Raw genomic sequence first — 113,663 nt, forward strand, 5'->3', positions numbered from 1 at the left:
GCCAGCGCTCACAATCTCCTATTTCAAGTAGGCATCGAATGAATATTTGCTGAACAGACAAAATAAACTCTTTCCAAGGGGTCCGGCTAAGCGCCCACCAGAGAACCAGCCAGGAGATAGGATCAGGCGCTGGTCCCACACGCCAGTGTTTGGGGGTGGAGAACACATCACACGCCCCCCCATCCAAGACCAATAGGCGGAGAATCTGAGTTTGCGATCTTAGCCCTACCCACAGCCAAGTCTTTACTCCTCCCCCGCCTCTGCGAGCCTATCTCCCCGCGGGGGCCCCGCCTGCGGCCAGAATCGCGCTTGCCAGCCAGCGGGGCAGCTTCCCACCTCCACGGCGCTCCGGACCCGCCCCTTCCGGCCGAGGACCCGCCCACCGGCCTCGCCCACGGCCCCGCCCCTCCGCGAGCTCTGCGCCCGCTCCTCTCAGCGCCCGCCGCCGGCCGCGTCCACCCCCGACGCTCTGAGGTCACCGACGGGGCCGGGCTGCGGGGGGCGGAGGGACGGAGGGAAGATGGCGGCCGAGGCCGGATATTGGCGCCGCCTCCCCCAATCCTGGAGCCGGCGCAGATGAGGCGGCTCGGCTGGGGCCAGCGGCGCTTCGGAACCCGAGCTGGGGGGACCCTGGCGGTGGGGCCTGGCCCTGCTGTATGCCGGCGCCTCGGCTAGAGTGAGCGGCGGCGGCGACGCCTCTTTGCCCTGGCCCTCTCCCTGTCGCTGTGAGTCCGAGCGGGTGGCAGGCGGCACAGGCGGCGGGGCCGGGATGGAGGACGTTAACTCCAACGTGAACGCGGACCAGGAGGTGCGGAAGCTGCAGGAGCTGGTGAAGAAGCTGGAGAAGCAGAACGAACAGCTGAGGAGCCGCTCGGGGGCCGTGCAGGGCGTCGGCTCCCTCGGGCCCGGCAGTCCGGTTCGGGCTGGCTCGTCCACTCCCTCCTCCGGCGCGGCGTCCCCTCGGGGCTTCCCCTTGGGCCTCAGTGCCAAGTCCGGCGGCGGGGTCGGGTCGGGCCCGAGGCGGACGAGCAGCGAGGAGCTGCGGGACGCCACCTCCTTGCTGGCAGCGGGCGAGGGCGGCTTTCTGGACGAGGTGGAGCCGCTGCGGCCCGAGGAGCTGGAGCGCCTGTCGGGCTGGGAGGAGGAGGAGGAGAGCTGGTGAGCGCAGGCCGTCGGGCCGGGGCTGGGCGGGGACGGGCCCGGGGGCGGAGAGCGTCTTCCGAGGGTACCCCTGGTAAGACACCTCGCTTTGTGTAGCCAGATCCGCTCTCTTGACGGGGACTGGTGGGTTTTTTGCTTTGGCTGCGGAAGGGTCAACTGGAGTTGGGGATTCAAGGCGTGCTAGGAACGAACGGCGTTGTAGCTAGTTTTATTTTCCCCTGGGTTGTGGTGGACCCTCTGGGTTTTAGACCCTGTTGGGGTCTGTGGTTTGGCACAGCCTGGGAAGGAAGGGCTCCTCGCGGGGGGAGGAGTCGGCGGTGGGAAACTGCTTTGTAAAGAAAGGATCTTGCTTTGTGTGAAATGCTGGCTTTCGGAGTGTGGTCTGAGTATTTTGGATGTCGGGGAGGGGTCTGCATGATGAGGTATCACCGGGTGCGGGGAGCAGACCAGAGTGGTCTAGTGCGGTCGTCAGTGGTTTGGACCGGTGGGAGATGGGTACATTTCTGGCCGCGATGGGGAGACCGTGTGAATCAGCACTCCCCTTTTGGGTAGTGGGGTAAAGCTTGCTTTGTGTGAAGAGGGCAGAGGATGGTACTGCTTTGTGTGAAAAGTCAAGGGTGGAACAAGAGCCTGGCTCTTATTTTTTAAACAAGAATTGGGGCTGTCATTTTTCGGTGCTGTGAAGTGACAGTTATCACATCCGTCCTTAATTTCCATGTCATCCTAGGGGCAGAGAAAAGAAGCCCTATTTTAAAAATATAAACCAAAGCTGTATTGTCATAAGCTACTTCTTGATAGAATTGTGACCTATACCATAATATCACTTACATAAATAGAAAGGTCATGGGAGGCATTCTCCCTCATTTTATTGCAACCCCATAAAGATGTCTATGAGAAACTGTCTTAATTTATCCCTTTTTAAAGTTTCGATTTGTAGGTAAAATGTGTCAACTCTTTGTTGAAATGGAAACTTTTAAGCCAGTGAAGTGGAAATTCTTCATGGACTCTAATATTGCAGAGGTGCAACTTTACAGTTACTGAGATAGTTAAGAGCTTTGCCTGGATTCAGGCCCTGGCTCTGCCACACGAGCTGTGTGACCTTGGACAAGTTACTCCGAGCTTCACGTTTTTCCTCTATTTGATGGAGAAAACAATAGTTCTTATCTCTATGGAGTTGTGAAGATTACATGAGATAATTCATGTATGGTTTTAGCACTGGGTCTGACACATAGTAAACTCTCCAAAACTAACTGCAGTTACTCTTAAGCCTAGTTATTTAAATTGTGAAATATTTAGTAAGCTCTTATAGGATCTTGTGGGAAAGTCTAAAGATTCATTAACATGTTGATCCCTGTTCATTAAGGCAGTTACAGTCTTGGGAGCCAAGTTTTATGCAGTTAAATGAGCTAGGAGATATACAGTGAATTGCAAAAAAAAGAGTGAGAGGAACAAAAGTACTGAGAATGCTCAAAAATTGGGAAGAAAATAATGGTTCAAAGTAGCTGAGGCGAACTTTGAGGAGAGGTGGCTTAGGAGCCTGAGGGTGGGGAAAGAGTGGGAAGGGCCTTTTATGCTCTGACAATTGCTAGAGCAGAGTCAGATTATTTGTAACTCCCAATTAGGAAGGTTTGAATTACAGAGATACTCGAATATATGATATCAAGCTGTTACTTTATTTCCAAGTAATACGAAATGTTATTAGAACTGTCTATGGTAGTGACAGTTTTTCATATTAGTGTGAGATCACGTCCTCCCAAAGGAATCCTGGGTGTGTGTACACTTTAAAAGAATCCAGAATCATTTAAATATCATCACATGCCTCTTCCAAGTGATGATGATAATGATGCTCTTAATAATGAGGATTAGCTGCGCTCACGAGCCCGTTTTAGATTATGTATTATTAGAACACTGACTCCACTTGGGGAAGCTGAATACGTATTTTGCTGCTTTGGTTTCTGAGCAGAGTTTGTTCAGGTAAAGCAAGTCTTAAATACTGTGCCGGAGTTTTCTTTTGACCAGATGGTTCCTGCTTATTGCTTTGATCCTGGCTACGTATCTTGATCCTTTCCTTTTTCTGAAAAGATTTGTGTGAATTGAAAGTTTTATAAATCATTTAAAGTGCTTTAGAGTATGCTTTTGGAGTACAAGTGGGAAGGGGTGGGTGTTAGTGTGGGGGGGATGATTTCAAAGAATTAAGAATTTTTTCTTAGCATACCAAAAATTTACTTTCTGTAACTTGACACCCATTGTACCTTCTTTTTCATGTAATGTTTTTCCCCAAGTGTACACTATAAAATGCTAGTTCTGAAGATGTTAATAGATACTGTGTGAAAAAATAATGGTGAGTCTGAGGTTAAATACATGTGGGAAAAATAGTTTAACAAAAGTAAACAGGTTTCTTTAATCCTGGACCTGTTTAATATGCTAATTGTATATTGAATATAGTAAATTTCTTTTTTTTTTTTTAAGATTTTATTTATTTATTTGACAGAGAGACACAGTGAGAGAGGGAACACAAGCAGGGGGAGTGGGAGAGAGAGAAGCAGGCCTCCCGCCGAGCAGGGAGCCCGATGCGGGGCTCGATCCCAGGACCCTGGGATCATGACCTGAGCCGAAGGCAGATGCTCAACGACTGAGCCACCCAGGTGCCCCGAATATAGTAAATTTCTAAGTGGTAAACTTTTTTTGAGCTCCCAAGGATCTAGTACCTATAGAACACACTTAGAAAACAGTGCTTCAGACCAGTGGCTTTCACAGCCTTTTTGATGGCTTTTTTTGGACCCACCTTCATGATAAAGAAATACATTTTACATCATAGCCTATTACACAAGTATATGAATAATTGAAACAAATGTATCACAAAGCTATAGTTACTTTTAGTACCTGTGGTAAGCTCTAATATTTTCTGTTTTAGGGAAAAAATGCTAGTTACAACCCATTAAGCTGATTTTGTGACCCATTAATGGATTTTATCTCAGTTTGGAAAGCACTGTTACAGAACAACTCAGAAGAGTCAGAGAAAGCAGTTAACATCATTGTACGTCACAGTGTATTAGGCTATGCTGGGTAGCTTATATACGTCACAGTGTATTAGGCTATGCTGGGTAGCTTATAAACATTTTTGCATTTAATTTTCATCCACTTGTGAATTAAGTATCATTTTTAGGTAAGCAAACAACCTTTTTTTTTTTTTAAAGATTTTATTTAGTTATTTGATAGACAGCGAGGGAGGGAACACAAGCAGGGGAAATGGGAGAGGGAGAAGCAGGCTTTCCGCTGAGCAGGGAGCCCAATGCGGATCTCTGTCCCAGGACCCTGGAATCATGACCCGAGCCGAAGGCAGATGTTTAACGACTGAGCCACACAGGCGTCCAGGAAACAATCTTTCTAAGCATCAAATAACACACAGTAAATGATGGAGTCAGGGTTTGAATCCAGGACTTTATGACATCAAAGCCTATGCTGTTCCCCCTGTATTTTGCTTTTTCCAGGTATAATCCCTTTTCCATATGAATGGCCCCTTAAAATATTTGAAGACTACTGTCATGATCCTGTTGACCTCTTCTACCCACCACACACACTGAGCATTCTCATCTCTTCTGCAGAGTAAAACAGTCCCAGTTTATTTCATCATTCCTAGTTAATATAACTTTCTGATCCTTCGACCATGATCACTTTTCTCAATGAATTCTAGTTGCGCATTGTCATTAAACATGGTACTCAGAACTGTACTCAGCATTTTATTCTTTTTTTTTAAGATTTTTTTTTTAAATCTCTACACCTGTCATGGGGCTTGAACTTACAAACCCCAGATCAAGAGTTGTATGCTGTACTGACTGAGCCAGCCAGGTGCCCCTGTACTTAGCATTTTAGATGATACTTGACCAGACAGTGTGTGGTGGATACACCTTGCTTGAGGTAAATGCTGTTATTTTGAAACCAAATATTTCATTAACAGTTTTGGTTTCTGTTGCTTATGTTTAATATGATCCAGTAGTGTCAATTACACTTAGTATCTTTTATACATTAATTGTTAAAATAAGTCTCCCTAACCCTGTTTTTGTGCAATGAATTCTTTAGGCTTTTGTATTTATGTTCATATATATACCATATATATATATGGCTTATATTTAAATTAGTCTTGATTTCATTTCTTAGTCTTGATTTAGGCATTTAATATTATTTTTTGTCATTTTCACATTTGATAGGCATACCTACTGGGTCTTCATTCAAGTTGTTAAAAATGTTAAAATGACAGAATAAAGGGCTCTGAAATGTGCAGCTCAACTAGAATCCCTCCAGATTAACATCAATCTATTAATCAGCACACATTGTGGTTGTTCAGTAACTTAGTTCCATTTGTTATTATCAAGCCCATATGCCATTTCTTAAAAAGATTTGTCAGAGGGAGAGCTTGAGTGCACATGTGCACACAAGCAGGGGGAGCGGCAGGCAGAGGGAGAAGCAGGCTCCCCGCTGAGCAGGGAGCCCAATGCGGGACTCGATCCCAGGACCCTGAGATCATGACCCGAGCCCAAGGCAGACTGAGCCACCCAGGCGTCCCCATATGCCATTTTGTATGGATATTATGAAAGATTTTGCCAATTGCTTGCTATAATTAAGTTATACTGTGCCTACAGTGTCTTAACTGCAATGAAGTAAACCTATCAAGGTAGAAATTGCATTTTATTTGTTTTGACTTGTTCATGGTGAATCCTCTGGCTTTTTCCTTTTTTAACTTCACATTTTGTTTAATTCAGTTTTGAATTTTGCAAGGAATAAGTTTGGTCTAGAAATTCTAGACCTGCTTATTTTTCTCTTTAAAAAGTATCATATTTCCTCTTACCTACACTTTTGACCCTGACATGTTATTTTATTAATATTTTTTATATTTTTATTTAAATTCTAGTTAGATAATATACAGTGCAATATTGGTTTCAGGAGTAGAATTAAGTGGTTCATCACTCACATAAAACATCCACTGCTTATCATAACAAGTGGCCTCCTTAATACCCATCACCCATCTAGTCCATCCCCCATCTCCCTCCCTCCATCAACTCTGTTTTCTATTGTTAAGAGTCTCCTATGGTTTGTTTCCCTCTCTTTTCCCCCCCTCCCATATGTCCATCTGTCTTGTTTCTTAAATTCCATGTGAGTGAAATCATATAGTATTTGTCTTTCTCTGACTTACTTCATTTAGCATAATACACTCTAGCTCCATCCGCATCGTTGCAAATGGCAAGATTTCATTCTTTTTGATGGCTGAGTAATATTCCATTGTGTGTATATGTACATATACAATATTGGCTATAATGGACATTGCTGCTATAAACATCAGGGTGCATTTACCCCAAATCTGTATTTTTGTATCCTTTGGGTAAATACCTAGTAACACAGTTGCTGGTTGTAAGGTAGTTCTATTTTTAACTTCTTGAGGAACCTCCATACTGTTCTCTAGAGTGGCTGCACCAGTTTGCATTCCCACCAGCAGTGTAAGAGGGTTCCCCTTTCTCCACATCCTCACCAACATCTGTTGTTTTGTGTGTTGTTAATTCTAGCCATTCTGACAGGTATGAGGTGGTATCTCATTATGTTTTTGATTTGTATTTCCCTGATGATGAGTGATGTTGAACTTCTTTTCACATATCTGTTAGCCTTCTGGATGTCTTCTTTGGAAAAGTGTGTATTCAACCTGACGTGGTACTTTAGATTGACATATTTTGAATCAATAATTCAGTGACAAAATTTCAATTATTTTACATTATTTGGAGGGGTAGGCCTAAATCTGTTTCAAGCTATATTCTGGCTTACATTCTGACTTACTGTCTATCACCTTGCTTTATTTGAAATTCAGTTTCCTTTGACAAATGTTTATTTGGGCTGTCCATTTGAACAAAGTATTGACAGAAATGCAGAAGGTAAAGAATATTTCTGCCCACTCTTTGTCATTTAGCCTTATTGCATATTTTGCTCCCATATTATGGGCTATCCCTCTTTTGATACTAATGTCCTTAGTATACTTTTTTTAATCCATAAATATTTGTTGATTGTAATTCACATGCAATAAAACTTGCCCTTAAGAAGTGTAATTTAGTGGCTTTTTTTAGTATATTCACAAACTTGTGCAGCTGTCTGATTCTATCAAACCACTATCTGATTCTAGAACATGTTCATTAGTACCCTTCCTGCCCCCCTGCTTAAAAAACAAACCCCCAAAAAACCACCAAACCCATTATCAGTCACTTCCCATTTCCCCCTCACCCCACGTCCATTTATATACTTTCTGTGAGTATGGAACTGCTTATTCCGGTCATTTCATATAAATGAAATTATGTAATATGTGGCATTTTGTGTCTGGCTTCTTTCATTTAGCATAATGTTTTTAAGGTTCATGTTGTAGCATGTATCAGAACATTTCCTTTTTTTCATTTTTTTTTTTTTTAAGGTTATTTGAGATAGCACACGAGGTGGGGGAGGGTCAGAGGCAGAGGGAGAGGGAAAAGCAGACCCCCTGCTGAGCAGGGATGCCTGATGCAGGACTCAATCCCAGGACCCAAAGATCATGACCTGAGCCAAAGGCAGCCGCTTAACTGAGCCACCCGGGCGCCCCTTTTCATTCCTTTTTATGTCTGAATAATATTGCCACATTTATCCATTCATCAGTTGATGAGAATTTGGGTTCTTTCCACCTTTTAGTTTTTACGAAAAATGCTGCTATGACCATTTATTTACAAGTTTTTATATGGACATGTTTTCATTTTTTGAGTATATACCTAGGAGTGGAGTTACTAGGTCAAATGGTAACTCCATGTTTAACTTTTTGAGAACTGCCAGACTGTTTTCCATTCCCATCAGCAATACACAAGGGTTCCAGTTTTGCCACATTCTCTCCAACACTTCTTGTCTTTTTTGTTATATAGCCATTCTACTTGTATCTCATTGTGGTTCTGATTTGCATTTCCCTAATGACTAATGGTGTTGAGCATCTTTTCAGCTATTTATTGGCCATTTGTCTGTCTTTGGAGAAATGTCTATTCAAACCATTTACCCATTTTCTAATTGTGTTAATTGTCTTTATAATAAGTTGTAAGAGTATATATGCTGGATGCTAATCCCTTATGAAATATATGATTTGCGAATATTTTCTCATTCTGTTTTTTTTTCCACTTTTTTTCTTTTTTTAAAAAAAGATTTTATTTATTTGTCAGAGAGAGAGAGCACAAGCAGGGGGAGCGGTAGGCAGAGGGAGAAGCAAGATTCCTGCTGAGCAAGGAACTCAGTCCCAGGCCCCTGGGATCATGACCTGAGCCAAAAGCAGACACTTAACTGACTGTGCCGGCCAGGTGTCCCTGGGTTTTTTTTGTTTGTTTTTTGTTTTTTTCACTTTCTTGATGGAGTCCTTTGAAGCGCAAAGTTTTTAATATTATAAAGTTTTATTTATTCTTTTGTTGCTTGTGCTTTTGATGTCATGTCTAAGAAACCTGTGTCTAATCCAGGATCACAAGATTTATTCCTATCTTCTAAGAGGTTTATAATTTTAACTCTTATATTTAAGTCTTTGATCCGTTTTTATTTTATTTGAAAGAGCACGTGCACAAGCAGAGGTAAAGGCAGGCAGAGGGAGAGGGAGAAGTAGGCTTTCTGCTGAGTGGGGAACCCGAAGCAGGGCTCAATCCCAGGACCCTGGGATCATGACCCAAGCCGAAGGCAGATGCTTAACCAACTAAACCACTCAGGCACCCCTTTAATCCATTTTTTAAATTGTGGTAAAATATACGTAATATCAAATTTGCCACGTTAAACCTTTTTTTTTAAAAAAGATTTTATTTATTTATTTGAGAGAGAGAGAAAGCATGAGGTGGAGAGGGTCAGAGGGAGAAGCAGACTCCTCGCTGAGCAAGGAGCCTGATGCGGGACTCGATCCCGGGACTCCAGGATCATGACCCAAGCCGAAGGCAGATGCTTAACCAACTAAGCCACTCAGGCGCCCCTTTGATCCATTTTTTAAATTGTGGTAAAATATACGTAATATCAAATTTGCCACGTTAAACCATTTTTAAATGTATAGTTCAATGGCATTAAAGTACATTTTATATTGTTGTGCAACCATCACCACCATCCATCTTCAGAACTTTTTCATTTTCCCAAACTGGAATTCCATACCGATTAAACAATAACTCCCCTTCTCTCCCTAGCCCCTGACAGCCATTCTTTCTGTCTCAATGATTTGACTACTCTAAATAACTCATATATGTGGAATCATACAATATGTGTGCTTTTGTGACTGCTTTATTTCACTTAGCACAATGTCTTCAAGATTCATGTTGTAGAATGTCTCAAATTCCTTCCTTTGCAGGGCGGGGTAGGGGGCTGTCTCTAAAGCTTTATTTAATCTTATAATCCTCAATGGGCAAGAAAAAGCAACACTTAAATCTTCCTATCCCAAACCTGAGCTGTGTGATGCATATGATTTTCATATTTAAATATGGAATTTATATGTATATGCTATTTTTTGTGGCACAAAACCCCCCACAAAAGTCAGCCTTCAAACAGTTTCCAAGTATATAGTTCATTATTGTCAACCACATTCACATTATTGTGCATCAGATCCCCAGAATCCTTCCATCCTGCATGACTGAAACTCTACACCCACAGAACAGCAATTCCTTGCCTCCCTTTTCCCCAGCTCCTGGCAACCACCATTTTACTTTGTTTCTATGAGATTAGATGCCTCCTAAGTGGAATCATGTAGTATTTGTCTTTCTGTTACTAGTTTATTTCACTTAGCATAATGTCCTTAAGGTTCACTCGTGGTATAGCATGTCATGTGGTTTCCTTTTTTAGGACTGAATAATATTCTGTTCTATGTATATACCACATTTTCTTTATCCATTCATCTGTCAGTAGACATTTGATTTCTCTCTACCTCTTGGCTATTGTGAATAATGCCACTGTGAACATGAGTGTACAAATATCTCCTCAAGTCTTTGCTTTCGCTTCTTTTGAAGTAGAATTACTGGATCAAATGGTAATTCTGTGTTTAATTTTTTGAGGAGCCATCATACTGTGTTCCATAGCAGCTGCACCATTTTGCATTCCGACAAGCATTACAAAAGGATTCCAGTTTTTCCATGTCCTTGCCAACATTTGCTTTGACCCATTTTGAGTTTTTATATAATGTGAGGAGGAGTCCCAATTTCTTTCTTTTTGCACGTATATATCCTGTCACTGTACCTTTTGAAGACTTTCCTGTCCCCATGAAATTGTCTTGGTACTCTTGTTCAAATCGGTTGTCCATAAATGTATGGATTTATTCCTGAGCTCTCAATTCTATTTATTGATCTTTGTCCTTATGCCAGTAGTAAACAGTCATGATAACTAAAGGTTTTTAGTAAGTTTTGAAGTTGGAAAGTGTGAGTCCTCCATGGAGTTTTGTTCTTTTTCAAGATTGTTTTGGGTATTCAGTCTCTTGTATTTCTATATGAACTTTAGGATCAACTGGTAAATTGCAGCAAAAGCAGCTGGAATTTTGACAGGGATTGTATTGCGTCTATAGATAAATTTGTAGATCAGTCTATATTGAGAGCTTAACAGTATTTATTCTTTGAAATTGTGGACATTGGATGTCTTTCCATTCACTTAGGGCTTTAATTTCTTTCAACTATGTTTTGTAATTTTTAGGTTATAAGTTTTGCATTTATCTTGTTAATTTTATTCCTAGTTATTTTATTCTTCTTGATGTCATTGTAAATGCAATTTTTTCTTAATTTCATTTTTTGATTGTTCATTGCTACCATATAGAAATATGGTTGATTTTTGTTTATTCATTATATTCTGCAGCCTTGCTGAAGTCACTTATTAACTGTCATAGTTGTTGTTTTGTGTGTGTGTATTTCTTAGGACTTTTTTATATATAAGATCATGTCATCTGCTAATAAAGATAATTTTACTACCTCTTTTCCAATCTGGGTGCCTGTTTTATTATCTTCTTGCTTAATTGCCCTGGCTAGAACATCCAATATAATGTTGGATACAAGTGGTGAAAGTAGACCTCCTTCAGTGTGATTTTTATTGCTCTTTTATTTTTAATTATAGCTAACATTTATTGCATTAACATATGATAGATACTATGCTAACCACCTCATATTTTGTCTTCATAATAATTGGATATGATCAGACTATTATTAACCTCCATTTTAAAGATGGGGAAATTAAAGCTTAGATTAAATAATTTACTTATAGTCACTCAAGTATATGGCTGAGATTGGATTGGAACCCAGTTAGTCTTATTCTTTATTTTTAAAAAATTTCAATCTTTACCTAATTCTAATTATCTGTATTTTTGTTATTTTTAAGATTTATACTATTATTTACTTAAGGGTATTATGTGTCCCCCCAGTTCTGTCTTTTGGTCATTTGTCTATAATAACTTGATGTCTGTGTACATTTTTATTTCTGTATATGAGGACCTCTTTTTGTACTCATTATTCTTGTGCTAAATTGGCCTTTGGGGCCCTTGGGAGTCTGATAACGTAGTAGCTGAGAGCTTTGACTCGAACTAGATAGCCTGAGTTGAAGTCCCTGCTCCCAGCCTTCTTACCTGTGGGACCCTGGGCAAACCACTTAATCTCTGTGCTTGAACCTCTTCATTATCTCCAAAATAGAAATGATTATTGTAATATAGAATTTAATGTAATATATGTAAAATGTTAAGAACAGTTCTTGGCACACTGTTCACTGTTTTATTATTTTAGTTTCAGATTTGCCTATCTTTGCATTGAAATTTTAAAAAACTTTTAATTTTGGAAAATTTCAAACATATAAAAGTGTAGAATGAACCTCAACTTATTACCCATCTTTAACACTTAACACCTCATACCATTCTTGTTTTATCTATACCACCCAAACCTCAACATCCTGGACTATATTGAAGCAAATTCCAACCAGATATCATTTACTTACTAAATATTACAATAGAAGATAAGGACTTTTTTTTTTTTAACATAAGCACAATACCAGTTTCACTCCCATTAAAAATATTTTTTAGCATCATCAAATGTGCTATGAATGTTTTTAGATCAAATTTTCTAAAAATTGATTTGCTTATCTGTGTTTAGAATTTTTTTATTCTGTGATAAACTCTAAAATGAAATGTTCTCTTCAAGCATTTTGATCATTTTCATATCCCCAGTTAATTTGTTGGTGATGGTCAGAACAGACCCAGTTCTCATTTCTTTCCCAGCCTTTTGAGAAATTGTTGAGGCAAATCACAGATTTCTTAGGTTTTCTGCTCTGTGCAGGGTGAAGTTTTCAGCAGATGTGTAAATACCTGAAGTGGTTCCATATCACTATTACATCTTTTCTTTGTACTAGAATTGAAATTTGTGTTAGTAATATTATTCATATCTTCCCTTGGCCTGTTGGCTTGTAATCAACTCTCATAATATCATCCCTGTTTTTACATGTACAGTTATTTAACATTTTTAGTTAATTTTGGTTTTAGTGTTTCTGTGCTTTGATTCCATGTACTTTTACTCTTAGGCTCCTACATTTTTGTAAAACAAAATAATTTCAGTCTAATTTTCCATAAATCCACATTTTCTTCACTAAATTTACCTAGAATGTTGTACCTTATTGAGGAAAGAAGCAGTCTTGGGTTTCAGAGAAAGGAGTTTTTACTAATGGCTTTTATTAGAATTTTTTAAGGGCCTCATATAAAAGAATGAACAAGTACATATACGCATAAAAATCTTTACTATTTAAAATATTTCTTGTTGAGGAGAGTTAGGAACTGACTTGTCCATCTCTTCAAGTCTCTTAAGATTGTTTTCTCCATCCTTACTGTGAATTGTGCTAATTGAAGGGAATTTACATGTGGGCAAAAGGGGAGTGTATATGTGAAATACTTTCTAAATGAGTTTTAGGTTGTTTATTCATCTACTCTGCTGCACTTTTGTAGTTGAAAGTTTAATATTGCACATATAGTGACTGCATTACCTAATTAGTATTTGTTAGTTAACATTAGTTGTTAGTATCTAGAAGTTTGTAATTTTATTTTTTCCCTTTTTTCTTTGAGAGAGCCATTATTTGTTGACATAAACCCCTGTATCTGTAGTGGAGACAATAGATTGAAAATAGAGATGTTAGGAAAAATTGATAATGAGTTGTCAGGCTCTTTGCAGGGCCCCTAGGAACTTTTGCAGAACATAAAATCATAGAAAGTGAAATTAGAAATGGACTTTGAGATCAGGTGGTCATGCCTCTTGTTTTTAAGCTGTTTAATATTCAGACTGGTGAGGACAAATGGTTGTATCTTCTTAAAAATGTTTGAGGGACCCCTAGGTGGCTCAGTCAGTTAAGCGTCCAACTCTTGATTTCGGCTCAGGTCATGTTCTCAGGGTTGTGAGATTAAGCCTCATGTGGGGCTCCACGCTGAGTGGGGAGCCTGCTTAAGATTCTTTCTCTCCTTCTGCCCCTCCACTCCCCCCCCCCAAAAATTTGAAATTAGAAATCGAATAAGTCATTCATGTCTTGTTAAATCCATTTTACTTTAAATCAATTTTCTCTTAAGTTTATGAAGACATATTAAACTCAGACTGACTTCTTATCAATAAATTTTATTGATAAACTTCCCTAACTTAGATAGTATGTGGTTTTTACTTGCTGTGTTTTTTCCCTCACGGTCCTTCATATCTAAGAATGAACTTTATTACATGGCCTCTTTGTTTTTATGTATGCTTTTCATGGGAGACCATTGGTAGAATTTGACTGTAATTTTATTTGCTAAGTCTAGATTAATAAAGCATTTGATTTGTATAATTATCACTACTTATCTGAATAGCTTGGCAGTTATTTGCTGATTAACATCTTGAAGTTTGTTTTCTAGACTCTTCTGTACCAAGGAGATGTTACTTTAAAGTAATGTGGCTCTTTGCCACGTGTGTGTGTGTGTGTGTGTGTGTGTGTTTTAAATGAATTAAGAAATTACACATCTAGATGAGCATTTTATTCCCTTCTTAGTGGTTTTCCAGTGATTCTGATGTGACTTAAAAATTTTTTTATTAAGAGAACAAATACTTAGAACCCCTATGTGTAAACAGCACAATGTTGGGGAAGCTGAGAGACATAATAATGCAGGTTCTTGCTTTCTTAAAAAATGGAATTTGGCCAACAAGGGCCACATGGTTGGTAAAATATATTACGGTCACTATTGTTTAATTATATTCTGTATACAAAGTACTGTATAAGGCATTTTATGCATGGCAAATCATTTAATCTGCATAATTTTACATTATTATCTCCATTTTTTATTGTAACATATGCAAAACAAAAAATTACCATTTTAACCATTTTAAGTGTACAGATCAGTGGCATATACACTGATTTATGCAATCCTCACCACCATCCATCTCTAGAAGTTTTTATCCTTCCCCATTGAAACTGTATAAACAGTAACTCCCCAATATCCCTATTCTCTTGCCCCCAGCCCTTGGCAGCTACCATTCTACTTTCTGTGTCTATGAATTTGACTACTCTAGGTACCTCATGTAAGTGAAATCACAAAGTAGTTGCCCTTTTCTGTCTGGCTTATTTCATTTAGTATTGTGTCTTCAGAGTTCATCTGTGTTGTAGCATGTGTCATGTTATCCCCATTTCACAGGTAATGAAGTTAAAGTCACATAGCTGATAGAGTGAATTGAGACTCATGCTAAGCGTGAGAATAAAACATTTGATGTGTATTTAACCTATGGATATTTAGCTTTCGGAAGAGAATGTTTTTTAAATATTTGAAGGAGTATAATGAGGATTATTAGACTTACTCTGTATAACTCTGGAGATCATTACTAGAACAATAGGTATAAATTAGAGGCAGGCAAATTTTTATTTAATATAAGTTAGAATTTTCTAATAGAGCTGTTTCTAGGTGGTATGGACTGTATTTTTTTTAAACTTTTTTTAGATTTTATTTATTTGATAACGAGCGAGCACAATGGGGGGGGAGGGGCAGAGGGAGAAGGAGAAGCAGGCTCCCCACTGACAAAGTGCTAAGCTTAAATGTGGGAGAGATCTTTAGCAATGGGAGCATCATAGATTTTTTTTTTTTTTTAAGATTTATTCATTTAGAGCGAGCAAGTGAGGGGAAGGCTAGAGGGAGAGGGAGAAAGAAACTTCAACAGACTCCTCGCTAAACTCAGAGCCCAGTGCCAGGGTCGACCTCACCACCCTGAGATCCCTATCTGAGCTGAAACCAGGAGTTAGATGACCAACCAACTGCGCCACCCAGGGGCCCTTAGATTTTTTTTTTTTTCCTGAATCTATAGCACATTTTTCTGAATATTCTCAGTAATGGAAGATTCTTTTCCTTGTGAGGGTAGGTATGAGTTTTGAAAACTATTAAAAGTCATTATTATGCTAGCAAATAAAAATGGGTTAGCAAGGTATTTAAAGTCTTGAGCAGTCCAATTCCAGTTCTCCTTTTTCCTGTGTTTACTTACTGTTGCCAGCAAACTTCGTGGACATTCCTGCCCGGTGGCATGTTCTGATGTTCATTCAGCAACAGAGCACCTTTTTTCTTTGTGAAATTCTAAATATCCTGCTTGGTTTATTTCCTTTTCAGTGTTACCTACCACTGTTTACACACCATTTTTAGAGTCAATGTAACAAGACAACCTTGTACTTTGGTCTCTGTAGTCTATCTAGATTGTGAGCAGTTTCAGCAGAGGGACAGTATCATATTCATCTTCATGTGTCTGAACAGGCTCTCAGTATCTTATGTGTAGTAAGAGTTCAGTTACATTAAATTACATTGAATCAATCTGATTGTCAGTGATGTTAGGTTGAAATGAGGTGAAGCTGGAAACTAATGAGATCAAATTCTTGCCTGACTTGACTCTTAGGCTAGTTGAGATGAGGAGTTTCCCACACATTCTGAATACTAGCAGTGTTGAATCTACACTCTCGCATGATGAATTAAAGAAGAAAATACTGTCTACATAGTGTCTGATGTTAAAAAGATTTTATTTCTTTATTTGACAGAGAGAGACACAGCGAGAGAGGGAACACAAGCAGAGGGAGTGGGAGAGGGAGAAGCAGGCCTCCCGCTGAACAGGGAGCCCGATGTGGGGCTCGATCCCAGGACCCCGGGACCATGACCCGAGCCGAAGGCAGACGCTTAACAACTGAGCCACCCAGGCGCCCCCAAAAAAATCAGTTTTAAAATTAAGATAGTGATATCTCTTTGGTGGGTTAACAGATGCACCCTGTTTCAAACTTATTTGTACTTTTTGTGATTTCTAAATTTCCTGTTATGAACACAAATTGCTTTTATAATTTAAAAAATCCTATTTATGGGACTCCTGGGTGGCACAGTTGGCTAAGCATCCAACTCTTGGTTTCAGCTTTGGTTGTGAGATTGAGCCCTGCGTTGGGCTCTGCACTCAGCGAGGAGTCTGCTGGAGATTCTCCCTCTGTGCCTCTCACTCATGCACGTGTGCGCTGTCTCTCTCAAATCTTTTTTAAAAAATCCTGTTTATGAGATTTAAGTCAGTTTCATTACCTTGTGGTCACATAGGTAGGGATCATAATATAACATGATACGTTAAAAAGCCATTGATGTTTTCCTTATTACTTAGTGGTAGTAAGATTGTATATCAAAGATGAAAAAAGGGGCGCCTGGATGGCTCAGTCATTAAGCGTCTGCCTTCGGCTCAGGTCATGATCCCAGGGTCCTGGGCCTGCTCCGCGGGAAGCCTGCTTCTCCCTCTCCCACTCCCCCTGCTTGTGTTCCCTCTCTCGCTGTGTCTCTCTGTCAAATAAAGAAAATCTTTTAAAAAAAAAAAAGATGAAAAAAATTTGGTTCCAATAAGTTTAAACATGTGTTTTTGATAGAACTGGAGCCCAGGTCAGCTGTTGTATATGATATTATCTATTATTCTTGTTTTTAACTTTGCATTTTAAAAATGAAATTACTCAGGGACGCCTGGGTGGTGGCTCAGTCGGTTAAGCGTCTGCCTTCTGCTCAGGTCATGATCCCAGGGTGTTGGGATTGAGGCCCGCATTGGGCTCCTTGCTCGGCAAGGAGCCTACTTCTCCCTCTGCCTGCCGCTCCTCCTGATTGTGCGCGTGCTTGCTCTCTCTCTGTCTCTCTGTCTCTCTGACAAAATCTTTAAAAAGTAAAAAATAAATAAAAATTTTTTAAAAATTAAAAAAAAAAAAGAAATTGCCCAAGTGTAAATTTTCTTTTTAATTTTTTAAAGATTTTATTTGAGGCAGAGCAGAGCAAGAGAGAACACAAGCAGGGAGGGGCGGGCGGAGGCGCAGAGGGAGAGGGAGAAGGAGAAGCAGACTTCCCGATGAGCAGGGAGCCTGCCACAGGGCTCCATCCCAGGTCTCTGGGATCATGACCTGAGCCGAAGGCAGACGCTTAACCATCTGAGCCACCCAGGCGCCCAAAGTATATCTATCTTTGTGGAGGTGGAAAACCGTGAAACTTTTTTATTTTCCGGGAATATCAGATAAGGAACCCCAAAGCTGTGTGTAGCTCACACCTTCTGGGCAAAGAGATCTGTATGCCAAACTTCAGGGAACCTGATGCTGATGCCTTGTAAACCAGAAGGGCTTTTTCCCTTCTCCCCCCACTTACCAGGCCCCCTGCCTCCTTGCTTGTCTGCTAGGAACATACCTAAAACTATATTTGTAAATCAGTTTAATTTTGGCTTTTTTTTTTTTTTTTTTTTTTTTTTTTTGACAGAAAGAGCACACAAGCAGGGAGAGCGGCAGGCAGGGGGAGAAGTAGGCTCCCCTGCTGAGCAAAGAGCCCAACATGGGGCTCAATTCCAGGGTCCTGGGATCATGACCTGAGCTGAAGGCAGATGCTTAACTGACTGAGCCACCCAGGTGCCCCACATTTTTTATTTTTTATTCATTTCTTAAAGATTTTATTTATTTGAGACAGCACAAGAGGGAGGAGGGTCAGAGGGAGAGGGAGAAGCAGACTCCTCGATGAGCAGGGAGCCTGTTGGTCACCGGGCTCAATCCCAGGACCCTGAGATATGACCTGAGCTAAAGGTAGATGTTTAACCAAATAAGCCACCCAGGCGCCCCTAATTTTGACATTTTTTTAAAAAGGAAACAATTTGAGTGGTAAGTAGCAGAATTAAGTGTCTTAATGTAAATGGGTTGAGTTACAATAACGTAGTGTTCCTTATGGTAAGGACTCATACTAGCCAAAGCACACTGCATGTTGTCTCATGTGCTAGTTTAGTAGCAAAAATGAACATGTAGAAGTATGTAAGTTTTGGGGCGCCTGGGTGGCTCAGTCGTTAGGCGTCTGCCTTCGGCTCGGGTCATGATCCCGGGGTCCTGGGATCGAGCCCCGTGTCGGACCCTCTGCTCAGCGGGAGGCCTGCTTCTCCTCTCCCAATTCCCTGCTTGTGTTCCCTCTCTCGCTGTCTAAATAAATAAATAAAAATAATAATTTTTAAAAAATATGTAAGTTTTAAGACTTTAGGTAATAATAAGTTTTTATTTTGCCTGTTGCATTTACTCAAAGTTACATCCTCTGGTGTCTTTCACTTGGGAATCCAAATTATGGAGGAAATGGACACCTTTAGGAACAAACCAGCTTATTGAAGAGGAAGGCTTTGTCAAACGAGGTCTTTAAACTGGGTGTGGCTCCAAAAAATGCAAAACCTGCAGTTTGCTTTGACTTTGAAAAGGCTCAAGTGCTGAAATAAAAGTGAAATTTCTTAAAGGTGTTAAAGGGTATATAGGGAGGAAAAGAAAAAGTGATTGTATCTCCTTGAAATGTGAAAAATAATAAAAACAAGATAATGCAGTACCATAATATCTGATATGATTTTTTTTTTTCTTAAGATTTTATTTATTCATTTGAGAGGGAGAGAGACAGAAAGCACAAGTGGGGGAGAGGCGGAAGGAGAGGGAGAAGCAGACTCCTGGCTGAGCTGGGAGTCCGACATGGGGCTCGATACCAGGACCCGGAGATCATGACCCGAGCAGAAGGCAGACGCTTAACCATCTGAGCCACCCAGGCGCCCCTGATATGAAAATTTTGAAAGTATTTGGAAAGGTAAGGTGAAGAGGGAGATAGTGTTTAGTTAAGAATTAGAGGTTTAGAATCCATGAGGATGAATCAAACCATCTCCCACTTCTACAGTTTACTAGAAGGAAACTCCTCCCACACACAGCCCTCCATTCAAGAGATTTTGCTCATTTCTCTGTGTGAAATAAGTACCAACTTTACTCTGTGAGAGTAAAAAAGTACTAACTCTGTGTGGCTGTTAAAGGGTTTTGTTTGAAAGGTGTGAATAAGAAGCAAGGGTGGGCCAGGCCAAGTAAGTGGCCTGTATGTCTGATAACATTGAGGAATGGAACTTAATAGATGCTATCGAGTTAGGAGGTTTTAGAAGTATGTATTTAGTGCCTATTTAGTATTGTATTTTATAAGGATGATGTAATTAGGTTGTATGTCTTTATTAATATTAGATGCAGAAAGAATATAATTTAGTAATTTCAGGATGTGAGTATTTTTTGAGTGGGCTTGCTAATTTCCTTTCTAGGAGGGAGATAATTGACTTGTGTTGACTTGTCATAGTAAAATTCTTGTTTGCCATTGGTTATTTTTAGCTAGGGCTGTTCTGGAGAGGATTAAAAAATGAAATTTAAAAAACTGATGAAGGGGCGCCTGGGTGGCTCAGTCGGTTAAGCGTCTGCCTTCAGCTCAGGTCATGATCCCAGAGTCCTGGGATCAAGCCTCGCATTGGGCTCCCTGCTGAGCGGAAGCCTGCTTCTCCCTCTCCCACTCCCCCTGCTTGTGTTCCCTCTCTTGCTGTGTCTCTCTCTGTGTCAAATAAATAAATAAATAAAATCTTTAAAAAATAAAAAACTGATGAATCCTAGAAACCTAAGTCTAGAGGCTTGGAACTTCACAAGCAGGCATTACAGGTCTCAGTGGTAGTACATCAAGTGAATGAGAGAGGCTAACAGCACTATGTATAATCTAGTTTTGTCCTAATTCATCTTTAGTTTCCTGTCTAGCACCGTGCCTGGCCAATGGTACTTGCTACGTTAATATTTCTTTAAATGAGCAAGTAGAACTTGATACTAAGGCTTCAGGGTACTTACAGTTTAATTTGGAGACAGAATGAACATGGAATTCGGGTCTCTCTGAAACCAACAATGAGAGTTCATAGAAGAAAGGCATATATGGACTTGAATGTGACAAAGGACTTAGGTACAGGTGGAAGGTATTTCTTGCTGTTCTGTCAGAATCAAAACAGATGAGTGCTGTATTTGAGTAGGGTAAAGAGAAAGCCTGTGAAGATACCTCAGTGAAGTATGTTGGGGAACAAGTGAGAAATCGTTGGGTTTGGGACCATACTGTGGATGGCCTGTGAAATCTAGGAAGAGATTTTTGAGTGGTGGAATATTCTTAGCAAAATGGTGTTTTGGAAAGATTAGTACGGCAATTGTATGTAGGTGGGAACAGAAGGCAGAGCTATGCTTAAAGGGCTAGAAAACTGAGCCTCTGAGTTTTATCAGCCTCTTGTGCCCAGAAGCACATGGCAAACTGGAATTCAGTCTTTCCATTTCATTCCAACTCTTCATAATTGATTACATAAAAATCATCATATCAAAGTAAATGATTAAAGATCAGAGTAGTTCCTCTATTTTTTTTTTTTTTAAGATTTTATTTATTTGACAGCGAGAGACACAGCGAGAGAGGGAACACAAGCAGGGGGAGTGGGAGAGGGAGAAGCAGGCCTCCCGCAGAGCAGGGAGCCAGTGCGGGGCTCGATCCCAGGACCCTGAGATCATGACCTGAGCCGAAGGCAGACGCTTAACAACTGAGCTACCCAGGCGCCCCAGAGTACTTCCTCTTATAAGACATTTACATTGTTTAAAAATAGCATTTTGGTCTTACTAGCTTTTTTTTTTTAAGATTTTTTATTTATTTGACAGAGACAGCGAGAGAGGAAACACAAGCAGGGGGAGTGGGGGAGGGAGAAGCAGGCTTCCCGCGGAGCAGGGAGCCCAATGCGGGGCTCTATCCCAGGACCCTGGGATCATGACCTGAACCGAAGGCAAACGCTTAAGGACTGAGCCATCCAGGCGCCCCCTTACTAGGTTTCTTACATGAGGATATTGACATTTGGGGCCAGATAATTCTTTGTTGTGGAGGCTGTCCTGTGCATTGTAGGATGTCTCCAGACAAAAATGCCTCCAGATATTGCCAGATGTCCCTGGGGGCAAAATCACCTTAGATAATTGCCTTACAGCATACATACACGATACAGCCTCAACCTAACCAGAAGTATTTAGTGCTGTATTGCAGGAATAAGGATTGCATTCTAGTAACTGTGTTCCCTTTACATTTCTAAGTCATGAAATAGTAATGTTCTGAACATTAAGAAAAACTAAAGTAATTTATTGTACAAACCTGGGCTCTAATTGAGAGTCAAGGGAGTGCTAGGATGCCAAAACAACAGGCTTAAATTAGGACTTCCCTGGGCAAACTGGATGAACGGTCATCCTAGGAGTTAATCTTCACACATACATTTGGTACTTACTATGAGTAGAGTAGTATGTTAAAGTGGTAAGAAGTAGGCTTGAGCACTATGGGTGGTTGGAAAGCCTCGTGAAAAAGGCAAGTCTTGAATTGGTCTTGAAGTGAGGCTTGAATTAGATCAGGAATATGAAAAGGAAATTCTGCCCCCTACCCCCCATTGTTAAAATTATGAACAAAGACATCTGTGGTTTAACTATCCAGGATGCATGAGATGAACATTTGTCTGGTTTGGCTGGACAAGACGGTTTTTTACTGGAGTACATGGGAGAGAAGATCAAAGGATGTAGTTTTGGATGAGACAGTAAGATCTTAAAAATTAAGCTGGGGGCTGTATTCTAAATTTTTTTTTTTTTAAGATTTTATGTATTTGTGCGAGAGAGAATGAGAGACAGCATGAGAGGGAGGAGGGTCAGAGGGAGAAGCAGACTCCCTGCTGAGCAGGGAGCCTGATGTGGGACTCCATCCCGGGACTCCAGGATCATGACCTGAGCTGAAGGCAGTCGCTTAACCAACTGAGCCACCCAGGCGCCCTGGGGGCTGTATTCTGATGAGAAAGTTTTTGAGCTGTGAAACAATGTTACACTGATCTGTATTTTAGCTAAATGGTAGTGGGCAGAGGATAGATTGGAGGAGTAAAAGTCTAGTAGGTATGGGGAAACCACTTGAGATTATTAAATTGCTTATGTTGGGTGAGATGCGGGTCTAGACTTGAGTGAAGTCAGTGGAAATGAAAAGGAAGGGTTGGATTTTAGGGGCATTAATGAATTGATAGGATGTGTTGATTGAGCACATTGAATATGTAGAGAGAGAAAACAGTCAAGGTTAGCATAAAACTTTCATTGACTGGAAAAAATAGTGGTGCCATTTTGTGTTTGTTTGGAGGTATTTGATTTTGGGAGGATGTCTGTAGTAAACCATTGGAGCTCTATGATACTCAGAAAAATTAGGACTAGAACTATTTGAAACTAATATATGTCCAAAGAATGATAGTTCTCAAGCCTACTTCTTACCACTTTGTTATGATGAAACAAAAAAAGACTTCTTCAAATTAAAAGTTTCTGGTTAAATATAGAATAAAATAGTAGGAACAAATTTATAGTTGTATCCTGTGAGGCAGCAGTTGATAAAGTAACAAAAATCCTGTGATACAGAAAATGTGTGACGAAATAAAACTCAGTTTTTACACTTGTAATGTGTATTTTCAGACCCTATGTCATCACTTCTAGTTTTGGTAATTAAACTTTAATAAGTGATGTGAAAACTGATGGGAAAGGAAGAAAGTTAAGAGATGGAGAATAGGTTCAACTTAGTCTCTTAAAGACCCTGGCATTATTGATAACTGTCACTTGGGAGAGAGCCTGGTTAGTTGTTATGAGTATTTTGAAAGGAACAAATGAAGTGGAATGGATACGAATTAAATAGAAAAAAAGTTTTTTTAAATTTTTCTTTTTTTAATTAGAAAAAATTTAGTTCTCATCTTGTAACTAGAGTTTACTAAGTGGTACAATCGAGAATAACTAGAATTTTTGTATAATTTTTCAAGAAAAAGTGCAGTGCCCTATTATGGATTCTTTATAGTTATTTCTTTCATTCATTCTGCAATATTGAATTCCTTTTCTACTATGTACAGGGCAGGTTTCTTTGGGGTTGAGGGTATAGCATAAGAGATGATGGGGATGCCTGGAGTCCCATATGAAAGACAGTTATATAATATATAAATAAATATATATAAATAAATTGTATATACACACACACAACTACAAATTGAGGACTAGATTGGGTTTTCTTTCTAGGAAAATGTCAGTTCTAGAAATACCGTCCCTCTCGCCTCTCAAAAGTATTTTATGCATTCTGACCATTTCAATATACGGTATATGTCGGGAATCCTCACATACTCTTATCTTTCTTTTTATATAACTCAAAAAGAGAAGAGAATGTCTGAGCTATTCTTAACTTTAATTCTATAAACAGTACAGAGTACCATTCTCACTTCTACTCTGGCATGTAACATAAAAATATTGCCAGATTTTCTTTAGCACTTTAGTTACCTGATGTTTTAGGCCAACCTGTTGTTGGGGATAAACACATATATTTGAATACAAATATGTAAACATATATATATGTATCTAATACATATATATCACACATACATTGGGTACTTACTATGAGTAGAATAGTATGTTAAGGTGATAGGTAGGCATGAGAACTATGGTGGTTGGAAAGCCTCGTGAAGAAGGCAAGTCTTGAATTGGTCTTGAAGTGAGGCTTAGATTAGATTCCTCCCATTATTTTGTTCATATTTTCACAAAGTGGATAAAATATTTAATTTTATAATTCAAGAAACTAATTTTAGAACCTGTAGGAATACTGCAAATAGAAAATTCTCTGATAAAAGAGTTGTTTATTGTATATATAAACCTTTGTTACCAGTATGTTGTGGATTCTTTTTTTTTTATAAAGATTTTATTTATTTATTTGAGAGAGAATGAGATAGCATGAGAGGGGGGAAGGTCAGAGGGAGAAGCAGACTCCCTGCTGAGCAGGGAGCCCGATGTGGGACTTGATCCTGGGACTCCAGGATCATGACCTGAGCCGAAGGCAGTCGCTTAACCAACTGAGCCACCCAGGTGCCCCTGTGGATTCTAACTTTATGCTCTATCTTTTCTCAGATATTTGTGCAGAAACTTTCTTAACAATAAGAAAAATATATTAATTTTTAAAACCTAACCTTAGTTGACAAATTGTTAAAAGTCATTATAGTATGTATGCATTATTACCCGGGATTTGAAGGACATGTCATTTGCTAAAAGTTATGACTTGTTAGCCATAAGTACCATGGCTTCTACAGATAAAATCCTGTTTAAGGCATTTCACCAATAAAAAGTTAGTTATTTAAAAAAAAAAGTTATTAACAAGCAAAGTACTCGAAAAGAATCAGTGTGGATTGTACACAAACACACACATTTCATATACATGTAACCTATATATCTGTATGTTAAATATACACACACACAAATTTATGTTCTCTGTGGACTAAAAAATTCTGCTTTTAGTAGTAATTGTTATATTGTATGTGGTTGTGGCTGAAATTATATGTTTAGTTAGTATACATAAGGACTGTCATGCTCTGCCACTATTGTCAAAATTTTGCAGTCTGGTATAGTTTGAGACTCCCAGCCTTCCTGATGTCTTTTCTCAAACAAAACGAAACACACAAAAAAAACCCCCAAAAAAACCCCCTCAGTTTTTGATTGCTGCACTCGAAGTTGGTCTCACTGTAACTATTGTTTCCCAGCAGTACGTGGCTATGCCTCAAACACTAGAAAATTGTCTTTTTAAAGAAGTAGTTTCCAACCTCACTTTTGTGGAATCCCAGAGAACATCAAAACTGTTTTGATTTTCTTAAAATTAAAAAACTCTTGCCATACTGGAATGAGAATCAACAGAGTCATGAAATGAAAATGGAAGCATAGAGTGTCACTATTTGAAACTTTGGAATTCACTGTTTTAAAGCTTTTCTTTAGTCTTTTCGGCTTGCTTGCTTGCTCTGCCCTGTGTTTTGGCTCACTGTGTTGTATTCTGCTGTCATACTTTCTGTTTATATATGTGTCCTACCTACCCTGTAGCTAATGTCACTTCAGTGCTTGTGAACTGTTTTTTTGGGTTTTTTTGTTTTTTTATTTTTATTTTTATTTTTTATTTTTTTTAAAGATTTTTATTTATTTATTTGAGACAGAGAATGAGAGACAGAGAGCATGAGAGGGAAGAGGGTCAGAGGGAGAAGCAGACTCCCCGCCAAGCAGGGAGCCCGATGCGGGACTCGATCCCGGGACTCCAGGATCATGACCTGAGCCGAAGGCAGTCGCTTAACCAACTGAGCCACCCAGGCGCCCCTGGGTTTTTTAAAATATTATTTCTTTGTCAGAGAGAGCACAAGCAGGGGGAGTGGCAGGCAGAGAGAGAAGCAGGCTCCCCGCTGAGCAGGGATCCCGATGCAGGACTCGATCCCAGAACCCCGGGATCATGACCTGAGCAGAAGGCAGACGCTTAACCGACTGAGCCCCCAGGCATCTCAGTGCTTGTAAACTGTATAAGAATTTCTTAATGAATTTGCTTTGCTAATAATTACCATTATTATTGGTAATACCAATGATAGTTCTCTAAAAACCAGAAGAGTATTTTATATTTCTTCATGTAAATGTAGTATATATGCCTTTAAGTCTGCTAATGGGCCAAATATAATAGTTAATGGCATGATCAATCTAAAATTTCAGAAAGACTCTTGCTGTATATATGAACTGAAGATATTTTTTTCCTTTTCCTTTTTTTTTTTTTTAACGATTTTATTTATTTGAGAAAGAGAATGAGAGAGAGAGCCTGAGAGGGGGGAGGGTCAGAAGGAGAAGCAGACTCCCTGAGCAGGGAGCCCGATGTGGGACTGATTCTGGGACTCCAGATGGGATCATGACCTGAGCCAAAGGCAGTCATTTAACCAACTGAGCCACGCAGGCACCCGGAGATGTTTTTTTTCAATTGAGAATGGAGTTCTGATTTTTTTATTGTAATAGTAGGATCAATTACAACTTTATGCTTGGTAGGGTTTAGGAAAAGAACAGGGAAACCGCAGGAGCATTAGAATGATGAGTATACTGGAGTTTTTTGTTTTTAAGTAAATTCTACCCCCTTCGTGGGGCTCGAATTCAGCATCCTGAGATCGAGTCCAATGCTCTACCGACTGAGCCAGCCAAGAGGCTAATTAGGCAATAAAATATAATAGTTAAGTGCACAGGTTCTGGAGTTATCTTGGTTTTGTCACTTAGTAACTATGTCACTTTGGACAAGTCATTTATCTCATTGTGCCTCAGTGACCTTATCTGTAAAATGGGGATTAAATATAATTAACCAACTGAGCCACCCAGGTGCCCTTTATTATTATTTTTTTTTAACATTTAAGCCAGGTCTAAGTGAATAGCCATCTGTTTGTTTGTTTTTTTAAGATTTTATTTATTTAAGAGACAGAGAGACAGAGAGACCACGAGAGACCACAAGCAAGGAGGAGAGGGAGAAGCAGGCTCCCGGCAAGTAGGGAGCCCAACTCGGGCTCAATCCCAGGACCCCAGAATCATGACCTGAGCCGAAGGCAGACTCTTAACGGACAGAGCCAGCCAGGCGCCCCCCCATAACAATTTTAATATAACTTTTATTTTTACTTTAAAGTTAAATCTTTGTTGTTAGCTTCACTAGCTTACTTTCAGCTGACTACAATATGAAAAGTGATTACTATGGTTACCATAAATTCAGCAAAGTAACTCCAGTCTCCCTTCCTATCCATTATTTATTTATTTTTCCATCATTCAGTTATATGTCTACTATGTGTTCATCATAAAGTCAGGAGAGACCTATTCCAAACTGTAAATAACTTGGGGGGATAGAACTGGTAGGGAGAGGGAGGTTATTACCACTCCTTATTACATTTATACATTCCTATATTACTGAAAGTCATTATACTTTTTAAAAAAATAATAGTTATATTCTTAGCTTTTTTTCTTTTTTTTTTTTTAAGATTTTATTTATTTGACAGAGCAAGAGAGCACAAGCAGGGGGAACAGTAGAGGGAGAGGGAGAAGCAGGCTCCCTGCCAAGCAGGGAGCCTGATGTGGGACCCGATCCCAGGACCGTGGGATCATGACCTGAGCTGAAGGCAGACGCTTAACCATCTGAGCCACCCAGGCGTCCCTATTCTTAGCTGTTTTTATCACCAATCATATTATATAGGTATGTGTGACATATGGGCCAAAATATGATTTATTACGGTCAGTTTCATAATCTTAATTACATTTTGACTAGTTCTCTCGGACAGTATACGTAAATTATATTAATGATGTTTAATTCTTCTGTAATGATCATTCTAAGGGAAAAAGTAATATCTCGAGGGCCAATTTTTAAAAATTTTTAATTCAATTAATTTATGTATAATGTATTATTGGTTTCAGAGGTACAGGTCTGTGATTCATCAGTCTTATCTAATACCCAGTGCTCATTACATCACATGGGCTCCTTAATGTCCATCACCCAGTTACCCCATCCCTCCACCCTCCTCCCCTCTAGCAACCCTCCGTTTGTTTCCTATGATTGAGTCTCTTAGGTTTTTCTCCCTCTCTGGTTTTGTCTTATTTTATTTTTTCCTTTCTTCCCCTATGATCCTCTGTTTTGTTTCTTATATTCCACATATCAGTGAGATCATATGATAATTGTCTTTCTCTGATTGACTTATTTCATTTAGCATAATACCCTCTAGTTCCATCCATGTTGTTGCAAATGGCAAGATTTCATTTTTTGATGGCTCTGTAATATTCCATTACACACACACATACACCACACCACACCACATCTTCTTTATCCATTCATCTGTCAGTGGACATCTGGGCTGTTTCCATAGTTTGGCTATTGTGGACATTGCTGCTATAAACATTGGGGTGCAGGTGCCCATTGGGATCACTGCATTTGTATCTTTGGGGTAAATACCCACTACCCAATTGCTGGGTCGTAGGTAGCTCTATTTTCTACTTTTTTTTTTTTTTTTTAAGATTTTATTTATTTCTTTGACAGAGCAAGCAAACACAAGCAGGGGGAGCTGCAGGCAGAGGGAGAGGGAGAAGCAGGCTTCCCACTGAGCGGGGAGCCCAATGCTGGGCTCCATCCCAGGACTCTGGGATCATGACCTGAGCTGAAGGCAGACGCTTAACCGGCTGAGCCAGCCAAGTGCCCTGTTTTCAACTTTTTTTTTTTTTTAAGATTTTATTTATTTATTTGACAGAGAGATACACAGCGAGAGAGGGAACACAAGCAGGGCGAGTGGGAGAGGGAGAAGCAGGCTTCCCACTGAGCGGGGAGCCCGATGTGGGGCTCAATCGCAGGACCCTGGGATCATGACCTGAGCCGAAGGCAGACGCTTAACAACAGAGCCACCCAGGTGCCCCCCTATTTTCAACTTTTTGAGGAGCATCCATACTGTTTTCCAGAGTGGCTGCACCAGCTTGCACTCCCACCAACAGTGTAGGAGGGTTCCCCTTTCTCTGCATCCTTGCCAACATCTGTCATTTCCTGACTTGTGAATTTTAGCCATTCTGACTTGTGTGAGGTGGTATTTCATTGTGGTTTTGATTTGTATTTCCCTGATGCCGAGTTATGTTGAGCATTTTTTCATGTGTCTGTGAGGGCCAATTTGTTTCTAACAGATTTTTAAAACAGCTTTATTGAGATATTTTACATACTACAAAACTGGCATGTTTAAAGTGTACTATGGTTTTTAGTATTCAGTGATTTCTAGTATATTTACAGAATAGTACAACCATCACCATAGTCTTGTTTCAGAATATTTTCAACATACCCCAAAGAAACCATGTACCCATTGACAATCACTTCCCATTTCTCTTCTCCCTTCGCCCTCTCCAATCCCTAGGCAACCACTAAACTACTTTTTTGTCTCATAGATTGGCCTGTCCTAGACATTCCATATAAATGGTATCATATAGGATGTGGTCTTTTGTGGCTGCCTTCTTTTGCTTAGTATAATGTTTATAAGGTTCACCCATATTTTAGCATTTTTATTGTCTCTAGTACATTTTTAAAAGTCTATTTTCAATTTATAAATACTAACTTAAAAACTTCAAAAGGACAAAAATGAACAAAGTATAAAGTAGGTCTTTTGTAACTAGAATGAATGTTAGAGGAATTTCCTTTTTGATAAGACATTTAAGTGGCTGCAAAGAAGCTTTGTTAAAACACCTTGGTTCACCATATAGTACTAGTCTTATGAGAGGTGTTGAAGAAAGATTTCCCTGATGAAGTGACATTTAAGCGGAGATGCAGTAAAAAGTAGGAATGGGATGGCTGAGGTTGGGCAGGGAAGGGTGAGATAAGCAAAAAGTAGAATTGAGCTTGTTTCAGGCAAAGGGGACAACATGCACATGTGACCTAGAAGTAAAAGTGTTGGGCTTTCCAGGAATAGAAGTTAGTACCATATGGCTGTTATTAAGATTTGGGTGGTGGAGGAGGGTGAGAAACGTAGCTTAAAAATAAAAGCATTGCAACAGTTAGATCACTGCTCATTCCTCAAGGGCTGTGGGGACCATTTTTTGGAAAGGGCTCTATCATAAGGGCAAAAAGGAAAGTGGGACAGAATTTTTAGCACAGGAATATTAGCATACTCAGATTCATATTTTAGAAAACAATTAGGCTTCATTGTATAGAAGGGATCAGAAAGAAGTAAGACCAGAGATTTTCAGGGTGTTTGTTTTGTTTTGTTTTGTTTTAGGATTTTTTCTTTTCAAAATTGTTTTGGCCATTCTTTGCCCTTTACCTATTCCTATAACTTTTAGAATTAGCTTGTCAATATCTATAAAAATGCCTGCTGAGGTTTTTTAGGGATTGTATCAGTTGTGTAGATCGGTTTCGAAAAATTGACATCTTAACAGTGTTGAGTCTTCAGGTCTATGAACATAGTACATCTCTCCATTTATTTGAGTCTTCTTTAATTTATCTCAACAATGTTTTCAGTGTACAACTCTTGTACTTCATTTGTTATATCCCATTTGAATTGTTCGTTGATAATATATAGAAATACAATTGATTTTTTTGCCTACTGAACTTATATCCCACGACCTTACTAAACACATTTATTCTAATTGGGTGTTTTTGGTTTTGGTGGATTCCTACAAAGTCATTTCTATAGAGAGGATCATGTTGTCTGCAAATAAAGACTGTTTTTCATTCTTTTTTAAGATTTTATTTATTTATTTGAGAGAGAGAGAGAGCACAAGAAGGTGAAGCTGGAGGGAGAGGGAGAAGCAGTGTCCCAGCTGAGCAGGGAGCCTGACACAGGGCTCGATCCCAGGACCCTGGGATCATGACCTGAGCCGAAGGCAGACACTTAACGACTGAGCCACCCAAGTGCGCCTACTTCTTTCTTTTCAATATGATGTCTTTAATAACTTTTTCTTGACTTCTACTGGCTAGACACTCCCAGGCTATCATTGTAGAGACATGATGAGCATTTGCACCCTTAACTTTATTCCCAGTCCTAGAAGAATTCAGTCTTTTACCATTAGATCTATTTTTCTGAAAGAGTTTGTATAGGATTAGCATTTTTTTCCTTAGTGTTGATAACATTAATAAGTGAAGGCATCTGGGCATCAGGTTTTCGTTGCAGTAAGATTTCTAATTACTAATTCAATTTCTTCAGATTTTCTACTTCTTTGTGAGTCCCATTTGGTAACTTACATCTTTATAGGAATTTGTATATTCTATTTAAGTTACCTGTTCGGATAAAATTGTTCATAATATTCCTTTATCATCTTATTTGTAGCAATGCTCACTCTTTATTTCTAATTTTGGTAATTAGTGTTTTCTAGCCTTTTAGATCTTTTAGATCTTTTCAAAGAACCAACTTTCGTTCCCCCCCAATATATTTTTCTATTTCACTGATTTTTGCTAATATTTGTATTTTCCCTCCTTCTGACTGCCTTGTGTTTAATTTGCTCTTCTTCTTTTTTTATGCTTAGATTGTGGATTTGAGACCTCTTTTCTTTCCTAATGTTTTTAAAATTCTAAATTTGCCTCTAAGTACTTCACTGTCTTCATCACCTAATTATTGGTACGTTATATTTTGTTTTTATTCAGTTCAAGATATTTTCTAATTTCTCTTGTGATATATTCTTTGACCTTTGGTTATTTATAAGTGTGTTGTTTAATTCCCAAATATTTGGGATTTACTTAATTTCTTTCTGTTGATTATTAATTTAATTGCATTGTGGTTTGAAGTTTTTAAACTCAAAGACTTTTTCGTGGTTGAATTGGCCTGACCTGAAGAATGTTCTGTGTGCACTTAAAAAGAACGTGTATTCTGGGGGCGCCTGGGTGGCTCAGTTGGTTAAGCGACTGCCTTCAGCTCAGGTCATGATCCTGGAGTCCTGGGATCGAGTCCCGCGTAGGGCTCCCTGCTCGGCAGGGAGTCTGCCTTTCCCTCTCCCGCTCCTCCCTCTTGTGCTCTCTCTCTCTCTCACTCTCTCTCTCAAATAAATAAATAAAATCTTAAAAAAAAAAAAAAAAAACGTGTATTCTGTTATTGGTGGATTGAGTGCCCCTTAATTGTCAGTAAAATAAAATTGATAATGTTCAAGATTTCCATATCTTTACTGATTTCTCTACGTAGCTCTTTTTTCAGGAAGTAAGAGGCAGCTATTGAAAACTCCAAATAAAATTTTTCAATTGTCTCTTTTTCCTTTTATTCTTCTACTGTTGTTAGGTATCTTTACATTTGATTGTTCTACCTTCCTGATATATTTATATGTTTTTCTTTGTCTCTAGTAATATTTCTTATCTTAAACTCCAGCTCTCTTATGGTTACTATTTGCATGGTATATCTTCTCATCTTTCAGTTCAACCTATTTGTGACTTTGTTTTTTTGTTTGTTTTACCCTCTGAGCAGAGAGCCCGACATGGGGCTTGATCCCAGGACTCTGGGATCATGACCTGAGCTGAAGGTAGGCTCTTAACCAGCTGAGCCACCCAGGCGCCCCGACTTGTGACTTTGAATCTCAGGTGTTTCTTTTATAGATAACATATAGTTGGGTCTTTTTTTTTTTTTAATCCAGTCTGACCATCTCTTTTGAATAGATTGTTTATAGTCTTGTTCACATTTAATGTAATTATTGCTGTGGTTGGATTCATGTCTGCCATTTTGCTTTTTGTTTTCAGTTTGACTCAAGTATTTTTGTTCTCTGTCCCTCCTTTAACTGTTTTTTTTTTTTTTTTTTTTTGGTATGATGAGTGTTTTCCAGTTGTATCCTGGACATTCTGGGTGTTATATTGTGAGACTCATAATCATATTTCTTCTTTTTTAGTAGGCAGTCTCGTTTAGATGTAATGCATGGGATAGATGTTCAGCTCCCTGCCAGGCCCTGGCTCACACTATCTCCTTCCAGATGGATGGATGGGGTATAAAATCAGCTCTATACTGGGCTCTGCTGACATGTAGAGACCTGGGAAAGGGAGATGAGGTGCTCACTTCCCCTTGTGTCCTGCATTGTTGATGCTGGGTGGGGGTAGAGGCTCTATGACTTAATTTTAGCAGAATTAGGGTAATGAAGTTATATGCTTCACGTTTTCTTGGCAAGTAAAAACTTGACAAATCTCAACATGTTGTAAGTTGCATTAGCCATCTATATACTGGTGGTGTCCATCAGAACTAAGTCCCTCCTAATTAAGCCAAATATTATTTAAAAACTTCAAAAGCACCAGAGTGAGAAAAATGTTTTTAGTAGGCAAAAGTTATTTTGAAGAAGTCTATGTGTTTGTAAGAAACAAAGGAGATAATATGTATAGTTATTCAAATATTTTGATTAGGGATTTTTCTTTAAAATTCAGGGACTGAAACACCTTGGTCTTGCTAAAAGAGGATCCAGTTACAAGCTGCAACTCAGTTTTTGTGTCCTCTGGCAGGTTTAGAAGTACTTTGAAACCTCAACCAAAGGTTGACCAAAGAATTAATTTTGTGCCAATACCATTTGGGCCACAGCACTCCAGTTTTAGACCTGGAGGTAGTGTTGGGGCATTGAAATAAGAGGAGAGAGTGATAGGAGATAGTTGGCATACTCAGGGGTTATTGAATCCGTCTCCCTCTTTTCATCACTCTAGGAATGTACAGGTTGCTACATTAACTTTTATCTGTTAATGGAAGGAAGGGGCAGTCTCTATTGCCAGTTAGGGAAATAAATACAGGAATAGTGGGGGGAAAGGTAGTTTGTACATGTAGGATCAGCAAGACTTGGTAACAGATTATTGGTGAAGGTAGGAAATAAAACAGACGGAGGAACCCAAAATTACTCTTATATTTTTAGCTTTTATAACTGAAAGAATGGTGCCATTGACAAAAATAGGAAAGCTACCATGCATGTGGTATAGGAGAGATGATGATGCTTTAGTGTAATTGATTTTGAATTATTATTTTATTCAATTAGTTTATAGTAGATTCTATCTTTTTAAAGATTCTAAAAGCACCTTACAATTTTTTATAAAAGCTTTATCAGGACATAATTTACATACTATAAAATTTACCCATACTTGTGTAATTTATGTACAAGAAAACTCATCATATAATTCAAGAGTTTAGTATATTTACAGTCATGACATTATTACCACAGCCATCAGCACCATGTAATTTTAGAACATTTATATCACCCTAAAAGAAATCTCTTTCCCATTCCTACCTCCAGTCCTAGGCAGTGACTAATCTACTTTCCGCTCTGTGTCCTTTTCTAGACATTTCATATAAATGGAATCATATAATATGTGTGTTTTGGTGGCTGGCTTCTTTGAGCATGTTTTTGAGGCTCACTCATGCTCCTTGCACTTTTTACAATTAGTATATTCCTCTACTATTAGCTATGAAACTTAGTATACATGAATCATATGGGTAACTTGTGTGAAACCAGTCAGTGTAGGGAAAAGTTATATGTTGAAAGAAAGCTATCAGAAAGTGATTTTATTGATACTCATCTATAGAGGTTTTGTTTGCTAAGTATTTGCTAACCTAGAATATCTGTATATGATAGTTATCACAATTAAAATGGGAATGCTGAGATAGAGATTTATTATGAAGCATTTGTAATATTTAAGTTGGAAAGAGAGTGAACTCCCTTGGTTTCTTTTCTTTTTGAACTGTTAATAAGTTATTTACTAAATTGAGATTTTATTTCATTTTTGTCCAAATGAACATGGATTTTGACTAGAGAAATGATTATTTAGCCTATTAGTCTTGATTATCTTGATCAGAGCTAAATAGTTGATGTGAGTGACACACCTAAGTTATAAGTAGGGGAGATGAGAAAAGAGATGGAAAATGTATATATTGTCACTACAAAGTAGTTCGTCAATTCTGGTACAATAGAGATATATTTCAATATTTACGCCAGAACACACTTCATTTTATTGCCCTAACTTGATTAATGTAAAATGTGAAATTACTAACTCCTGGCCTTATTGAGACATTTAACTATGTGGATAAATCAAAGTATACTTTTGCTTACTTCATTGATTCCACTTAAAGTGTCTTAATTTGGGAACCACTCTGGTTAGAATTCAGTTAACTTCACATTTTTCATATGGCATCATATTTGAAATAAGTCAGTATCAATTGAAATAATCTAGACCAATCTGAAGAAAAAACTATGAAGTAGAAAATTTAAGTGTTTCCCTCCCTTGTCTTCTGCTCACCTTTTCTTTTGTATCCTTTCCACAGGAGCTTACAAAATACTGTCCTAAATTTCATAATGGATTCGTACTAAGTTATTAAGGATTTAAAGTATTGCTTTTTTCTGATGTATCATAGCTTGAAAAGAGGGCTACAGAGTGTACTGCTTAACTAAAAGGAATTAATTACTAATGGTAAAGTTTTGGGTGGTTTGTGGTAAGAAGGGAACTGGGATGTAGAAAACAAGGTATTTATCTCCTCATTCTGTCTCCTAGACAATACTTAATGATATGGTTATATTAGGGAGTTGGTCAAGTACTAGTGAAAACAGAAGAAACTACTGTAAACACAGATATTTGCTCATAGTTTTTGTATGAGACTAAAAGAGAAAAATAAGACATTTTAGGATTGGACAGTTGGCTTCATTTGGGTTTATTTAAAATTTGAAATTTCGGTTAATTTTGCTCGTTTTAGTGTCATTTTCTTTTTACGCACAAAGTAAAATGTGGATGATTTTAAAGATAATCTATGACACCTACGACGCCCCCCTCCCAGTTTAAATCTGTCCAAAAGGATCTCTATCTTATGACCTTGTGCTTAATAATGAATGTTACCCTTTTTGTTTTCTTCTAGGCTGTATTCATCACCAAAGAAAAAACTTACACCAATGCAGAAATCAGTTAGTCCATTAGTTTGGTGCAGGCAAGTTTTGGATTACCCAAGTCCTGATGTTGAATGTGCTAAAAAGTCTCTTATCCACAAACTTGATCAAACTATGTCAGGTATGTTTATAATTTTACTTGTAAATGCATCTCTTTTTTTAATCAAAAACCAGATAAATGTTGAGTGGGTATGTTTTTAGGAAGGCAATTCTTTGCTTGGTAGTGTTTTTTGAATCTCATTGTGCATGCCATCATGAGTTTTTGCCATATGCACATAACCCTGTGCTATTACTTAATAGCTTTTTTCCCCCAATCTTTTCATTTTTATTTCACTTCATCCTGAAAAATAATATCCATGGGGGCACCTGGGTGGGTCAGTTGGTTAAGCATTTGCCTTCGGCTCAGGTCATGGTCCTGGGGTCCTGGGATGGAGCCCCACATTAGGTTCCTTACTCAGCTGGGAGTCTGCTTCTCCCTCTGACCCTCCCTCCTCATGCATGTGCGCTCTCCCCCTCTCCCTCCTTCTCGCTCTCAAATGAATAAGTAAAATCTTAAAAATATAATATCCATGAAATAATGGGTTTTTGCAGCAGGGTTTTTTTTTCCCAGTGCAAGTTAAAACAAATAACTTTTAAAAAATAGGTTTGGTATCATCTAAAATCATCTCACTACCCTCGGGAAATTCTGATGTGGTAGAAAGGTACAGCTGGAGAACCTAAGAGACCTCATTCTCACTCTAGCACTTAGTTACTGAGTGACTCTCAGCATTATTTAACTTCTGTGAGCTCAGTTTTCTCATAAGAATGATGAACCTTGTACATTTATGTTAAGGACTAGATGATAGTGTTTTTGCAAGAGCCTAGCATGTTTCTCTGGCTCATAGTAGGTACTTAATAAATGTATTCACTTTCTTTCCCTTGTTTTTTGTTTCTAACTTGGCATTTTAGTTCAGATTGCTTTTATGCTCTTTTGTTTAATAGCACTCACAAAGCTGACAAAATGTGTCTGTCACTATTTATGGCATTTAATATAGCATGCCAGTGTGGGTAGAAATGTAGGAAAAATATTATTTACTCTTTCTTGGAATTTCAATCTCTTAAGAATGTTACTGTTTTTTGGAATACTTACGTAGTGAGGAATTGATGTGTGATTACTAATCCTAAATAGGTTTTCTGTTTTGCCTTGTATTTACTTGACAGCCATGTACTTAAAATCGCTTATTTTGCTTAATTATTAAAACTGTGCTACTATTAGAGTGTAAGCTGAAAATGTCGGGGGAGGCAAAGGGGAGACTAAACAGTCAAACTGGCATACGATGAAGCATAGTTTGGTAGGCTAGAAGTAGTGTTATTACATGTTATTACATGAAAATAACATATAAGATGTGATTACAGAGCTTCTGAATCTGTTTTGACACCAAATTGTTACTTTTTCCTCCCGTGGAGGATCCTTTTTGAAAAAGCAATCGCTTTTATGTAATTTTAAAAAATGTTTTTTCTCCCATCTAAGTATTAACCAGGCCTGACCATGCTTAGCTTCCAAGACCAGACAAGATCAGTATGTTCAGGTGGTATGGCCATAGACTAAAAATGTTTTTTCTGAATATTAAGTGTTTATAGAATTATATCCTGGAGCTTGACTTAAATTATACTTATAAGAGATGATTAGAAATATGTAGACAAGGTAGTAGACAATTTGAAATAACTGGAAAATTACTAACTTATTCCAGTTAGGTGATATTAAAGATTTATTTGAGAGAAGAGCGTATGTGTGTGCGTGTATGCACACATGTGTGAGCGGAGTGAGGAGAGAGAATCTCAAGCAGACTCCCCACTGAGCGTGGAGCCCAGTGCAGGGCTTGATCTCATGACCCTGAGATCATGACCTGAGCCAAAATCAAGAGTCGGATGTTTAACTGACTGAGCCACCAGGGTGCCCCTAGATGATATTATTTAGATGTTTATTAAAAACATCTTTAGGAACAATTTTCTAGTATTCTATCTCATCTTAGAAATACTGTAAGTATATTTTACAGTTAGGAGTTTTCATCATTCAGTACTATATGTTCATAACCTATTATGTGCTATGTATTGTTCTCAGCTCTAAGGATATTGCAATGAATAAAACAGACCAGAGCTTATATTCTAATGGGTGTGGCAGACAGTAGATAAATAAACATTAAAAAAAGGATTGGCAAGCTTTTTCTATAAATAGCCAGATAGTAAACATCTTAGGCTTTGTGGACTATGAATGGGCATGGCTGTGTTACAGTAAAGCTTTATTTACAAAAAGAAGTGATGGGCTAGATTTGGCTCACAGGCTATAATTTACTAAACCCTGGTTTAAAACATCCTAAGACATAGGAAGTATTAACAATTGGTAATTAGTAAGTTGCACTTAGAAGGAGAAAACCAAAATAGCACCTCAAAAATAGCAATTTGAGGGAGTAGCTTTTTGCTTTATTATATAACAAGGTATTAAAGATAGTGGGAGTGTGTAAGAGAAACTGCTACTCTTGAACTACTAGATGTAATCAAGTACTGGATTTAATGCTGTGCATCCATCAGCACTGTCCATCTCCAGTACTTTTTCATCATCCCATACTAAAATTCTGTATCCATTAAATTTCCCATTTCCCCGTCCCCCATCTGCCCACCTTTTAAGTTTAGGGTGACCCAGGTCTCTTTTGTCTGGATTCCCTCTGTTTTGATTATTTTATCCATTCATATGGTGGCCAGATCCTCTATTCAAATTAATCTTATTCATCATGTATATATTCAGTTAATATTTACTGAGAGCCTGGTATGTATCAGACTTTGGGGAAAGGGTAGAGGATACATGATGAGGAAACACTAACACTGTACCTGAACTCATGGAGTTTGTCATTTACTAGGGGAAATGTACTAATACAAAATAATTTTTATAACTGGTGATATGTAATGAAAGAATGGTACCTAGTGCTTTGAGCTTTGAGAAATAGGAATTTTACCTCAGGAAGCAATGTTTGACTTGAGTCCTAAAGATTCAGAAAAATGTGAGTGATTTAAGGGGGAAGGCGGAAGAGGGAGTAACGTATTCCAAGTAGAGAAGACAGCATGTGCAAAGGCTCTGTGGGAGGCCTGTGGGAGAATGTGGGTGGAGTATGGCCCACACTTGAGGACCTGGAACAAGCCAGGGTGGTGACTGGAGAAGACTAAGGAAGGGAGAGATGTGAGGTATGGCCAGAAAGATACGTAGGAGCCAGACTTTGCAAAGCCTTATAGATTATGTTAAAGGTTTTGGACTTTATTCTAAAAGCAATAGAAAGATATTGGAGGGTTTTATTCAAGGGTGTGGTGTGTATGGGCAGGAAGATGTGATCAGGTTTGCATTTTGGTTAAGGTCTTGCTTAGCTGTAGTATGGAGAGTAGATTGGAAAGGGCCAAAAGTGAATGAATGTAGGATCCTTTTGAGGGGGGGTTGATAATGACAGCTGAGCAGTGTGTGTTGATGGTAGGGAAGATGAAAAGATGTGGAAGGAAAAATGAACGAACCAGATTTGAGGGAGAAGTTATCAACAGTGATCTAGGTTTCCAGCTTGTGTGACAGGATGAATGTTATTAATCATTCTGAGATAATAAACCCAGGAAGAGAATTCAATGTTAGTGGGAAAATCATGAGTTTGAATTTAGAAATGTTGACTCTGAGGTACACATGCCATACCTATAGGGGAGACATTAAATAGGCAGCACACATGGGACTGAAGTCCAGGAAAACTTAGGACTGGAGATACAAATAATGGGGAGTTTTTGGAATACAGATAATAACTGATGTCATGGGTATGAATGAGATTTTTTAGGAGAAGGAATATGGTATAGAGAAGATAAAAGGGCTGAGGACTTGAAATGCTAGGGATTAAACAAATAACCAAGTAGAAGAGAATAAGCTTAAAAGATCAAAGAGTAAGGGGGAAGAAATTAGCACCCCAGTTTCTGCTCAGGTTGGTATTTCTGAGATCCTGCCACATACTACATACTAAATATGTTTAAAGTGTGGCATCTTGTCTCATGGTGAATATGGACAAAACCACATTGTCCAACTTAAACTACACCATCCAACTAAAGAGAAAAGCTAAACAGAAAACACATGTTCCTTCTCTCTAAAGCACTACTCTGCCCAGTAGGTAAACCAGAAACTTTAGAATCATCTTATTTTGTTTCCTTTAGTAATCCTTCTAGTTTTTAATACTGATTCTTTTTGTTTCCTTATTATATTTGTCTCCTCTACTGCGTAGTTCAGTCTAATTATTCAACATAAAAATGTCCATCAGTTTTCGTCTTTTTTTTTTTTTTTTTTTAAAGATTTTATGTATTTGACAGAGACACAGCGAGAGAGGGAACACAAGCAGGGGGAGTGGGAGAGGGAGAAGCAGGCTTCCCGCGGAGCAGGGAACCCGATGCGAGGCTCGATCCCAGGACCCTGGGATCATAACCTGAGCCGAAGGCAGATGCTTAACGACTGAGCCACCCAGGCGCCCCCATCAGTTTTCTTCTTAAACTGTTTGGATCATGTTACTCTTGCTCAAAATTCACGGATGTGAATAAAGTTCATTCTCCTGAGCATAGTTTCCAGGACTTCCATGACCTAGCCCAGCCATGTTTTCCTGTTTTGTCCCTCAGCTATGTGTTTTACCTTTCTATATTACTCACTCTTTCTTCCTGAGTATACTGTGTATTTTCAAGGCACTGCTTTTGTTCCTATCACAAACACGGATGAAAGCACACACTTTGCTCATTTTCAGTGGTCTGTCAAACTGCTGCTCATCCTCTCAAGACTGCTCCAGTGCCTCATTCCAAAAAGCCTTACCTAGTTTCTCTCAATTGTAAGGAATTACTCTTATCTCAAAAGTTCCACAGCTCTTTGCACCTTTATGATAGTACTCATTTAGTTTTGCCCTGAAGTCATTGTTTTTTTTCTGCCTGCACTACTTGGTTGTAAGCCTCTTGAAAAATAGTGCCATGTCACATTTGTCTATACGTTCTACATATTGCTTTGCCAATGGTCTGAAATATTGAATAAGCTATGGATTTTAGAATAGAATAAAGAAATACTATTTTAAGTATTAATTTTTCATGTATATAATTGCACTCAATATCTTAGTTCTACTTTTATACTGTTTCTATAATTTTATACGCATAGCATAAATTTTTCTTTCCTCTTTTGGCAGAAGTATTCCCCTTGGGTCAGAAAACTGGAGTTCGGGGGGAGGCTTCTTTCTTTTTAAAAAGAGGATTCTCACACGTTTGGCCTTAATCTGGCCTAAGTAGTCAATATTGCTTTATTTTTTTCAAAAATCCAAACTTTGGAAAGACTGTTTTTATTTTTATCTATTTTTTAAATTTTTTTAAAGATTTTTATTTGTCAGAGAGAGAGGGAGGGAGCACAAGCAGGGAGAGCAGGAGAGGGAGAAGCAGGGAGAGCAGGAGAGGGAGAAGCAGGCTCCCCACTGAGCAAGGCGTCCAATGTGGGACTCTGTCCCAGAACTCTGGGATCATGACCTGAGCCAAAGGCAGACGCTTAACCAATTGAGCCACCCAGGCGCCCCTGGAAAGACTGTTTTTAAATCTCATTTTATAGGGTTTTTTTTTTCCTTTTTCTTTGCAATACGTGTTTGTTATAGAAAAATGAGAAAACACAAATATACCTTTTCATTCATTTTATTTTTTAAGGCTTTTCAGGGTTGATACAGTTGGAACAAACTTTCCAACAAGATAGAAGTAAATTAATTTAATGGTTAATAATTTGTTGAGAAGATATTCTTCTTGTGATATTATTTATGTTTGGTGTGGCTACTGTTTTATTTGCATAGCACAATTGAAGATAATGGAAATATATTGTTGGAGTTCTTAATATGTATTATATGTATTTTCTCCTGCTACTGTAAGAATATTTCTGTATTTAAATTGAGATAATGACTTAATGAATTTCCCAATAAGAAAAACTTTTAAGTAAAATGTGAACTTTTCTCAGTTATTAAATTTGATTTCTCCCCTTCTCATTAACACAGCTCTCAAGAGGCAGAATTTATATAATAATCCTTTCAACTCCATGAGTTACGCAAGTCCTTACAGTCCGAATGCAAGTAGCCCATACAGCAGTGGTTTCAATTCTCCATCCTCAACCCCAGTGCGACCTCCTGTAGTCAAACAGCTAATACTTCCTGGAAATTCAGGTAAGGAGAAAATGAAATGGAATAATTAAGGAATTTACTGCCCTACCTCAAAAAAATATGTAATCATCAGTTCAAGTTCTTTTATTTATGAAACTTTTAAGTGGTTAGAGAAAATATCAGTGAAGGGCACCAGGTGCCATTCTAGGCACCAGGGATACAGATAAACCAGGTTACCTCCATAAAGTTTTCTTAAGCATGTACTTAAAAGTTTGTATATATTGCTTGATTAGATTAACAAGCTTTTGATTCTTTTAACCAATAGATGCTTGCTGAATAGCTTGATTGGGTTGTACAAGCTAAAAATAAGAGTTCTTTTTTTAAAATAGCATTTTCCTTTTATTTATTTTTTTTAAGGATTTTATTTATTTGTCAGAGAGAGAGCACACGAGCAGGGGGAAGGGGTAGAGGCAGGGGGAGAAGCAGGCTCCCCACTGAGCAAGGAGCCTGATGCGGGCCTCTGTCCCAAGACCCTGGAATCATGACCTGAACTGAAGACAGCCACTTAACCAACTGAGCCACCTAGGCATCCCTAAAAATAAGAGCTCTTATTTTCACTTATATTGTTAAACAATTTAAGCTTTATTTAATAAGCTTTGATATTGCACTTAACTAATAATATAAGGCCATATGTGAATGTGCCGACAGAGCGGAGCCCTAAATGATAGGGGAGGGATAGACTGCTGTAACTCAGAGAAAGAATGTTTATTGTGGTTCTGACTGAGATGTTACTCTGTAACTTAACTGTTCTTCAGAATTCACTCACTGGTTAACTCTTACTGCTGCTATCTTTATGGCTCATTATTACACCTTCCTTAAAAATTAAGGTTATTGTTAACCACCTCAAATTTTGACCTGTGTATTCCCTAGTCTAATGATTTTTTTGACCCTGCTGTTTGCTTTGTACATAAGTTGTTACTCGCTATTTATTTCACCCATGACTGTATACCAAAAAATATTTGTTTAATATAAAGAATTTTATTTGGGCACTATTTGAGCCTGACCTTGTATTACTTTTGCTATCATATGTACTGTGTTCTTCTTGATAATATAAACATTAACTATTTTGCTTTTCTTACATTCCTTTCATGTTGGAGCTAACTTTTCTCTTTTCAAGTTTTTATTTAAATTCTAGTTAGTTAACATATATGGTAAAGTTGGTTTCAGGTGTAGAATTTAGGGATTCATCAGTTACATATAACACTCAGTGAAAGTTGACTTTTATGGTAAAGAATTCTGGGAAACAAGCATTTCAGATAAATCTGTATTAGAAACATTAGTGACAGTGTTGGGATTTTATGCTTCACCAGAAGTTGATAATCTGATGAAAGCATTTCCTTAGAAATAAGTTAGACTCTTGGTTATGTATATCCTTTATTCCTCTGACCTGTCTTCTATCCCCCTTTTTGTTTTGAGTGATTAAATGCTTTCTTTTAATCTAGTTATTTTCTTTACTCCATCTTTGTGCTTCACTGCTAAACTTCAGAGGACTCTTTGGATCCCCATTACTAGTTTGACAAAGGAATTTTGTAAACATGGCATAATGTAGGAAAAATGAGCCTATGTTCTTTTTTTGGTTTGTTCCTAAATCTCTAAAGAATCTTGATTTTCCTCAAATTATAGTTTTCTTGCTTAGGAAAAGTAGATGCTTTTATTCAGGGAAAAAGATAATGACTAAATTGCTAATGACTAAATTTGAGAGGAGAAAACCCATCATAAATTCATCTGTTTATGAGCAGTTTAACTGGCTATCTTATAAAAGCTGGAATCTTCTAACATGTATTGGACACCACCTACTTGCCAAGCGCTGTGGTAAAAAGCTTAATTGTTTCATAAGAGGATAGATAATTTATAGTTAAAATGAAAATGTTTTTATGTCATAACATATGAAGGAGTCCCTAGAGTCTTCTTTATTCTTTTTTTTTTCTAAGATTTTTTTAAGTAATCTCTTCACCCAACATGGGGCTCAAATTTACAGCTCTGAGATCAAGAGTCACACATTTCACCGCTCAGCCAGCCAGGCACCCCATTCCTCTTTATTCTTAATAAGGTCAATTTTTAATTTCAATATTTGGGAATTTTTTAAACAGAGAAGGCAGAATAATGGTGAACTGAGGCAAAGATTTAGTATCAATTAGAACAGATGTTTATTCAGTTTTTGTTTCACCAAAGTTCAAATCTTTTTTTTTTTTTTTAAGGTAATTTGAAAAGTTCATCAGACAGAAATCCTCCACTCAGCCCTCAGTCCTCTATAGACAGTGAGTTAAGTGCTTCAGAATTAGATGAAGATTCAATTGGATCCAATTATAAGCTAAATGATGTAACTGATGTACAGATTCTAGCTCGGATGCAGGAAGAAAGTAAGTATTTTAATTGTTAAAGTTGAGGTCTAGTTGAGGTATAATTTTGTTGGGGTTATTAAATAGGTCTTAAGATGTTGTGGAATAGTAATAGAAATGTTAAAATTTCAGAGGCTTATTCAACATATAGACTTGCTTGTTCATTAACTTATTTTCAGAATTCATTTTACATAGAAAAGCTTGTTGTGTGAGGAGCAAAGAAAGGCAGGTAATACTCTACTTCAATGACTGGTAACCATACCCTGCATGTTACTTTGCGCAGGAACTCTCTAGAGTAGTTACTACTCTATTACTTTGTGTTTTCTTATTCTAGACCATTGTTTCTCAACCTTTTTCCATTATTAGCCCCCCCAAAGAACCTTTTCAGACATTTTTTTTCCTTTTTTGCCTACCATCTCCCACCATGACATTTTTTTTTTTTTTTTAAGATTTTATTTATTTATTTGACAGAGAGAGACACAGCGAGAGAGGGAACACAAGCAGGGGGAGTGGAAGAGGGAGAAGCAGGCTTCCCGCCGAGCAGGGAGCCCGATGTGGGGCTTGATCCCAGGACTCTGGGATCATGACCTGAGCCGAAGGCAGACGCTTAACGACTGAGCCACCCAGGCGCCCCTCACCATGACATTTTAATATCACAGATATACCCTACATCTCTTTATGTACAATGAAGACCACAAATTATTATGATATCTAAGATTTTTTTCATACCCAAGAACCAGTTATCCCCCCTTCGGGGCATATATCACCACTCTCAGAATATATGGTATAGACTACAAAAAAAAGACCTTTATGAGAAAATTGGAATTAGGACATTAAATGAGGTAAAGCATATGATATTGCTTTGGTTCAGAGTGGTCCTTGCAACTTTTTAGGTCACAGATACCTTTGAGAATCTAATAAAAATTATATCCCTTGCCATCCCCAAAACGCACATATGCACAAAATTTTTCATACTATTTTAAGGGTTCATAGATGCCCTGGCTCTCATTATAAGATGGTGGTGAGGGTATTATTATTGCCTATACATTTCTTTCTTTCTTTTTTTTTAAAGTTGTCAGAGAGAGCACAAGCGGGGGAGCAGCAGGCAAAGCAGGCAGAGGGGGAAGCAGGCTCCCGGCCGAGATGCGGGGCTCGATCCCAGGACCCTGGGACACGACCCGAGCCAAAGGCAAACGCTTAACTGACTGAGCCACCCAGGCATCCATATACATTTCTTTTTAACGCAAATGACAATTCATTCTTATTTATATAGTTGCACTTTTCACATTTGTGTATAAAATATTTGAAAAAATATTTCAGCACACAAAATGTGAGTATATAAAGATGAGGAATGAAAAGAGTAAGTGAAAATAATCAGGCTAAAAAAATCAGTGTCATTCTCAGGAGGTCATAAAAAGATTCTCAACCTGAAGAAACAGGAAAACTTGAACATGTGAAGTACCCTCACCTAATTATAATGATAATAGTACATATTTTTAAAAGGCTTTTAGAAAGGACGGGATTGTTTTATATATTTAGTAAAGTATTATGGTTTGCCTATATACATTTTATTGGACGATACCACAAGCTTAACTGTGAAGTAAGCAGTCTCTAAAGTGACCCCCTTAACCTTTACAATGAAAAGATTCTTGAAGCGCACATTTCAGAGTGTTGAAGTTGGCTGAGGGTAATGGAGCATTGCTATAATTTAGTTGAAATACTTTCTGCTTTAGGCCCTTTTGTATAAATATGGAGTTTTATTAAGCTATAACATTTATTAAGAAACTGCAGAATGTTATTCTGCTGATTCATTTCCCATTTTTACACAACTTCTCATAGAAAAATAGAAAGATTTGGTGCTTGCTTTATCTTAAGCCCTAGAAACTAATAATATGGTACCCTTTTCTTCTGTAATTATGTATAACTCCTCATTGAGACTGTGGTATTGTCAGCTAGTGAGGGACTAGTTTTTGTCAGGGATGTGAAAGAATAAAGAATGCTTCCTCACTATAACTTAGAGTTAATTCTCTCATTTCTTCTTTGAACTCTGACTTTTTAGACCCCAGGATTTTGTTAGAAATGCAACCAGCTATTTGCTGTCACTTTCATACTGTGTTTTGGTAACAAGTAAAAGAAATTTTAGCTTTACTTTATTTTTTTAAAAGATTTTATTTTTGTTTATTAGAGAGAGACCGCAAGCGGGGGGGGGGGCAGAGAGAGAGAGAAGCAGGCTCCCCACTGAGTGGGGAGCCCGATGGAGGGCTCAATCCCAGGACCCTGGGATCATGACCTGAGCCAAAGGCAGACGCTTAACCAACTGAGCCACTCAGGCTCCCCTTAGCCTTACTTTAATCATTCTTTTTAAGCCATCCACATGCACAAATATTTCTTTTTCTAGTGAATTAAAAAAAAAAATGCTAAAAGTATGTCTGATACCTCCTTCAAAATGCCTGTTTTTTTTTTTTAAGTGAATGATATTTGTTCTAAAGTATCATTTCTTCAGTTTTTTGGGGTTTTTTTTGTTTTTTAACAGAAATGTAGAATTACAGATTTTGGCTGTTGCCTGGTTAAGCCCCTTATTTTTAATATGAAAAACAGACAATCCTATAGAGATTGTTGCTTCCTTAGGATCCCTCTAGTACTGGAGGGCCTGCTTTTGGGATCGGTGTTTTTCTTTGTAAAACAGTCCGCTGTCTTTTGTTAGGTGACTTTAATGCCGTGTTTGCTGGAAGGAGACACTATGTAACTTGTCAGTTACTAGTGAAACTTGTAACTTGACTGAAGGACCAGATAGGCCCAAGGAATCCGTAGTTTTACAGATACCCTAGTGTGATTCTCATCCACTACTTTGGGTACCATATCGATAGCACTCTCTGTGTATGAGTACCCATCTTAAAAGTTTGAATACTACTCTATAATAGTAGAGCTTTTTTTTTTTTTTTTTAACATTTTATTTATTTATTTGACAGAGACACAGCGAGAGAGGGAACACAAGCAGGGGGAGCGGGAGAGGGAGAAGCGGGCTTCCCGTGGAGCAGGGAGCCTGATGCGGGGCTCGATCCCAGGACCCTTCGACCATGACCTGAGCCAAAGGCAGATGCTTAGCGACTAAGACACCCAGGCGCCCAGTAATAGAGATCTTTTAAACTAGATTGTCCATAGTTAGCAGGACTTGCTCAAAATATTAGCTAAATTCTGTACTTTTCTTGAATATTAATTTTTTCTTCACTGAATATATATCAATTGTTTTTGTTTTTGTTCCAGAAGTTTTTATACTGTTTGAAGGGCCTAAGGTTCCTTGGGTGTTTCTGGAGGTGTCAAGATACATACGGGACTCCTTTGAAAATTTGTACTTGATGGCTTAGAATTTAAGCTTGTTTTACTAAAGTGTCTTGGATGAAGCAACTGAAATTCATTCATGCCCAAATATTGAATTCCTGAGGGTAGGATAGAAGTTTCCTTCATCAATAACATCAGTTTGAAGAAATTAGTATTCAGGGAGTTTATTTATCCACTGGTGTATTCTTTTCGTTGGTTGCACAGTAATTGTTTTCCCTCAATATTTCTTAAATGTTGATCTCAAATTTCGATTATTGTCTTTAGGAGTAGAAATATTTTTAAGTTTATGGTTTCTCCCTCTACTATAGATTTCAGATTCAAGAAGAAAATGTTGGATTGGGCAAAAGTTTATAGAATTTCATTCAGTTTAAAAATAATCTTTTAAATGTTTTAGGCATCATTATATGGGATGATATCTAAGATGATTCAAGTGGAAAGGGAATTTTCCTTTATACTTTATACCCTGTTTGAATTTCTCAATGATACTCTTTTGTTTTTAAACTTCAAAAATATTTAAATGTTTAAAATACCTAAAGAAATGAAATAACGCATTCATTATTGTCAGGTCTCCGTCAGGAGTATGCAGCCACCACATCTCGGCGCAGTTCTGGTTCATCTTGCAATTCTACAAGACGGGGTACTTTTAGTGATCAGGAACTTGATGCGCAAAGTTTAGATGATGAAGATGACAATATGCATCATGCAGTATACCCTGCTGTTAACAGGTTTTCACCATCACCACGCAATTCACCTCGACCATCACCTAAGCAGTCACCCAGAAATTCACCTCGTTCACGATCTCCTGCTCGGGGAATAGAATATAGTAGAGTGTCCCCACAGCCTATGATTAGCCGCTTACAACAACCTCGCCTTTCACTTCAAGGTCATCCCACAGATTTACAGACAAGCAGTGTCAAAAATGAAGGTAATTAGAATGTTTCTGGAAAAACAGTTGTCCTTCATATTTCAATATGAAAGTAACACAATTCTTACCAAGGTTTTGTATTTCAGATAAGTAGATCAAGAATTTGGTCAGTTTACTAGTGAATCAATACACAAATAAAGGAGAAAGTGAATTATACTTGATTATGTTAGTGTCGCTTTGTCCTCATGAAGTGATCTGTATGTAGGTTTTGATTTAATTAATTTATAGTTCATTTAAAGATTCTCTTCTACCCATTTATAGAACCTGGGTTGAGTTATTTATTTTTATAAGACATGTACTTCCTGTTAACTCTTCTAAAATATGCTGAATGCTTAAATAATTTGATTTGTGAATGCCAATTAATATTTTAACTCTTTCTTCAACTAAAAGAATGGTTTGATTTTTTTTCATTAAATTCTGTTGTTAGAAAAACTGAGACGCAGTCTTCCAAACCTGTCCCGAACATCTAGTACACAAGTTGACTCAGTGAAAAGCAGCAGAAGTGACTCAAATTTTCAAGTGCCAAATGGAGGAATACCTCGCATGCAACCTCAGGCTTCAGCCAGTAAGTATCGTTTATGTATCAGTTATTTAAAGGAAAGTGAAAATTATAGGTAGTAATTTTGTGCTGAATAGCTGTATTAAACCATATCTGTAGTAAAATGCAGTGATTATTCATTGCTATAATAGCTATATTAAAATTCAAATCTTGTTCCTGTAAGATATAAAATTTAAATTTTGTTCCATTTGTGTCAGTACTTATATCTGTATGAAACTTTGGTCTCTCCAGAATTTTAAAATAAGCAAAGTCTACTGGCTAAATATATATGTATGCTCTTAAAAATATACATATATATATGTATATATTCCTTAAAAACCTATACCTTATGTATCTGTATATACATACCTTATGTATACATAGATACAGAGATATATTCCTTAAAAACCTACACATTAAAAATAACAAGATTTTTGTGGGAGATAGTCCTGGAACAGACAACTTAAAACCCAAGCAGCTTTCTTACTAGAACATTAATAAAAAGCAATAATGATCCTGCAAAAAATACTAGCATAATCAAAAACATGTTAAATTTTCAATGACTTAAATAAATACTCCAGCAAATATAGAACTTCACTAAAAAAAAAAAAAAGTTGAAGGTAATTTGATGGAAAGGAAGAGCTGAGTCTGTTGAATGAAGGAGACATATGCAACAGAAACAAAGATGAGAAAGAATCATGAGGAAGGAACTTCTAAGACAGAGTAGCCAAACTGAGCCAAGAAGTGATATGGAAATAGATGGATACTGTGTACTTTAGTGTAAAAGATGATTAAAAAAGAATTGAACACTTTCCAAAGAATATTATTAACTACAGTAGATAAGAGCATGTAATCAAACCAGTTTTAAACAAACTATCACAGTTATTCCTATAATTTTAGAAATGCTCTGTATGCATGTCTTGTATCCAACAGCTCACATCAGTCTTGTGGTCTGATTGACTCAGTTCCTTTGTAGCATTTTATGTCACTGGTTGAAGTGGTGGCTGTGATGTGTTCCTTCATTTCCTCAAGGCTATGAAGAAGTCACACAGACATGAGGTTATTGATTATTTATATAACTTGCTTATTGAATAATACAACTTTGAAAGCATTTGATTATTTTTTAATTCCCTTACACTCTTCCTTGGCTCTGTTGTGTTTATCTGACTTTGTGTATTTTGTGTGAAGCTGCTGTTACTTGATGACTCAAAAATAAACCGGCCCAGGAAAAAATACATTTGAACCCAAATGATTTTTGTGATAACACTGATATATTTTCCTTATTTTCTAGTTGTATATGATATTTATATTACAGAAACTCGCATTTTGCTGTACCATACATACATAATCCTGTTTAATCCTCAGAAAAATTCTAGGAAGTAGGTACAGTTATTAACACATTTTGCAAATTAGGAAATAGGAGCTTTGAATGGTTGAATAACTTATCTTTGATCATATAGCTTATAGGTGGCAAGTTAGGATTCACACCCATATTGATTGTGCTCAAGAATCCAAGTCCACCTAGAGAGATTTGTCACATTTATGGTTTAGAACTAAGATTTAAAAATAATCCAGAAATACTATTTTTTTCCTAAGATGAACCATAAAATTTAAAGCACTGTGGAAAATTATTACATAGAGATTTGTGTACTTCATTTATTCAGCTGGATGTGTGCACATGTTTTTGAACCAAATTAAATTTTAAACTTAGTATTCCAGGTCTTGCAGACTATGTGAGTAATAAGTAAGAGTGCCATTATGATACTCATATGGTGTACTCATAAATGGTATAGAAAATAGGGAATCACAAAACTTTAAAAAGTTACAATTTGAACTCTTAAGTTCTATCAAAATGATAAATGATAACTTTTGTGCCTTTAAGTCTGCAAGTTAATTTGTCCCTTGAGGACAATGTGTTTCTGGTTTTTTTTCCTCCCTTGGTATATTTGCGTGAAACAAAAAGCAATGTACAATGTTAGTAACAACAGGAAAGAAAATTTTATATCATTAAGAAGATTAAGCAATAAAAATCATGCATATTATAAGGTACACTTTTATAGCCTATGCACAGATAATCCAAAACATCATTTGTATTTGTGCTTTTATGCTTAGTTTGAATTGTTAAGTTCGGAATTTCTCAAAACTTTACATGATTATATCTCCAGAGACAGCTTCCCTGCTCTTTGTTAAAACTAGCTATATCTATATTCTCTTTACTTTTATTCAGTAAATTCTCAGTACCAACTCTTTATTCAGGGTTGTTCTCTCATGCCCTCATGTATGTTCTTTGTTTGAACTATTCTAGCACACCTCAAAGCTATATGGAAATAAAAAAAATTCTTCACAAAAATAGAAGAAAATAGAAAAGGTTGAGAACCTAGAATAAAAATGTTAATAAAAAAATATACTGACCATGTCTTAAACTTTGTGATAATTACTTGCCTTCCCCAGTGGTAGAATTACCATTGTAATTACCCGCTGATTCCCTAGAATTTTTTTCTGTAGGTGAATTATTTTTTCTTTTTACCTATAAATTGATAATTAAAATATATAGGGAAAAATAATGAGATTCTGAACACTAATTTACTTTTAAGTAGAAAATATGCATGTAGTTTCATAGTGGTGTATTTCAATACTTGAACAGGTACAAGCAAAAGACAAAGCAAGGTACCATCCTTTTTTTTTTTTTTTAATTGCATATAGTTGTTTTATTTTTATACTTGAAGCTATAATGAAGCTTATTTACAATTAAAATGCCATGCTTATTTTAGTGTAGAATCACATTAGTCAAAAATATTTTTGGAAAATAGTAAATCCAGAATTTTATCAAGTTTAAAACTTGTTTATTTTATAAAAATATTTTAAAGCCTTCTGTTTAAAATTAACATATTTTGTAACTATTATCTATTTTTCTTAATTTTACATATATCTTTGATGAATAGAAATGTATGTATGTGTTCTTTTAATTACTGTGTGTATATATACTGTTTTCATAATAGCCTTTTTATTTTGATATAGAATTATTTATAAATGTTATAATAGCAAGTCTTACACATTTTATACACGAATTAGTATTTTTTATTTTTTGTATAAACCGGTTAGTATAATAGATGTTGCATTTTGTTATCCTTTAAGTTTTTATTTTTCCAGCCCTTAAGTGGTAAAGCTTTGGTTCTTACTTGCTGGTCTGCATGAACCTAACTTTGCAAGGTTGCTGTTATTTCCACTTACGGGACCACTTCTTTTGCCTTCTTATGCCAATCACTGTTTTTATATGCTTATTTGCTATGGCTGCATTATTGTGGATGCTGGCATTCAAATATGAATATTATGAGAGTTCTAATATATTTTAATTTTTATAGCTATTACCAATTTCCAACTTTTATATTTGAAATGTGAATAACTTAAAAAGCTTAAGAAAACCAGAGCATTGGAGAGGTCATGGATATATGTCATTTTCTCAGTTTCTCCATTTAAAGGAAGGAATGTTTGTCAGGAACAGAGTTTTTCAAAAGACTAGCGCCTTGCTAAGACTACTAGAGTAGAGGTTCAGTAGGAAATTTAGTTTTCAGAAAGATACAGGAATTATTGGTTCAGAAATAAGAAAAGGGAGAAAAACCCAAGACAACCTGCTGGTTTAAAAAAATTAAAGTAATACTCAAACTCTGGTTAGTATTTTTAAATGTTTACTTTCACATTAATTACCTCATTTGAACCTCACAACAACCCATTTCTTATTTTTATAGAGGAAGCAGAGATCCATATGTATTATACGTGCAATGGCATATACCTAGAAAAGTGCAAAACCAAACCAAATTACTCCCTCCTCCCCACCCCTCTTTGAGTCCCCTGTTTTCCTCCCAATAATTTTTTTATTACATCATGCTGACCTAACTGCAAATGAGTAGGCATCTTGGAAAATATTCCTGGATGACTCTGTTGGAGCATTATTGAACTATAAATACTTTGTGAATTACCACAGAAGAGTAAAATAATCCAGTGTAATATTTATCCACTTACTTACATTTAGTCAAATGGAAGAATATTTTTATGTAATATTTATCCACTTACTTACATTTAGTCAAATGGAAGAATATTTTTGCGTAGGATACAAAGTATTCCCCCAGAGAAAAGGTATATGGTCAATATTCTACTCCGGACTTCTCACTGAAGAGGGAGTGTCGAAGGCAGTTGTCAGCTTATGCATAACCAGACTGCCCTGAGACTCCTGGGGAAGGAATTCTCATCCAGATTTCGCTGGGAACCAAACATTAAAAGATTACACTTGAATTTTACAAAATTATGAAACATAAATTCAAAGAAATAAGTCATGATAAATCTCTGTAATGGGCTGATGTAAGAATGAATGGAATACTTGTAGAATTTCTTTTTAAGAATGAGTGCAATGATGGGTCAATTATCTAATTACAAAGAGATTTTATAAATGTAGTTTTTCTGACACTTCTGTAAATTTTGATTGAATACATCTGGAATGGGTACCCATCATCTGTATTTTTTAGAAGTGTCTCACCTGATTCTGGGGTATATTCAAGTTTGAGAAACACTAGATTAGACCTCTACTCCAGAGGATCTTGAATACTTAGTTCAGATCTCTGGATTTTATCCAGTGATCAGTCACTCATGTCTCCTTTATTATTCAACAGATATTTATTGGGTATATGTTATGTTCTGGGCACTGGGATTATAAATATAAATGAGACAGCATGTGCCCTTCAATAGCAGGGAGTGATTGGCAGGAACTTCTATGGGAACAGAAGAGAGGCATTAAACTCAGCAATGTGAAGAGGTTTTCAGAAAAGATACTGAAGATATCTCTCCACTAACTCAGGAGGAGATTATGAGACCACATGAAGAAAGACAGGTTTACCTAACAGTGGAATTGGTAATGAAGTCTTAAAAGTAGCACCCTGATTATAGTGGTTTTGTATGACTAGAGTGTAGGGTGCAGTGATGAAGGATGAGAGAGATACATAGGGCACAGATTGGGAGTTTTTTAATATATTAAGGAATTTGGGTTTTATCCTATAAGTGTGGAGAGCCATGGTAGACTTTTAATCAATGTTACTTCTTAGAAAATCCATTCTGGTAGCAATATGAAGAATGGATTAAAGTTGAAGAGAGAGTAGAAGCCATTTAAAAGGCTTTTGTATAATCATGGCAAGAAATGACTATCTGAACAAAGGCACTGGTGCAGGAGGTGATGAGATCTGGATGAATTTTTAGAAATGAAGTAGAAGATATGTGACTGGGTAACACCCGAGAAGATGGGAGGTGGAGAGAAAGAGGATTGAAAGGTGACTCAGAATTTGTAGCAATGAAAGTTTCAAAACAAAATGTCATTGCAGAGTTAGGGGGAACGGGACATTTTACTTAGCAGTAATTAACATTCTTTTATAGTGGTTTATGCTTACTTAGTATTTGGGACCTGGAGATTATTTTTAACATCTCCCCATATGACAAAATTATGTTCAATAATAATGAAATAGAATGAGTTATAATAATAATGGCTGGAGAAAATGCAGACAATGAGAAATATTCTTTTATTGAGCATTATTTTATAACTCAGTAAAAAAATAATATCAACATTATAGTACAAAAAAGAAATACTTTTAAATCATTTTTTATAAAAAAGGAAAATATGTTTTTACATATTGGTTTGTCACAGTAATGAATATTATAGCTTTAGTTTCTGGAAATTTGTCAATAACTTCTTCAGAATTGATCTTTGCATATTGAAGCTCAAGACACAGTATAGCCAGATTTATCAATTTCTCTTCAGTCATGTTGATTGAAGAATAGTCTTCAATTTTTAAATCTGAAAAGGTTTTTTTTTTCCCCCACAAAGCAGCTTTTATACAAGTAAGGAAATATTCAACATAATGATAAGTTTGGCAGAAATTAATAAAATTCCATTTTACAGGATATTTCAGAAATTGCCATCTTATCCATATCTTAGTTCCTTTGGGGATCAAATCTAATGATTTTTAAATGTCTTCACAGCTGAAAAAATTTAATACTCAGTCACATATAATTACAATTGAAGTAACTCACATTCTGTTTCATTGACTTTATAATCACTGTACCATCATTGTTTATTTCTAAGCTGTGTAAATATAGGAATATATTATTATACCATAGGGGTTGGAGGCATATAGTGTGCTAAGCTTGATTTCACATCTCTATGAACTCTGGAAAGAAATGTGTAGCTGAATCCCCCTATGTTAGGGGAGACCATATGACTGGGAGTTCTCCTGATGATTTTTCATGTGAAATGCAATGTACTTTAAAAGATAAGTATTAAAACATGTTCATTTAAATCTTTCATATATGCTATTAAGAGGCAACAGTACCTGCAGCAGTTGTTTATAACTTAGGCTGACAAACTGTTTTCTTCAGGGAGGAGCATTTTATCGCCAACATTGATTATTAATCCAGGACATGATGATAATAAAAAAAACAGACCAAGCTGGTTTTATTTTTGTTCTGAATTCCTTACAGACCATTCACTCACTTACTGCCTGCACTGGACTGGGAGGGGGAGGTACTGGGTGGGGGGACCGCACTTCCACTAGCCTTCCCCTGATGCACATGAATAAAGTGGAAGGATTGGATGTAGGAAAACCCAAAAGGACACTGTTCTAATCCAAAAATAGGGTGATGAAGGTCTGAATTAGGTATTTAGGAAACAGTAGGGATGTAAAGGAAGAGATCAACATAACTGCAGGGATGACTAAATGGAATTAAAGAAAACTTTGAGCCAGAATGACTTGGAAAATGGTGGTGTATGTTTAACAAAAATACAGAGGCATTTGGGATTGGTTTATGGAGGAAGACAGTAACCTAAATAATGGTAGCATGAGAGAATAATATTTTTATTGTACCATCTTTGCTTTTCATGGTGGGGTCTTGCTAATTTGGAATTATGTAAATATTAAGAGAGAAACCAGGGAAACCATGAGTATTTTTAAACAGCTAACACACTGAATTCTATTATTGTAGAAAAATTTGGAGACTTTCCGTTTACTACACTTTATCATTTAAAAAATGATACAGTCTTTAGAAGACTCATCAAATTAAGAGTGATAATTCAGATAAAAATTTAGTTTTCTTATTTGAGTAATACACCAATATGTTGTAGCTTATGAAAATCACTAATTTCATTCTGACAGATTTATCAGATTTGTTGTATTAGACAAATTTAGTGTATACTGCCTGATTCTATTTGCAGTCTGATTCTTCAGATTACCATTGCATAGATTTTACTTGTTATGGATGCTTTTGTTGTGACCCATGAAACTTGAGCGAGAAAGTTTGGAGTTATCATAGCTATTAATTTAAATAGGACCTTTCCAAAACAGATTATAGATGATATTTGATGTTAGGCCCTCACTAAAAAAAATTTTAATGGTTAATAGGTATTGTGGATTGCCAGCATACATACAGATAGTTACCTTTTGCCCTCATTTCTCTATTCCAATCATAGTGGCCTATTTCCTGTTCTTCAGATATAGTAGGCACACTCTTACCCCAGGTCCTCTACCATTGCTTTTCTGTCTGTCTACAGTGCTTTCCCCAGATATCTGTATGGCTTACTTCCTCTCTTCCTTCAGATCTTTGCGCAAATGATCTTTGTCATCTCAGGGAAATCTTTCCTGATCACCCTATTTATAATTGCAATTTAAATCTCCCCATTTCCTGTCTCCCTTCCCTACTTAGTTTTCTCCTTAGCAGCTATCACTGACTATTTGACTCTTTTATTTCCCCTTTCCTTTCAGAATGTTAGTTCCATGAAAGTAGGAATTTTATCCACCTAGTTGGCTACTGAACAAATCCACTATACCTAAAACCTGAAATAAAGTAGATAATTAACTATTTGAAAGAATGAGAAAAAGCAGCAGTGAATGAGTAAATGAATGACACTGTGAATGGTTGAAAGCATGTATGAATAAATATGCAAATGGAGAATATTCAGTGATGATAGGATCCTATATTTCTGTGGGATAGGTATGAGGTAATTATAAAATTGATTTTTTTTTTTTAGGTTTGAAGAAGTTTTTAGTAGTCTTCCTGGCAATATTTAAGCTGAATTGGTATATATTTGGCTACGTAATGTGTGGAGTAAAATTGGAAGTCAAATACATTTATTACTCTTTAAAAATATTTACTATCAGACAGTGAGGAAACAATAGTTTTTTAAAAGCATTGATATAGTTAAGCAATAGGGCAAAAGAGAAAGTCTCCTTAATTCTCTTTGATGATATTATCAAGTATTCCTTTGTCAATCCGATAATTGTTTAAATGCTGGCCAGATTTATGGTTGTCGGATCTCTCTCTCTCTCTCTCTCTCTCTCTTTCACATATAAATCCTAGAAGTCCAACTTCTCAAACAGTAGAGTGACATTTTAGAACCGCTTAAATAGGTGACTATACAGGTAGGTGTGGGTCTTTTCAGTTCAGTGAAACTATAGTGAGCTTTAACTCTGGATGGCTCTGAGCTGCTGCTTACATGCCAGTTCTGAGAGTTTCGTTGCAGTTAATAGAGTAGGAGTTTTGAAGAAAGCTTAAAACTCCTCATTGATCACTTTAAGAAGCAGATGCTCTGACCCCTCCAACCCTGTCAACCCCAACATACAGTGTGCACCCCCACACACACACCCCCATCCACCACATATAATATGTGCACAGCACAGATATATTGCTACCCAAAGTCTAAAGTACAAATTAGTTTTATGCTACAGCAAGATGATGTTGAATATATTAAAGCCACTGGGTTTTTACTCCCTTGAGGACCTGCCTGGTTCTGAGTTTTCTTCTCCTTTTTGAGTATGGGGATTACTGTTCTATGTTAGGGCAATTCATCTAACAATAACTGCTTTGCCAAAGTCTGCTTTTTTGCATTGAACAAGTACTACTTTTATTTTATTCTATACTGTGTGCTTGTGTTCATCACTTTTACTTACTTAGCTTTATATTCTTTGCATCCTGTAGCATGTTTGCCGGTGGTTTGTTTTCTCTTTGATATTTTGATTAGTTTACATATTGTAGATTTTCTCATCTATAAGAAACTATTTCTGAAAGTATGCACTTTGCACTAAGATTTCCATCCCTTTTCCTTTCCGACTTAATGCACTAAGCATCACTTTCAGATTCCTCTGCTTCTAGGTTTCTAACATATTTTCGCCTTATGGTTTCTGTTCCTTGATAAATTTTCAAGTATGTATTAAAATATTCAAGTTTACAGAAGCTATAGCCTTTATCTTGTCCTTCCAGGCAAATATTACAGTTCCTTATTTTTCAACAGCTTCGCAAAGGCTGAAAAATTTGCCTCGTACTTCCCTCAAAGCCAAACAGTTGCTTCCAACTTCATCTACAAAAAGAGGTAACTACAGCCTCTTACTAAGTTTTAAATTTCAGCAAATAATCTGATAGTTAAATCTCATACCTTTTGGTACACTGAGTCATTGATGTCTGTAGGGCATGTTTTAGTCTTTTTTATTTTTTTACATAAAGTAATGTGGATTCATTCTCTCTTATTTGGATAAATCCGGAAGAAACTTATTTTCTGCAGAGGTATGTATTGGATTGCTCTTCTGAAAGGAATAAGTGATATGTAGCATTTTCTATTAGAGAATTTATCATTTTTCTTACCAACCTAAAACTGAAGGTCATTGTTTTAACTTAATGTAGGTGAATGTAGTGCTTTAAAATGAACCAAATGCCAGACATTTTGTATGTAAATTTTTTTCTTCTGACTTTTGAGTTTTGGATTTACTTATCTGTAGGATGAAATGGGAATGCTTTCATGTTAGAAGTTGATAAACATTAAATCACAAGTTGTGGTTAACTGGTAATGTTTAGACTATTTAAGGGAATGGTATCTTTTTTAAGACCTGAGAGTTGAAGTATTTGGAGGTTGGACACCAAAGCTATCATACTGGTTTGAAGAGATTGGATGTATGAGCAGCTAGAAAGAAGTAGAATTGGGGAAAATACCATGCAATTGGGTAGGACCAGCAGTAATAAGAATGAATAGAAGCCTCAGAGGAAGTGGGACATAACAAATATAAGCAATGAAGAAAAATATTTCCCCTGTCCAGGACATGTAGATTTCCTGACGGTTCCAGAACTCAGTAAATAACAAAGATATATGAGGAGGATAAAGTATTAAAGGACATTATGTGGGAAGAGGAGGTTTGAGATTTGATTGTCAAAGAAGAAGATTTGGTTAATATGGGTACAAAAGCACTGAAATACGTATTTTAGCAAGTTCATTAATGTGTAAATGTTTTAGCAATGATTTGGTGGGTTAAATATGATTTAAAGAAATAGTTTTAGATAATAGAATCTGAAGGAAAGAGAATAGTCAAATGGAAATGTTGGATGTGTAAATGTTTGTGTTTTGAATACCAGAAGTTGATCATAGCCCTCCAATACAAATGTCTTTTGGTGCTACTGTCCGAAATAAGAATGGATAGGGGTGCCTAGGTGGCTCAGTTGGTTAGGTGTCTGCCTTTGGCTCTAGTCATGTTCTTGGAGTCCTGGGATCGAGCCCTGAGCCCTGTGTTGGGCTCCCTGCTCAGTGGGGAGTCTGCTTCTTCCTCTCCTTCTGTGCGCCCCCCCAGTAACTCCATAAAATCTTTAAAAAAAAAAGACTGGATAGTATATGTTCTTTTGTTAGAGAAGAAGGTGATTTATTAGGAATTATTATAGAAAGGGTCCTTATAGAAATTATTTGAGGACCATAGGCTTCTTTTTTTTTTTTTTTTTTTGAGACTTCTAGATATTTTTTGAGTACTTGATGAGAGGTAGTAAAAACAGGAACATGAAGAGATTGTGGTGTCTAAAACAGGGCAAGAAATTACTGTATCATAATAAAACATAGGATTTTAAGTTTATATAAATTTGTATGTCTCTCTAAGCTGCTTCATAATTTTGGGGGGGTCAGGTAGGTTTAAATAATTTTAAATATTTACTTAAGGATTTTTTGCTCTTTATTAGGTTAAGAAGATATAACTTCTGGCTGGTTGTTTTTTTTTGTTTTGGGGCTCTTTTGGTTTTTTGCCTATGGAAGTTACATATTTTTGTGATTGAGCCACCAAACTCCCACTTTCTGTGATAAAATGACAGGAAAACCCAATCTTATAATTCCTGGTACCTCTAGTTGTCCAGTTGACTTAGTAAAGGGAAAGAAGTTTGTATGTTTGTGTGTTGGGTTTTGTTGTTTTGTTTCTTTTTGTTTAATCTCTTATTTAACTTAATCCAGACTCATATTTTTTTGATTGGTATTGTAGTTTGGGGATGATCATTTTACACTACTAGAAGTTCTGAACCAAAATAAAAAAAAAATTCTGAACCAATTGAAAAATGGGCACAGATATACAATAGGATTTCAAATAATTAGGTTAGGGGTACCTGACTGGCTCAGTCAGTAGAGCATGTGATTTTTTTTTTTTTTTTTAGATTTTATTTATTTTTTTTGACAGACACAGCGAGAAAAGGAACACAAGCAGGGGGAGTGGGAGAGGGAGAACAGGCTTCCTGCAGAGCAGGGAGCCCGATGCAGGGCTGGATCCCAGGACCCTGGGATCATGACCTGAGCCGAAGGCAGATGCTTAACGACTGAGTCACCCAGGCGCCCCAGAGCATGTGATTCTTAATCTTGGGGTGTTGAGTTCTAGCCCCATGTTCATCATCAAGCCTACTTAAAAAAAAATAAAAATAAAATATTAGGTTAATTACTGGTAAAGTTGAACCCGAGAATATGTCTTGGATCCAAGGCCAAATGGATTTTCTAATTTCCCTTCATATCTAGACTTTGAAAGAGAGGGGTCTGCACTGGACTGGGGGATTCTCTGTTCTTGTTAGGGATGTGAGGCAGATGAGATTCAGATACCATGTGTTCATAGGTACCTTTGGCACTTTAAACCTGGACTAGAGAAACATGGGACTGGATAGTAAATTGTCACATAAATCAGTTGTCCCATCCTGGGGATGAACCTGTAACATCTTAGAAAGTTGGCGTACTTATTTTAAGGACTCAAAGGATCATGGGAAGAGGGAGAAGGTCGTTCCCTTAACAATTGGAAATAGGACACTATGATTTTATTTTATTTTATTTTTTTAGAGAGAGCGCATGAGCGGGGGGTGGGGTGCAGAGGGAGAGAAAAAATCTTACGCAGGCTCCATGCTGAGCATCCACTCGATCTCATGACCCTGATCTTGTGACTTGAGCCAAAATTAAGAGTCAGGTGCTTAACCACTCAGGCACCCCAGTCACTTGGATTTTAATTGCATTTAGTAGTAGCTGGAGTTTGAAGATAGGAAGGGAAGTAAGAACTGTGTTGCCTGGCACAAAGGGACACACCGTAAACATCTGTGGAATGAACACAGTCATGCCACTAACTCAAGGCTGGACACATTCCTCTTTGCATTTTCTTCTTGCAGGGTTTTTTGTTTGTTTGTTTCTTTAGCCCATCCTTCTCTTTGAAGAAAAAAAAAATCCATTGTGTATTGTTAAGGCTTCGTTCATGGGCTTGACTACTTAAACTGCTCTGACAAAGAGATATTCATTCCTATTTGTTGGGAACTCAGTGAAGGGGAGGTAAACAAAGTAGAGACCTCATCAAGTCAGGGAAAAAATAACTACTTAGAAAAAGTGAATGTGTAGATCAGGACAAATTAAAATGTAGAAACATACTTTAGAAGGAAAGAGGCAGCACCTTAGGACGAGTTAGCAGTGGTAGTTTTCCAGTACTGCTTTAATTCATTATATTTTGAATATTCATATAAGGTGAGATAAACAACATTTATAAGAGGCCGAATTGATAGGAGTTTAAAATGCTGTTTGATATCAGACTATCTGAAAATGGAGTACCTAGGAATTTTGCCATTACCTTTAATCCAAAATTTAAAATTTCTTATATTTGCTTTTCATTAACAAGTATTTATTGAATCTGTATCATAAACAAGATACACTCATTACACGCCACCCCCTCCCCCCATGTCTAGTTCCTCTTTACTTTTTCTATTATAGTTGTGGTCAAAGCCAGCCTCTGCCGTATGGAGTTTTTTTTTTTTTAAAGATTTTATTTATTTATTTGACAGAGAGAGACACAGCGAGAGAGGGAACACAAGCAGGGGGAGTGGGAGAGGGAGAAGCAGGCTCCCCTCAGAGCAGGGAGCCCGATGCGGGACTCGATCCCGGGACTCCAGGATCATGACCTGAGCTGAAGGCAGTCGCTTAACCAACTGAGCCACCCAGGCGCCCCCGTATGGAGTTTTTAGATACAGTTAAAATGATAGGAATTGCTCCCTTTCCCATGATTTTATTATATAAAATTGAGAGAATGGGAAAGGAGAGGGAACAGGGCTCTCTCCGAACACACAAATTCCTGTTAGCCATTTCATGCTATTTTTGGAATGATAATTGAATAGATTCTACTTACATTTAGAGTTAATAAGTCTTTTGTGATTTTCCAAGATCTTTTTTCTTCTTTAGTTACATCTTGACTACATCTATTAATTTCTCTTGCAGATAAAGTCCTAGATCAAAATTTTCTCCTCTCTGAAAATTGTGCTTTTATTTTTCTGATTAAAAACTATCTGCATTTTAGAAAATTAAAGTTAGAGCTAGAATGCCTTCAAAGATCACCTAATTTCAGTTAACCTCATTTTATTCTTTTTCCTTCCCAAGTTTATACATAAGGCATAAATGCTGCTACCATTAGAGGAAACACTTTTTATAATAGTAAAACTATAGCTTAGTGCACTTTACATTCTGGTTTTCCCTCAAGTTATACATTAACCTTGTTAAAATTTTTTTTTTTTTTTTAAGATTTTATTTATTTAGGGGCGCCTGGGTGGCTCAGATGGCTAAGCGTCTGCCTTCGGCTCAGGTCATGATCCCAGGGTCCTGGGATCGAGCCCCACATCGGGCTCCCTGCTCAGCGGGGAGTCTGCTTCTCCTCCTCCCTGTGCTTCTCCCCCTGCTCATTCTCTCTCTCTCTCTCTGTCTATCTCTGTGTCTCGAATGAATAAATAAAAATATCTTTAAAAAAAAAAAAGATTTATTTATTTGACCGAGAGAGATACAGCAAGAGCGGGAACACAGCAGGGGGAGTGGGAGAGGGAGAAGCAGGCTCCCCGCCGAGCAGGGAGCCCCATGGCTCAGATCATGACCTGAGCCAAAGGCAGACACTTAACGACTGAGCCACCCAGGTGCCCCAACCTTGTTAAAATATTTCTTTCCATATTCCGAGATTGTAGAACTTTTCGACTTGTCCTTTCATATACTCTAGTGCATTTTTCTAAGAATTTAGGATTAATAAATTTAAAAGGATTTCTAATTTATAAATCTGTTTAAACTTTGTTATTTTAAAATATAACACAAATTCAGAAAACCATATAATACATAGTTTAATGAATTCTTGCAAGGCAACCCCTTAGTGACCACCATTCATATCAGGAGACTATAACTTGCTACTTCAGAAACTACCTGTCTCTTTCCAAACACAATCCTCTCTTGACCCACTCTCCCAGAGTAGCCATTGTTCTGAATTTTTATAGAATCGCTTCCTCACTTCTTTGTATGATTTTTATCATTCAAGGAATGAAACTGTAGTTCTGCCACTTTAATATGTGTCTTTTTACATTTCTCTTGATTTATAGTTTTCTTCCAACTCTTTACTCCCCCTTGTTAGGTTTGTTTGAAGAAACCACCAGATCATTTGCCCTATAGATGTGGATGTAGATCCACAGGCTGGATCTTGCTGATATCTTTTCCACAGTGTCATTTAGTAGATTTCTCTGTATTTCCCATAAATTGGTAATTGGATCTAGATGCTTTACTGGATTCAGTTTTGCTATTTTGGGCAAGACTACTTCATAGGTGGTGCTGCTGCTTTAGCCACAAGTGCACAAGGCAAGATTACCTCTTTTCTTGATATTATCAGTCATTGATGGTTAATGCCTATATCCTTATTTTTCTTAAATATATATATATCATTATGAACTTACAGGTTCAAACATTTTTTATGTATTTTGATTCATTCTGGATATTTTCCCAGCTTTGGTGGAAGCTTCTTCAAGTTGGCCCTCAAGACTTTTTGACACAAGCCTAGTAGTCTGATAAATTCTTGCTAACTGGTATGACAAGATAGGCACATCTTGTACATTTCCTGCCACAGAACTGGATTTAGTCATTTCTCCAAAAAGTCCTGATTTCCTTTGATAGGAAAGGGTATTTCAAAACCCAAATCTGAGTTTTTAGCTATATTAATTGCTATTGGATTGGCCATTGTTTCTAGGTTTTTTAGTTACTAGAGTTAGTACATATATGTGTAGATTTATGTGTGTTTTTTAAGATTGAATTCCTTAATGAGATCATGCTGATACCTCCTATTCACATTCAAGGCTTCAGGGTAATTATGTAATCTCTTAACTTAAACCAGTATCTCCTTTATCTTGCTCTGAGAATTCTGTCTCTCACCAACAGATAGAATTTTTTTTTTAATATTTTGTTTATTTATTTGACAGACAGCGAGATAGGAAACACAAGCAGGGGGAGTGGGAGAGGGAGAAGCAGGCTTCCTGCAGAGCAGGGAGCCTGATGTGGGGCTCGATCCCAGGACCCTGGGACCATGACCTGAGCGGAAGGCAGACGCTTAACGACGGAGCCACCCAGGCGCCCCAACAGATAGAATTAAAATATCATTTAACATTTTATTTTATCCCATATTACACACAAAATCTGGAGAAAACATTAGCATAATACCATACAATGTGGCTACTGAAAATTGTTTAAAAAGCTTTTTGCATATGCTCACTCCTTTTTTTTAAGCAGTTACACTGCATATCCATTATCAGCTTAAAGAGTTATTTGTACTCTTTCATTTAGTCTTAGTTCTACATTTAAATATGTATTTAATGCTTACCGTCAGTCTGTACATTATTGTCTCACCAACCATTTTTCTTGTTTGAAGCTCATTCTCCAGTAGATTCCTTAAAAAAGGAGTTGTAGGAGCAGTATCCATTCCCTCCATTTTTGTGTGTTGATGACCGTTTGCCCTTTTTATATTTGAAATTCATTAGCTAGATATGAAATCTTTGGCTCATATTTTCTTTCTTTGAGTGTCTTAAATATATTACTCCATTTTTGTCAGGACTAAAAAGTTATTTCTCTTACATTCATTTGGATTTTATCTGGATGTCCAATGGATGTTTTCTTTTCCTTTAAAGTTTAATCATTTATTTTTTTAAAAGATTTATTGATTTATTTTAGAGGGAGAATGAGCAAGTGAAGGGAGGGCAAAGGGAGAGAGAGAGGCAGACTTCTGCTAAGTTTGGAGCCCGATGCAGGGCATAATCCCAGGACCCCAAGATCATGGCCTGAGCTAAAATCACGAGTTGGCCACTTAACCAACTGAGCCACCCAGGCGCCCCTAAAGTTCAGTACTTTATGAGAATATATCTTAATGTTGGTCATTTTGAATTGATTTCCCCAGATAGGCGTGTGTTCTTTCAATATGGAATTTCACATACTTTAAAATTTCAGACAAATTCTTTTAGATTATGGTTTTTAGTATTCTGTTCTCTTGCTTTGGCTTTCTTTTTTTGTAGGAACTCCTGTTGTACGTATGTTGGATGTTCTTTGCCTTTCTTTTCTATCTGTTGCCTTCTCTTGAATCCTTTTCCATCTCTCTTCATTTCTTCTTGTTCTGTGAAAGTTTCTTTTCATTGTCTATTTCTCTTAAAGCATTATCTGTCATGTGTGTAGACTCTTGTGTTCTTTCTATCTTAGACTTCATTTTAGGATGATTTATGTCCGGTTCTTTTCTGTGTTCCATCACCTCATTTTTTAATGTTTCCTATTCTGATTTATGATGTTCTTTCATATCTTTTATCATTTTCTTAAATACTTTTAGAATTTGAAATATTAGATTATAACTTTCATCTTTTGCATGTGTGTACATGGTGAACACAATTTCTGGCAAGGTTGTACCATTAATAGAAATGTTATTCTCCTTTCTTTTTTTAATAGTAACTTCATGTGGGATTTGGCTCAGTTCTTTTCTGTTGCCCATTTTTCTTTGGAATTGGTTTTTTTAACCATTTAGAAAGGGACCTTGATTTAAGATTTTCTAATTTTAGGTCTCTAGAGATCCCTCTTCTGTTGTTTTGGGAAACTTAAAAAATATGGCTGCTAATTTTCTGAGATTTCTTACCTTTGCTCCTCTTCCCTACTTATAAAATTCATCCTTTTGGGGCACCTGGGTGGCTCAGTCAGTTAAGCAGCTGCCTTCCACTTAGGTCCTGGGATTGAGCCCCACATCAGGCTCTTTGCGCTGGGATTGAGCCCCACATCAGGCTCTCTGCGTAGCGGGAGCCTACTTCTCCTTCTCCCTCTACTGCTTGTGCTCTCTCACTTGCTCACTCTCTCTCTCAAATGAATAAGGAAAATCTTTAGAATAAATAAATAAAATTCATCCTTTTAAAGTGTACAAGTCAATGTTTCTTAGTATATTTACAGAGCTGAGCAATTATTTAGACTTTAGAGATTTTCATCACCCCCAAGAAATATCATACCCATTTTCCACTCCTTCCAGCCCCTGGCAACCACTAATTTTTCTATCTCTCGTTTTACCTGTGCCTCTACCATTTCATGCAAATATAATATGTGATCTTTGTGACTGGCTTAGCATAAGTTTCCGAAGTTCATTATATTACAGCATATATTAGTACTTTGTTCCTTTTTATTGTGATACATATTCAGTGTATGGATATACCAAATTTCATTTATCCATTTCTCAGTTGTGAACATTTGAGTTGTTTCCACTTTTTGCCTATTTTGAAAATGCTAATGCTGCAAGTATTTGCCAGCAGCTTATTTATTCATATCTTATTTATTCATATCTATCAATCTTTTTGTATGTAAGGAATAAAAACTATAGTAAAGCCCATTCCCAGGGGTGTCTTCTGCCTCTTATGTTTAATAAATCTTCTCATGATAACTGTGTGCTTACAAAAATAATGGTGAGTCAAGTATAGTAATGGAAGAAGAAATCAAAGGCTTCTGTGCCTTGTAAATTCTTTTTGTGTGTGATTACTTGTCAGCCTTCACAAGTTTAATAGGGCCTTGGTATCATGTCTTAGGAAACCTGCCTAGGATAGTAGCTCCACAAACATACATTCTGAGTCCAGTTGAAAATAAAAATAGTGAGAATAACATTTTAATTTCTACTCCCAGAGGTGTTTCTCTTTTAGTTCCCAGTAAAGAATACCAATCTGGGAATGAGGAGATGTGGGTTCAACTTCTGACTTTCTTATTTGCTCAGTTGATCTCTGTGGTTGTGGCAAGTTATCTTCTCTACACAGTGAAAAGGTGGGAACAGATAGCACTAGTGAGAGAATCATATTTATGTCATCTCTGCAGTCTTTAATAACCAGAACTTATTTTTAAGTCTTTATTATGTCTGTAACCTCTTACTATCCTTGATGGTGCGTAGACCACTGAGGAACTGGGATGATGTAAGGGAGAGTTAACAAGTATTTTTGTTTTTAATCTATTGTTAAATAATTGGATGGCATGTCTATTTTAATAAATGTTTTTCTCCCCATTAGTCATAGTGGCCAGTGTTTGGGAATGTGTATATTTTTATTGTAAACTATATATTTGATATTTACATATTTTTAGCAATTACACAATTAATGGAATTTATAGTTTAGACATATCACTGTGAAGACAACCATTTGGAGTATCTATTTTTTTTATGTTGCTATTTACATTTGAGATATATTATTTATAAAACATTCTCTGAATATCTACTAAGCTAAAAACAGTATATAGTTTACTCAGTTTCTCCCATTCTAAAGTGCCTGGTGTATTTTCTAAGTCTCAATTAGAAAACTTGCCATTTTTATTAAATGCTTATTAAAAGACAAAAAATGAATGTTTTAAAAATAGAAATCCTCATATTACCCATCATTTCATTTCAGAGGTGACTTAACTTAGACACCAAGGTTAGCATTCTTAGTCATATGTCAGTTTTATAAATAGAGTTCTAATTCTTGCTCAGAGTAGATAACAACTTCATTTTATGCCTTGATTTAAGTGCAATTCTCAGTTTCCAAAATGAGCAAAGAGAAATTATAACCTACTATCATAATTAATTTGGACAATAAAGCCTAATTAACCCCTGTGTTTTAGTTAATTTATAAGGATGGCCTAGGAGACAACTGTCTTGAGTGGCATTGTTTGTTTGTTTTAAGATTTTATTTATTTATTTGACAGGGAGAGAGCACAAGCAGGGGGAGTAGCAGAGGGAGAGGGAGAAGCAGGCCTCCCGCTGAGCAGGGAGCCCGATGTGGGTCTCAATCCCAGGACCCTGGGATCATGACCTGAGCTGAAGGCAGACGCTTAACGACTGAGCCACCCAGACGCCCCTTGAGTGGCATTGTTGAATATCTTTCCAGAGAACTCAGCTGTAACAGGCTGAAAGGCTCCAGTATTCCTTAGATAAGGAAGGCACAGATGTAATATGCCTTACAGTTTGTGTAATATTATACATTTGCCAACTATTTATCCAGATATTACTCATTTGATTTTCGCAGCTAACCCATGATATTTGCTGAAATTTGCTTTCTGGGTTTTGTTTTATTAGATTTACATATAAATATTTCTTTTCTCTTTTGGGGGAGCAGTGCAAGTGGTGTTGCATTTTTTATTTTGATTTCTGTACATTCATTAGTGCTATATAGAAATATAGTAGATTGTTATATGTTAATCTTTTATCCTGTGACTTTACTGGACTTAGTATTTCTAGAAGTTGTGTGTGTGTGTGTGTGTGTGTGTGTGTGGATTCCTTGGGATTTTTGATGTAACAATCATGAAGACAGTTTCTTTCTAATCTATATGCCTTTTATTTTCTTATTGCACTAGCTAGAACTTCCAGCACTATGAATAAGAGTGGTAAGAGTATATATTTTTCCTTTGTTCCTATCTTAGAGGGTAAGCAGTCTTTCACCAGTAAGTATAATGTTATATGTGTATTTTTTTAAATGTTCTTTAACAAGTTCAGGTTCCCCCATTCCTATTTTTCTCAGGATTTTTATCATGAATATGTGTTAAATTTGGTTGATGCTTTTTTGCGTCAGTAGATGTAATCATGTGACTTTCCTTTAGCCTGTTGTTGTGGTGAATGACACTGATTGATTTTCAAATTTTGAACCAACTTTGCATCCTGGAATAAACCCCACCTGATCGTGGTATATGAGATATATATATATCACTGAGTTCTTGTTTGCTAATTTGTTAAGGAGTTTTACATCTACATTCATGAGAGAGATTGGTCTGTGGTTTTCTTTTTCGATACTATATTTCTGGTTTTGTTTTTTCTGGCTTTATATGTCTTTCTCTGACACCACTCAGGCATTTGGTGGATGAGGCTTGGGGCATTTTATTACTGCTAGGTGGAAATAGAAGGCTGGGTTTTCAACTCAGTCTTTGTTGGCACCTAAGGGAGAGGGGCCAGGTGGGTGGAGGTAGGAGTTCTGGCTCCCCACTTGGTCTCCACTCACACTGTGGTGGAGGTGGTCTTGTTACCACTGAGCAGTTGTCAAAGTCCTGACTCTGTACTGGACCTCCTCTGACACCAACCCATAAGGAGAGGAAAGAACATCTGATTACTGTCTTCTCTGACACCTTCCTGGAGAAAATATTGGGGCGCCTTGTTAAACCTCACAAGAATAGAAGTCCAGACACCCCACCAGCCCTTGCTGATGTGGGTGAGAGTAAGACTACAGTTTTTCTGTGGTGTTTGGCTGGAGTAGAAGAGTTATCATCTAAAAGTTCTCTTTCCTAGTTCTTTGGCTAGAGAGAGCAGGCTTTTTTTCCTCTGTCACACCTGATGGCTTTTCCAGGTTGCCAATTTCTTCAGCTCCAATTTGGGATATATGTAGCAAGAAGAAAACCCTAGCAACTCATTACCGTGTCATCCCTTAGGTCTCAAGGTCCCTAGGCAGTCTTCCTTTTTCCTCTCCACATAGAGTTTTCTTATGTCTGTTTTATGTATCATGCCCAGGGTTTTAAATTATACTTTATACTCATGCCCAGGGAGAAATAGGGAAAAACACATCTATCCCATTTTCCCAGTGGCAGTCTGAAATTCACATTTTTAAAAAATTTCAGGAGACCATCATTTCCCTGGTATTACTATTAGCAGTTCAAAAAATGGTCAGAAGTTTTTCCAGAAGAAAAGATGCTTTTCACAAAGCCTATTTTCAAGATAAGGTTTGGGTAAGACATTCAGAGCATTATAGATATATTCCTGTATGTGTAAGGTTATCATGTAGACATGAAACACTCTTAGCCTCATTGGTATAAGTGCCTAATTTCACCATGGGCTTTACATCAGTCACCATAAGAAGGAAGCCTAGGACTCTTCGGTCATCCCTCATCTAATAGATTGTCATTCACAGTGTCTTAGTGCATCTCTTAATCTGACCTCATTGCTATCTTTCCTCAACTCCCCAGACTTTTCCAGAATACTCTTTGAAGCTTATGATCCTGTGAACTGTACTGTTCTTGCTCCTATCAGAAACCTGTGTTCTACCAAAACAAAACCCTGGCTGAAAGACTACCAACTATGGGAAAAGCTAGGACTGAAGATGGCCTTTTTGGAGTTGGTACTAGAAGGAGGAGGTCCAGGCCACACCCTCAGGTAGTGGCTAGATGAATTAGAGAGCCTTGGTTATCCAGTAAGCCTCCAGGAAATCACTGAAACAAGTTGGGTAGAGCCTGATTTGGCAAGGGAGACAAGGCTGGGCGTAGAGAATGAAGTTGACAAAATATATTTACAGTCACCTATAAAAAGGGGAATATGGATTATGTAAGAGTTAAAAAAAAAAAAATCTTCTGTGAAGATCATGGAATTTGCAATTCAGTGTACTCAGGCCCTGTGGACATCTTCAGTTTTCTGCCAGAGGAGACTGTAACAGTTGTTGGGGACCAGGACATGATTGATTCAAGAGCCATTATTCTCAGTCTTGGCTCTACTGTAGAGTCCCTTATGGAGTTTTCTTAAAGTCAGCTATATTCAGGTGGAATTTTAAACACACAGTTTTAATTTCAGCAAAAATTCACATTCATGGGGCGCCTGGGTGGCACAGTCAGTTGGGCAACCAACTCTTGGTTTCAGCTCAGGTTGTGATCTCAGAGTCTTGAGATCCAGCGTCCCACCAGGCTCTGTGCTTTGGAGTTTCTCTCTTCCTCTCCCTCCGCCCCTCCCCACTGTGCATGCGCTCTCGCTCTCTCAAATACATAAATAAATAAAACTTTAAACACACACACACACACGTTCATGTAACCACCAATATAGTGAAATTATAGAACATTTCCATCATCCCCAAAAGTTTCCTTGTATTTCTTCCCAGTCAATTCTTCAAACCTCAAGCAAATACCTGATCTGCTTTGTTACCATAAATTAGATTTGACCTTTCTTTTCTTTTCTTTTCTAAGATTTTATTTATTTATTTGACATAGACACAGCGAGAGAGGGAACACAAGCAGGGGGAGTGGGGGAGAGAGAAGCGAAGCAGGCTTCCCACCAAGCAGTGAGCCCGACGTGGGGCTCCATCCCAGGATCATGACCTGAGCCGAAGGCAGACGCTTAACAACTGAGCCACACAGGCACCCGTAGATTTGCCTTTTCTGGAACTTAGTATAAATGGAGTCCTTCAATATGTGCTGTTTTGTGTCTGGCACTTAATTCACTCAGCATAATTTTTAGAGTCATCCTTATTTTATCTGCAGTTTACTCCTTTTTATTGCTGAGTAGTATTTTATTGTATGAATACACCACATTTGGTTTACTCATTCACCTGCTGATGAAAGTTTGAACTGTGATCAGTTGACTAGAGTGTTCTATAAATGTCAAGCCAATTTGATTCATGGTAGTGTTTGTCTTCTATGTCGTTTCTGATTTTCTACCTATTTTATCAGTTACTGAGACTGGAATAGTGTTGAAATACATAATTGTAGACTTTTCCCCCCAGCTTTCAGTTATGTCAGTTTGTTTCATGTGTTTTGTACATCTGTTTTTGGATATACACAGTTGGAATTCTTAATTCTTTTCTGAATCAGCCCCTTTAACATTGAACTCTATCTCTCATGGTCATCTTTTTTTCTGTTGTTATTATAGACATTTCAGCTTTTTCATGATCAGTTTTGTGTATTGTATCTTTTTCTGTGCTTTTACTTTTAATCTATGTTTTATGTCTAAAATGTGTTTATTTTGATTTAAATTCAATTCATTAACATATAGTGTATTATCAATTTCAAGGTAGAGTTCAGTGATTCATCAGTCTTATACCCAGTGCTCATTATATCACGTGCCCTCCTTAATGTCTATCACCCAGTTACCCCATCCCCCCACCAACCTCTCCTCCAGCAACCTTCAGATTGTTTCCTATAGTTAAGATTCTCTTACGGTTTTTTTCCCCTCTCTGGTTTCATCTTGTTTCATTTCTTCCTCCCTTCCCCTATGATACTGTGTTTTGTTTCTTAAACTCCACATATCCGTGAGATCATGTGATAATTGTCTTTCTCTGATTGACTTATTCGCTTAGCATAATACCCTCTAGTTCCATCCATGTCCAGCTCTGTAAAAAAAGTTGATGGTATTTGGATAGGGATTGCATTGAATGTATAGATTGCTCTAGGTAGCATAGACATTTTAACAATATTTGTTCTTCCAATCCATGAGCATGGAACGTTTTTCCATTTCTTTGTGTGTCCCTCAATTTCTTTTATGAGTGTTTTATAGCTTTCTGAGTACAGATCCTTTGCCTCTTTGGTTAAGTTTATTCCTAGGTATCTTATTATGGTTTTGGGTGCAATTGTAAATGGGATCGGCTCCTTAATTTCTCTGTCTTCTGTCTCATTGTTAGTGTATAGAAATGCAACTAATATCTGTGCATTGATTTTATATCCTGCCACTTTGCTGAATTGCTGTATGAGTTCTAGCAATTTTGGGGTGGAGTTTTGGGTTTCCCACATAGAGTTTCATGTTGTCTGCAAAGAGTGCTGATTCAGATGTCTTTTATTTCTTTTTGTTGTCTGATTGCTGTGGCTAGGACTTCTAGTATTATGTTGAACGGCAGTGGTGATAGTGGACATCCCTGCTGTGTTCCTGAATTAGGGAAAAATCTCTCAGTTTTTCCCCATTGAGAATGATAGTCACTGTGGGCTTTTTATATATGGCTTTTCTGATGCTGAGGTATGTTCCCTCTATCCCTACACTGTGAAGAGTTTTAATCAAGGAAGGATGCTGTGCTTTGTCAAATATGTTTTCTGCATCTACTGAGAGGATCATATAGTTCTTGCCCTTTATTTTTTTTATCTTTTTTTTTTAAAGATTTATTTGAGACAGAGCAAGAGAGCAAGCACAAGCAGGGGAAGGGCAGAGGGAGAGGGAGAAGCAAACTCCCTGCTGAGCAGGGAGCCTGACGTGGGGGTCAGTCCCAGAATCCCAGGATCATGATCTGAGCTGAAAGCAGATGCTTAACCAACTGAGCGACCCAGGTGCCCTGCCCTTTCTTTTATTAATGTAGTGTATCACATTGATTTACAGCCCAGGAATAAATCCCACTTGGTCGTGATGAATAATCTTTTTAAAGTACTGTTGGATCCTATTGGCTAGTTTTTTTTTTTTTTTTTTAAGATTTTATTTATTTGAGAGAGAGAGAGAATGAGAGAGAGCACGAGAGGGAAGAGAGCAGAGGGAGAAGCAGACCCCCTGCTGAGCAGGGAGCCCGATGTGGGACTCGATCCCGGGACTCCAGGATCATGACCTGAGCTGCTTAACCAACTGAGCCACCCAGGCGCCCGGCTAGTTTGTTTTTTTTTTAAGATTTTATTTATTTACCTGAGAGAGTGCGTGTGTGTGCGTGTGGGGGGAAGGGCAGAGGGAGAAGCAGACTCCCCACTGAGCAGGGAGCCCATCGTGGGACTCAGTCCCAGGACCCTGAGATCATGACCCGAGCTGAAGGCAGCCTCTTGACCAGCTGAGCCACCCAGGCATCCCCCTATTGGCTAGTATCTTGGTGAGAATTTTTGCATCCATGTTCATCAGGGATATTGGTCTGTAATTCTCCTTTTTGGTGGGGTCTTTGTCTGGTTTTGGGACCAAGGTAATGCTGGCCTTATGGAAAGAGTTTAGAAAATTTCCTTCCATTTCTGTTTTTTGAAATAGCTTCAGAAAAATAGGGTATTAATTCTTCTTTAAATGTTTGGTAGAATTCCCCTGGGAAGCCATCTGTCCCTGGACTCTTGTTTGTTGGGAGATTTTTGATTATTGCTTCAGTCTCCTTGTTGGTTATGGGTCTGTTCACGTTTTCTGTTTCTTCCTGTTTCAGTTTTGGTAGTTTATACATCTCTAGGGATGCATCCACTTCTTACAGATTGCCTAATTTGTTGGTGTATAGTTGCTCATAAAATGTTCTTATATTTCTTCGGTGTTGGTTGTGATCTCTCCTCTTTCATTCATGATTTTATTTGTCCTTTCTCTTTTCTTTTTGATAAGTCTGGCCAGAGGTTTATCCACCTTATTCTTTCAAAGAACCAGCTCCTAGTTTCATTCATCTGTTTACTGTTCTTTTGCTTTCTGTTTCATTGATTTCTGCTCTAATCTTTATTCTCTTCTCCTGATGGGTTTAGGCTTTATTTGATGTTCTTTCTCAGCTCCTTTAGGTGTAAGGTTAGGCTGTGTATTTGAGACCTCTCTTGTTTCTTGAGAAAGGCTTTTATTGCTATATACTTCCCTCTTAGTACCGCCTTTGCTGCATCCCAAAAGTTTTGAACAGTTGTGTTTTCCTTTGTTTCCATGAATTTTTTTAATTCTTCTTTAATTTCCTGGTTGGCCCATTCATTCTTTAGCCTCCATGTATTTGAGTTCTTTCCAAATTTCCTCTTGTGATTGAGTCTCACTTTGAAAGCATTGTTGTCTGAAAATATGCAGGGAATGATCCCAGTCTTTTGGTACCAGTTGAGACCTGATTTGTAACTGAGTATGTGATCAATTCTGGAGAATGTTCCATGTGCACTCAAGAAGAATGTGTATTCTATTGCTTTAGGATGGAATGCTCTGAATATATTTGTGAAGTCCATCTGGTCATTGTGTCATTCAAAGCCCTGTTTCCTTGTTGATCTGCTTAGATGATCTATCCATGCAGTGAGTGGGGTGTTAAAGTCCCCTACTATTATATTATTATTGATGTGTTTCTTAAATTTTGTTATTAATTGGGTTATATAATTGGCTGCTCCCATGTTAGGGGCATAAATATTTACAATTGTTAGATCTTGTTGGATAGACCCTTTAAGTATGATATAGTGTCCTTATCTCTTATTACAGTCTTTGGTTTAAAACCTAATTTGTCTGATACAAGGATTGCTACCCCAGCTTTCTTTTGATGTCTATTAGCATGATAAATGGTTTTCCACCACCTTACTTTCAGTCTGGAGGTGTCTTTGGGTCTGAAATGAGTCTCTTGCAGACAGCATATCGATGAGTCTTTTTTATCCAATCTGATACCCTGTGTCTTTTGATTGGGTCATTTAGCCCATTTACATTCAGAATTAACTATTGAAAGATCTGAATTTAGTGCATTATATTACCTGTAAGGGCTCTCTCTTTGCTTAAAGGATGCCTTTTAATATTTCTTGTATGGTTGGTTTGGTGATCACAAATTCTTTTAGTTTCTGTCCTGGAAGCTTTTTATCACTCCTATTTTGAATGACATCCTAGCTGGATGAAGTATTCTTGGCTGCATATTTTTCTCTTTTAGCACCCGAATATATCATGCCAGTCCTTTCTGGCCCTCCAGGTCTCTGTGGAAAGGTCTGCTGCCAACCTCATGTTTCTCCCCTTGTAGGTTACAGACCTCTTGTCCCAGGCTGCTTTCAGGATTTTCTCTTTGTCTCTGAGATTTGCAAGTTTCACTATTAAATGTTGGGCTGTTGCCCTATTTTTATTGATTTTGAAGGGTTCTCTGTGCCTCCTTGACTTGGAAGCCTATTTCCTTCCCCACATTAGGAAAGTTCTGTGCTATAATTTGCTCCAGTATACCTTCTGCCCCTCTCTTTCCTCTTTTTCTGGGATCCCAATTATTCTAATAATGTTTTGCTTTATGATCTCACTTATCTCTTGAATTCTTCCCTCATGATCCAGTAGTTGTTTATCTCTCTTTTTCTCGGCTTCTTTATTTCCATCATTTTGTCTTCTCTATCACTAGTTCTCTCTTCTGCCTCATTGAGCCTAGCAGTTAGGGCCTCCATTTTTAATTGTATCCCATTAATAGCCTTTTTTATTTAGACTTGATTAGATTTTAGTTCTTTTATTTCTCCAGAAAGGATTCTCTAGTGTCTTCTGTGCTTTTTTCAAGCCCAGCTAGTATCTTTATAATCATTATTCTGAACTCTGTTTCTGGCATCTTACTTATATCCATACTGATTAGGTCCCTGGTAGTTAGTACTGCCTCTTGTTCTCATTTTTGAGGTGAGTTTTTCTGTCTTGTCATTCTTGCAGAAAGTGGTCGCTTTTCTATTTGTAGAATTGCAGCAATTCTTTTCTTACATCTCCAGGTGAGTTCACAGGTGTTCAGAATGATTTGGTAGCTCTCTAGCTGAATTACTGGGACCAGACAAAACTAAGGTCTCCTACTCCTCCACTGTCTTGGAAAGTCCTCTCTAAAATGTTTGTTTTAGATAGCATGTAGCTCTTTCTCTCTTGTGGGTACCAACAATCATTACCTTTTCATTGGCGTGATTACTATTCATAGTTAATGCAGTTATCAGTATAGTTGGTTTAACATCTACCATCTCTCAGTTTGTTTTCTCTCTCTCTGTCCATTCAGATCCTTGCCCCCCCTTTATTGTTCTAGAATAGCTGAGTGCCTTTAATATTACATTTTATTTTTATTGTTGGCTTATTTTTCATATATCTTTTTTTTTTTTTTTTTGCAAATTTAACTTATTATAGTTTATTTTCAAGTAATAGGCTTCATTTAGTTTACAGCATTTCAGTCTTCCTTTGCTCAGTCTCATGGAACTTCATTTGGTATATGCGTAGCACAGTATTTAGCCAAGGATTCAAGTAGACTCCTCAGCTGAGTTATGGAGGTCTTCTGGAGCGGCTCCCTCTTCTAAGGTACTCTTCTCCTCAAATTCCAGCTTTTGTCTTCTCAGCTCAGCAAGATAACTTTGATCTGTTCAGGATCCTCCTTGCTCTACATTCCAAAAAGCATCTCCTTCCCCCCCAAAAAGCCAGTGTGCTCACAAGGCTCACTACATTTATTTTCCTTTTCTCCAGAATTATAGTTTTATACTGCCTGTTGTCCAATATTTGAAAACTGTTTCATATATTTTGTCCAGTTGTACAGGTGTTTACAGGTAGGAAGGTAACCCCCTTCCCAGTTTTGACATCATGGCTTGAAGCTCCTGTGGTGGTTTTAATATAAATATCTGAGTTTCATTCTGGACTAGATTTTCTGGAGGTGGTGCCTGGGTTTCTGTATTCTTTTTTAAAAAGCTCCTTGGGATTCTGATGCACAGTCAAGTTTGAGAATCATGGCTCTAATGTTTTTGAAGCCAAGCAGAGATCATTTGAGCCTATCAAGTACTGGGGCCTAACATATCTTAAGTACAGAGATGCTGACATTTGGGACTTCAATTAAACAGAAGGCAAGAAAGATCAGTTGGGAAGGAAGGAGGCTATGTATAAAAAACATTATTGAAAGGATGGTAAGAGGAATTTCCCATTTGGGAGTTTTGAAGCTAAAGTGTATCCTCTCTTCTTTCTCTCAGCAGAAGAAAATAGTGGCCATCCATTTTTTCCTTTCCTACCCGCTACTGTGGCAGACCTTACTGTTACCTATTACCATGTAGACAGATTAGTAGAAGTGAAGAAGATGGAGTTGTGTGGAATAATCCATTTCTGGAGTCTTAAGACCAAGGTTTTCCCTTCAGTCCTCCCCAACCTGATAGAGGTTGAGAGAGAATAGGGTGACCTGGTTCTGTCTCTGATCCAGCTCTCCCTCTTTCCTTCCACATCCCATTCTCTTCACCTCCCAAATTCTTTGTTAGATAAGCAGGTCAGGGTAATATTTTTTTATTTACATTTGGTGTATCCATTCATGGACATTTGAAGAAACTAAAATTGATGCCCTTTTAGAGGTGACTTAGCTAAACCAAACAAACAGGGAACAATGAATGTGTCCCCTAGGAGAGCAGAACTTATAATGTTAAGGAATAACCACAATATTTATTTGTAGTCCTATTTTGGCTTAAAACAATGCAAATTTTACATTTTATTCTTTCATGTATCAGTATTTATTTTAACTTAAAAGTGTTTTAACTTATAGAATTGACATTCCAGAAGAATGTACCATCTTTATCCTGTGCCTTCATACACATCTTGATATGCCCTTAGATTTATAACTTCTCTATTTGGTGAAGCACAACAGTAGAAGCTGTTTTGTTTTGTTTTTAATGTTTTATTTCCAAGTCTTAAGTTACACTGTAGATGATATAGGACTTTGAAGTACAGCCACCAGATACTTGATACATGTTTACATGAATGGTTTTTTGAAGGGAGAGTATGTTTCAAATTCTAGTCAACCATGTGGTAGTCAACCGTTATTCCATTTCTAGAATGTGGCCCAGATTAGTTGCTACAGTGAAATAGATTCCTGAATGCCTTTTCTCTTCTGGTATTGTGGATTCCTAGCTGGCATAGTTAAAACACTGTAACGAAGGATAGTTGCAGTCCTCTGAATAAGGACTTGGTTATTTAGGACTTACAGTTATCTTGTTTTGTTTTGTTAGCCAGAAATATTCTTTATTCTTTGCATTTCTGTAAAGCAAGTTTTCATGAATACAGATATACTGGTGGCCTAGTCATCAAGTGTAATATAAAGCACTGGTTTCACTTACACTTAGTTTCTACTAAAAACATTGATTTTTCTTTGCCATTCTGCAGTACCTTCTCCAGGCAAATTCCGCTCCCCTGCAGCACCATCTCCTTTGGCTCTCCGGCAACCAGTAAAAGCATTTAGTAACCATGGCTCTGGTTCTCCTGGTAGCCAAGAAACAACACAGCTCACACAGACCACCTCCTCACCTGGGCCTCCCATGGTTCAGAACACAGTCCCAGCAAATCCTCCCAACAATATCAACAGCACTACTCTAACCAGACCTGCAGGGACAACCGCGATGAGAAGTGGCTTGCCCAGACCCAGTGCCCCTTCTGCTGGGGGTATACCAGTGCCTCGCAGCAAACTTGCACAGCCTGTTCGCAGGTAAGTGACAGATGTTCTGTTGAAACAATCTTGAGCATAGGAAAGTGGGTAGTTTAGAATTATGCTTATCACAGCACGTGGTAGCAAACCTAGAGAGTCCTAATGGGTTCCCATTAGAGTCTTAGTAGAATTGGAATAAAACGTGACTTTGTTGTTTTAAAGAAATCGTCATTTAAGATACAAGGGTGTCATTCCACTTTGGTCAGATAAAATTCACACAGATGCCTAACATGATTAGGCACCAGTGAGAACTCCTAGAAAAAAATTGTTAGAACCACTCAATTTGGTTGTGATATTTGTTCATTTTGAATATGTTATTCAGTAAAGATAAAGAAGCTCATTAGAACCTAGAGTGAGATTTAAGATAAAACTTCTAGCTACCAAATCTGAGTATAATCTAGGAGGGTGGTTTTCAAACTTTGATATAGTTCAGAATCTTCTGTAGAATTTATATAAATGTAGAGGCCTAAGTTTTACCCCTAGAGAGTAGATCTAGTATGAAGGCCAAAATCTGTGGGTAATTTTTTTGTTTGTCTGTTGAATCTTCAGGTGATTCTGAGGCCAGCCAGGCTGGGAACCATGCATCTGTGTAATCGTAGTATCTGCCTTTCAGGAATGTGATTACCACCATCAGTAAACTTAGGAGTCCAAGCATACTTAAACTTTAAATATTTATTTGCATGGGGGAAAAAATGGCTTTCATCTTGTAAGCATTTAAACTGAATTACCCATATCTCTTTCATTCTAAGATAAATGTATTACATTTCTGAATTCAGTAGTAGAGTACAACAGCTTTTTGCTATGCACTGTGCTAAATAACTTACAGGTACCTTATTGAATTTTTACAGTAACATTAAACATTACAATAACATAAATATTAAACTGTTATTATCCGTGTTTTTCAGAGGAGAATATTGAAATTTAATGAGGTTAAGTAATTTGCCTAAGACTACACAACTAAAGGCTTTCAGTTCTAAGTATGTCTGACTTAAAAGTCCATTTAAACACTGTCATTTTGCCTCTCAAAGTGATGGTGACACTAAGTCTCTACTGTCACATTCATCACTCTGCCCCCCTCAAATTAATTAATTAATTAATTAAAATGTTGGTGATCCATGCTGTTGGAAGAGATGAAACAGTCTTTTCCTTTCTTTTCTATAGTAGCTGTGTTAACAAAAAGATGTTAGTGAAGTCACCTGGAAAGTTAGAAATGCCAGGTGTGGGACAATTGTGCTAATAGGCTGTTTAGAGCTTTGATCTCAGTAGTCCCCTGGAACAGCTTTCATTGGATCGGGATGCCACCTGCAAAGTAATTAATATATGTGGGAGATAGTATGGTAATGTTTCATAAAGCCTTACAAATCACTTTATAAAATTGCTTTATTTCAGATCCTTGCCAGCTCCTAAAACCTATGGTAGCATGAAAGATGACAGTTGGAAAGATGGCTGCTATTGACCAGCAAAGATGGGAATGCAGAGGCCCACAGCTTCATGGATACCCCTTCACCAGGCTAAAAGACAACTTTTACATGCAGACTGTTCAGATAAGACTCTTGGGGTTTATAAATCCCAGCCCTCTCTGTCTTAATTAGCACAAACTGACAGAGATGATCAAGCAGCACTTTAATGACATTTAACATCAGATGTGTTTGGTAATCATACAATCACTCTCCATGGAATCACATTTAGTTTTGTTTAGTAGAAACTAAGTTGATTTTTAAATATTTGACAGGCCAATATCTGGGCAAAAAACTAATGGATGCCAAAGAGAAATGCCCATTTGTAAATGAGAGAATACCTTTGTGCACAAGAAAATGGTGAATTCAAGCTATCCAAAACTTCACATTCAACCTAATTTACTGTATAAATAGCATCAATAAATATTTGTGTTAATGAGAACTAATATTCTGACTAATTATCTAAAATGTTTCACTAGTGTTTCACTAGTACTCCAAGAAACGAAATTGAGATGGAAGGGAGGATGGGGGTGGGAAGAAATCTAGGCTAGAGATTTCAAACATGATACCTGATGTATCAGAAAAACTGTCATTTTGTTTAATCTTAAGTTTTGGATGTAGCTCACATATCACCACCATCAGATAACGTTACACCGTGCATCCACTGTATTGCATTGACATATCGGACTTCTGCGTGTTTGTTTTGATTGCCAAAAGGGCTTAATATCAGTTGTACAATCTTTCTAAACTTTATAGCTCCTGGCTCAGGAAAGATAGCCTTTGCTATTGAAGCCGACTTCTTCACATGCTATTACATCTGTTACAGAACTAAGAGATTGTCTTTTTATTAGCAGGTTTCCATGATAGGAAAGAGCAAGTAGTATGTGTCTTTATTCTTGATATAACTAACACCGCCTCAGTGCTTACAACCTGGAACGATACCATACCATGAGAGAGAGGGGGAAAAAATCTATGCACTTAACTTATAAAATCTCTGGTAATGACAGTTGTATTGTTACTATTAATTGACACAATGGTCTATTATGTGGTAGGAAGATAGAGCCTGCTGAATCCTACTTAAGTTGATCCACTTTAAACTAGGTAACTGTGTAAAACCTCGTTTGAAAATACTGTCCCTTTTGACTTGGATTCTGCCTTACATTAATTTTTACATTTTTGGTAACAAATGAAACCCACTACATATGACTCTAATCTGTTAAATACTTGCTCTCTAGTGGCCCTTATGTATATCCTGGAAATCACTTATTTTGGTTTTATTAGACAATTACCAGACTAAAACTTCCTTCAGCGGGCTTCTCATTTTTCATGGTGAGGTCTGTTTTAAAATACTTAATTTGAATGGCTCTGAAATATTGGCAGTCAGGTTACCTAAAGGATTTTAGAGACTTGAACATAAATTCATTTCCTGTTAGTCAAAGACATTCTGTAAGTTGGCAAAAGAAATTGAGAGACAAGTGAGAGACTTGATATTCAGGATAGCATTGAGGTTGATAGGTTGAGAGAATGATAAAATGTTTAAAACCAAGGCCCCAATTCTGCCGTGACACCATGGTATTTTTTATTAGCTTGACCAATAGGGAGTCATTCAGTTAGCACATGCAGCTGGAGATTTAAACTGCCAGTGCTAATGTATTTTGGTGTATAATGCAAGGGAGAAATTGTATCCTTGAATTTGAGGGTGATGGGTGTGGGTCAGGGAAGGGCGGCGCCAGAATTCCACATGATGATGAACTAAAAAATGTTGCTGTTCAGAGGAAGATAAAGCATCTGCTTTGGGTGGGGGGTAACTCATGTAAAAATCTAAGGAAAAGAAAGAACTAGCCACTGTCTCTTTTTAAAACCATACGTACACAAAACAAAATAGGTCTCAGTTTCAGTGCAACATTGCAAAAGAAAAATATGCTGCAATCTAATAATTACAAGGAATTTTAACTCTATTTGAAACACCCATTACATTAAGTTAGATTATCTGTTTCAAAAGGAGTATTCAGGTTATTTAACTTTGTTTTTAAATGGCTGCATCAGAAAAAAAATGTCTATTTTTTTTTTTTTATTAAAATGCTTCATCACTTGTTAGAAACGTATTTGGGTCTGAGTTGGGTAAAGCATTATTTTACCTGCGGTTGTACAACCACAGACTATTGGCTTTTAGGTTCCTAAAGAGAAAAATTGCCTTTTCACTAGACGGCCTTTGTGTGTTGCCAATTTTTCTGTTTGGGAATATCTAAGGATTCACTGTGGTTAGTCTTACAGAAGAAATGTGGATTTGATAAACTAGTGCCTATGATTTTAACTTATGTTTGATATATAGTAGTAAGGGTTTTATGAATGTTGATTATTTTTCTGTGCCAACAGCCCAGAATTGTCACTTATATGTAAGCAGAAAGCTATGAGCTCTGCTTCCAAAGTTATTTAATTTTCTCAGTGTTTGAATGTTATTTTTTTGTAAGTGTGTTAATAAAAGTGTAAAAAATTGGAAAAAATATAAATATTCTTAACTCAAGCATTTGCTGGATCATTTTTCTACAGAACTTGTTTGTATAATATAAAACACTCTCTGAAGAGTTGACTTTTTTCAGTTTTCATGCCCTGGAAATCACATTTTGTAAAACTGGGGACCATTCATAATTGTCAGATACTTTTTAAAATTATCTCAATATATCACTTTTATAAGAGTTTTTTTGAAAGGAAATTAGATACATGTGTCCCCAGACATTTGTATAACTCCAGAATGATCTAGACTATGTATGTTTAAATTTTTATTGAATGTACAGACATCCATTTTTGACATTACGCATGGTCCTTTTAGATCACATGAAGTTTGATTTGCAAACATTTCTATAGCTGAACTTGTATGTGTGGTTGCCTCCTTAATAAAACAGCCTGACCATAATGTTTATTATTAAATTTATATTTGTTTTTTCAAGTGTTTTATGAATTTCTGGATATGGTAAGATTCCCCACCCCAAGTTGCCTACAATTGGTTTTAATCAATTTCTCAGTTGATTTTCTTTTTTTTTTTAAACACACAGACCCAAGTCATATTGCCCTTTCAAACTTGATCTTCATGAGTTGGCATATATCATGTTATATTCTCCTTGTCCTAGTTATTTCATATTTGAATTATTTGGAGTATATTTATAGTTTACTCAAAACTGGTATGTTCTTGGAACTTTGTCACCTGCTGTGAATTGATACCTACTTTTAAAAAGCCAGCATTAAAAAAAAAAAAGCCAGCATATGTAAAACAAGCAAAAAGACATTATATATGAGTTTCCAAGAGGGAAAATTAATACATTTTCAAACCAAATACATTTATTTAGTTAATCGTGCATTTTTCTCTTATGGATAAATGGAAGAAAATCCAGAATTATACAGTGATTAATTAGTTCCCCACATTCCTTTTGGAAGTTTTTCTGTCCTTTGTTACAATTAGTCTCATTAATACAGCATAGAGAAATGATATGTTTGAATTTTCCCCTCAAGCCAACCCAAAAACTTCTAAGAACCATTTAAAATTAAATGTCAATGTACTTGTAAATCAATGAGTGAGAATTTTTCTTAAATTTCTTATATACCCAATACAGTGGAAAACCCACATGGAGGTTCTTGTGAGATATTTGCTATATCAAAGTTTAACTTTGAGTTACAAAAGCAGAGTAAATAATAGAGAAATGAACTTTGAGGCAGGTAGTGAACAAGATGTTCACATGAGCATGAAGCCAAAGTTAGCAACCCCTAATATATTTTTAATGATCCTAAATATAAGTCTGAGTGGACTAAGTGGTCCTCTGGTTACTAGTCTGAAAATGGAACAGATTTCACTCACAGACCTTAATACAAGTCAGTTTAAAACTATGTTAACTGCATGCCAATTTCGAACCAATTCTTTATCTAAACTGGCTAAACTTAATGTTTTCTCTTTTAAAAACAAAAAACAAAAAATCTTAATATTTGATTTTGAAACTAATAGAGACTCATTGCTTCAAAAACTGAGAATATTAATATAAATGATCCCACATTTCACCTTGGGATCCTGCAATCCCACCATCCAGAAATAAATACTTAAGTGCTAAACCTAACTTTTTTTTTTTTTTTTAGATTTTGTTAGCTCACAAGCAGGGAAAGCAGGAAGCAGAGGGAGAAGCAGGCTCTCCGCTGAGCAAGGAGCCCGATGTGGGACTCGATCCCAGGACCCTGGGATCATGACCCGAGCCGAAGGCAGACGCTTAACCGACTGAGCCACCCAGGCATCCCTAAACCTAACATTCTTATAAAATGCTAAATGGAAGGGTAGAAAGTCTTCCATTGAGGATGGGAAAATATTTTAACATGAGTTTGCTTTTGAATGGAGGTGTACATTAACTGATACTGAAAGCTTGACCCACATTTCTCCATTCCTGAGTGCAGATATTCCTAGATGTTATTTAAAAAATCTGTCATATATATTGTTTGTATCTTTATAACGTTAGTTGGTTTTTCTTATGAAAAATTGTTTCTAGTTTTATATAATAGAAATACAGTTAAATTATAAAGAAGACAAAGCACTTAATTCCCTAGGTAATCAACCACTTAAATTTGCAGATATTGTCATTTGTTTTTTTCTTCTTATGAAATTGGGATCATATTCATGGTTGACACTGTAACTTTTTAAAAAAATTTTTATTGTTATGTTAATCACCATACATCATTAGTTTTTGATGTAGTGTTCCATGGTTCATTGTTTGTGCATAACACCCAGTGCTCCATGCAGAGCGTGCCCTCTTTAATACCCATCACCAGGCTAACCCATCCTCCCACCCCCCTCCCCTTTAGAACCCTCAGTTTGTTTTTCAGAGTCCATCGGCTCTCATGGTTCGTCTCCCCTTCCGATTTCCCCCCCTTATTCTTCCCCTCCTGCTATCTTTTTTTTTTTTTTTAACATATATTGCATTATTTGTTTCAGAGGTACAGATCTGTGATTCAACAGTCTTGCACAATTCACAGCGCTCACCATAGCACATACCCTCCCCAATGTCTATCACCCAGCCACCCCATCCCTCCCACCCACCTGCACTCCAGCAACCCTGTTTGTTTCCTGAGATTAAGAATTCCTCGTATCAGTGAGGTCATATGATACATGTCTTTCTCTGATTGACTTATTTCACTCAGCATAACACCCTCCAGTTCCATCCACATCATTGCAAATAGCAAGATCTCATTCCTTTTGATGGCTGCATAATATTCCATTGTATATATATATACCACATCTTCTTTATCCATTCATCTGCCGATGGACATCTTGGCTCTTTCCACAGTTTGGCTATTGTGGACATTGCTGCTATAAACATCAGGGTGCACGTACCCCTTCGGATCCCTACATTTGTATCTTTGGGGTAAATACCCAGTAGCGCAATTGCTGGATCATATGGTAGTTCTATTTTCAACTTTTTGAGAAACCTCCATACTGTTTTCCAGAGTGGCTGCACCAGCTTGCATTCCCAGCAACAGTGTAGGAGGGTTCCCCTTTCTCTGCATCCCCGCCAACATCTGTCGTTTCCTGACTTGTTAATTTTAGCCATTCTGACTGACACCATAACTTTTTCTTAACTCCGAGGTCACTGCCATCATTTAGATCGATTCTGCTGGGGGAGGAGTTCCAGAAAGAGTATACAAATACTAATTCCAAAACTTCACCAAACCAGTATTACCATAGTTCTTCATATAGTATCTGTTATTGACACTTGAACTGCCACCCCGCCCAACAGTCTACCCAGACGGAATTGACAATATTGGTTGAATACAGTTCCTGTTTTAAAACAAAATACTTTTAAGAAATAATAGGCACAACCAAATAAAGAATTGAGATAGTCTAGATTAGAGTTCTCAATCCTTAGGATCAGCTGATTGGCTGCACCCCACCCCAAGCATGCCTATTCAAAAATAGGACTCTGATCCTGAGAACAAAACTTACAGGAATAGGATTCCTCAACACAGTCAAGTGCTCATTTCTGGACTAGTTGACTGTGGTCAGGTGATCAGGGTTAATTAAAAGCTCCTATGAAAACATGGATGGAATGAGGGAAGACCATTTTCCCTGAAAGTGGTGCTATCCCCAGTAAGTGGGCCTAGTCTTGCACCACAAATGTCTCAGTGCATATCCTATAAAATGATTGTTTCATGTCAGTGGTCATATTTTCCTAGAGGGAACATCTGTAGTGAGAGAAGGCTCTAACAGTATTTGAGCCCTTGGCTCAGTTGTCCTTGAGGCCCAGGATCATTCCTGTTCTTGAATTCCATGAAGTAACCTCAGTCATTATAAATTCCCCTTGGTACATAGGTCAATTTAAGCTAAGATTCTGTCCATTCCCCAGAGAAGGAAGAGTTAAATTTTCAAATGTTTTTGAAGTTGATATGCAAAATATGTACAGAAAAGTACAAAATGAATGTTCAGCTCAGTGAATTACTAAGTGATTACATGTGTAACCATGTGGGCAAGAAATAGACCGTTAGCACCCCTAAAGCTCTCATATTGCCATCTGCCAATCACTCTTCCCTCTCTTCGCGATAACAGCTATCCTGATTTCTAACATTATAATTTAGCTTTATATAAATGGAACCTACACTGTAATTTTCTTCTATCTTAATTTGATTAAAGGCAAAATGGAGTTGCTCTCAGACTCAACAACAGAAGTAATGTGAGATTCACCCATGTTGCTGATGTCACTGTAGTTTGTTCCTTCTCATTGCCATGTTATATGCCATTGTAAAAATATATCACAATGTGTCTATTCTAATGTTGAAGGAAAGTGGGGTTGTTTCCAGTTTGGGTCTCTTAAAAATAATGCAGCCTTGGATTTCAGGCATAGTCAAGATGGAGTAAGCCCTCAAAAAACCTCTCCCACTTAAAAACAAAAATGCAAAAGGCAACTACCTGAAGACACTGAAAAATATACAAGAGCAGATGGAATGGGAGTAGAGTCAAACCTGGAGAAGAGATCCATACAAGGGTGAGTTTTCATCCCCTACCCCCTTCCTTTTCTCTCTTGGCCCCGAGCCAGGAGAGGGCACCTAGTAGACCTGTCATAGTGGTTCCTCTGATGGGTTAAACCAGAGGAAACTCTGTGGAAAAACCTATGAAAGAAAAATTCTAGAAGACCAGAAAAAAATGAGCTCCTGGAAGCTAGAGCATGTTGAGGGTTTTTCTTTTCTCTTTTCTGTCATGGCATGTCACTGGTAAGCCTCGGTAACAAGCAGTGCCAACAGTTAAAATTGATGGAAACTCTTGACAGAAGTAATGGGAAGAGAACACTTGGCATCTGAAGAATGTGAGGATAATCCTCATTTTTTTCTCTATTTACTCTTTGTCCTGAAGATGGGTTGTACTGTGGGAACTGCACAGTAATGGTGTCAAGTTGAGCTAACATGCCAAGAGGACCCCCATATATCTGGTCAAAGGACGGAGCAAAGGGGCCCTGTGTGGCAAGGGGGGATACCAGAGAGAAGAGAGCTAGAGAAGGGACTCCTCTTATTTTGTTGTAATTAGCACAACCTTTAAACTTAACCCTGAGCTGCACATACTCAGACCCAAAGCAGCACAGCAAGGTCTTTGAGAACTGAACTACAGTTTAGAGCACTGAATATGACACAGACTAACTACTGAGTAGTGCATGTGTGAGATTGATCCAATTTAGCATAGCAAAGCCTTCGTAAACTGAACTGATATTAGAACCACAGCCTGCAGAAGATGAAACAGAACTTGCTGTCTGATCCTGTCTGGGTTGGTTGGTAAACAAAAATCAACATTGCCCAGAATATTTTAACAGGACCTAGAGTCTATATAATATTAAAAATGTTCAGCTTATAATCTGTAGTTATTCAACATATAAAGAACCAGGAAAATGTGATCAATTCTCAAGGAGGACAACAAATGTCAATACCAAGATGATCCAGATGTTAGAACTATCAGAGATTTTAAGGCAGCTGTTATGAGATAAAGGAAAACATGAGATGAATGGAACTATAGAAATTTTCAAGAGGGGGGCACCTGGGTGGTTCAGTTGTTTAAGCGTCCGACTCTTGATTTCAGCTCTGGTCATGATCTCAGGGTCATGAGATTGAGTCCCGCTTGGGGCTCCAGGCTCAGTGGGGAGTCTGCTTGAGATTCTCTCCCTCTTCCTATGTCCCTTCCTGGCTGTGCATGTGCACTTGCAAGCTCGCTTGCTCTCTAAAAAAATAAATCTAAAAAAAAAAAAGTTCTCGAGAGTAGTATATTGTTTTTTAAAGAACCAAACAGAAGGTTTAGAACTGAAAAGATAATCTGAAATTTTAATAATTTGCTAGGTGGGTTCAATAGCTGACTGAAGATGATGGAAGAGTCAGTGACGTTGAAGAGGAATCAGTAAAATTTGTCCAACTGAAGACAGTAACAAAAGACCAAAAAAATGAGCAGAGCCTTAGGAACCTGAAAACCAATATCAAAAGATCTAATATTTGTGTCATTGAGTCCAGTAGTAAACTGGCTCTCAAAAAAAAAAAAAAAAAAAAGTCCTTATCTGTAATGTTTTCCTATGTCCAGGTGTAAATACTCCTACCATGGCCATTTTCAAGCTATCAACATGATGTCACTGAACGTGGAGTTGGGAAGAGATATGCAGAATCAACAAGCTGGCTTCAGCACACCAATGTTGGTCCCAGAAAAAGAGGAGAAAGAAATAGCACAGAAAAATTATTTGAAAAAATAATGGTTAAAATATGGAAATTTGATAGGCATAAATTTACAGATTCAAGAATCTCAGTGACCTGAACCTATCTACATTGATAACCAGATAAAGAAAACCACACCCAGACACATCATAATTAAACTGTTTAACTCAGGGGTTCCTGGCTGGCTCAGTCGAGTGGAGCATGTGATTCTTGATCCTGGGGTTGTAAGTTTGAGCCCCATGTTGAGTGTAGAGATTACTTAAAGATAAAATCCTTTAAAAAATAAACTGCTTAACTCAAGGGCACCTGGGTGGCTCAGTCGGTTAAGCATCTGCCTTCAGCTCAGGTCATGATCCCAGGGTCCTGGAATTGAGTCCTGCATTGGGCTCCCTGCTCAGTGGGGAATCTGCTTCTCCCTCTACCCGCTCTCTCTCTCATGCTCTCTCTCTCTCAAAATCTTAAAAAACAAATTGCTTAATTCAAGAAAACAAGATAAACTCAAACACATACCCAGTCAGAAATTAATCAAACTGCTAAAACCAATTAAAATAAATATTGAAAGCATCAAGATAAAAATACATTATATATAGTGGAACACAATTCCAGGGATCAGATTTCTGATCAGAAACAATGGTGGTGAGAAGATAGTGAACATTATTTTTAAAGCGTTGGAAAACAAGAATTATCAACTCAATTTTCTATCTACTGAAAATTTTCTTCAAGAATCAAGGCAAAATAAAGACATTTTCAGGTGAAGGAAAACTAAGAATTTGTTGTCTGCAGACTTGTTTAAAGGAACTGGTGCTAAAGTTAAATTTAGAACTGTAAGAATGAAGGAAAAACAACAATGTTAACTATATGGGTAAATAGAAAAGAATTTTTCTAAGTTATTTAAAATGTTATGACTGTTGGGGCACCTGGGTGACTCGGTTGAGCATTGGACTCTTGGTTTTGGCTCAGGTCGTGAGATTGAGCCCCGATTTGGGCTCCGTGCTCAGCAGGGAGTCTGCTTGGGATTCTCTCTCTCCCTCTCCCTCTGCCCCCCCCACTCACATTCTCTCTCTCTCTCTCTGAATAAATCTTAAAAAATAATAAAATATTATGACTGTTGAAAGCAAAAACTATAACATTGTCAAGAGAAGTTTTCAGTGCATTTAGGAACCATACATATGACTATAAGAAGAATAAAGGGATATATATATAGTTGTGAGGCTTCTATATTTTACTTGCAATGGTAAAATATTAACTCTAAAGAGACTGAAGGGTTAAGTATATATATTGTAATTCCTAGTGTGTGTATATTGAAACTGCAATTGAAAGAAAGACTAGATAATAAGTTATAAGTCTGTTCAAATAATCCAAAAGGAAGGAAAGGTGGAATGGAATAACAAAAACAGAGGACAAACAGCAAGCAAATATTAAAATGGTAGATCTAAATCCAACCATACCAATAATTTCATGAAATGTAAAAAATGGCCTAAACACACCAAATTAAAAGAGGTTGCATTAAAAAAAAGATGATATCCAACTATATGCTGTTATAACTATATGCTATATATAAATAAGATATAGGTTAAAAGTAAAAGGATGAAAAAAGACATACAATGCAAACATCAATTGAAACAAAACTAGTGATCGGGGCACCTGGGTGGCTGAGTCGGTTAAGCATCAGACTCTTGGTTTTAGCTCAGGTCATGATGTCAAGGTCATGAGATGGAGCCCTGTGTCAGGCTCCACACTCAGCAGGGAGTCTGGTTTTCCCTATCCCTCCCCCTCTGCTCCTCCCCTCTCTCCCTCTCTCTCTTAAATAATCTTTTAAAAAAAAAAAAAAAACAAGTGACTATATTATCATAGACTTATGAACAAGGAACATTACTAGGGATAAAAAGGGAAATTACATAATGATAAAAGGTCAATTCACCAAGAAGATGTAACAGTCCTAAAAAATGTATGCTCCTAATAACAGATCTTCAAATTCATGAGGCAAAAACTGGTAGAGCTAAAAGGAGAAAGACAAATCCACAACTGTGATTGATAGAACAAGTAGGCAAAATTAGGATATGGAAGACTTGAACAGCACTGCAAACCAACTTGACTAAATTGACATTTAAAAAATACTCAATCCAAAGGTAGTATAAAACACATTCTTTTTAAGTGCACATGGAATATTCACCAAAACATTATAAGCTGGCTCATAAAAAGAACATATTTTCTTTTAACAAATTTTATTCTCTGAATGAAAGTTAAAGCAGAAATCAATTACAGCAAGATATCTGGAAAACACAACAATTTGGAAATTTTAAGACCTTTATTAGAAATTAGAAAGTATTGGGGCGCCTGGGTGGCTCAGTCGGTTAAGCGGCTGCCTTCAGCTCGGGTCATGATCCCAGGGTCCTGGTATCGAGCCCCACGTCGGGCTCCCTGCTCAGTGGAGAGTCTTATATTAGAAAAAAAATGTGGTTGGCAGAAAAAAAGCCCTCCAAAGATGTCCACATCCTAATCCCTGGAACCTATGAATATGTTTAGTTACATGGCAAAAGAGGTTTAAAGTGGCAGAAGGAATTCAGTTTGCTAATCAGCCAACTTTGAGATAGGTTATCCAGTTGTATCCAATGAAAACACAAGGGTCCTTATTCTTGGACGAGGGAGGCAAAAGAGAAAGGGATGGCAGCATGAGAAGGGCTCAGCCTAACATTGCTGGAGGGAAGTGGCTGTGGACCATGGGATGCAGGCCATCTCCAGAAGCCAGGAAAGGCCAGGAAATGGACTCCACAAAGGCTCCGAAAGGAATAAAGCCCTGCTAATGCCTTGATTTTAGCCTGCTGGGAAAATTTCAGATTTCTGGCCTACAGAACTGTGAAATAATACATTTGTGTTTTAAGCCACTAAGTTTGTGGCAATTTGTTACAGCAGCAGTAGGGAGCTAATAAACGAAAGTGTGCAAATCAATGATCTAAGCTTCTGCCTTAAGAAACTAGAGAAAGGAAGGAAGCGGAAAAGAATAAAGAGTAGAAATCAGTGCAACTGAAAACAAAAACAACTGCGAAATCAGTGAAGTCAAAGTAATGCTACTCTGAGCTTTCTGGTACATGTGCATACATCTCTGTTGGGTATACATGTAAAAGTGGAATTGCCAGGTAAAATGATGTGTATATGTTCAACATCTGCAAATGTTTTCTAAACTTTTCCAAAGTGGTTGTGCCAGTTTACGTTCCTACTACAGTGAATGAATATTCCCATTGCTCCACGTCCTTGCCAATGTTTGGTATTGACAGTCCTTTCTATTTTAGTCATTCTGAGTATGTTGTGGTACCTTTGTGGGTTCAATTTTCATTTCCTTGATAACTTGTGATGGGTGAGTACGTTTTCATATCTTATTGACAAATGGATATTCTCTTGTTGAAGTCTGTTCAAACAGCTTGCCTGATTTTCTAATTGAGTTGTCTCCTTCTCTTACTGATTTGTAGTTCTGTATGTATCCTGGATAAATAAGTATACATAGTTTTTAGTAGTTTTTCATGATTCTTATCTTTTTAATGAGTTTTAATCAATTTTATCCTTGCAACTATTAGTTTGATAGGTCCCAGGGTCCAGTGCTTGGCCTACTTCTCTGTCTACACTCACTCAGTGGTTCATGGCTTAGAATTCATCTCTTATCTATATGGAATTCAGACCCATCTCCTGAACTCCAGATTTACATATGCAAATGCTGATTTAGCATCTTTACTTGGATATCTATGGACATCTTAGGGTATACATGTGCAAAACCAAACTTTTGAGCTTGCAAAACTGTTTCATCTTTCTTGGCTGATGGCAACAGGCTGAAAACAAACTTTGGAGTCATTCTTGATGACTCTCCCTTTCCTCCCCACGCCCCCATCTCTATCTCTGTCTCTCTGTCTCTTTCTCTCTCTCTCTCTGTTCCCCCCCCACACCCCCACACACACTATAAGCCTCACAGGAGCTTTGATTTATCATTTGTCTTAAGTGCCTAGAACAGTACCTGACACATTGTAGGCATTCAAATATTGAATGAAAGGATTGCTGGTGAGAGTCTTTAGAAAGCAATTTTTAACACTTAACAAAATTTAAAATGTACCTTTAGATTCAATTATTCCCCTTCTAAGAATTTATCTTACAGATATACCTGCACATTTGCTAGTGTAGATGTGAATATAAGAATATTTATTACACTATTATTTAGTGGGTTTTTTTCAGTTTGCAGATCTTTTTTTTTAATTCAAGTATAATTAACATACAGTGTTATATTAGTTTCACATGCACAATATGATTCAAGCATTCTCTACATTTCTCAGTGCCTATCATGGTAAGTGTACCCTTAATCCTCTTCATCTATTTCACCCATCCCCCCACCCACAAACTGGCAACCACCAGTTTGTTCTCTGTATTTAAGTCTCTCTTTTTGTCTCTTTTTATCTCTTTCTTTTGTTTCTTATATTCCACATGAGTGAAATCATATGATATTTGTCTTTCTCTGGCTTATTTCACTTAACATTATCCCCTTTAGGTCCATCCACATTGTTGCACATGGCAAGCTTTTATTCTTGTTTATGGCCAGGTAATATTCCATAGTTTATATATAGCACATCTTCTTTATCCATTCATCAGTTGATGGATTTTGGATTATTTGTTCCAGCTCTGTGAAAAATGTTGATGGTATTTTGATGGGGATTCCATTAAATGTTTAGATTACTTTGGATAGTGTGGACCTTTTAACAATATTAATTCTTCCAATCCATGAACGTAGAATATCTTTCCATTTGCTTGGTCATCTTCAATTTCTTTCATCAGTGTTTTATAGTTTTGGAGTACAGATCTTTCTCCTCTTTGGTTAAGTTTATTCCTATGTATTTTATTATTTTTGGTGCATTTACAAATGGGATTGTTTTCTTAATTTCTCTTATTGGTGCTACTTCATTATTAGTGTATAGAAATGCAATGGATTTTTGTATATTAATTTTGTATCCCGTGACTTTATTGAATTCATTTGTCAATTCTAGTAGCTTTTTGGTGGTGTCTTCAGGGTTTTCCATATTTAGTATCATGTCTTCTGCAAATAGTGAAAATTTTACTTCTTCCTTAAAAGCATGTGGAGGGGTGCCTGGGTGGCTCAGTCGGTTAAGCGTCTGCCTTCGGCTCAGGTCATGATCCCAGCGTCCTGGGATCGAGCCCTGCATCAGGCTCCCTGCTCTGCAGGAAGCCTGCTTCTTCCTCTCCCACTCCCCCTCCTTGTGTTCCCTCTCTCGCTGTGTCTCTCTCTGTCAAATAAATAAATAAAATCTTTAAAAAAAAATTTAAAAAAAAAGCATGTGGATGTTTTTTTTATATTTATTTATTTATTTTAGAGAGAGAGAGAGAGCATGTGAGAGGGGTGAAGGACGGGGGGAGAGGGAGAGAATCCCCAGACTCCCCACTGAGTGCAGAGCCTGACATTGGGCTCAGTCCCAGGACCCCGAGATCATGACCTGAGCCAAAATCAAGAGTTGGATGCTTAATCGACTGAGCTACCCAGGCACCCCTGTGGATGCTTTTTATTTCTTTTTCTTGTCTGATTGCTATGGCTAGGACTTCCAGTACTATGTTGAATAAAGGTGGTGAGATTGGACATCCTTGTCTTGTTTATGATATTAGAGAAAAAGCTCTCAGTTTTTCACCACTGAGTATGATATTAGCTGTGGATTTTTCATATATGGCCTTTATTATGTTGAGCTATGCTTCCTGTAAACATTTTGTGGAGAGTTTTTATTATGAATGGATATTGTACTTTGTCAAATGCTTTTTCTGTATCTTTTGAGATGATCATACCGTTTTTATCCTTTATCTTGTTGATGTGATGTACTACATTGATTTGTGAATATTGAACCACACTCGTATCCCTGGAATAAACTCCACTTGATTGTGATTGATTTTTCTTTAATGTATTGGACTCTGTTTGCTAATATTTTGTTGAGGATTTTTGCATCTGTATTCATCAGAAATACTGGCCTGTAGTTTTCTTTTTTTAGTAGTGTCTTTATCTGGTTTTGGTATTGGGGTAATGCTGGCCTCCTAGAATGAATTTGGAGGTTTTCCTTCCTCTTGTATTTTTGGGAATAGTTTGAGGAGAATGAGTACTAATTCTTCTTAACATTTTTGGTAGAATTCACCTGTGAAGCCATCTGGTCCTGGACTTTTGTTTGTTGGTAATTTTTATTACTGATGCAATTTCATTGCTAGTTATCAGTCTATTCAATTTTTTTTTCTTCCTGATTCATTTTTGGAAGGTTATATGCTCCCAGGAATTTATCCATTTCTTGTAGGTTGTCCAATTTGTTGGCATATAATTTTTAATAATATTCTCTTATAATCCTTTGTATTTCTGTGGCCTCAGTTCGTATTTCTCCTCCTTCATTTCTGATTTTATTTATTTGAGTCCTCTCTCTTCTTCTTTTTTTTTTTTTGATGAGTCTGGCTAAAAGTTTATCAATTTTGTTGATCTTTTCAAAGACCCAGTAACCAGTTCCTGGTTTCATTGATCTGTTTTATTGATTTTTTAGTCTCTATTTCATTTATTTCTGCTCTAATCTTTATTATTTTCTTCTTTCTAATGACTTTTAGCTTTGTTCCTCTTTTTCTAGCTCCTCTAGGAGTAAGGTTAAGTTGTTTATTTGAGATTTTTCTTGCTTCTTAAGGTAGAATAGTATTGCCATAATATTCTTAACACAGCTTAGAACAGCTACTGCTGAAGCCGAAAGATTTTGGACCATTGTATTTTCATTTTCATTTGTCTCCATGTATTTTTTAATTTCCTCTTTGATTTTGTGGTTGACCCATTCATTGTTTAGTAGCATGTTATTTAGTGTGTGTGTATTTATGTTTTTTCCATATTTTTTCTTGTGATTGATTTCTAGTTTTATACCATTGTGGTTGAAAAAGATGCAGGATATGATTTCAGTCCTTTTGAATTTGTTGAGACTTACTTTGTGGCCTAACATGTGATCTATTTTGGAGAATGATCCAAGTACTCTTGAAAAGAATGTATATTCCACTGTTTTTGGATAAAATATTCTGAATATATGTTAGGTCTATCTGGTCCAATGTGTCATTCAAAACCACTATTTTCTTGTTGATTTTCTGGATGGTCCATCCATTGATACAAGTGGAATATTAGAAGTCCCCTGTTATGATTGTATTACTGTCAATTTCTTCCTTAATGTCCGTTAATAGTTGTCTCATGTATTTAGATGCTCCCATGTTAGTTGCATATTTGTGATTGTTATACCCTCCTCTTGGATTATTCCCTTTATCATTATGTAGTTGTGTGTGTGTGTGTGTGTGTGTTTTACAGTCTTTGTTTTAAAGTCTGTTTTGTCCAATATCAGTATTGCTACTCCAGCTTTCTTTTCACTTCTATGTTCATGGTAAATGTTTTTCCATCCTTTCACTCTCAATCTGCATGTGTTTTTAGGTCTAATGTGACTCTCTTGTAGGCGGCATATAGATGGGTCTTGCTTTTATATCCATTCAGTCACCCTGTATCTTTTGATTGGAGCAATTAGTCCATTTACATTCAAAGTAATTATTGAGGGGTACCTGGGTGGATCAATAAGTTGAGCATCTGCCTTAAGCTCAGGTCATGGTCCTGGGGTCCTGGGATTGAACCCACATCAGGTTCCTTGCTTAGCTGGAAGTATGCTTCTGCTTCTCCCCTCCCCTCCACCACTTGTGCTATCTCTCTCTCTCTCAGATAAATGAATAAAATCTTTTTTTAAAAAAAGTAATTATTGATAGGTATGTACTTAATGGCATTTTGTTACTTGTTTTCCAGTTGTTTTTGTAGTTTTTTTTCTGTTCCTTTCTTTTTTGCTCTCTTCCCTTGTGATTTTATGGTTTTCTTTAGTAATACGTTTGGATTCTTTTCATTTTTTGCATATCTATTACAAGGTTTTGATTTCTGGTTACCACTAGGCTCATATATAACATCTTACGCATATAGCAATCAATATTAAATTGATGGCCACTTAAGTTTGAAACATTCTAAAAGTACCATATTTTTACTCCCCTCCCCCCACATTATAGGAATATGGGGCCATACTTAACAATCCTTTTATTTTGTGAATCCTGGACTAATTTTTATAGATATAATTGATTTTACTGCTTTTGTGATTTAACCTCCATATTGGTTTTATAAGTGATTAATCTACTAATTTTGTTATGCTTGTATTTACCTGTAAAATTTTTTTCTTTCAGCATTTTCTTACTCCTGATTATGACCTTTTCTTTTCACTCAAAGAATTTCCTTTAATGTTTCTTGTAAGTTAGCAGTGATGATCTTTTTAAACTTTTGTTTGCTTGGGAAACTATCGCTCCTATTTTATTTTATTTTTCTCTCTTTTTTTTTTTTTTTTTTAAGATTTTACTTATTTATTTGAGAGAGAGAGACTGAGAGAGAGAGCACATGAGAGGGGGGAGGGTCAGAGGGAGAAGCAGACTCTCTGCCGAGCAGGGAGCCCGATGCAGGACTTGATCCAGGGACTCCAGGATCATGACCCGAGCCGAAGGCAGTCGCCTAACCAACTGAGCCACCCAGGCGCCCCTCTCTCCTTCTATTTTAAATGATAGCCTTGCTGGGTAGAACATTCTTGGTTGCAAGTGTTTTTCTTTTAGCACTTTGAATATATCATGCCACTTTCTTCTGGCCTACAAAGTTTCAGCTGAAAAATCAGCTGATATAGCCTTATGAAGTTTCCCTTGTATGTAACTATTTTCTTTTCTCTTGCTGCTTTTAAAATTCTTTCTTTGTCACTACTTTTTGCCATTTTAGTTATTATGTGTCTAGATGTGGACCTCCTTGGGTTGATTATGTTGGGGCCTCTCTCTGCCTCCTGGATCTGGATGTCTGTTTCCTTCCCCAGATTAGGAAAGCTTTCAGCTATCATTTCTTCAAATAAATTTCCTCCTCGCCTTTCTTTCCCTTCTTCTTCTGGGATCCCTTTGATGTGAATGTTATTACACTTAATGATGTTGCTAAGTTCTCTTAACCTATTCTGATTTTTTATTATCCTTTGTTGTTGTTGTTGTTGTTGTTCTGCTTGGTTGTTTTCCATTACTCTGTCTTCCAGATTGCTGATCCATTCTTCTGCCTCCTCTAAACTACTATTGATTCCCTCTGATGTATTTTTAATTTCAGTTATCAAGGTCATCATCTCTGATTGGTTCTTTTTATATTTTCTGTCTCTCTATTGAAAGTCTCACTGAGATCCTTCTCTCTTTTCTCAAGGACAGTAAGTATCTTTATGATCATAACTTTAAATTCTCTATCAGGAATTCTGCTTATCTTCATTTCATTTAGTTTTTTTCCTGTGGTTTTTATCCTGGTCTTTCCTTTGGGACATATTCCTCTGTCTCCTCATTTTATCTAACTCCCTGTGTGATTTTATGTATTAGGAAAGTCAGTTTCATCACCTGATCTTGAAAGTAGTAGTCTTATGAAGAAGAGGCCCTGCGGTGCCCTATAGTGCATTGTTCCCCATTCACCAGAACCAGGCACTTCAGGATTGTCTCCTATTAGGTTGCATTTGCCCTATTATTGTGGCTAAGCCTCATTTGCCCTCAGTCCAGTTGGCTTCAATGGCCTACTTTGCCTGTTGTGGGCAGGGTTTGGACCCTATGCTGTTAAGGGGCCAGTCTGGGGCCACCATGGGCTTGTAGTTGGGTGGTGTCAGCAGTCTGACCAGATGCCTGCCCTCAGTCCACTTGCTAAACTACAGGGAGCTCTCCCTGCATTGTACCCTGAGAGGCTTTTGTTGATGGGTAGAGCCAGCAGTCAGACCAGATGGCTTCCTCTGTCCATCTGCCAGGTATGCAGTGACTCTTAACTGCAGAGCTCTCTCCCTCTGCTGCCCCTGAGAGGTTTTTGTTGGTGGGTGGGGCCAGCAGTCAGACCAGATATCTGCCCCCAGTCCATCTGCTGAGGCTGCAGATGCATTGATCAGTGGGGCACTCTCCCTACACTACCAGTTATAAGGTTCAGCTGCTGGGCTGCAGTTGAACTGGTGTGTGTAGTTATCTTCCCCTCTCCCCAGGTAAAGAGTCACTTTGGAGTCCCCTGGTCCCTGCCAGGGCTGCTTACAGGCTAAAATGAGGCAGGAGCCATTTTGAAGGGACTCCTCTCAGTGAGATGGACTGGATGGGGTGGATTCACATGAAAATGCAGGGGTGGGATGCATGGTGTTAGCCAGGTAGGTGGAGGGTATTGGTTCCTGCAGGTGTCCAGCTATTGGGGGGGACAGGGAGGGATAGTGGGAGAGATATAGTGCATGCCAGCTCTTTTGTTCTTACAGAAATCTCTTAAAGATCCCTGCACCTCCAGCATGCATTCTGAGATTAGTAAATAAATCTTTTTTTTTTTTTTTAAGATTTTATTTATTTATTTGACAGAGAGAGAGAGCATAAGCCGGGGAAGCAGCAGGCAGAAGGAGAGGGAGAAGCAGACTCCCAGCCAAGCAGGGAGCCAGATGCGGGACTCGATCCCAGGACCCTGGGAACATGACCTGAGCTGAAGGCTGACGCTTAATGACTGAGCCATCCAGGTGCCCTAAATCTTTTTTTTTAATAAATCTTTTTCATATATACCCCAAGTGCTTTTCAAACTGATGCTTCTATGTTGTAGTTTGTGGGGTTGTTTTGTTATGCTTCTCTTTAAGGGCTGGGACTCCGTTTCCTATTGCCTTCTGGCTCTCCCAGAGCCAAGCCTGTTGATTTTTAAAGTACCTGGAATTAAGCCCCACTGATTATAAACAAACAAACAAACAAACAAATTCACATAGTTAAGTCCCACTGGTTTTCAAAGCCAAATGCTACAGGACCTATCTTCCCAGTGCAGTTTCCTCATGTCTGGGGTAGCTGGTGTGGGATTGGCTTCTCTCCCTTCTCCATGCCTGTGGTCTCCCTGGGAGTTTGGTTCCCAACCATATCTCTGCCTTTCCTACTGTTTTCATTGTGGCCTCCTCTCTACAATTAACTGTAGAAAGTCTGTTCTCCCAGTATTCCTTTTGTTTTCAGAGTTGGTTGCACTGATATGGCTGTTATCTAGGTGCATCCATGGGATGAGGCAGCTTAGGATCCTCCTACTCTGCCATCTTCCCAGCCTTGCCCTCCAAAGATATATATTACAGTATTATTTGTGACAAAAGCTGAACTTACATGACAATCAATAGGAAACTGGTTAAATTATGATACATTATTACATTATTCACTAAATATGTAGCCATAGGTAAGATCAAGATACAATAGTTTTGGGGTGCCTGGGTGGCTCAGTTGGTTGAGTGTCTGACTCTTGATTTCAGCTCAGGTCTTCATCTCAGGGTCGTGAGTTCAAGCCCCATGCTCAGCAGAGAGCCTACTTAAAAAAAAAAAAGATACAATAGTTTTATAAGTAATGATGTAGAATGACACTTGATACATTGTTAAAAGTTTAAATAAGGTGCCAAACAATACCATGTGTGGAATAAAAAGGATTGTGTGTGGTATTTGTTTGATTAGCAATGACTACCTCTAGAGGAATACAAAAGAAACTGGTGACTGATTACCTCTGGAGAGGGGCATTGGGGATGAGGTTAACAATGATAAAGAAGATTTCTTTTACCCGATAATTATTTTGATGCTGTTTGAATTCTTTAAAATGTGCGTATGTAAACACACTGGTTTTTCAAAAGTAAAAGAGAAATTTAATTCTTCTCCTAACTATCCTCCCTTCAAACCTATCTGACTTAGTTAAACAAGTAGAATCTGATCTGCAGGACATGCTCTTCATTGCTTTAGTCTTCTCATTTATGTCATCTTAAGTTTATATATTTAGGCCACAAAAAGCATTTTCATAAATTTCACTTTAATGTTATACTTTGTTATTTTTTTTTTTAAATGCTTCTGTCTCTGGTGTAAAATTATCAAGAGCACTGCTCATTATGTTGTTCAACATCTCCTATATATGGGCCCATGTGCATGGGCAGTACCTAGAAAGTAATTGTCTCTCTTGAGGAACTGGGGCTCCCTGTTTTGGGTACAAGACCTATGTGCTTTATCATGTTTGCATTATTGTCCCTGCTGCCAGAAAGTTTAGATCTATATGTGCTGCTCAATTGTAGTAACTGAATTTATTTCTTTATAGCCTGTCTTGATATAAAAAAATTTAGGGGCACCTGGGTGGCTCGGTTGGGTGAATGTCTGACTCTTGGTTTCAGCTCAGGTCATGATTTCAGGGTCCTGAGATCGAGCCCCATGTCAGGCTCTGTGCTCAGCACTGAGTCTGCTTAGGATTCTTGCCCTCCTCCCCTTCTGCCCCTCCCCCCACTCATGTGCATGCACTCTCTCAAATAAATAAATAAAATCTTTAAAAATAAGTAAATAGGGGCACCTGAGTGTCTCAGTTGGTTGAGCAACTGCCTTCAGCTCAGGTCATGATCCTGGAGTCCCTGGATTGAGTCCCGCATCGTGCTCCCTGCTCAGCGGGGAGTCTGCTTCTCCCTCTGACCCTCCCCACTCTCATGTGCTCTCTCTCTCCTCTCATCCTCTCTCTCAAATAAATAAATAAAATCTTTTTAAAAAAAAAGTCTCTCTTTAAAAAAAATAAGTAAATAAATAAAATTTAAGGTGGTTTACACAAATACAAGAAGTTTTTAATTAGGAAAACATTGTGAAGCTGAAGAGACTACAAGAAACCCTGTATTTTCTTCCTCTTCCTTTCCAGAGCCCAGATTGTATTATTTTATTATATAAATATTCTCTTAAAGTAAAGTGAACATAAGTGAAGAATCCATATTTACATTTTTAATCTCAACATTAAATTTTTCTACCTATTTTCATTCTTCAGCCAGCAAGAAAAGCTACCGTAGATTTATTTTGCACAGTCCTAAGTTGTGGACTGAGAAAAAAAAATCAGTTCTGATAATATAATTTTATAATCAAGTTATAAATATTAGGGTTTTTCCAGTTTCATTAAGAAATAATTAACATATATCACTGTATAAGTTTAAGGTGTACAGTATGATGGTTTAATTTACATAGATAGTGAAATGGTTACCATAATAGGTTCAGCTAACATCCATCTTCTCATATAGATACAATAAAAAGAAAGGAAAAAAGAAACAAAGGGAAAATATTTTCTCCTTGTGGCGAGAACTCAGGATTTACTTTTTCTTTTTTTAAGATTTTATTTATTTATTTGACAGAAACACAGCGAGAGAGGGAACACAGCAGAGGGAGTGGGAGAGGGAGAAGCAGGCTTCTGCGGAGCAGGGAGCCTGATGCGGGGCTCGATCCCAGGATGCTGGGATTATGATCTGAGCCAAAGGCAGATGCCCAACGACTGAGCCACCCAGGCACCCCTAAATAAATAAAATTTTTTCAAAAATTTATTTTAGTGTAAGGAGTCAGTATATAATAAATTTGGCTTCAAGTAATAGAAAACTTGCTTTTCAAGAACATATATAAGTATGCAAGAAATCCAAATTAGGTTATTTGTGATGTTGATTCTGTATTCAACAATTTCAGAGATCCAGGTTCTTTCTAACTTTATGCCCCACCATCCTTATAATTGAATTTTGTTTTCATTCTTACTGCCTCATGGTTCTACATGACTGCTGCAGATCCAGCCATCACATTTTTACTCAAGGTGGGAATATGGGGGGAAGGGACAATGCCAGGGATGTCCTTTCCCTTCCATCAAGAAAGCAACAGCTTTCTCAAAGGCCCAACAATTTCTGGTATCTCTTTGGCCAAAACTGTGTCACAAAGCAACTCCTAGCTAAGGAAGTTGGGAAAATGAGTATTTAGCTGAGTATATTGCTTCTCAAATAAATTAATTCCATTACAAAAAAAGAGGGGGAGTGGATGCTGGATTAGTAACAGTTTGCCACAAATACATGAATTTTATAAATATTAGAAACTGCTGTGTTCCAAAATCTTCTTAAATTTTAGTCATTTTTAATGAAAATCTTTCTGATGCTTTCATAAACGGAAGATGCTGATTATGATGTGAATGTTGCTTCATGATTTAAGCTTAGTGATAAAGTCAATGCTATATTCTGTGTTCAGTAGAATTTGTTTTTCTTTGGCTACCAGCTGTCAGTCTTACTGCCAGAAAGCCAACTTTAAGCCATCCCGACAAGTGAGGTATCTGCTAACCCAAATCAAATAATCCAGATTATCAGAATTACATATAAAAATAGTAAGTTCTAAGTTCTTAACTGTGTCTATTTCTATCTGGATGCCTACTTCCTGTTTATCTGTCTTTGGGATAGCTATTTCACAGCCTCTTCGGGCATACTTCTTGATTTGTCACTATGTTCAAATGGTTGAATATCCCGTAATTAAGGAGGGGACCGGAGGGAGTGGGGGAAAAGTGCTGCTAAATACAGTGCTCATCAAGCCTAATGAAGTAGAGAGGCAGCTATTTAAGATAATATAATATACTCGCATTGAATGCCTTACCTTTTAGATTCATCTGATAGCCACACACCAACCTCCCAGGCTTTTGACATTACCACCTGCCATGGCGGAGCCTCTGTCTGTCTTCAAGGAATTTTATTGTTGAGGTTGTTTGCCATAACTGTTAGTTATTGAGAGTATCTTCCCTTTCTTTTGGTGATATTTAAACTCTAGTATTTATTAGCCTTTCCACAATAAACTTTTTTAGGAAGGCAAGTCCTTCCGCGTTAGCACTACCTTGGAAAGTCAAGATGCTATTTTCTATTCTGAACACTAGGGGGAAATCTTGTTTTCTCTTGGAGTGTCTTAAAATCCCAACTCTCAGCTAGCTCTGAATTCATTTACTTTAGTTTCAGTATGAGTGAATCTGTGAGATTTTCATATTTATCAAAATAAAATGAGACATGATGACTAAATGTAATGTGGTATCTTGGGTGGGATCTTGGGACAGAAAAAGGATATTAGGCAAAAATAAAGGAAATCTGAATAAAGCATGGATACTAGTTAATAATAATGTATCAATATTGGTTTGTGGATTGTGACAAATATAGCATGCTAATGTAAGATGTTAACAAAAGGGGAAACTGGGCAGAGGGTATGTGGGAACTTTGTACTTACTATCTTTGCAAGTTTTCTAGAAGTCTAAACTGCCAAAATAAAAAGAAAATGATTTTTTATTTAAAAAATTCATTTCAAAAGTGAGTCCAGAACATAATTTCCATTCTTTTTCTTTTTGGAACCATGGAAATACTTTTAAAACAATATATTTGCAGGATAACTTGAATATTAGAAAGAACTTTGCTAAATGAGCTTTAAGTATACGAACATATAATTAAATAGGGTTGGATACATTTAAAATACTGAAATATAAAAAAAATATTTGTTATCTGAGCTTTGCGAACTCCCACCAAAGTAGCCCTATCCCAGCAGAGATGAAGGAGGAGAGGCTCCTAGTGCAGTGTAGCCTGCTTCAAGTACCAAGTGTCTGGGAAATTCCTCAGGGTCTCTTGCTAACTCCCATGCATGGGCTCCCTTGAGCCCATCTTAGCCCGGTGTTCCATCTCCAAGAAACATAATAAAAGTCTGTTAAATTTTCTTAAGGAGCTATCTCTTCTTCTGATATGTGTTTTTTGTTTTTAAAGATTTTATTTATTGGAGAGAGAGAGAGGGAGGGAGAGAAAGCACAGGGAGAGTGAAAGGAAGAAGCAGACTCCCCGCTGAGCAGGGAGCCTGATGTGGGGCTTGATCCCAGGACCCTGAAATCATGGCCCACACCAAAGGCAGACGCTTAACCGACTCAGCCACCCAGGTGCCCCTCTGATATGTGTTTTTATGTGACACACCACTTTCCAAGAGTTCCTGAGACCCCTCTCATGCTAAGATTCTACTCCTTACAAGAGCTCTCTCATTTCTCTTCTCTCTCTCAAAATTCAAACCCACGGTCCTGGGATTCACGGCTCCCTTCCCTTCTCTGGACGTTTTATTCCCTCCCTGAGGACCCATTTGTTCCTCCCTTTAGGGGGCTCCACTCATCTAGAGCCATGGATTCCTTCCTTGCAATGGGGAGGCGTGGGGCTCTGTGGTAGGCGTGAGGGTGTCCACGACATTTCGGTTCTCCACGTGGGCATAAGGTAGAATTGCCATTCCCTTGCTGCAACAATGGAACATACCAGCCTATAAGAGCTGGTATATAACTCCCCATGTTTTCTTCCTCCCTCCACAGAAAACACTGTCTTTCCTGGGGATGGAGGCTCCCTCAGCTTGCACACTTAAGTGAGGACAAGGTGGAGCCCCCAGCCAACGGTCGGGGACATACAACATCAGAAAGAAAAGTTTCTGGTTTTAAGTCACTGAGACATTGGGGTTTTTGAGCAACATAGCGTCGCTCGCCCTGACCATCCACCATCCCTCCAAGCAAAACATATTATAATCTTCCCCATTTTACATGTGAAGAAACGGAAGCACTGGGAGATTAATATCACCTAGCCACTAAGGAGGAAACCGGGATTTAAACCCAGAAAGTATGGCTCCAGCGTCAGTGCCCTTAATAACCACCCTTAGAGATACCCAGAGAAATAATCCAAGAACACATCTTCCTTTCCTTTCCTCTGAAGAGCACCATCCTGCTGCTCGCACAGGCCAGGTGCTTTCCTCCTCCTGCTGCATAGCTGTTGTCCTTAGACGGGCCCGTGTGGGAGCCTTCTCCCAGATCCACGGCTTTTCTTTCTGAGCCTTCTCTCTTGTTCTGCTAAGCTTTCTAAGATGCCCCCAGGAAAGGGTCCACAGGAGGTTAACTTTTGGAGGCCTTGAATTTTTGAAAAGATCTTATTCTTCTCTCATTATGATGGTTAATTTTACGTGTCAACTTGGTTGGGCCACAGTGCCCATGTATGTGTCAAACATTATTCTGGAAGTTCCTATGAGAGTCTTTGCATGAGATTAACATTCACAGAGGGGGATGTTCTGTTGGTCTCAGCCTATGGTTGGTGATGCTCTTGGCTGGGAATGCCCGAGGCACTTGCCTGGACCTGTACAGCTGACAAACCCCCACAGACATTCCCACACAGCAAGGTTGAGGGTAGAGAGACAGCAAGGAAGCACGGACTTGGGGCTCAGCTTTTACTGGGGTCTGAGGGTGAAGTGGTTAAGGCTCACTTCTAACTGGTGGATTTATTTATTTTAAATATTTTTAAGTAATATCTACACCCAACCTGGGGCTCAAACCTAGAACCCTGAGATCAAGAGTCACCTGGTCTACCGACAGAGCCAGGCAGTTGCCCCCTTTACTGATGAACTTAAAATGCAAGCACAGTAAGGGTACAGGAAGGGAAAAGCAGGATCAGTCAACTGGTCAGTTATTTAGGTTACCCAAGGCTTTCTAAAAGGAAGACTTCACGAGTAGGGTGATCTGGTTTCTTATCTAGTTGTTTTACTAGTAGCCATGTCATAGAGCTGGCAATGTGTTTATTCGAGATAGATGTCTTTGACATGGATGGCTCAGTAATCAGAAGCTTAATGTCAGGCATTTCCACTACAGTTGGCTTTGAATAATGCAGATGACCTTGCATCCCTCCATAATGTGGTGGGCCTCATCCAATCAGTTGAAGGCCTAAATAGAACCAAAGACTCACCTCCCCCGAACAAAAGGGAATTCTGCCAGCAGATGGCTTTTGGATTTGAACTGCAACACTGGCTCTCCCCAGGGTCCCAGTTGCCAGCCCACCCTGCAGATTTTGAACTTGCCAGAATCCATAGTTGGATGAGCCAATTCCTTAAAATAAATCTTTCTCTATAGATACACATCCAATTGGTTCTGTTTCCCTGGAGAAGCAAACTAAAACATTCACATATAATTGATAGCTTGTAAGGCATAGTATTCCCCCTTGAAAACAATAGTTCCTCAGAATGTTGAAGGTATTCTTCTATGGTCTTCAAATAACTAGGGTTGGCACTGAGAGTCTTATTTTCATTCTATTTGTGTTCCTTTGAATGTGGACTTTTCCCACTTCTCTCTTAAGAAAGGTATTTTATTTGTCCCAAGTATTTTAATATTTTAAACTTTTTTTTTTTTTTTTTTTTAGTTAAAGCCTTAAGAATGTGTTGTCCTGGGCCCAGAGTGGGACTTTCCAACATGGAGATTCATGTTCTTCAATTCTGGGAAATTTTCTTCTTCACTTATGAGTATACTTTGTTGGACTAGAAGCTTTGTGAAGGCAGGCCCATAAATATCTTTTTCCTTGTTTATTTATGGGGCATAGTGTAGTAGAGTGCCTGGAACCCCATAAGTACTTGAATGAGGGAATGAATGAGTGAACGTATGCAGAAGGACATGTATGCTTGGGTGGGGGAGAGATTGAGCTGAGTTTTAGACATGTACATCTTGAGGTGTAGGTTGAATGTAGGAGCCTGGGATCCAAGAAAGACTTCAGGGCTATCAGTGTAGACCAGGGAGGTAAGGGCATATGTCTACCACGGAGGATGTGCTCTGTGGTCATGAAATGAGCTCCTGGAAAAGTGTACGGAGAAAGGCAAGAAAAGAAGGTGGACAGCAAAGCCTGTAAAGGAAATTATTTCTTTGAATAAGAAAAAACTGTGTTTCCTAAATCTTCCAAACACAAGTAAAACTCAAGGAAGATATTCCCTTATCCTATGGCTTTCTGTACCTCCCATCAGAATTCTGCATATTCTTTGAGAAGCATGGTACTAGAGCACATTAATTACAGGATCTGCCATCAAAACTCACCTCTTTCTGTATCACAGAAGCAGAGAGAAGGAGACATACACAGGCAGGAAACAGAAACGGAAGAGAGGAAAAGCTGTGGACAGGTAAGAGAAGTTCCCAGAAGAGAAATGTAGGTGGACAGTTCTGACTCATCAAACCTTCAGTCTCCCCTCAGCTACTCAGACCCTTGTTCCCAGGCCCTCTGCTCCTGAAAACATTACACTGCTACACACTCCCCCAAATAGCCCTCAGTACTCCGCCCCTGCCATTAGCAAGTATTTCTTGCAGGTCCAGCTTCTGGGTCTTCCGCACGCCCCCGCCCCAGCCCCCACTTTCCACCAAATCTTGTTCCTTATCTAAGAGGGCTCAAGTCTCCTGTGTGATAAGCCTAGCTTGAACTGAAACCAATATCCTTAATTCTGGCTGAAGTTAGCTAACTTCTCCAACCCCTGGATACCTAAGCCCCCTTTAGCTGCCTATTTCAACAGCCAAACCACCTGCTTTGACCCTCAGCCCAAGGTCCTATCTCTACTTCTCCCCCTCTGAATTTGCCTGCAGGCCCCACACCATCTCAGAGTGCGGCTCTCAGGGAAAGCCCACCCTGGATGGTGTCTTCCTGCCAGAACATGCTTGCAGATGAGCTCACAATTGGATTTGTTTCTTTTAATGCTGGGGGTTTGGGCACCTAGAAGCTAATTTTAGAAGATGCATTGCCTGTCGGATGAGATGATGATGAAGTCCACATCTAGCCTGCAGGTCTGAGAATCTCCACCAGCACACTAGCTGGCTAGAGTGTTAGAAGGAAGTAGAAAGATGGTGTGTGTCCTGTAACATTCTATACAAACAGAAATTCAGTTTCCGTTAATGACGGGCTAGATAATAAGGACCAACCTTTCCTCTAAAATGAAATATGTTGGATAAAACATATTTAAAGTCACATGAAAAACAACAGAATGAGAAAGATAGTGGGGCCTGCCATGCTAAATTTGGGGGAAAGACCTGAACCGAGATGTCAGGGGGAAAATGTCTGAGCACCAAAACCACTTTGTACTAAAGATGTTTGCTGATGCTGAACACTTAGTCTTGAGTTCTCCAGCCTTGTGGCTAAAGGAGACAGAATCAGAGCCAAGGGCCCACCCAAGAAGAGGAAACTCAGGGGGTAACATTTCCTACATCATAGGGACCCCAAAAGGCTGCTGTTAGATTGTGATTTACAATAGGAAGTAAGTAGTTGGTTTCCTCCCTGTGTCTAGCACAGAGCTTTTAAAACCCCTGGACTTTCCAAAGTGATGAGAGCATAAAGGTATCATTTGTTATGGTAGGATAGCACCTAAGGCTGGGGCTGGTTACAGGGAGAACCAAATAGGAATAGAGGGCTGGAACTTGCAGTCCACCCCTTATCTGGGGAGGAGAGAGGAGCTGGAGGTTGAAGCAATCACTGAGGGCCAGTGAAAGCCTCCATAAAGGAAAAAAAAAAAAAAAAGTAAAAGGATGGGGTCCAGAGAGTGTCTGGGTTGGTGAACATGAGATTTGGGGAAAGTGGTGCGCTCAGAGAGGGCATTGGAGCTTTGCACCCTTTCCCTGTGCCTTGCCCTGTGCCTCTTTTCATCTGGCTGTTGATTCAGATCCTTTTTAGTAAACCTGTAATCTAGTGAGTAAACTGGTTTCCTGAGTTCTGTGAGCTGCTCTAGCGAATTAATCAAACCCAGGAGGGAGTCATGGGAACCTCTAAGTTTAGCCAGCCGGTCAGAAGCAGAGGTAACAACCTGGACTTGGGAATGGTATCTGAAGTGGGATCAGTTTTGTGGGACTGATCGCTTAACCTGTGGATCTGCTGCTATCTTTGGGTAGGTAGTGTCTCAACTGAGTTGAGTGGTAGGACACCCGGCTTGTGTAGGACGATTGCTTTGTTCAAGGTGGGTGGAGGGAACACACACATTGTAATTGGAGGCAGAATATTAGCTACACAATAAAAGAAATGGTAAACCAGGACTAAACTCCCCCTACCTGTAGTAACAGAACAGGAGAAAACAAAAACAGGAAGGTAAGGGGAGAAAAGTCTCTAAGACCATATGGCTGTAGATTTGTCCTTAAAAATATTTGTACCCTAGAGAAGCATAGCCTGGGTGAACCAGAGAACCTCGAGATAAGCTGGTTGACAACAGGTGTCTCCTTGCACTTGGCAGACACAAATGTAAAACCTCTATGAAATAGGGCTCATTTATCTTAGGCACCAGGGAACCCACCAGACTTTTCCTAAGGGCAATAATCAGTAAGCAAAAATATACAAGAAAGCAAGGCAACGAGTATGAAAAACAGTAGAAAAAAAAGAAAAAGTGAAAACAGGCATATCTAAATTTCAGATATTAGAATTATCAGACAAAATATATAAATGAAAAGCTTGAAAATATCTGTAGAAAACCATGAAAAGTAACAGCAGATCTGGGAAAGAACAAAATAAAAATCCTAGAAATGAATACTACACCAACCAAAATGGAAACTGGAAAGACACCTCTGGTGACAGAAAAATCAGTGAGCTGAAAGACAGATGGGAGGATATGACTTCGAATGTGTAACCCAGGAGAGGACAGGAAATACAGGAGGCAGGGAGGAGACTTGAAGGACAGGCTGAGAAACTCCTGGAACTGGAATCCCAGCAGGAGAGGAGACAGAGAACGGAGCAGACACAATGTCTGCAGAGATAATGGCAGAGCATTTTTCAGAAAAACATGAAAGACACCAATCCACAGATTCCAGAGGAATTTCTTTGTATGCATGTTGCTTAGGCTTTTCACACCAAAATACATCATAGTGAAACTTCGGAACAACTAAGACAAAGGCAAAGTCTTAAAAGCAGCCAAAGGGAGAGGGGAAGAGAGCATCTTCAAAGTAAGAGCAGCTAGACACACAGCTGAGTTCTAGCAGAAACAATGGAAGTTGGAAGACGATGCGGGGATGTCTTAAATGAGCAGAAAGAAAAGGTGTGTGCATCAGTCAGAGTTTAAGCAGAGAAGCAGAACCGGGAGGAGATACATATGAAGTGACTTGTTGCAAAAAATCAGCTAAGACATTTGGGGGCTGGCAAAGTAAGTCTGAAGTCTGGAGGGCAGGCCGGAACTCAGGCACAGGCTGGAGCTATGGTCCACAAGCAGGATTTCTGTTTCCTTCTGTGAAACCTCAGCTCTGCATTTTAAGGCCTTTCAAACTGTTGGATCAGGCCCATATAGGTCATAGGATGCTCTTCCTTACTGAACGTCAACTGATTATGGAGGTTAAACACATCTCCAAAACACCTTCACAGCAACCCCTAGATCAGAGTTTGATTCAATAACTATGAACTAGAAAGGTTGATACATCCAAAGAATATCACACCTGCCAACCTGGAATTTTATACTCACTGAAAATATCTTTTAAGAATGAGAGAAATAAAAACAGCCACTAAAGATGACAAAACACTAAGAAGACAGAAATACTGTGACATTATAAGTCTCTCAAATGTGCTCGCTGAGATGTGTTTTGGATAAAGATAAGGATGTACATGTGTATCATGTGTGGCAAACAGAAACTAATGGTAATGCTCTGGCTAAATGTCTCATGCTGCACAAGACAAAGGCCTGTAAGGGAATGCACCCTAGACTTGAAGTTAGGAGCCCTCGGACTTGGGTTCAAGCCTTCCCCTTCTTACCTCCAACCACCACTTATCAGCTTTATTTAGCTGTGGGACCATGGGAAAGGCCTAAATTTTCTGACTGCCCACTTCACACACTATCAAAGGGTACTCCTTGCTCTATTTACCTCGCAAAACTATTGTGCTATCACATGAAGCCATTGACATGACAATGACTCTATGTAAATAACACCATGGACCACAAACATGTCTCAAGTCCAAATAACAAGCAGATGCAGAAAATGAAACACCAGAGGTTAGTCCCAATAGTATTTGGAAAAACAATGACTTAGAGAGAGATATATATACAAGGTCGATTTGAAAGTTCCTTGGAAACAGACAAAATAGGGCCCTGGGTCAAGTTTGCATTTGTGTGTACATGTCTTTCTCCTTACCCTGTGGTTCCATTCCGTCCCTGAGAGTTTACAGACTCCAGAAGGTCAGACCGAAGAGTTGGAAGAAGGTGAAAAGGAAGTCCTGTACATTGTGCAAAAGAAATGAGAGGCGCTGAGAGTGGGGAAGGGCGACCAGAGAGAGAAGGGCAGCCCCAGGGTAAGCAGGAGTCATGGGGAGTTTGTGTTGATTCTTGGGTCATTCCCAACCCAGACCAGCGGGAAACCTGCTCCAGGTATCCCATCCAGCTTCCTTCCTGGCCCCAGTGCCACCACACTGAGAAAGCAAACAGACAACTTTGCTGTCTTCTCTTGCTATCTCTATGGGAAAAGGTAGGATCAGGATAATGTTCCCTGACATCTTGGAGGAGAGGATAATCTGTGTATCACAGAAGCCTGGGGAACATGGCCTGAAACCATTGGGCAAGGAGAGAGACAAGGAGAGGTATGAGATGGGGGAGACAAACAACAGAAGTTCTTCTGGACTTGCCGGCAGGGTTTTGTACCTTTTTGGTTTGGGGGTACATAAGCTACTCCTTGCAACTAACTGTGACAGTGAGTCATACTTTTATGTATCACTTACTGCTTTGCAAGAAGTCCCAGTACACTTCTCAAGAATTCTACAAGTTCCCTTTGTCACAGTGGCAGAAGTAGAGAGGGCCACAGAAAAAAGCAAGCTCATGAACCGAAGGAGAAAACGGTATTATGCTTGGCCAGAGGCCTTCACTGCAAAAGAAAAGAAAAAAGCCTCTCTCTCTCTCCAAAAGGAGCAATTGCATCCTTGCAGCGATTGTCAAAGAGACTATGAAGCCAATCCCCTTGGAAGGGTGATAGAGTTGTAGGAGTTTGAATGGTGGAAGAAAGATCATTAATCTTTAATTTCTGGCTATTTATATTGCTAGTAAGTGGTCCTGTAACGTGATCCAATTAACTTTCTCAAATAAAACAAAAGATAACAGTAACTTCCCAATGGTACTTGAAAAAAAGGAAACAACTATGCTTACTGTAGGTCGAGCCACATGAAATTGCTGATATTTGACCATTTATGACCTGCAAAAAGAGTAGTCACATACAGCTCAACTTGCTACAAAATCAGAAAGAAATGCCCGTAAATATTTTTAAAGGATGGGGGCACCTGGGTGGCTCAGTTGGTTAAGCGACTGCCTTTGGCTCAGGTCATGATCCTGGAGTCCCTGGATCGAGTCCCGCATCGGGCTCCCTGCTCGGCAGGGAGTCTGCTTCTCCCTCTGACCCTCCCCCCTCTCATGTGCTCTCTCTCATTCTCTCTCAAATAAATAAAATCTTTAAAAAAATAAAAATTAAAAAAATATATTTTTTTAAAGGATGGTATT

General features: G+C 38.0%; 1 protein-coding gene across 5 annotated transcripts; it reads left to right on the forward strand.

Annotated features, from left to right (window-relative positions):
- The first annotated feature begins 472 nt into the window (after positions 1-472).
- Positions 473-83,769, forward strand: SLAIN2 (SLAIN motif family member 2). 5 transcript variants are annotated; one of them, XR_010409393.1, is made up of 11 exons: positions 473-1,158; positions 35,634-35,782; positions 41,709-41,873; positions 44,069-44,230; positions 48,114-48,473; positions 48,901-49,038; positions 58,334-58,411; positions 68,969-68,998; positions 70,562-70,748; positions 79,062-79,380; positions 80,770-83,769. XR_010409393.1 is itself a non-coding variant. In XM_054508930.2 (10 exons), the coding sequence occupies exons 1-10, from the start codon at positions 770-772 to the stop codon at positions 80,834-80,836; spliced, it is 1,857 nt and encodes a 618-aa protein (XP_054364905.1). In that variant the 5' UTR covers positions 474-769; the 3' UTR covers positions 80,837-83,769. The 5 variants fall into 5 exon arrangements, 4 of the variants coding, with proteins under 4 accessions (XP_064440522.1, XP_054364905.1, XP_045737140.1 ...); XM_054508930.2 differs by lacking the exon at positions 70,562-70,748 and having other exon boundaries at positions 474-1,158; XM_064584452.1 differs by lacking the exons at positions 44,069-44,230; positions 70,562-70,748.
- Positions 83,770-113,663: the final 29,894 nt, after the last annotated feature.

Source organism: Mirounga angustirostris, unplaced genomic scaffold (assembly GCF_029215605.1).
Source record: "Mirounga angustirostris isolate CCGP_5_RB_7025 unplaced genomic scaffold, mMirAng1.0.hap1 SCAF_2, whole genome shotgun sequence".
NCBI lineage: Eukaryota > Metazoa > Chordata > Mammalia > Carnivora > Phocidae > Mirounga > Mirounga angustirostris.

What these genes read in the sequence shown, in the direction of transcription:
- SLAIN2 (XM_054508930.2), top strand. Translation starts at nt 770, where the DNA reads ATGGAGGACGTTAACTCCAACGTGAACGCGGACCAGGAGGTGCGGAAG. An exon ending in AGCTCGGATGCAGGAAGAAA is followed by an intron (nt 44,231 to 48,113) that starts GTAAGTATTTTA and finishes CATTATTGTCAG; the next exon opens with GTCTCCGTCAGGAGTATGCA. An exon ending in AACTTCATCTACAAAAAGAG is followed by an intron (nt 58,412 to 68,968) that starts GTAACTACAGCC and finishes TTATTGCACTAG; the next exon opens with CTAGAACTTCCAGCACTATG.